This window comes from Polypterus senegalus, chromosome 2 (genome assembly GCF_016835505.1).
Source record: "Polypterus senegalus isolate Bchr_013 chromosome 2, ASM1683550v1, whole genome shotgun sequence".
NCBI lineage: Eukaryota > Metazoa > Chordata > Cladistia > Polypteriformes > Polypteridae > Polypterus > Polypterus senegalus.
In genome coordinates, this window is record NC_053155.1 from 318,752,980 (window position 1) to 318,897,158 (window position 144,179).

At 43.7% G+C, this 144,179-nt stretch overlaps 2 protein-coding genes across 3 annotated transcripts in view; both read right to left on the reverse strand.

Annotated features, from left to right (window-relative positions):
- Positions 1-2,306: 2,306 nt before the first annotated feature.
- Positions 2,307-67,194, reverse strand: LOC120524085 (interleukin-18 receptor accessory protein-like). Of its 2 annotated transcripts, none has more exons than XM_039745942.1 (9): positions 66,947-67,194; positions 40,236-40,381; positions 32,350-32,527; positions 29,216-29,284; positions 21,889-22,012; positions 20,868-21,022; positions 17,162-17,308; positions 5,463-5,648; positions 2,307-3,643 (listed from the first exon to the last, which is right to left on the reverse strand). In XM_039745942.1, exons 2-9 carry the CDS (start codon positions 40,308-40,310, stop codon positions 3,237-3,239), a joined length of 1,341 nt encoding a protein of 446 aa, XP_039601876.1. In that variant the 5' UTR covers positions 40,311-40,381; positions 66,947-67,194; the 3' UTR covers positions 2,307-3,236. The 2 variants fall into 2 exon arrangements, with proteins under 2 accessions (XP_039601876.1, XP_039601875.1); XM_039745941.1 differs by lacking the exon at positions 66,947-67,194 and adding an exon at positions 49,222-49,423.
- Positions 67,195-76,611: 9,417 nt separating this feature from the next.
- LOC120524086 (interleukin-18 receptor 1-like) overlaps positions 76,612-144,179 on the reverse strand; it is a 138,015-nt gene continuing 70,447 nt past the window's right edge. Inside the window, exons 4-11 of the mRNA XM_039745943.1 lie at positions 139,937-140,111; positions 137,797-137,947; positions 128,570-128,641; positions 128,110-128,221; positions 122,475-122,629; positions 111,290-111,451; positions 106,986-107,150; positions 76,612-77,568 (exon numbers count right to left, since the gene is read on the reverse strand). Of these exons, the coding sequence (XP_039601877.1) occupies positions 77,225-77,568; positions 106,986-107,150; positions 111,290-111,451; positions 122,475-122,629; positions 128,110-128,221; positions 128,570-128,641; positions 137,797-137,947; positions 139,937-140,111 (1,336 nt within the window). The 3' untranslated portion in view covers positions 76,612-77,224. The remainder of the gene's footprint in view (positions 77,569-106,985; positions 107,151-111,289; positions 111,452-122,474; positions 122,630-128,109; positions 128,222-128,569; positions 128,642-137,796; positions 137,948-139,936; positions 140,112-144,179) is intronic.

Sequence of the window (144,179 nt, forward strand, 5' to 3'; positions counted from 1 at the left end):
AACCCCCAATTTTAAGAGGATGTCGGGTCCTAATCTGGCAAATAATGCCAAACAGTACTGGCGTGTTACATAATGCCACATGACGCAAGGCGCATTTTTGCCAACAACCAAACCCATTTTTCCCACCCCGGTGACTATTTTGTGAATCAAATAAATGAGAGTCGTTGGATTAATTTGAATCGTTAGACTGATTCTCAGGTAGCGACTCATTCATGAATTAGATGAGTCAAGAGCCGTGATTCAGGCAGTTCTTTCACGTGCGCGAAAGATGCCGACGACATCACACAGGAATGACGCGCATCCGCTTTAGAACTGTTGTTGAGCTCCACTGACTGATTCATTTATGCTGATAAATCAGTTGAAGAGTCGTTCAAAAGAATAAATCGTTCGTGAATCACCAGTCACTACTTTTATAAACAGCACCCGAAATGGATGGACGGGTTCAGGCCGTCAACACCATTCCGAATTTTTTGTTCAAGTTGCTCATGTCTCTCTATAATATCCGTTAAGATTAACTTTAATACAATCAAACATAAAAACAGTATGAATGTATAATACAGTATGCGACTGATTCCGATACAAAATGGCCGTGCCGCTCTTCCAGAACTTTTCTCTAAATACCTCGGCCACATCAGACTCTCCTGCAAGCTTAAAGGCGCCTGCCATTTTAACCAAACACACACGGTGTGAACTTAAAGAGACTTTTAACAGACACCATGACTGTCACCATAAACAGATACCAGAAATGAACAGGATTTTACAAAATCGCAAAATCACTATAAGGGCCTTTGGGTTCAAACTCCACAAATCCTGTCCTCTGTAGTGCACCACCATCGAGGGCTTGGTCATTAGGTTCTTCACAGTTGCTTCTGACACGCTAATAAAAACTTCTCCCTAGCCGAAAAAAATCGGGAGTGGTCTCCCCTCGACTTTCTCGTATAATCAGATATGGGGATCGATATTTGAGGAGTAAACCACAAGACAAGGATTATACAGGGTGGCCCATGAAAAAGTGGCCCATATTCAAAGAGGCGTAATTCTGAGAGGAGTTGGGGTGGGCCAGCAAACGCGTGCACGTGCGTCACTTTTCTCGCTGATCGGGATGTATGTAGCGGAAGAACGTGGAAGTTGGCGTACGCACAGATTTATGCATCTGGATTTTCTGTGCGTACGCACATTCCCACTTTTGTCTGTACGCCATGTTACAGTGTGAATTCTACGCACAGCGTTATACATGCGGCCCCTGGTCCGTGGTGATTTTTCCTTTTTTTAGTAATAGTTTCTGTTTGTTTGTGCTACTGCAATCTTTACTTTTTTTTTTTTGATACTTTCTAATTTTCCTGCTTTCATATTCTTTAACTTTCTCCACATGTGTATCGCATCAACTTTTTGCAACGTCATGGGATCGATTCAATGTGTCGTGTTTTCAGTGTTCGACTTCAGTTCATTTACAGCCTGTGGATTTGTCTCATACACACAGCGCTTTAAACGACCCCACAAGAAATAGTCACACGTCATTAAGTTAGGCGATCGTGGTGGCCATAAACCCTTGCTATCTGGCAGCAGATGAGACTGATATCGTCTCGGTGGAGACCCTGTATTTTTATATTATGTACATTAAAGAATCATCAACAACAAATCAAATCAAATTAATAATATCTTGAACAATTGTTTTAAAAGTAAAGTTGAATAAATCAGACTCTGTAGTTGCATGAAAAAAAATGTAAAGTACCACTTCTGGTTAACAGAAATAGCTCAAAGGTTGATAGAAATCTACGTAATACTTGTATGCAAAATTTGGTTGACCGAAGTGAAAGTGTACTCAAGATATCGTGTTTACATACACAGACACACAGACATAATTTGAAAAATGGTATTTTCACACTCGGAGAGGTCTAAAATGTCGAGATTGATCAAAATCTCAACATCGAAGTTTTGGATGATTACAATACTTCCCTATGAGAAAGTAAATCAGACTCAGGGAGGTCTAAAATGTTGAGATTCATCAAAATCTCAAGGTTGAATTTTTGGACGATTACAATACTTTCCCTACAAGAAAGCAAATCGGACATCTGTGAGGTCTAAAATGTCGAGATTCATCAAAATCTCGAGGTTGAATTTTTGGACGATTACAATGCTTTCTCTATGAGAAAGTAAATCGGACTCAGTGAGGTCTAAAATGTCGAGATTCTTCAAAATCTCGAGGTTGAATTTTTGGACGATTACAATACTTTCCCTACAAGAAAGCAAATCGGACATCTGTGAGGTCTAAAATGTTGAGATTCGTCAAAATCGCGAGGTCAAAATTTTTGGACGATTATAATACTTATATAATAATAATATATTATAATATTATAATATAATACTATAAAAACTGGCAGCAAGCATCGATGGGATGGTGATATTGGCTTATTTGTATACGGTAGTGAAGATACAGAAACAGAGGTTATGTGTAAACGATTAGTGATAAACTTTGATTTCATTAAATATAGTAGTCATTCTTCAGAACAAACTCCAGCTTGGCAGGGGCTCAATAAAAAGCTCACTCCCACCTGGCGCCCCCTAGGGGCAACTCCAGAGAAAAGGAAAGCCCATCCTCTTTCAAGGGGTTTGGTTGCAGACCCAAGCGAGTGGGTGGAAGTGAGCCCAACTACTGTATATTTTGTTGGTAGCTCTCTGCCTTGCCCACCATCTCCGGCCCACCCACCCTCATGAGAGGTGACAGTTCATGTCCCAAGAGTCAATTTGTGTGACTGGGTTCCAGTTTGCCAAGGCCTCTCTTCCTTCGACTGCCTCCCAGATGACATTGCACCCATCCCCTATTCCCCCTGCAGGTGGAGGTACTTAAATGTCTGAGAACCTAAATATAATTTATATGGTTAGTTTATGGTGCTGCATTACTATAATCAGGTTATAGTCCCATAACTGTAAGCTTCCTGGCAGGCTTGTGGTTCAAACAAGAATCACCCCAAGTGAAATTTGCTTGTAGTGCTGTTAAAAGATTCAAAGAAAAAACAAAATGCAACCTGAGGAGATTGCCTGGTCACTCCACCCACACACCAGTCCTGATACCTCCAAATCCCAATCTTCAAGCTGAATGAAGCGTCAGTCCCGTAGCTAACATGGCGCCCCAAGGAGGTGCAGGTGACCATCTGACGTCATGATAATGCCTACAACACTTACTTGAATGACAGCAGCTTCTTCATGGCCTGCCCGACATAACACATCATGACACTTTACTCGCCCACCACTGTCATACATTTCACACATTTTCCTTTATCTGGAGTTCCATGGTCGGTTTCTTCAGTACAACTACGTGTCCAGCTCACTAATTGTGTTTTCTTTATTGGCATATAATATTTCAGGCTCTTCCAAAACTTGGAGTCTGGATCAACGGATGTTGAGTCTTTCCAGTTGATGATGGGTAGAACCTTCAGCGCCCGCTGCACGATGTCAGGTAGGCCGTCAGTTTGAGGAAGCGAGGTGAACTTGATCAGGATCGGTTTAAATGTCTTATCTTCTAACATATACGTGATGCCTGTCTGCAGTTCAAAGATGTTGGTGCTGCTTATGTAGCGTTGACTGAGGATGTAAATCACTCGGCGGCTCTTCTTCATGGATGAGGTGATGTCTTCAGTGTAAGCTAAACAGTTTCATGGGAAACAGAAGACATTTTTATAAACACACCAGTCAGGTCAAGACAGATGTGTGCAGACAGAAGACTCTCCTAGACAATTATCTGCCACTCAGTTCTTGTCATGTATAGTCCTGCCTTGTCAGTGCAGGAGCCAAGAATCAGGACATGTTAGTGTCCACCGTAAGAGTCATGCCCTTCTCTCCCCTGAAATTTGGCATCGCATTGACACCACTTGAAGTTGGCACTGAAATGTCACCCTGAACACCTGGACTGCAGAAGGTCGCATGAAGGACCAGGGAAAACAAAATGGGTGGACAAGTTGGAAAGTTTAAAGGGGTACAGTGAGAAAGAGTACGCTCCAGGGAAGGAGCTGCCACTGCAATGGAGTCTACTGCTACACAAGGAGCTCTTAATAAATGGAGAGGTGATATATAAGACAGAATGACAGATAATAAAAGGCGCTATATAATGATAGATAGATAGAGAGTGAAAGACACTATATAATAAATAGATAGATAGATAGAGTGAAAGGCACTAGATAATGATAGATAGAGAGTTAAAGGCACTATATAATGATAGATAGATAGAGAGTGAAAGGCACTATATAATGATAGATAGATAGATAGTGAAAGACACTATATAATGATAGATAGAGATAGTGAAAGGCACTGGATAATGATAGATAGATAGATAGATAGATAGAGAGATAGATAGATAGATAGATAGAAGAGTGAAAGACACTATATAATAAATAGATAGATTGATAGATAGATAGAGAGTGAGTGAAAGGCACTATATAATGATAGCTATATAGATATATAGTGAAAGGCAGTATAGATAGATAGACAGATAGATAGTGAAAGGCAGTTGAAAGGCACTATATAATAAATAGATAGATTGATAGATAGACAGAGAGTGAAAGGCACTATATAATGATAAATAGATAGATACATAGTGAAAGGCAATATAGATAGACAGATAGATAGTGAAAGGCACTAGATAATGATAGATAGATAGATAGTGAAAGGCACTATATAATGATAGATAGATAGAGAGTGAAAGGCAGTATATATAGATAGATAGATAGATAGAGAGCGAAAGGCACTATATAATGATAGATAGATAGATAGATAGATAGTGAAAGGCAGTATAGATAGATAGAAAGATAGATAGATAGAGAGTGAAAGACACTATATAATGATAAATAGATAGATAGACAGATAGATGTGAAAGGCGCTATATGATAGATAGATAGATAGATAGATAGAGAGTGAGTGAAAGGCACTATATAATGATAGCTATATAGATATATAGTGAAAGGCAATATAGATAGACAGACAGATAGATAGTGAAAGGCACTAGATAATGATAGATAGATAGAGAGTGAAAGGCAGCATAGATTGATAGATAGATAGATAGATAGATAGAGAGTGAAAGACACTATATAATAAATAGATAGATTGATAGATAGATAGATAGTGAAAGGCACTATATAATGATAGATAGATAGAGAGTGAAAGGCACTATATAATAATAGATAGATAGAGAGTGAAAGGCAGTATAGATAGATAGACAGATAGATAGTGAAAGGCACTAGATAATGATAGATAGAGAGCAAAAGGCACTATATAATGATAGATATATAGATAGAGAGTGAAAGGCAGTATAGATAGATAGATAGATAGATAGATAGATAGATAGATGAAAGGCAGTTTATCCTAGAAATAGACAGACAAACAAAAGATCAGATAAAATGCACTGTGTGAAGGGCACTATATAATAGGCAGACAGATGGAAGTCACTTGATGAACTGCTATCTCCGTACCTCCTCCTGGCAGGACGTCCCTCTCGAGGAGGCACAGCTTGTACCCCCATCTCATCTCTAATAAGTCTGGCAGAAGCTTCAGTGCAAGCACCTCTTCAGAAATCAGATTTTTGTCTTCTTTGTCACAGCTTTCTTCAGAAGAGACGCCTTTAGCAAATGACACAAAGGCATCAAACTCCTTCCCATCTGAAAAGTGATAGAAACACACATTACAAATGGCCGGTGACATTCGGTGATGTCATGATGTGTTGCTGTGCGAAGGCCACTTTCGGCCTCACGTGCTTCACTCTCTGGTATTTACTGTTTCTTGCTTTGTCATTTGTTTGAATTTTTTTCTTTACCATTTTGCAAGACTAATTTTGACCCAGCGGCACATTTGCATTTAGAGCAAGTGGGGTAATTCCCCCATATCCCAGCAGATGGCACAGTGGTGTGTCTGTTGTAAAAATATTTAGGGGTAAACTCGATGAACTTGTCATAATCTATATATATATATATATATATATATATATATATATATATATATATATATATATATACAGTATATATATGCATTTGTTATTATATATGGATAGATAGATACATAAAGCACTATAAAGTCTAGACACATAGATGTGAAAGGCACTATATGGTAGATAAACACATGTGAATGGCATTAAATAAATCAACAGACAGGCATGCCATTATACCAGAGATAATAGATAATTATAAATGGCAATACACAAACTAGATGGAAGTGAAGGGCGTTATATAGTAAATACGAAAGGTCCCCTGTAATACACAAATAGGTGTACAGAAGGCACTATATAAACTAGAGGTTCATGTCAAAGCATACGTTAGACAAACAGTTGGCACAATTCAACATGGCTTCATTCTTTTTAACGTGACTTTCTTGATTGTCTTTCCAAAGATGCCTGTGGGATGCAGGGGTGATGGTTGAACAATTAGTGCCAACCATGCAAGGCGCTATAAAAATAAAGGCTGGGCTACAGTTATTTTGAAGAGCCCTGTAAAGTGCTTTGTAATGGACTACAAGCTGCTTTCAGATTTTGTGGAAAGACGACTGTGATGGTGCAGACTGTGAAAGACGCTGTATGACATAAACAGTGCTCAAGTCTCCATACTGTTCCTTGTTTAATAAAATACAGTAAGTGGAATTAGGACTACATGATATTACTGTAATACAGTACAGTGACTGGCGCTTTATTAAACACATGTGGATTGATTTGTAATCTTATTAGTTGCTCAGCAGACATTTGTTTTTATCAATGCTTACCATAAGAGGTGATGAGGTACATAAAGATGGACTCCATGTTGCTGTTTTTATGGTGTTAACCGTGGAGGGCACTATATCTTATAACGACCCGATGGACTTCATTCTGTGACGTTTGCTCTGTTGCTCGTTTAACGAATGGTAAGTGAAGTTGGAGTGGCCTTTGTGCCGTTCACAGAAGCTCCCGTTGCCATCTCATTTCCCTTGAACGACGCCCGCCACAAGGATGTGGCTGGTGCAAATGCCACATCCTGATACGATCTCTGAGTTTACCCTCCACTTTCATAGCCTTTTACAAGAATCTGCCGTTTTTCTGGCTTTACTCATCATGCAAAACATCTTTTTTTTTCCGAGCACCAACTATTAATAGGAAGTCTGACCTGAGTGAGAAAAAGAGTGGCATAAAAATAAAACAAAAGGGTGCCATAAAAGTCCGCAGTTCAACATAAAGGGAACTCCACACATTTGCATGCCTTTGATGTGGCCGCCTTTTTCTGTCTCCCTCGGCTTCTCGCTGGAGGTGACGGTTATTCAGTTACAGAAAACCACCTGAAGGGCACGGCAGGCAGCAAGCGAGTGGCTGCTTTGGAGTTTCTCTCATTTCTGTGAAAGTGACCACCTATGAGAAGCGACTGCCTCCACAGTTCCTGCGTTTTATTATTTTTTTTTTTGTAATAAATAAGTGACTTTGTCACACACACACACACACACACACCAATGCAACTTGTTGTGAAAGTTCAACCAGCGAAAACAAGAATAAAAAAACACATCAAGGCAGCAGGTGGAAACGGCACAACAGTCAGAAAGAGGAGTGGAGTCGGCACTCTGACAACGCTGGCCTTTTAAAAAGGACCATCTGGTTTCTTCACGGCTGGACCCGTTGTCTGCCTCACACCATTCATCTGGGCTCATTGGCAAACGCCATCTGCCACACTTCCTACAGCTCCATGAGAAGATCCAAACTCGGCGGCGGCCACACACACCAGTCTATGGACTCGAGCACAGGAGAGCCCCATCTAAAGTGCTTCCTATACAGGGGCAAGTTAAAGTCTGTGAACGCTTTGGACTGCTCAGCTTTTAGAACATTAGAAGACTCCGGACGAGAACAGGCCATTCAGCCCAACAAAGCTCGCTAGTCCTCTCCACTGATTTCTTCCAAAAAAATATCAAGTCAAGTTTTGAAAGTCCCTAAAGTCTTACTGTCCACCACCCAGGACTCCAGATGAGGCCTCACCAGTGTGTTATAAAGCTTGAGAAGAACCTCCTGTGACTTGTACTCCACACATCAAGGCGCTATATAACATGACAGTCTGTTAGCCTTCTTAATGGAACAGTCAGGAAGTCGATAGGTTAGAGTCCACTGTGACTCCTAAACACTTCTTGTAAGGTGGACTCTTGATTTTCAGACCCCCATTGTGTATTCAGACCTCACATTTTTACTTCCTTTGTGTAATTCTTTACATTTACTGACATTAAATTTCAAATGCCACAAATCTGCCCAAGCCTGTCTGCTATCCAAGTCCCTCTGTGATGATATAACGGGTTCCAAATTATCTGCTAATCCACCTATCTTGGTATCATCTGCAAACTTAACCAGCTTGTTCTTTATATTCCAATTCCTGTTCTAAATCATTTATATATATATTAAAAAAAGCAGCGGCTCTGCTGGCCACCACTGTTAACATCGGCCAGTTCTGATGAGGTTCCTCACACCATCACCCTCTGCTTCCTGTGTCTGAGCCAATTCTGCACCCATCTAAAAACATCACCCTGAACTCCCACTTCTTTTAACTTGATGCCCAACCTCTCATGTGGCACCTTATCAAATGCTTTCTGAAAGTCCAGATAAATAATATCATAAGCTCCACTTTGATCGTATCCTTTTGTCGCGTCCTCATAGAATTCCAACATGTTAGTAAAACACGACCTCCCTCTTCTGACCCCATGCTGACTGTCCTGTCCTTGCTATGTGTTGCTCAATCTTATCCTTAATAATTCCTTCCATTAATTTTCCTGTGATGCTTCATGTTAAGCTTACTGGCCTATAGTTGCTCTGATCTGCCCTGTCACCCTTTTTATATAATGGGATGATATTTGCCATTTTCCAGTCCTTCGGAATCTCTCCAGTGCACAGTGACTTCCTAAACATATGTATCAGTGGTTTATATCTGTACTCACTAGCCTCCTTAAGAACACAAGGATAAATATTATCTGGTCCTGGTGATTTGTTTGATTTCATCTTATTTAATCTGAGCAGCACTTCTCCCTCTAATTTCCAAATCCCTCAGTACCTCCTTAGTAGTCCCTGTTACTGCTCTGAGGTTATCCACTTGCTCACTTGTGAACACCTCAGAAAAATGTAAGTTTAGGGTATCTGCTATTTCACTCTCTGTATCTTTTAATTCCCCTTTACTATTCCTGATGAACTTGACCTCCTCCTTGACTGTTCTTTTACTACTAAAATACTGAAAGAATCTCTTATAGTCGTCTTTCGCCTTATCTGCTCTATTCCTCTCCAACTGTCTTTTAGCCTCCCTGATATCCTTCTTAATGGTTGCCCTCATGTTCTCATACGCGCTACGATTCTCTTTGTACTCATTAGTCTTATATGCCTTATACAGCAGTTTTTTCCTTTGCAACTTCTTTTTTAAATCTTTATTAATCCATCGTGGAGTTTTTCTTAGTTTCCTATTAATTCCAAATTTAGGTCTGTATCTGTCCTGCATTACATGTCAAACATTTTTAAACCTGTTCCACTGCTCCTCGACTGTCTCCACATTTAAAAGCTTATCCCAGTCTATCCTACTTAGACTTTGTCGTATCTGCTCAAAATTAGCCCTACCAAAGTTCAACTTAACAATTTTAGTCTTTGCTTCTGTAGTCTTACAAAATACTGAGAATTGTATTACATTCTGGCCACGTGACCCTAGTGGTTCAATCACCTCTACAGCCTCAATTCTACCGATTGAAGCGAACCTGGGTCTCCTAACTACGAGGCAGCAGCGCTACCCACTGTGCCACCGTGCCGCCCACTTTGACTCCAACTATTCAATTTATTGTACCACTGACTCCAACTCCAGCTCCACAATTTATTGTACCACCAACTTCGACTTTTCATTTTGTCATACCACCAACTCTGACTCTAACTCCTCAACTGATTGTCCCACTGATTCTGAATTTTCAATTTATTGTACCACAGACTCAGACTCTATTATTAATCATACCACTGATTTTGACGTCATCTCCTCAATTTATCATACCAACCACTCTGACTCCTCAACTTATTGTACCACCAACTCTGACTCAATTTATTGTACCTCAGACTCCAACTTTGCAATTTATTGTAACATCAACTTCTCAATTGATCATACCACTGACTATGACTCCGTCTCTTCAATTTATTCTACCACCGACTCAGACTCCTCAATTTGTCATACTATCAATTATGACTCTGATGCTTCAATTTACTGTACCACTAACTCAGGCTTCGACTCAGACTTCGTAATTAATCATACCACCGATTTCGACTTCATCTCCTCAATTTATTGTACCACCAACTATGACTCCAGCTTCTGAGGCAGATGGCTGGAGGTCCTGCCCAGTCAGGTCGCCTGGAGGGACCGGGGGAGGAACAATACCTTCCCCGGGCCACAAGAGGGCAGCTGCCCTGGTCTACGTGGGGACGATGGGAGCAGAGTTTGGAAGCTCATCCCAGTTGGGGCCCATGGTCACCGCCAGGGGGTGTTATGGACAGTTATGGAGCCCTAGAACGCAGCACTTCCATCACACCAGGAAGTGCTAACGGAAAAAGAATCCAGGTATACCCGGAGTGCTTCTGGGTGCAAGAGTAGCACTTCTGCCACACCAGGAAGTGATGTTGGGAGAAGATCAAGAAGCACCTGGAGTACATCTGGGGGGAAGTATAAAAGAGGCTGCCTGACTCCAGCAAGGTAGCCGGAGTTGGGTGGAAGTGGACGAGAGCTTGCCTGGAAGGAGTTAAGAGGCAATAGAGAAGAAAAGAGTCTAAAGGACCGAGTTGGTGGTTGGTGCACGTATCGTTGATGTTATTTTGAGTTGCACTAATAAACATTGTGTTTTATGACATTCTGTGTCTGCCTGTGTGTCGGGTACGAGCATTTTCCACACTACTCAATTTATCGTACCACTGACTCTGATGTCTCAACTTGTCAGACCACCAACTCTAACTCCTAAATTTATTGTACCATCAACTAGGACTCCAACTACTTAATTGATCATATCACCGACTTCAACTTTTCAATTCGTTGTACTATCAATTATGACTCTGATGCTTCAATTTACTGTACCAGTAACTCCAACTGCAACTTCTCAATTTATTGTACCACCAACTCCGACTCCTCAATTTATCGTACCACCGACTTCATCTTATTGTACCACGACTCCGACTTTCAATTTGTCATACCACTGACTCTGACACCTTCAATTGATTGAGCGACTGACTCCGACTTCTCAATTCATTGTAAAACCAACTTTGACTCTGATTGTGCAATTTATTATACCACCAATTCTTACTTCTAAATTTGACATACCACCAACTCAGACTCCTCAATTTATTGTACCACAGACTCAGACTCTGTAAATGATCATACCACCAACTCCGATTCCATCTCCTCAATTTATTGTACCACCGACTTTAACTCTGACTCCAATTCTTCAATTTATTGTACCACAACTCCAACTCCAGCTCCTCAATTTATTGTACAACCAACTTCTGTATGACTCTGATACCTGAACTTATCGTATCTTTGACTGCAACTCTGACTTCTTACTTTGTTGTACCACCAACTACTGCATGACTCCGATACCTCAACTTATCGTTCCAAAGACTTCAAGTCTGACTCTGACTTCTCAATTTATCATAACACCGACTTCAACTTATTGTACCACGACTCTGACTTTCAATTTATTATACCACCGACTCTGACTCCTTAATTGATTGAGGCACTGACTCCGACTTCACAATTTGTTGTACCACCAACTCTGACTCTGATTGTGCAATTTATTGTATCATCAACTCTTACTTCTCAATTTACCATACCACCAACTCAGACTCCTCAATATATTGTACCACAGACTCAGACTTCGACTCTGACTCTGTAATTGATCATACCACCGACTCCAATTCCATCTCCTGAACTTATTGTACCACCAACTCTGACTCAATTTATTGTACCTCCGACTCCAACTTTACAATTTATCGCACCATCAACTCTGACTCCGACTTCTCAATTGATCATACCACTGACTCAGACTCTCTTCAATTTATTGCACCACAGACTCCGAATCTTTAACTTATTCTACCACCACCGATGACTCCGATGCCTCAATTTATTGTACCACTGACTCCAACTCTGTCTCTTCAATTTATTGTACCACTAACTCCAACTCTGTCTCTTCAATTTATTGTACCCCTGACTCTGACTCCTCAATTTGTCATACTATCAATTATAACTCTGAAGCTTCATTTTATTGTACCACTGACTCCAACTTCTCAATTTATTGTACCACCAACTCCGACTCCATTTCCAACTCAATTAGTCATACCATCAACTCTGACTCTGACTCCTCAATTGATCATTTCACTGACTCAGTCTCCATCTCTTCAATTTATCGTACCACCGACTCCAAATCCTCAATTTATTGTATCACCAACTATGACTCCAACTACTCAGTTTATTGTACAACGACTCTGACTTTGTAATTTATTGTACCACTAACTCCAACTCGTCAGTTTGATGTACTATCAATTATGACTCTGAAGCTTGAATTTATTGTACCACTGACTCCAACTTCTCAATTTATTGTACCACTGACCCCTACTCTGACTCTGCAATTTATTGTACCACAGACTCAGACTCTATAATTAATCATACCACTGATTTTGACTTCATCACCTCAATTTATCATACCAACCACTCTGACTCCTCAACTTATTGTACCACCAACTCTGACTCAATTTATTGTACCTCAGACTCCAACTTTGCAATTTATTGCAACATCAACTTCTCAATTGATCATACCACTGACTCAGTCTCCATCTCTTCAATTTATCGTACCACCGACTCCAAATCCTTAATTTATTGTACCACCAACTATGACTCCAACTACTCAGTTTATCATACCACCGACTCTGACTTCTCGATTTGCCGTACCACCAACTCTGACTCCAACTCCTCAATTTATTGTACAACGACTCTGACTTTGTAATTTATTGTACCACTAACTCCAACTCGTCAGTTTGATGTACTATCAATTATGACTCTGAAACTTGAATTTATTGTACCACTGACTCCAACTTCTCAATTTATTGTACCACGACTCTGACTTTTTAATTGATCATACCACTGACTGACTCCGTCTCCTCAATTTATTGCACCTTCCGACTCCTCAATTTGTCATACTATCAGTTATGACTCTGATGCTTCAATTTCTTGCACCACCAACTCCGACTCTTTTTATACCTTCTAGGGATGAAGGTGCACTGCCATTGATTTCAGCCTCTGGAGCATAAATGAGGCAATCGACCGATCTGCTCCCATCTATAAATGAATGCACGGGTAGCCAGTCACCCCATCAGCCCCTAAAGGTGCTCGGCCACACTACCACGCACATCCACAACTCCTCCAAAGTCTGAGCACATCTTTATCTATTTAAATACTATGCATTGCTACGGACCTCTATTTTATCACACTTCCCACCAGTTGAATGGGTCGGGTGCATAGTAAGACTAACCCACTGCAACTGGTGGCTCCGGTTCATGGTACGACCCACTCCAGTGCAATAAAAATCACTAAAAGCACAATCAAAGCACTAAAAATACCCCACAATAAAACCATCCCTAGTCCCCCTTTTTAAAACCAGGACACTAAAAGAAGAAAAAGAAATGTAAATGAGTAAAAAAAAAAAATCAATCAATAAATGAATAGTCCTTTAAAAGTTCAGTTCCTCTAAAGTCCTTCCATTCTTCTTCCAGGTTTGCGTACCTGATTCAGTTGCCAGTTCCTTTTGCTGTTACTCATATATCTTCATTCCCCACTGTCTCATCCCACCGCTGACACCAAATGTGACAGTCCAGGTTGGTTTCATGGTCCTTGGCAACACTTGAACCCAGACTGTACATTCTGTATCCAGTATGTTGAAATATGAAGGGTGACCAGTCAGAGAATGAGAAAGTACAATGAGCAGGATCCACTCAGGGAACGTCCATGTAATAAGCATAAAAAAATCATAGTACGATTTTTAAAAAAATGTGTTTTTACGCAACCACATTACAATGCTGAGGCTATGTTTTCAGAAGCATATGGCTCTGGGGAGGATTTTCAAAAGTCTTCATTTTTTAGCGGTTGAAAACTCCAGGGTATTGTGGACGAAGGTGAAAGTGGACACTAATGTCTGTGTATTTAAACGAAAATGTAGTCATGTGGACGGGGTGTAAGGAAATGTGTGATGGAGTGTCTGTTTTGTCATAGTAGGGTTCTAAGGTGACTCTATTTTCCCTTTTAAAATGATTACGTGGCCCCAAATCCTTTTCTCTTACAACACTGTCGACATTGACTGCTGTTGTAATTCAATTCTTCCTGCTTTCTATACTCCTGTAATACCTGGAAACTAAATAAGAATACCAGAAGAGATGGCAGAGAAACTTACACATTTACTCATGCATTATAGATGATACACATAAAACAGAAGAGTACGAGTGTTGGTACTGCGACCACTAGAGGGTGTTGTAGAGTGCCAAACCACTGCCCAGACACAAGTCTCATTATAATAAACAGGGTTATTCTTGCAAATACCGTTCAAAATGGCTTAACCAGTGGCATAAACACAACACTTCTTCTTCACTCTGTTTCTCTCGTTCTTTTCCTTCCACTCAACTCAGGTGAGTTTTGTCTGTTCTCCATATCCGACTCTTGGATGAGGACAGGTGGTTTCTTTTATTTTGGACCCAGGTGTACTTCTGCTGCCAGGGCACACCCTATTGGAAGCGCAACGGAAATCCTACAAAAGTAAGGATCATTGATCCAAGCAGCTCCCCCGGGTGGCCTCCACAGAACCCAACAGGGCTGACTCCCAGAACTACAGGTCCCAGCATGCCCTCCTGGTGTCCATGTGCAAATCCTGACCCAGGGATGCTGCCATCTAGCATATTGGGGGTGCTTGTAGTCCTGACAGGTTCTCCACCAGAATCCCCATCCTTCTGCCACACTAGCCTCCTGGCCGGGTATTGTTCTTTGGTCCAACTTTGCCAGGATGCCAGCATGCCCACTTCTGCACTGGCTATTTTCTGCCATCACGCAGGTTAAGGGAACACCCTGCCATTCTTTCTGCCCATTTGCCACCTTCAAGCCAGGTTAGGGCAAGGGAGCCCATCCCGGCAGAGATAACAGTCTCTGCATGCCATCCATTATAGTACAATAATACAACCTAATAATAATATTAATAATAATAATGAATTGTATTTACTGTATATAGTGCCTTTCCCATGCTCAAGGTGCTACATAAATATAATAGGCTGTCAGGTGGCTCTCTGTCTTGCGTTGCGTTGAATTAGTCTCTAGTTTCTTTGTCACCCTGTGTTTATGTCAGTTCAGCTTCCTTGGCAAACATCCCAAGCCAATTGGCTGACTCTCCCTGTTTAGGCATAACTGAGCCTCAATTTCAACCCATACTCATATTTATAAATCCTAAACCCAATAGGCTCAAAAAGTCACCCTGTTCCTTTTACTTCATGGCTGACCTTGTGAAACCGATAACAAGTAAATCGATTTCAAAGCTTTCAACCTTCAGCCCAATTGTCAGCCTGTTAAATGGCTACCTGTATTCCCGCAGGATAGCTGGTGTAACAGACCCTGTTGGGATGCCCACACAATGGAAGGATGGGGAAAGGCAACCTCTTTGGGACACTACTTCCCCCAAGACGTTAGATGGCAGCTTCCCTGCAGTGTAGCGGTGCCCTAGATTCCTGCAGGGCACCATGGGACATGTAGTTTAGTGCCACCAGGGGATGCTGCAAGAGAACCTGGAGAGTCATGTCTCACCCATAGCCCGGAAGTGCTGCCAAGTCACGGAAGTACTTCCAGGATGAAGAAAACTGAAGTTCTCCATCTGACCCAGAAGTGCTAGCAAGTCATGTGGACGGAAGAACAGAAGCACTTCCGGGTCAGAGACTATATAAAGGAAACCCAGCAAGCGAGCCCGAGTCGGGTGGAGGTGTAGGACAGAGCTTGCTGGGAGGTGTGGTGGAGGAAAGAAAGAATTGTATTGTGATATTTAGTAATTATTTGCCTTTTTATTTGTGGCTGTGGTGTTTGTGGGCACTTTAAAGAACAAGAAAAAGAAATGAAATAACTTCTTGGTGTTTTAGCCTGTGTTCTGCATCTGTCTGTTGGGGTTAAAAGGGGCAACAGCGACCCCTAGCGTCCACACATTTACAATGGATGGAGTTAGTAGATGAATGGGTGTTCCATCCATCCATTATCCAACCTGCTATATCCTAACTATAGGGTCACGGGGGTCTGCCGGAGCCAATCCCAGCCAACACAGGGCACAAGGCAGGAAACAAACCCCAGGCAGGACGCCAACCCACCGCAGATTGGTGTTTCAGTTAATCAGCAAAAGGATGGATGGAACCCTTGATCAGTTGGTGAATGAATGGATGGATGGATCATTTAATCAGTTGTTGAATGGATGAAAAATGAAAGGATTAATCAGCTGATTGGGATGGATGGATCAGGTGATCCATAGATGGTTGTGCTGATCCACTGTCGGGGGGGTCTCCTGTTTACGGTCAGTGTCTGCCTTTTGTCCTGCAAATTTAAAAAAATAAGGTGCAGAATATTGATGGGTGGACGGAGACACAGATGAGCAGATGGGTGGGTGGATGAGAGACGGATCAACAAATGGACCAAAAATAGTGGATCTTTGTCTTCTCTCTACACCCAGCAAGCAAACCAGAGTCGGGTGGAGGTGGACAAAGCTTGCTGGGAGGTGTGGAGTAGATAGAGAAGAAAGAGAAAAATATTGTGTTTGTTAATTTGATTGTCTATTGGTGGTTGTGGTGCTTGGAGGGCTTTACCCAGTGCCCTGTGTGTCTGTCTGTTGGGTTTAAAGGCCAACAGGGACCCCTAGCTTACACACTGGATAGTCAATTCCTGCTTTATAACTGGTTTTCCCTAAGATTTCATCTATACTAGTATTTCTAAAGTGTTTCTTTAGTTTTCAAATGACATATTTTTATCGTGTTTTATTACACCACCCACATGACATCCCATTACTCTCTGGGCTTTGCACTGTTAACTTCTTCTCTTTCAACCAGCACTTAACGGACCAGAGTTGCAGGTGAAGATGAGACAAGAGGACAGTCGGTAAAACTGCAAGTCCCACTTACCTCCAACAGTTTCATCCCTCCTGAAATAACTTCGAAAGAGCAGCACGATTTCGATCCAATAGAAACGAAAAGAGGCCGAGCCCACAAAGACCGAAAAAGCCATTACGACGATGACGATCAGCGTGATGGTCAGCACCGGTTCGCTCACTGCAAGAGAAGAAGAGGGAAAAAATATCATTGAGACTTGAGATAAGAAACAGCAGCCGAATTCGAGCTAATTAATGGGTAGATGAACAGATGAATGAATGAATTGGTACAGGGCAGGCATAACGTTGCTGTTCACGTCAACCTTCACAGATCTGTTGTGGGGTGTGAGTGCTTGTGTGCGTTCACTCCTCTCTCTTCATCGTCCAGCATATGCTTATGATGATATAAGTTAGTGTCCTGACTCGGCAGGAAAACTTGAGTTAAACCGGGAGATGAGTGCAAAAGGCAACAGAAACAAGAATAAAATAACACGATGGAAACCCAGATGAGAAGCAAAACTCACAGTCAAAATTCGCACAAGATATGAAAATAAACCCCAAAGAGAATGCAAAAGAGGTTTTGAAGGATCTATCCGTAGATCGGATTAAGTGCAGTGCAACGCTGACCTTTCATCCCATCAGCTGATGAATTCGAGGTCACAACCCTAGAGACCACATCCTCATTAACATGGCAAAATGGGTTCCATAATAGGAAAAGGCAATAAGACCCCAAAATTCAGCCCTGATCATGACAGTCAGGGGTCCCAGTGTGCACCAGGGTCAGGTCAGGGCGTAGGTGTACATTGTACGGCACTAATCACGGGGCAATTGACTGGTGAAGACGCGGTCAGCCCATCAAGGGATGGTAATTAATGTGGCTATGTCCGCTCAGGGACAAATGAGAAGGGAAGAAAAGAAAGCGGCAGAGACTGAGATGGAGGTTAAAGTGAATGAATGAAAAGTACAAGACACAAAACAAAGCAGCTGATTGACCCCATTGTGTCTGCTGACCTCCAACGCGCGATCAGCCAAACTCCTCAATCAACCTTGGAGCGGTGCGTACACATTCAAACATACGCCTGTGTCCGCTCACTCGGACCTAATTTAATTTGTTTAAAACGAGCAGAGCCATGAAAGTCTGTCATCACAAGTCCCTCAGACTTCCCTTGATTTTGGTTAGTTGATTCTTGACCTTTAAAGGTTTAATTTCAGAAATATCATTAAAAAAAACTTCAACACAGCACCACCAATCACTTCCAGCTCGTTATTCATCTGTAAAAAAATCAGCAGGTGACTTCATTTAATCTAAAGTGTTAGGGGTTTTGTGACAAAGTGCCTCACCATATTTTGTGCCCTCCATAATGTTTGGGACAAAGACACATTTTTCCTTAATGTCCCCAGTTTACAATTACACATGAAACAATTCAGACATTGGGATTAACACTAGAATAACCAAAGCTTATGAAAAAACTTGTAAACTCAGCCCACCTTAAATCCATTTGCACCTCTCCGTCAGCGTCTTTTGTCTTGTAAATGTGTCGATAAACCCAACTAGCCTGCTATCCCATCCTCCCACCGCCACAGAAACCTCTCCCAGCTCAAGCCTTATTATTCAGGGAGTGAGGTACCTAGAGCTGTATAGGCTAAGAAATATCTTGCTATTTGGAACACATGCCTTTCATGTGTGTTCCGTATCTACAAAGATCTATGTAAGTGTAGGATGACAGGAAATGTTGAACACGTTTATCATGTTTTAGTACTAACACAAAATTTTGACATGAAGTGTATAATGGTGAAGACTGAAGTCCAAATATCAAATAAACACTTTCACAAAAGGTACAAATATAACAGAACAAGTGCGCGTTTAGTCAAGAATATGACTGCAGAAAAAGAAATCAAGATAGTGTGGCTTATTGTTGTGACTTCTTTGGTAGTACAGCAGTAAGAACTGCTGACTCCTATTCAAAGGGTCACCGGTTCGAGCCTGCCTGCATCTCAAAATAAACGTTTTCAGTAGTGAGCTGCTCTTTTTGTTACTATTATACAATAAAAACATACATTTGATTTGAGTCTGTAACAGATGGTGTAAATGTATGGCGTGTTTTATATTCAGTTTTATTCTCTCTGTTGCGTTCACGCTCCCCCCGATCTGACACTGTTAGTTTTCTAATAAATACGAGCTATAACAGAGATGAACTCAGATGAGGCTGAGGTTAACTCCAGTGTTAAAGAGCAGACATTTTGGTGCCATAACACTTTGTTTACACAGTCCCCGTATTTCAGGGTCACCAAAATTGGTGTCCCAGCTGTTTGTGATTTCTCAGGTGGGTTTCATGGTTTCATAACATACCTCGGCTTGCTTCTACCCGTACCCTGTCTGTCTGTCTGTCTCCACATGCCAATCTCGGAAATAAACGTCAGCTTTCTTCTCAGTCCAACCCCTCCATTCCCATCAACACTCGCTATTGCCGTTTTGGAACGAACAAACGTAAAGAGTCAAATATCAAAAATGTGAACATATTCGTGACCATCTACCTTGAAATGGCATAAAACGACACATGCTGATATTGATGATCTCCGTTTTTTCAAAGTTTTGTGAAAATGAATAACGGTGACCAGATGACTGTGGTAGTGTAGGTGGGGGCCCCAATGCGCTGCTTTGCCTGGGGGGTCTATAATGCTGTAAAGACGGCCCTGACAGTGGCCCCTCGTATGTGGCCTGCACAACTTTGAGTCCTTCTGGTGGACTTAGATAGATAGATAGATAGATAGATAGATAGATAGATAGATAGATAGATAGATAGATAGATAGATATGAAAGGCGCTATATAATAGATAGATAGATAGATAGATAGATAGATAGATAGATAGATAGATAGATAGATAGATAGATAGATAGATAGATAGATAGATAGGTTTAGGTTGATTTGTCATATATAGGTTAACACAGGATCAACATACAATAAAATGTGTATGACGAGAAAAACAAGTCACTCAGCCTAGATCAAATAACGCTAAAAAATAATTTAAAAAATTACAAGTTAAAAATAGACTAGCTATATAAAATAAAATGTGTACATTTTAAAAGAAGTTATAGAGCAATATGAGTTGAATGAGCAGCAAGTACAAATGACAGTTATTGCACAGATAATGTTTTATATCTGATAGATAGATAGATAGATAGATAGATAGATAGATAGATAGATAGATAGATAGATAGATAGATAGATAGATAGATAGATAGATAGATAGATAGATAGATAGGGAATGCACTAAATAAGAGAAAAGAAAGACAGTATAAAACAGATAAAGAGACAGCTAGGCACAGCAGTATATACAGTACCAGATACAAACTCAGTGAATTACAGGATTATTGGGTGGGCAGAAAGAAACCTTTCTGGGAGTACACGGCAGGAATCCGACCTGAACGAGAGCCCAATGCTGTGTGCCACAGGCCTCATTTATACATGCAGACACACATACAAACACACACTTTGACAATTTATGGTTACCATTTCAATGAATTTATGTCTTTAGGACAAAGGAAAAAAAATGGAATACCCACGGAAAGACGACAGAGACAGAGAGAGAATGTGTAAACCGGCCAGAAATTAAGCCTCCACTGTTCCACCACACCACCCAACAAAATTTACTTGTAGGTTAATTCTAAGTAAAGAACAACTGACAGTCGTTACATGTGGATGATTGGCTCAAATGTGTCCACAGACAGCTCTTCTCACCTTGCTCTCTCTTCATGAGTGTCACAATCCCTGTCGAGTTGCCAACAGAGTTGCCCGCAAAGCAAATGAACTGGGCATTGAAGTGTCTTTCAGTTACTTTGCTGAGCTGGGCCGACAGGATGACGATCCTTTGTTGAATGTCCTCGTTCTCTAATCTGAGAGAGAAATATGCGAGAGAAAAATAGAAAGTAGTGAGCAAACAGCACAAGAAGACTCGGATGAGATGAGGGGTCACTCAGCAATGGTCTCAGTTGGTACACTAATGGCATTAATGTGCTAAATAGAGGACATTTATACACATAGAAGAAAAGGTCCCATCACCTAAAGAGACAGACTGACAGATAGATAGATAGATTAGATGCTTTAGCGTAGTTGGCAAGATTAGATAGATAGATAGATAGATAGATAGATAGATAGATAGATAGATAGATAGATAGATAGATAGATAGAGTGAAAGGCACTATATAATAGATAGATAGATAGATAGATAGATAGATAGATAGATAGATAGATAGATAGATAGATAGATAGATAGATAGATAGATAGATGTGAAAGGCACTATATAACAGATAGACAGATGCAGTATCAGAGATCGATAAACAGGAGAGACACTATATATGTGACAGACGGATGAAAGACAGTAAATAAGAAATTGACAGATAGATGAAAGACAGTTCATAATAAATAGACGGGAAGAAAAGTCAACATTTAAAAACAGACAGATCAAAGACATTATATAAGAAATAAATATACAGTTAGGTAGCCCCTGTAGGGTAGACAGAACACACACATGTGAAAGGCACTATATAACAGACTCATACATAAATCCACTCCTGTATTGAAAAAAGGAAGGTTAGAAATGGCCTGACTGACTGATTGCGCTTCACTCTGTGACCCCCTGGGTAGGACCCCCCCCCCAGTGCAGTACGTCTCAATGTCAAGTCTTTGGCAGCTCCTCATCCTCAGCTCTAGCTGTCTGATCATGCGTGTTACAAGTGCGTCAGTGTGCTGGACATGTACCTGCATTGCTCCTTCTCCAGCTGGATGCTCTCCAATGCTTTTTCTACTACCATCCATTTCATTATTGGATCAAAATTTTTGTCAAAGCCAAATGTGATTTTGCATTCAAGCTGCAGAGGTTTCCCTGTCATAAAAAAAAAAAAAGATATAAAGGTGGGTTCAGCACACGACTCATTGACCCTGTCATCGTAATGTCAGTTCAGTGCACTCTTCACATTTTTTTGGAATGTCTATATATATATATATAAACTGACAGGATATTTTTAAGGTTAAATATAAGACAACCTTCTCTTTTCTGGACCCATTGACGTTTGACGTGACCACCTCTTTATCCTAAGGGTGTAATTTCCTGCACAAAACATGGTCCCAAAAAAAGGGGGTCTAGAGTAGGTTCAGAGTGTCAAGAACAGGGGGGTTCCCCCAAAAGCTCAATGTCTTGCACCCTTGGACATCGAGACACGTTACACGCTATCTCAGGTGTGGTTTTTTTTCTCATATTGGTGACTCAGGAGGTGAGTGATTTCAAAGCGTTTCTTATGAACTCAACTAACCAGACGTTTCATCCTTTTTTCGAAAATGATTTTGAAAAGCAGTTTTTTAAAAAAAATAACTAATCATATTAGGACATAATATTTTTGGCGATCATATAAAAAAATGCAACCCACAAAGAAGGAAGTCATCTCTGTGGTTTTGTCGCAACTGAAATCCTTGTGGTCAGCTCTTTCTCAATCTGCAGATTAGCCAAACTAACGGTTAGAGGTGGCACACAGCCGTGTTGGAGCGCCTGGGTCTGCACATCCGATCCAAAGTGGCAGTTACACCAGGCTTCGGCCTGTGAACCAGCATGGCTCTTTCATCGATAATGCAACATGTAAATATTTTGATATATTTTTATAAAGGGTAGCGCACTGATAGCACTGCTGCCACAAAGTAAGGAGACCAGGGTTCATGCCTTGGGTCCTTCCTGCATGGGGGTTACATGTTCTCTCTGTGGTCACGTGGGGTTCCTCCATGTGTGCCAGTTTTATCTCACAGCCCAAAGAAATGCAGGTTAGGTGGACTGGTGAGGCGAAATTAGGTCGTGTGTGTGTGTTCAACATCTGGTGGACTGATGTCCTGTCATTGTGCCATATCTGGGACCCTCCTCGGTATGGAGGATACTTTGATCTCCACAATTCACAGAGTTCACTCCCAGTTTGACCAAGCCAACACCACAGTCAGGCTCATGTCCCAAGGTGCCATCCAGGTCTCTGGGGTCCTTCCACACTTCTCCCTTTTCCTGAGGTTATCGAGGTGAAAACATCCTGTGTGGTCTCAGGCTATTCTTGTGATTCTAAGGACTTCAGAGCTGTTGCTCTAACTTCATACATCATTAAGACCTGTGACAGATCTGACCCCGACTTCAGAACATCTGGACCCTCTGCAGTTTGCCTGTCAGATACATGTAAGTGTGACGGATGCTCTGATCTCCGTGCTCCACAGAGTCCACTCCCACTTGAACAAAGCCAACACCACAGTCAGCCTCATATCTCAAGGTGCCAGCCAGCTTTGTGGGGTCTTTCCACTCATGTTCTCCCTTTTCCTGAGGTGATCAATGTGTTAAACATCCTGTGTGGTCTCCAGTAAATTCTAAGGACTTCAGATAAGTTGCTCTTACTTCATACATCATGAAGACCTGAAACAGCTCCAAGTCCTGGTTTCAGAACATCTGGACCCTCTGCAGTTTGCTATGACAAACATAGATGTGTGGCACATGCTCTGATCTCCATGTTCCACAAACCCTACTCCCACTTGGACAAAGCTGGCACCACAGTCATCCTCATGTCCCAAGATGCCTGTCAGCTTTGTGGGGTCCTTCTGCTCGTGTTCACCCTTTTCCTGAGGTGATCGAAGTGAAAGCATCCTTTGTGCTCTTAGGGTATTCCTGTGATTGTAAGGACTTCAGATTAGTTGCTCTTACTGCATACATCATGAAGACCTTTGAGAGGCTGGTCCTGTTTTGATTCCTGGTTTCAGAACATCTGGACCCTCTGCAGTTTCACAAACGTGGACGTGTGGCACATTCTCTGATCTCCGTACTCCACAGAGCCCACTGCCACTTGGAGAAAGCCGGCACTGCAGTCAGGCTCATGTCCCAAGGTGCCATCCAGCTCTGTGGGGTCATTCCAAACTTCTCCCTTTTGCTGAGGTTATCGAGGTGAAAACATCCTGTGTGGTCTCAGGCTATTCTTGTGATTCTAAGGACCTCAAAGCTGTTGCTCTAACTTTATACATCATGAAGACCTGTGATAGCTTTGACCCCTGACTTCAGAACATCTGGACCCTCTGCAGTTTGCCTGTTAGACACATGCAAGTGTGACAGATGCTCTGATCTCCATGCTCCACAGAGTCCACTCCCACTTGAACAAAGCCAACACCACAGTCAGCCTCATATCTCAAGGTGCCAGCCAGCTTTCTGGGGTCATTCCGCTCGTGTTCTCTCTTTTCCTGAGGTGATCGAACTGAAAGCATCCTTTGTGGTCTTAGGGTATTCCTGACTTCAGATGAGTTGCTCTTACTTCATACATCATGAACACCTGAAACAGCTCTGACCCCTGGTTTCAGAACATCTGGACCCTCTGCAGTTTGCCTATGACAAACATAGATGTGTGGCACATGCTGTGATCTCCATGTTCCACAGACCCTTCTCCCACTTGGACAAAGCTGGCACCACAGTCAGCCTCATGTCCCAAGGTGCCTGCCAGCTTTGTGGGGTCCTTCCGTTCGTGTTCTCCCTTTTCCTGAGGTGATTGAAGTGAAAGTATCCTTTGTGGTCTTAAGGTATTCCTGCGATTCTAAGGACTTCAGATTAGTTGCTCTTACTGCATACATCATGAAGACCTTTGAGAGGCTGGTCCTGTTTTGACCCCTGGCTTCAGAACATCTGGACCCTCTCCAGTTTGCCTATCACAAACATAGACCTGTGGCACATGCTCTGATCTCCGTACTCCACAGAGCCCATTGCCACTTGGACAAAGCCGGCACTGCAGTCAGGCTCATGTTCTTTGATTTTTTCAGGGTCTTTAACACTATTCTGCCACATCAGCTGGGGAAAAAGCTCAAGGCTTTGACTCTTGGTGGCCCCACAATCTTCTGGATGATGAACCACCTGACCATCAGACAGCAGTTTGTGAGGCTGAAGGACCCTGTGTGCATCAGAAATGGTGGTGTGCAACACTGAAGCATCCTCACGGTCCTGTCCTACCCCGCTTTCTGTTCACCCCTCTTCACAACGGACTTCCAGTACAACACCAGTGCTTGTCACCAACAGAAATTCTCAGATGACTCCTCCATCATAGGCTGCATTAATAAAGGAGACGAGTCGGAGTACAGGAGGTCTATGGAGGTCTTTATCATGTGGTGCACGTACAACTCAATACTAGCAAGACTAAATAGCTGGTGGTGGACTTCTGGTAGGCTAAGAAGCCCTGAGCAGGGGGCATGGAAGTGGTGTAGAGGTGCAAGTACACAGAAAACTGACAACAACAAGAAGAGCAAGTTACTCTTACTTCATACAGCATGAAGATCTGAAACAGCTCTGACTCCTGACTTCAGAACATCTGGACCCTCTGCAGATTACCTGTCAGACACATAAGTGTGGTGGATGCTCTGATCTCCATGCTCCACACAACCTACTTCCACTTGAACAAAGCTGGCACCACAGTCAGGCTCATGTCCCAAGGTGTCTGCCAGCTCTGTGGGGACCTTCCACTATATTCTCCCTTTTCCCTGAGCTTATCGATGTGAAAGCATCCTGTGTGGTCTCAGGCTATTCCTGTGATTCTAAGGACTTCAGATTAGTTGCTCTTACTCCACACATCATGATAGACCTTTGAGATGCTGGTCCTGAAACAGTTTTGACCCCTGGTTTCAGAACATCTGGACCCTCTGCAGTTTGCCTATCACAAATGTGGAGGTGTGGTGGATGCTCTGATCTCCATAGTCCAAAGAGTCCACTCTCACCTGGACAAAACCAACACCACAGTAAAGCTCATGTCTCAAATGGCCTGTCAGCTGTGTGGGGTCCTTCCGCTCGTGTTCTCCCTTTCCCTGAGGTTACCGATGGTTCTCCCAGCTGTGTAAAACATCCTGTGTGGTCTCCGGGTACTCCTGTGATTCTAAGGACTTGCCTGAAACAGTTTTGACCCCTGGTTTCAGAACATCTGGACGTCTGCAGTTTGTCTGTCAGACACATTTAAGTGTGGCAGATGCTCTGATCTTCATGTTCCACAGAGTCCATTCTCACTTGGACAAAGCTGGCACCACAGTCAGGGTCAGGTCCCACAAGATGCTGAAAACGATGTGCCAGCCAGCTTTGTGGGGTCCATCCACTCGTGTTCTCACTTTCCCTGAGCTTATTGAAGTGAAAGCATCCTGTGTGGTCTCCTGTGATTCTAAGGACTTCAGATTAGTTGCACTTACTGCATACATCATGAAGACCTTTGAGGGGCTGGTCCTGAAAGAGTTTTGTCCCCTCGTTTCAGAACATCTGTGTCGTCTGTGGTTTGCCTATCAGACACATTTAAGTAAGCTCTCATCTCCATGCTCCACCAAGTCCACTCCCACCTGAACAAAGCCGGCACTGCAGTCAGGCTCATGTTCTTTGATTTTCCAGCACCTTTAATTCCATTCTGCCACATCTATTGGGGGAAAAAGCTCAATGCTTTGACTCTTGGTAACCCCACCATCTCCTGGATGATGGACCATCTGACCAACAGACAGCAGTTTGTGAGGCTGAGGGACTCTGTGTGTGTGTGTCAGAAATGGTGGTGTGTAATATTGGAGCACCTTAGGGAACTGTGCTGTCCCCCTTCCTGTTCACCCCTCTTCACAATGGACAACCAGTACAACACCAGTGCTTGTCATCTACGGCAATTCTCGGATGACTCCTCCATCAAAGGCTGCAATAATAAAGGAGACGAGTCAGAGTACAGGAGGTCTATGGAGGTTTTTGTCATGTGGTGCCCCTACAACTCAACATTAGCAAGGCTAAAGAGCTGGTGATGGACTTATGGTAGGCTAAGAAGCCTCTGAGACCACTAGTCACCATCCGGGGTGGGGAGAACATGTAAGTGGTGTAGATGTCCAAGTACACAGCAAACTGGACTGGTCTGACAACAACAAGAAGAACTTCCCACTCATTTGAGGTGTGCAGTGACTCCATCAGAAGCTGTCAGATGGCAGTCAGGCTGAATGTTGCCGTAGGGGTTTGCAAGAGCCGACATTTAATGAGCAAAAACACATGAAATGCAAAGGACACGGTGTTTGGGACCACGCAAACTAGTTACACGCTTGTCTGTCCGAGGTCTCGTGAATGTTGTATCGCGACAGAAGGGAGGAGGTTCAAAGAAGAAGGCGAAAAATGGAAACCCAACTCAGTACCCCTGGAGAACACAAAACATCGAGATGGCCAGGTGGCACGTTGATTAGCCATCCAAACACAGCAGGTTTTGGGAAATCTGAAAACCATTGGGTCGTGTAATTTGTCTCCCCCTGTGGTAGTTTGAAAGTGTGTCCTGGAGTGTAAGATTTTCAGTTTTGACTGCGTATGAGGAGTATGAGGTGACCAGAAAGAAAATGATAGACCAGCATGTAAAAGCCAAAGGCTAGAAGACCATCATCTCCAAGCAACTTGATGTTCCTATGACGACAGCTGCAAATATTATGATGAAGTTGAAGGTCCATGGGACTGTAGACCACCTGCCTGGTCATGGACGCAAGAAGAAAATCGACCCCAGAATGGCAAGAAGGAGTGTGAGAATGGCAGACAAAAAGCCAAAGACAACTTCTCAAGAGATACAAGATGAACTCCAAGGTGAAGGTCCATCAGGGTCTGATCACACCTTCCTTCACTTTTTGAGTGACAGTTGGCTCAATGGAAGAAGACCCAAGAGGACTCCACATAAAAAAAACAGACTGGAATTTGCTAAAATGCATACTGACAAGCCACACTGCTTCTGGGTGAAGGTCCTCTGGACAGATGAGACACAACTGGAGCTTTTCAGCAAGTCACATCAGCTGTGTGTCCACAGAAGTAAAAATGAGGCTTTCAAAGAAAAGACCACCAGAACTACTGTGAACATGGAGGAGCTGCTGTTATGTTTTGCTGTGTCTGGCATGAGATGTCTTGAGTCTGTGCAGGGAGCAATGAAATCTAAATGCCATCAAGACTTTCTGGAGTAAAACGTCCTGCCCACTGTCAGGGTGCTGTGTGTCAGTGGCAGGTCATGGGCCCTCCAACAGAATGAGGAGCCAAAACACACAGCAAAAAGCCCCCATGAATGGCAAAAGAACTGAATATTGGACTCTTCTGAAGTGGCCTTCTAGGAGCTCTGACTTGAAGCCTATGGAACATTTATGGAAAAAAATGAACCATGCAGTTTGGAGAAGACCCCCATCACACCTGACCCAGCTGGAGCAGTTTGCTCAGGGCAAGTGGGCCAAATGACAAGTGGGCAGGTGGCGATGTCTCATGGGGGGGCTCCAGGAATCACGTGTGCGCAGGGACTGCACACTCTAAAGGGTGGGCAACCAAGTAGGAGGTGAAGGACCCCATCATTGTTGTCGATGCCATTTCCATTTGCGTGATTATTTGAAATATTCTGTTGAATCAAAGCTCTAAACCCAAGTCTGATTCTTGTTAAGTTCAGAATAAACACTCATGGGTTCCATTGACTTTTTCCAGTTTCAAGCGATTCCAGAGACAATTGGGGGTTCTTCTTTTTCCATAGAGGGGTACTAACATCTTTGTCCATATCTGTAACGAGTAACTGAAGTAAATAAGAGGGCACCTGGGGTGGGAAAGTGGCTGCTTTCTTGCCAACAGAGTTATCAGGGATGAGAGGTGGCACCTCAATAGGAGAACAAGTGCGGAAGAAGTAAGACCCCATTGGCTGGTAAGTGGCATATAACCAAAAGGGTACTGAGCCATCGTGTGTCGTGTTAGTGCTTCTTAGAACTGGTGACAGTGAGTCTCTGTGACAGAGAGCTGGCATCACTCTTATGTGTACTTACTTAATGTAATGAGTGACTGGCAGGTGGGCGTCACTTGTGTAATTCTGTGCTCAGGTTCTCTCTGTGTCTATGTGTGTGAATGTTCATCTTAAGGGTGGAGGAGAACACCAACCAAGTAAACAGACTTGGCAAGTCTCCCAAATCCAACAATTACACAAAGTGCCAAGATCCAGAAACTGCATTTGGTAAATTTGACTGAAAATCACAGAACGTGTTGCCAGCTTTGCCCAGACATCTCTATGTTTCATGTTGCTACACAGACACGCCATCTTACCGAGCTCTGCTTCAACTCTTTTGCCTTCAGGCGGGATCGAAATCAATGGAGGTACTTTGGTTTGCTTTCCTGTGGAAAAACAGATAACAAGAGATGAAGTCCACCAGGCGTCTATTGTTTCTCACTATTTGCACTTTTACTCTCAGGCCGGTGTGCACTTTATACAACTTCAAGACTTCAGTGCCATCATTTCAAACCAAGACAGAGAGATGAGCTTTGAGCTTACGTGTGTGTCTCCATATTCATCGGTGGCTGAGTTTTCAAACACATGCAGACAGGTGTAGCTAACTAAACCAGGGGGACCTGCCTTTACATAAGAGTCACAAATTAGGACTATGGGAAGGAATCAGAAAAATCTTCTGTGGAGGATACAGTGGAGTCAGAAGGTATTGAGACACTTTTCCATTCTGCACATTGGGTTTTTTTTTTTGCATTTGACATTTTGTTTTTAAAGGTTACTTTTCCAATTTTGAGGGTCCGAGGGCTCAGTGTTAGTAGGCGTATGTCCTGCTTGCTACCCACACGACAATCAGAAGTTGCGATGTGTCATTTCAACATTGTTAACGGTGTGTGGGTCAGGAACTTTCAGGTTGTCCGAGATTCTGGATATTTCTGAAATATCTTTGTGAGAGTGAATTCTAGATTTTAATCAGGGCCGCCTTAATGCATGGGCACCTAGGAAGTTGCCCGGGGGGCCCCACGAGCACAGGGGCCCCAAGCTAATCTATGTATGTTGTGACTTGCTGAGTGGTTGTGTAGGTAGGGGCACCAGTGCACGGCTCTGCCCAGGGGCCTATAATGCTGCTAAGATGACCCTGATTTTAACTCTGGTTTTTGTTTAATTTCGACTATGAATTTTCCTAGCATTTAGGATTTGGAGCCTGATAATCCGACTTTTTGGACAAATTCTGTTTGGGAGTACAATTTTTAATCTTCTGGGCCTACAAACCTGATGTTCCTTTGCGTTGGCATAATCAACTAACACAGAACATGCGGATCTGACGAGACACATGCACAACTAATAAACGACTAATAATAAAAGTAATAATAATGATAATAATAATGATAATGATAATAATAATGATAATCTACTCTATGTATATAAAATCCTAAGCCTAAAAGTGCAACGATTTTATGTCACACTTTAAATCTGACTTATTTTTAAACCTACATACCGTATATCTTCAATTAGTGGCCGTCTCTTATTGACACCGTTTCCAATAAACGCCAGGTTTGAAGAGATGTCGCGACAAACAGACGCCAGTCTCCTTTAAGCGCCGGTCTGTAGTAAATGCCGATCTCCAATGACCCACCGCCTTTTCCGTATGCTAATCCTCTTTTCGCCACCCTTTGGACCCTGTTTGCTTTAATAAAAGCAGTGAGCGCTTTCTACAGCCTCCTTGGCTGGTCCGAGTCCTCACTGCATTGGCTCGTCCTCACTATTGGGTTCGAGGGAGTGTGCCACCTGTGGGCAACCCGGGCGTCACAACCACTAATTGTGAAAGTTTGATCGGCAGTGTCCTCACGGTGAGGTGGGATTTTTTTGCAGTGAAAACAAAACGTGTTACTAAAATGGCAATATTCAGCTTGCTAGTGACTGTGATTCTACTGCCACACCAGGGGTTGGCACTGTGTCTTAGCACCTTTCTCTCTTTCTTCCGCTGCAGACCAGATGAATGACAGATAGAAAACCTCTGACGTCACTTCCGGTGCTCTGCCATCTTTGCCAGTTCTGTTTTGAACTTGAGCCTCTGCAATAATTGTGTATTTTTTTTGTTGTTACCTTTGCTACATCCACTTGTTCAAGGGTGGCCATCTTGGCACCCCAACTTGTTATCGTTGTCCTCTGTTTCTGACCCTCCAGAACTAATAAAAGACATTAGAACTTCGACAGGAATGGAAAGAAGAAAATATGAAGGATGCCCACAGTTCCTTATCTTTGGCATCAACCGCAGCCTCGATTGACAATCGTCATGACGTGGTGGATACATTTCGACTTTTAGGACTGGAGGTCCATGTGTTCCACTAGCAATCAAATAAAATGGAATTGTGGAATAAATGGTAAAATAATTCAACTTTTTAATGGCAATTCTTGGTTATAAAACTAAGGCCAAATTCACAATCTGTGGGGAAGAAAACTCCAAGCATACAAAACCATGAGAAGGCACCGAATATGAAAGAACAATACTCTTCACAAAACCTACAGGATTTAAGGGATCTAGTACTCCCATAACTTGTGGCTGGGCATCTAGAAGGTTCTCAAAGGCGACTAAAGGTGATTGGAACCTGGAAGAGCACCAGGCCACAAAAACCTCAACTCGAATACTCCAAATATTCAGGTGGCAACCTAAGGTGAGGCTGGACTGGCCCCTCAAGTAATTCTTGGAAGCCACACCTGCAGGGACACCTGCAGGGACACCTGGGGCCACGAGGGGAGCTCAAGAACTCCCTGGAGCAGATTTCTTAAAATAATTGTTGTTGTGACCCAATTTTGCCCTTCAGAGTGTCCTCGAGACCCATTTTCTTTATGATCTTCAAAATGGGAGAGGTCCCCCATTTTTAAAGATTTACAGGTGGGGTGGTCCACCATTGGAGGGTCACCACCATTCTTCAGAATGGGGTCGGTAAGATTGTGCAAGATCATCAGAGCAATGTCTATTGGTTAGTCAACCCACCGCAACCCTACGTGACCCCCTCACATTAAATACAGCAGTGACTCGTGACCCCTGGTGGCAACGCATGATCTGTAGTTTAAGAAACCCTCTCCTAGGGCATCCCTGACCAAAATGGAGGTATTGCTTATGGATCCTTTGGTCTGTCTGGTCACAAACCAGGTGAGCTTCAAGTTGGGTGAGGAGCAGAGGCAGGAGTTCATCTGAGTGGAAGGAGGAAGAGGAGAAGAAGCCAAAGGGTCAAAGAAGAGGACTACTTGTGTGGCCTGGGGAGTGAGTAGCAGTTACTGCCCCCCATACTGAAGTACCTGCTCAGGAGGGTCAAGAGGAGCCGCAGTTTATTGTTTTGTGTTATTTTGTGTTCTACCTGAGTGTATTTTTACTGAGATAACAACATTTCAACATTTCCTTATTTAATACTTCAATGCAAAAAGTGCATAACACAAATAGATCGACTCCCACCTGAAACCTGCAGTGACAGCGACCTCCTCATCTTCATCAGGGTCCCGTTGTGGGTGTAGTGAAACTCGCAGGTGTAAAGGCCAGCGTCTGTGAGGTAGACGATATTCAAGTGCAGGTCGCCATTTTTAATTTTCAGCGATTCTCTTTTTACTTCATTCATTAAAATCTGTTTGCCATCCTAAAAACAAAGAGAAAAAGAAAAATGAAGTTTAATGTAAAAACAATGGAAATAGGGCAGCACAGTGGCGCAGTGGTAGCGCTGCCACCTTGCAGTAAGGGTTTGCTTCCCGGGTCCTCCCTGCGTGGAGTTTGCATGTTCTCCCCGTGTCTGCATGGGTTTCCTCCCACAGTCCAAAGACATGCAGGTTAGGTGGATTGGCAGTTCTAAATTGTCTCTAGTGTGTGCTTGGTGTGTGGGTGTGCCCTGCAGTGGGCTGGCACCCTGCCTGGAGATTTGTTTCCTGCCTTGTGCCCTGTGTTGGCTGAGATTGGCTCCAGCAGACCCCTGTGACCCTGTAGTTAGGATATAGCACATTGGATGATGGGTGGATTATATGATAGATAGATAGATAGATAGATAGATAGATAGATAGATAGATAGATAGATAGATAGATAGATAGATGTGAAAGGCACTATAAAATAGATAGATAGATAGATAGATAGATAGATAGATAGATAGATAGATAGATAGATGTGAAAGGCACTATATAATAGATAGATAGATAGATAGATACTTTATTAATCCCAAGGGGAAATTCACATTACAAAAATTCAAATGAAAGCATGGGCAGCATGGTGGCGCAGTGGGTAGCGCTGCTGCCTCACAGTTAGGAGACCCGGGTTCGTTTCCCGGGTCCTCCCTGCGTGGAGTTTGCATGTTCTCCCCGTGTCTGCATGGGTTTCCTCCCACAGTCCAAAGACATGCAGGTTAGGTGGATTGGCAATCCTAAATTGTCTCTAGTGTGTGCTTGGTGTGTGGGTGTGCCCTGCAGTGGGCTGGCACCCTGTCCCGGGGTTTGTTTCCTGCCTTGCACCCTGTTTTGGCTGGGATTGGCTCCAGCAGACCCCCATGACCCTGTAGTTAGGATATAGCGGGTTGGATAATGGATGGATGGGTGTACACCCCTTGGTGTACTGAGTGTGTGCATTTTTACTTTTATAAATGGCAACCAGCAGATAACAGTGCCCACTCGGTACCATCAGAGTTTGATGATTGGGGGAGAAAAGAGCCCCCCTTAAGTTTACTTTCAAATAACTGGACAAACCACTGAACCTCAATGTCAGCAGCAGCAGGGCTGGAGTGGTAAAGTCAGCCATTCACCAAAAATCACTTTGGGGGTGGATGACAGGGACAGGACAACCGAGCCAATAAGAAATAAGATAGATACGTTGGAGCTCTGCCTGGTGGTCTGCTCTTCCAGAGATGAGATGACCCCTTCTGGGAGCTTCTTGGTCTGGAGTGGCTGGTTTGGACGGCGCAAAGTCAGTTGGGTGGAATAAAAGACAATAATGTCAGTGACAGCGCCCCCTCATGACCTGGAGTGAGTGGTGATGATTACCTCTGATGAGCCCAGAAGCTGATAGATAGATAGATAGATAGATAGATAGATAGATAGATAGATAGATAGATAGATAGATAGATGAAAGGCACTATATGATAGATAGATAGATAGATAGATAGATAGATAGATAGATAGATAGATAGATAGATAGATAGATAGATAGATAGATAGATAGATAGATAGATGAAAGGCACTATATAATAGATAGATAGATGAAAGGCACTATATAATAGTTAGATAGATAGATAGATAGATAGATAGATAGATAGATAGATAGATAGATAGATAGATAGATAGATAGATAGATGAAAGGCACTATATAATAGATAGATAGATGAAAGGCACTATATAATAGTTAGATAGATAGATAGATAGATAGATAGATAGATAGTTAGTGTCACACACGTGTGCATGGGAAGCAGCTGAAGGGCTTAGACAATACTGTTTATACATCTGCCCAGGAGGGATGCGCTGACGCTCTTTCTGAGTTCTCTGCAGGTCTTCACCGGGAAATCCCACCAGGAGCCGCCATTTCCAGGAAGGACACACCACCTCCGGTTCCGGCCCCAAGAATGAGGTCACTTCCGGTTCCGGCCCCAAGGGTGATGTCACTTCCAGTTCCGGCCCAGAGGACGACATCATTTCCGCCCTCTGAGCTATAAAGCTCACTGCCTTTGCTTAGGCAGGCAGTTCTGTCTTGGACTCTGTTGTGTAAACAACTGTTTTGAAAATGCCTCAATTTCTATTGCAGCCGGGAAACCGCATTAAACGGGTGGCTGCCCCAAACCTTTCCACGCCTCTGGTCTCCAGTTATTACAGTGGCGTAGTCGGCAGGATGGTGTCCCGAAGAACCGGGACACGGACCTTCAAGGAACCAGGTGGGTGAGTACGGGGCGAGTTTCGGGCAGGGAGTGCGCCGGAGGGTCAGGAAGGACGCGGTGCAGGCTCTGCTCCACGAGCATAACCCGGGGCTACCAACCCATCTCGTGGAGAAGGTAGAGGGGACCCACAGGCGGGGGCTGGCTTCTGGGGAAAACACACGAGTGGCTCAGTATGCTCTTCTGGGTAGGAAAGCCGAGCCGCCCATCGGGACCAAGGTCCCTGTTAGCGATGGGCTGTCCCCAGGCCGGCAGGTAAAGAATATAATAGACTGGGAGTTTAACCCAACAAAGGGCTGTCAGAGCAGGCTATGGCTCTCTGGCAACAGGTGGGTGAGTGGCTACGCCATTTGATTTGACCCCTTGCAAATAGTGCAGCAAGTGGCCTGTTTTTGCTGCTACAGCGAATACCCCAGGAATTTGCCCAGCCGGCCTGGGAGAATTCCATTCCTGGACGAGCTGCTACAGCTCTTGCAACCCCAGAGGCCGGCTGTGAAACCGGGAGGGCAGACCAGCCGCTCTGTGGACTACCCGGAGTTATGTCCTACAAAGCAGTCCCTTCCACGCAATCCAGAGTCGCGGGCCGTCTGGCTTGCGACCTGTCGGGAACAAGGCGGACCGTAGGGGACAATGGCGGGGTTGTTTGTGTGCCCTTAGCAATCCCTGGCGGATAAACATACGGGAGAGCTTATTATTAATGGACATATGGTAACAGCGCTGTTTGATTCCGGCAGTAGCGTGTCTGTCGTTGCTCGCCGTTTTGTTCTACCGCAACAATGGATTAAAAAAAAGACCAGTCTAAAATGTATACACGGAGATATCCGCTCGTACAATACCGCCCGATGTTACGTATGTCTCGGAGGAACCCTTCGCGGCTTACGTGCGGTACACCGGATCCTCCGTTTCCGTAATCCTCGGGCGGACTGGTCTGACAGTAACGCGTAGTTTAGAAAGCATTCCCCGAAAAGCTTTTGGCCTCGTTATAGATGATAAAGACTCATCTCAAGCTGCTTCCACACCGTGTAATCAGCCGACAGGGAGTGGGGCGGTAGGCCAAGAGAGTGACGAAGATACTCCCGGACCGTCGCGGGCTACTACGTCATCCACTAGCGCCCCGGCAGCGAGGGAGGATTCTCCGCCCTTGAGGTCAGACGGACCCGCTCTCTGAGTTGCACTTTCAGTTTAGAGCGACTCCGGCTTCTTTCAAGAGAACAGTGGAATGGCGACTCTCTGAAGCACATAAAGAATGCAGTGGTTCTCGTTAGCGGCCAGCGCGCATTTGCCCATGCCACAGGGACCTCACTTTGTCATGGATAATGAATTATTGTATCGGGTTGCTGAACATGAGGGAAGGTCCGGAAGTTGTTGCTAGTCCGCGGACCTACCGGCGGCAGGTTTGCGAGTTAGCCCACTCTCACCTTCTTGGAGGCCATCTCGGCTCCGATAAAACATTAGAGCGCATTAAGCTCCGTTTTTTTTGGCCGGGGATTAATGAGGAGGTTCGCCGCTTTTGCATTTCCTGCCCGGAGTGTCAACTGCGGCAAATTCCTAGGAAGGACCGTGCTCCTCTGATTCCCCTTCCCCTTATTGACGTTCCCTTTGACAGGATTGGGGTGGATATAGTAGGACCCCTGGAGCCCTCAGCCGAGGATATAAATATATACTCGTCCTCGTGGATTATGCAACCCGATTCCCTGAAGCCGTTCCATTGCTCGGCTACCACTAAAAATATTGCACGGAACTAGTAGGAGTCTTTTCACGGGTGGGCATTCCTAGAAGTCCTGACGGACCAAGGAACGCCTTTCACCTCGGAAACGTTCAAGGAGACTGCCAAGTTACTGAAAATAAAGCATTTAAAAACCTCGGTGTATCATCCTCAAACCGATGGGCTAGTGGAGAGATTCAACCAAACTCTCAAGCAAATGCTACGTAAGGTAGTCAGCAAGGATGGGAGGAATTGGGACCAACTCCTCCCCCTTGTCCTCTTTGCCTACCGGGAAGTCCCTCAAGCCTCTACGGGGTTCTCTCCCTTTGAATTACTATACGGAAGACAGCCCCGGGGCTTATTAGATATTTTAAAAGAGGGCTGGGAAGGGGAGGCACAGCCCTCCACTAACATTTTGGAGTATATCGCCCAATTCGCGATAGATTTGATGCAATAAGACCTATACTAAAAGTCATATCGAGGAGGCACAATCAGCACAGGCCGCCTGTATGACCGTGGCACGACTCTCCGGGAGTTCCAACCGGGGGATTGCGTCATGGTATTGGTTCCTACTTCACACTCTAAACTGCTCGCACATTGGCTAGGCCCCTCTGAAATTAAGGAGAGGAAGGGATTGGTCGACTATTTGGTGAAACAGCCCAATCGCCGACCAGCTGGCGAATATATCATGTAAACCTGCTGAAACCGTGGAAGGAGAGGGATCCCGATCCCTCCTCCGGACAGCCCTGCTCTCTCTTGCGAAGTAAGTGCCCTTAATTTCGAACAGCTATCTCCCAGACAGAGACAGGAGCTCGAAGCAGCTATCCGCTCGGTCCCAGAGGTGGTAAGTGAACAGCCAGGTCGGACCTCTCTGATTGCGCGACATATTGACTGACCGGGGTGATCGTCCGTGGCGACCCTACAGACTCCCGGAGGCAAAGAAAGTAGAAGTGGAACTGGAAATCAAGCGAATGCTGGCACTAGGAGTGATCGAGGAAAGTAGTAGTCCCTGGTCCAGCCCCATCGTCTTGATTGCTAAGCCTGACGGCAGTTGGAGGTTTTGCAATGACTTCCGTCGGCTCAACCAAGTTTCCCGATTTGATGCTTATCCCATGCCTCGCGTGGGCGACCTCCTCGAGACTGGGACCAGCCAAATTCTTGACTACACTTGACATGACAAAGGGGTACTGGCAGGTTCCTTTAAGTCCGAAGAAGAAAAAACGCGTTTAGCACTCCTAGCGGACACTGGCAGTATCGTGTCCTTCCATTGGGTTACACGGGCCTGCGACTTTTCAGCGTCTGGTGGACAAAGTGCTCCGGCCCCATAACTCGTTCTGTGCTGCCTATCTGGATGGCGTTGTCATCTATTCCAGCACCTGGAAGGAGCACATACAGCAGGTCACAGCAGTATTACGGACATTGGGAGAGGCGGGCTCGCATCAACCCCAAGAAATGTTACTTGGTTGAGAAGCCAAATATTTGGGCTACCTAGTGGGCGGGGTACTGTGAGGCCACAGTGTTCCAAGTTGCAAGCCATAATGGCCTGGCCCGTCCAAAACCAAGCGGCAAGTCCAATCCTTTCTCGGTTTGGCGGGTACTACCGCCGGTTTGTGCCTCGTTTCTCCGAGAGCGGCGCCTTGACCGACTTGACAAAGAAAAGAGCTCCTAATACGGTGGTATGGTCTGATAAAGCGGGGCTGCATTCAGTGACTTAAAAGGGCTCTGACTTCAGCACCTATCTTAATCTCCCTAACTTCTCTCTCCCTTTTGTCCTCCAGGCGGACGCTTGGACACAGGCTTGGGAGCCGTGTTGAGCCAAAGCGTCGGCGGTGTTGAACACCCGTTATGTACCTGAGCGGAAACTGTTGGACCGGGAGACCAGGTACGCGGCGGTGGAGAAAGAGGCTCTGGCGATCAAATGGGCGGTGACTCAGCTGCGGTACTACCTCTTGGGTCGCGTGTTCACTCTGGTGACGGATCATGCGCCTTTAAAGTGGATGGCCCTTCACAGGGAGTCGAATCCGCGGGTCACGAGGTGGTTTCTTGACCTGCAGCAGTACAAATATACGCTCGTTCATCGACAGGGGTCCCTTCATGCCACGCCGATGCCCTCTCCCGGGCCCACGACCTCTCGGTGCAGGTAGCCCGACCCGGCGGGTCTGGGCTGAGGGGAGTCTTGTCACACTGCGTGTGCATGGGAAGCAGCTGAAGGGCTTAGACAATACTGTTTATACATCTGCCCAGGGGGGGGCGGGGTGCACTGACGCTCTTTCTGAGTTCTCTGCAGGTCTTACCCGGGAAATCCCACCAGGAGCCGCCATTTCCAGGAAGGACACACCACCTCCGGTTCCGGCCCCAAGAATGAGGTCACTTCCGGTTCCGGCCCCAAGGGTGATGTCACTTCCAGTTCCGGCCCAGAGGACGACATCATTTCCGCCCTCTGAGCTATAAAGCTCACTGCCTTTGCTTAGGCAGGCAGTTCTGTCTTGGACTCTGTTGTGTAAACAACTGTTTTGAAAATGCCTCAATTTCTATTGCAGCCGGGAAACCGCATTAAACGGGTGGCTGCCCCAAACCTTTCCACGCCTCTGGTCTCCAGTTATTACAATAGATAGATAGATAGATAGATAGATAGATAGATAGATGAAAGGCACTATATAATAGATAGATAGATGAAAGGCACTATATAATCGATAGATAGATAGATAGATAGATAGATAGATAGATAGATAGATAGATAGATAGATAGATAGATAGATAGATGAAAGGCACTATATAATAGATAGATAGATAGATAGATGAACGGCACTATATAATACAGATAGATAGATAGATAGATAGATAGATAGATAGATAGAACTTTATTTATTTAACTATATTGTTATTTTGTTTGCATTAAAATCTTTGCATCGATGAAAACAGATAATGGGAATGCAGCCCTGAAAGTATATTAACCTTAAGGCCCAAATTGGACATTCCCAGAGACTTCAGACTTCAGATCCCAGGAATCGTAATCTTAACCTTATGCAGGCAGATTTGAAATTTAAATGCGGTGAATTTGCAACAGAATGGGGCTATCATGAAACTAAAAACAAATCTGTCCTGAGACCACCGTCATTGCTGTGCTGAGTAGCGGTTTTCGTGATACGCCCCACGCTGCTGCATTCACGCCTGGCACATCCAGTCGACTTAGTCTGTCATCCCCGTTCCACAGCTACATTTCTCCTGTAATAAACTGACTATGTGAGCACATGGAGGAGCAGCGCCAATGCTTATGCAATTCTGCACTGAAACGTTGTAGCACCTGACATTATGTACTAAATGTGATGAAATAAAGTTGCCCCCTTATTCACACCTGTTGCTGTGTAATGAGAGTCACGCAGGCCTGGTGCCATCGTGGCACTCCTCTGCTGGTTTGGCTCCTTTCATTTGTGTGAATGTGAGTGGCGTCAGTTGAGCTAAAGCTTCCATTTAATGTGATGGTGTACTTGGGTGCAGCCATCTGGGGGATGAACACACAATGACCACCCTAGCCACATCAGCCAAAATGGGACCTCCTTTCCTTTGGGTGGTGATTTGGGCTTTTTGAGCTCTTATCATGAAGCAGGCAAACTTCATTACAAATCTGTGATGCCAATAATGCCAGGCCCTTCTGTACCACAAAACATCGATAGCCCCCCAACATATTTTATAATAAATTACGTTGATGGTCAAAAAATTGATAAGAATGTAAGGCTCACCTTATACCATTTCACAGGGGAACTTCTTGACACATCATAACACTGTCGACCAGGACACGTTAACTCCACTGCCATGCTGACCACTACGTACTTAGTAAGAAGCTCCTGGTCATCACAGCGTGTTCTGTTTTTTACATCTTCAATGCCTGTGTAGACAGAAGACAAAGATCCACTTTATTTGGTCAAGAATATTAAAAGAAACACATAACCATCCATTCATCCACCCATGTGTTGATCCGTCTCTCATCCACCCACTCATCTGTGTCTCCATCCACTCGTCTATTTTCTGCACCTCATTTTTTTTTTCACTACCAGGTCAAGGAAAACTTCGTAGGACAAAAGGCAGGCGCCAACCGTGAACAGGAGACCCCCACAGTGGATCAGCACAATTATGATTAATCCTTTCATTTTTCATCCATTCATCTACTGATTAATTGATCCATCCATCCATTCACCAACTGATCAAGGGTTCCACCCATCCTTTTACTGATTAACCGAAACACCCATTCATCTACTAACTCCATCCATCCTTCCACTTACTGAATGACTCAATCGTTTGCTGATCCTGTCATTTTCTTTTTTAATTTTATTAATTTTATTGTAATCATCCATCCATCCATCCATTTTCTAACCCGCTGAATCCGAATACAGGGTCAAGGGGGTCTGCCGGAGCCAATCCCAGCCAACACAGGGCACAAGGCAAGAACCAATCCTGGGCAGGGTGCCAACCCACCGCAGGACACACACAAACACACCAAGCACACACCAGGGCCAATTTAGAATCGCCAATCCACCTAACCTGCATGTCTTTGGATCGTGGGAGGAAACGGGCGCCGGAAGAAACCCGCAGACACGGGGAGAACATGCAAACTCCACGCAGGGAGGACCCGGGAAGCGAACCCAAACGGGTCTCCTAACTGCGAGGCAGCAGCGCTACCACTGCGCCACCGTGCCGCCCTCATACAAATCAATCAATCAATTTTTACAAAAAAAAGTAGGATTGAAAACAAGTCGAGAGAGAGAGAGAATGGCCAACGGGGTAAAACTTAAGGTTTTTAAACCTACCTAAATTGATGAGTTTAATAGGACAATAGAGATGAATACATCATTCTTTACATTAGAACACTCTGGACGAGAACAGGCCATTCAGCCCAACAAAGCTCGCCAGTCCTGTCCACTGGTTTCCTCCAAGTAAACATCAAGTCGAGTTTTGAAAGTCCCTAACGTCTTACTGTCTACCACACTACTTGGTCGCTTATTCCAAGTGTCTATCGTTCTTTGTGTAAAGAAAAACTAACTAATGTTTGTGTGAAATGGAGAAGAAAAAGAAATGCGGAGAGAATTGCTTATTTATTCTAAATATTATTGACTAGATCCTGCCATGTTTTGAAAGAAAATCTGTACAGATCCTCTAACTGAGTATTTTTCGCACTGACTTAAAAGAGGAGAGCTTGGATTCTACCAGTTTATCAGAATAAGTCTGCGTGCCAGTAGTGTCGTGAAGCCAATCACAGTTTGTTTGTCCTTCTCCTCTTTAAGCCCCTCTGGAAGAACCCCAAACACAGCTGTTAATGGGTTAGGAGGGATTGGGACCCCAAGGCTGTCTGAAAGGTAATTAAAAAGTATGGTCCAGAATGATGTTAATTTGGTGCAGGCCCAGAACATGTGACCCAGTGAGGCTGGAGCTCGACTGCAGCGTTCACAGGTAGGATCTCGCCATGGAAACATTTTGGACGATTTTAAGCGAGACAGATGTGCTCGATGTATAATTAAATAATTGTATGCTTTGCGCATATGGAGCTCGAGTGAAGTCTCTGCATTGCTACTTTCCACTCCTTTTCTGATATATTGATTAGGAGACCTTTTTCCCAGTGTCCTCTTGGATCTTTGAAAGGGAGGGACTGCAAAATAATTTTATATATTGCAGAGATGCTGTCTAAGCCCTTTTCCAGCATGGACGAGGGTGCAAGCAGAGGCATAGCTTGGGTTTAAAGCGCCCGGGGACAACTGAAGATTTCATGTCCCGTCCTGTTTGCCAGAATGTAATGGGGAAGGGAAAGAAATGTATTTAAAATAATAGTAGTTTAAGAAAAAAATGTCATATAAGTCTATGAAAATGAGAACGCCGCCTCGTGTTCTTTAAAATCTAAATCTGTCATTAGATTTTGTAAGAAAAAATTAGTTTTCCACATTTAAAAATGATTTTAAAGAAAGTATATAGCAAATTATAAAGCAAAATAATTATCTATAATAATAAAAGTCAAAGCCCTCACTGACTGACTGACTGACTGACTGACCGACTGACTGACTGACTCATCACTAATTCTCCAACTTCCCGTGTAGGTAGAAGGCTGAAATTTGGCAGCTCATTCCTTACAGCTTACTTACAAAAGTTAAGCAGGTTTCATTTCGAAATTCTACACATAACGGTCATAATGGTCAACAACGTCCGCCATGTTGAACTTTCTTATTTATGGCCCCATCTTCACGAAATTTGGTAGGCGGCTTCCCTGTTCTAACCAAAACCGATTTACTTACTTATTTCGATGGTATGACGCCACTGTCGGCCGCCATATTGAATTTTCCAACATCACTAATTCTCCAACTTCCTATGTAGGTAGAAGGCTGAAATTTGGCAGCTCATTCCTTACAGCTTACTTACAAAAGTTAAGCAGGTTTCATTTCGAAATTCTACACGCAACGGTCATAACAGTCGACAATGTCCGCCATGTTGAACTTTCTTATTTATGGCCCCATCTTCTCGAAGTTTGGTAGGCGGCTTCCTCGCTAACGAAACCGATGTACAGTACTTATTTCGGTGGTATGATGCCACTGTCGGCCGCCATATTGAACTTTTCAGCAGTCTTTGTTACTTATGGGCCCATCTTCAAGAAATTTGGTACACGGGTTCCCAACGCTAACTGAATCCTACTTACGTACATATATACGTCCATAGCCTGCAGCTCGGTCACCGTGTGAGGTGGTGTTGGGTCCCCCATCCCAACGCCTCCCACGTTGTTGGCTGCCTGCCTATATAAGGCCGTCCGTTGCTCCGGTCTCTTCATTCCCTTCCTTGCTTCACCACGGGATTCACGTCTCCCTGCTGATAACTGCAACCTTTTTATTTAATTTACGGCTTCTCCGCTGTTTTATTGTTCGTTTATTGTGATTATAGTTATTGTGTAGGTATTTTAGACTTACTTTACATTGTTCAGGTACCCATTTCCTTTATCGTTCCAACTGTACCCCCATTAACATGTCTATCGAGGTGATCATCATCGATCAAAGAACTGTCACTTACCGAGTGGTTTCCATGCCCAGAGATGCCGCCTGCCTTTTCCATTCTCTTTGTTACATATTGCACGGCCATATCAGGCTCACTCTTGATATCCATTGTGTCTTATGTATTGAATGACTGGACAGGTTCAAGGTGTGGACTGATGACGGTACAGGAGATAAATAGACTACACAGGAGCACTAGAAGAGTCAAATGCTTAAGACCTTCACCTGTGGATCTGCATGTGAGTTGATGGCTGCCGCTGAATTGTTCGGTTGTCGCTTTCAAGTGTACTGAAATGGCCAAATATTTTACACCTTTTGATAACCCCCAATACATTTTAAACATCTTAGATTGACAGGTGACGATTTCAGTAGTGGACACTTTGATGTTTATGAATGTTTAAACTCTCAAAAGCTGGATGTGAAGTTATCGATGAAACCGGTTGTGTGCTTACAACACTTGACAGATGTATACACACACACACACACACACACACACACATACTTAGTATACTTTATACATCAAATATATGTTGTCGTACTTTGTATAACTGAATAACCTTTATGGCACAATAACAATTCAATACATTTATGGTCACTACAGTATTTGGAAATTAATAATCGTCATGTCGGTGAAGGCTGACTCACATAAATAAGTAGAGCCGAATAACGCAGTCAAGGGGCTTTTGAATTCACCTGAGTGAAAAATGACGGCTGTCCAATTAAATGCGATTTTAGTTCCCTCTCCTTTCTCTTTCTCAGATCGCTTTTTGGAAGGAAGTCGGTTTCGTAGTTTTTATGAGCAGTTCGAAATAGCCTTTTCACATTTTCCTTTTTTGGAATGGCAATGATAGATTGACAGATCAGACAAACGCACTTCGATTGTGACATCGTGAGAGAAACAAATCCTCGTCCAGTTCCACATTCAGCCCATACCCTCCACAAACAATTTTTTTTTAAATCCCTTCTTCAGTCGATATAAATTGGAAGGCTAACTCGATCACTTAGATAGCCGGAGTTTTGCAGTAGCTCACGTGTTTGATCGTACGTGTGGGATGACCAGTGTGTTAGAAGATCTCAGACTGGCCGCCCTGTATGTCAATCAAGTGGCAAATGCCACAGGGAGGATATATGATAGACTAATGTTTAAAAACATCTTTTTTGAATGTAACGCGATCTACCTGCACTACCTTTGTGATCTACCGGTCGATCTCGATGGGCACCCCTGTGACAGACGTTTGCAGCCATCTACTAGAATCCGTCACCACAGCCAATCAATTTTCTATCAAACACATAAACACAAATCACTTGGCACACAGAAATGGCGTTTGCAACAACTTAGACAGACAATGATACACTAATGCCTCACGTCAGTCGCGCGACCTGTGTAACAACGTCAGAAATGTTTCTGGGTGGGAGTCCAGCATGTTAGAGTAGTGGAGGGGATCAATTATCGTCTGTTGGGTATGTAGAACTAATACGTGCTTTGAAATTTAGAAAGAGACAAAAAACAGGAAACAGATCTCCTCATACTGATGGAGCGACGGACTGAGGATGCGAATGTCTTTTATTTACTTCTCAGTGTATTTTTTAAGAATGGAAAACATTTCATTCTAAAATTACGTAACATCAATTTGGCGCCCCCTGGATGCTGTGCCCGGGGACAGATGTCAAGTCCTCCAAACCCAGGCTACGCCACCGGGTGCAAGATGAGGAAAATCGAGCAGGTTCTGTTTAACAAAGTTCCTAATTTGAAGATAGTGAAAGAAATGTGTGGCTGGAAAGTTACATTTGGAATGTAATTGTTCATAGGATGCAAAGATGTTGTCATTTTCCATTACTGATTGATCAATCCCTTCATTCATCTACTTGTTCATTTTTTTTTCTGCTGCTTTTATTGTGAGTTCTTGGGGACTTCATGGGTCAAGGAATATTACTAGGTGGGTATTTTTTCGGTAATCATTTAACTGCAAGTTAATATAATTTAACATTTCTAAGTGTGCCACTTGGCCGTATAGTGCTTGGGTTGTTAGGATGTGCTGTTCTGTTGCTAAGGGCTGCCTCCCAGGAGGCACAGATACGTGGCTTTAGAACTCCATTTAACATTCAGTGAGGCGTCCGAGATTCTGGATCCACCTGCCTTCTTTCTTTAAGGTTCACTGCCACTCTCATTTTGGCTTCTGTAACAGCCTTCTGTCTCGATCTTCGATGACTCTATGCCTTCTGATTATTCCATGGATTTTGGTAGCATTAGGCCGCCAATCAGTCTTCTATCTCAATTTCTGTACCCTTATGTCTTCTAATAATTGAATAGCTTCAAGTTTGAATTTTGATGACATTACACCTATGGTGACACATTGTGGCGTAGGTGCATTAGCTACGCTACACGGACACGTTCAGCACCACAATCAGCTGACGCTGGCCCCTCACTTTCGTTTTCCATCTCCAGATCAGTTACATCAAAGTCCGACAACTCAGAGTCTGACTCAGCGATATGACACACAAAATGCCGTCCACGGAGTATTTTGCTTTGCGCATTTGCTTTGGTTTTTCGCCAGATGTCGATGCCATTTGCGGGGTTGTTGTTTGCTCTTCACTACTCATGCACACACGCAGGAAATTTCGGTCAAATCAATGAAGCTAACTTTAAAAAGAGTCGAAGTAAGACATAACGGTGAGTTTTGTTACAGTTTACAGCTGATTACCGTCGTCTACCCCTGAATTTCGACAAAAGTCGACATCCGCCATGAAAGAGTTAACAGTAAAATGTCTCAAAGCAAACACAGTGCAGCGCAATTCTCTTTGCGTAAATGAATAAATAAATAATCCAATAAATACATCCATAAAAAAATGCATGTGACGGTGAAGGTTAAAGCAATCCATGAATAAACATCCTTTAAAAACGAGATTAAAATCCCAAGGCAGGAAACGGTTCTAACAAAAAAACCAAAAACTCGGTCCCTGGTTCATCCTTCCTGAAACTGACATCTCCTCTGCTTATTCCAAATGGGATCCTGCAGCCAGAGGAGACGTCCTGCCGACAGGCACAGCCAACCTTCTTTCACAGGCTCAGGTCACTGCTGTCTGTCACCCTCGGCTCTCAGCAGTGGGACACACCGAGCTTCATGTCTCGCTGTCTCCCGCTGCCTCTCCTCGGCCCTATGCAGGAACAAGCGTCGGGTCACTCCAGCTGTTCCAAAAAATGCCAGTTTCTCTTCAGCCCCCTCAAGCGCTGGTCCTACTCTCTTTCTGGGGGCTCTCGTCCCAGCTTCCAGACGCTTTTCTTCTGCACCCCTGTGGCTCCCAATCCTGCTGTCTCCTTAACCATTTTCCCCATTTGAACCTCAGACTCTCTTCTTTTTCTCTCCCTATCATATCTCTCTGTTATTCCTCGTCCCCCTCTCTGCCCTGCAGGCCTGATGGGGTGCAGATGTGACCCTCCGCTCACTCCCAGGTATGAATGTGGCAGAAGACAGATCCGCTCGCATTTGCATGTGAGTGCGTGATCAGCCAAGCACCACAATCAACCCCAGAGTGCCGCCACCCTGCGCCCACCGGTGCCCGCACTCAGGACCTGATTACTTACTTCAAGACCTGCACAACACCACAGACTTCTCACCCAGTTGCAAGGCAGACTCACACAGACTTTTCCATTCATCCATCTACAAGCTTTTTCTAATCAATCCATCCATCCATCAGTCCATTGTTTGGTCCATCCATCCAGTGTTTCATTCATCTATTCTCCTACGTGCTTTTCTTCTGGTCAGTTCATCCACTTAGACATCCATCCACCCTAATACTTACTGATTGATTACTCCAAGCACACGTCCAGTCCTCAATTTCTCCAGTCATCCACAGATCAACTGACCAGTCTGACCGTTTATCAAGCCATCCATCCACCTGTACATTTCTCTATTTTCTGGATGGGCCATTCATCTTTCCTGTTCTTTAATGATAAATTGATATAGTTATACAGTACATGTTTAACTGATCAATCCAGTCAGTGTACCATAATAATAATCATAATAATAATAATAATCTTTTACTTATATATTGCCTTTCCCACACTCAAGGTGCTTATGAATGGAGTCCATACATTGCAGGGCAAACTCACCCAAACTGTTTCATTCATCTATTCTCCTACGCGCTTTTCTTCTGGTCAGTCCATCCACTTAGACATCCATCAGTTCATTGTTTGGTCCATCCATACAGCCTAATGCTTACTGATTGATTACTCCAAGCACACGTCCAGTCCTCAATTTTCTAACCAAATGATTGGCTCGTCTTTCCAGTCATCCACTGATCAACTGACCAATCTGACCGTTTATCAAGCCATCCATCCACTTGTACATTTCTCTATTTTCTGGATGGGCCATTCATCTTTTCTGTTCTTTACTGATCAATTGATACATCTATACATGTTTTACTGATCAATCCACTCAGTGTACATCATAATAATAATAATAATAATAATAATAATAATAATAATAATAATAATAATAATAATAATAATAATAATAATAATAATAATAATAATAATAGTAAAATATCTTTTACTTATATAGCGCCTTTCCCACACTCAAGGCGCTTATGAATGGAGTCCATCCATTGCAGGACACCCTTACGCAAACTGTTCCATCTCCATATTTTTCTGGTCAATCCATCCAGTCAGCCATCCATCAGTTCATCATTTGGTATCTCCAGCCACCCTAACATCTACCTATAGATTATTTCGTCCAATATCTATGGATCAATTTTCCGATCAAATGATCCTTTCATCCTTTCCCTTTTTTTTCTGATCATTTAGTTTATCCATCTTTACGTTCACTCTGTTCAGCCTGACATCCACCAATTTATTATTTGGTTCATCCATTAACCCTAACGCCCCATTTTCTGACAGAATGCTCCATTCATCTTTCCTTTGATCTGCTGATTGATTGATTCGTCCATTGAATGATTAATTGATTCATCCATCTATTCATTCAGTCGCTAAACCAAACATCTTTCCATCAATTCCTCTCTTCACTTATTTTTGTTTTATCCATCCAGTCCCTGATGCCACCTTTGCCATCACAATATCAAAGGCACTTAAAAGTTGTCCAGTCATCATTGAACAAAAGGTTGGAACTGAAACTGGACTTGAAGTCAGTCAGGTGCAGGACAAACTCACCCAAACTGTTCCATCCATCCATCTGCCCATCCGTCTGTCCACCCACATGCTTTTCTTCTGGTCAGTCCATCCACTCAGCCATCCATCAAGTCATCATTTGGTCAATCCATCCACCCTAACATCTACTGATTGAGTACTGCATCGCCCATCCATTCCTTCACTTTCCGGTCATCTTTCCTTTCATCTAGTGGTCTGTTGATTCATCCCTTCATTTAGTTTTTCTGTAGCAGCGCACACACAGACACACACACACACTCACACAGACTTCTTCCATTTCTTTACACCCACATTTCTCCAGAACAGACTTAGGAGATGTCAGATCCTATGTTGGCACCATCAAGGGGTGGAAAGGCAGGAATGCCCCTAGGAAATAGCAGGCTAGTGGATTACACGGTCGACCATCAGACTGTCCCACTTAGCGACAGTCTAACGGGTGCAAACGCCATCACGACCGCCCCCCATCCATTAATGGCCGTGTTAATCTTCTTCAGCTGACCCCGAGGTCTGATCACATCTCAAGTTCTTTCCTGAAGTTACCTGTGTTTCTCTGGAAGCAGCTCCTCGTCACCAAGAAGCGGCAGCAGCACATCAGCACGACCAGCCAGCGGGATGAAGGCATCTTCCCTCGGGGTGGGGGCCCGTGTTTGGCCGCGTTGCCCGAGCCGTTATCCTCGTTATCCCTTCATGTCAGGAGAACCTTTCAAACACCTTAATGATGAGCTTTAGTTTTAGAAGTGCCGCCGGGACGACAAGCGGCTCTCAGAGAGCACGACAGCTCAGGCAGAGGATGTGCGCACGAAGCCATGTGGGCTGGCCGGTCGCTTCCTCTACGCTCAGCCCTTCACCGCAAGATCTTCTGCAACGTCAGTGCGAGTCTTAGGCAGCCCGGTGACTCAGCGCATCGCGTACCAGGTGGAAAAATCTGCAAAGAACTTTCAGAGGTGACACAATGCGTTTGTGTAACTGCCTCCTAGCTCTGGCACCAAATAAATAAGAAGTGAAACTCTTATAAAGCCGCCTGCCATTCCGCAGAAATCTGTGCTTTTCCAATTTTTTTTCGCAATGCCGGGGATGCAGCTGCGGCGTGAACTTATCGAAACACATGCGGTGTTTTTATCGTAATTTATTTTTGTTCAAATGCCGCATTTCGTTAGATGTTTTACTGGCATATCACTCTTTATTCACAGGCTCGCGGTTACCGGGGGAGCCCCCGTCGGCGCAACCCTCCAGTCTTATCTGGAGCTCCAGAATATATAATATGTTGAATTACGGAGAGTGTGCTCAGTTCTTGTATATGCATAATTTAGATATTTGAATTACATGATGAAGACATCCCGCCCCACCGACCCCCACCATCCCCAGTGTGTCGGATCTTAAGGTCCACCAAGGCACACGCATATACTCACACATTATTTCGGTAAAAATACATTGCGTTAGCTGTATATTTATACAGTAAAAAAATGTAATATAATAAATCGTAAAAAAAGATTTTTAAATTGATAAACACACGCAATTTCGTATTTAAGCATTGCTTTAGATGGCAATATCAATTAATTGTTTCATTTAATTGAGCCAGGCATTGCATCAGACGACATTGGCGGCCGTCATTTATGACAATAATGGAGGACTAGCGCTTTGGACAATGAGGGTAACCCCCTTCTGGATTATAGAAGGATGACATTAACATCCATGATATGTACACAAAGGGGCATCATTTGTGTTTCTCACATAATGAGTGGGCACTATAAATGAAAGTAAACTTAAGGGGGGGGGGCTTTTCTCCCCCAATCATCAAACTCTGATGGTACTGAGTGGGTGCCCCTACCCGCTGGTTGCCATTTATAAAAGTAAAAATGCGCACACTCAGTACACCAAGGGGTGTTCGCTCCATAAACCCATCCATCCATTATCCAACCTGCTACAGGGTCACAGGGGTCTGCTGGAGCCAATCCCAGCTAACACAGGGTGCAAGGCAGGAAACAAACCCCGGGCAGGGCGCCAGCCCACCACAGGGCACACACTAGAGACAATTTAGGATCGCTCCTTACAGTACCCCTTATATGCACAAAGAGACTTGGTGCGCTCTGGACACAAAGGAGAAAAACCCCTATCACCACCCACAGGTTATTTAAGCTTAATAATACCTACTGTGGGCAACGAGGGGCATAAGGCATAAGGTTCTAAATGGGCTTCGACTGTCACTGATGGTTTCAAAGTGTTAAACTGTTTTATGACTGATTGATAGTATGAATGGTTGCAGTATTGCTGTCAGAATCTGTTCTGGTTGATGCCCATATGGTGCCACAGGCAGATGGTTGGCAGGATCCAACTCAGTATCTTGAGCACATGAAACCAAAATGAAATCTCTTAGTGTCCACAGCGTACATTCAGTATTAGTAGACTTCGAGAACCGAGAGGTGGGGGTCCCTTTCAGCGATTGGGGCACACACCCCTTCATTACCAAAATGGCACCCCTTGGTATCCACTGTGAGGCATCGTGTGCCAGGCGGTAAAATCGACAAAGAAACCGCAACACACTTGACGTCCCATAAAACAACATTCCCTTCTCCACGGGACACCATGATTTGCATTCTGTAAGTACTGGCTCACATCTAATGACTAAAATAACTGTCTCTTGACATATAGCGCATCCCATTCCGTTATGCAGTATGACAAAAATATTCATATTCAAAACCTTCATATTCCCATATTCTCCTTTCATAACTCAAATCATTGTTTTATTCCCCAAATACTGGACTATTGTCCATTTTATGTCCATTTTTCATTTCATTTATTTGATTCAAACACCCCATTCCCTGTTCGTCAGTATCCACATCCCCTTCTGTGTGTCCTTAGCTGCTGCGACTCCCCACATCTCCGTATATCTCTGCACTTTCCCGACCGGCTCCTTCTCCAAACACTTTTGCTACCCCCTGCACATCTTTATCAGAATACACCTTTTGTGTTGTGTAAATACTAGGGGGCTTCGCTCGCCAACCCCGATGCCCTGCCGCTCACGTATGTGGATTTCACTTTCACCAAACAACAAATCTTTCAATTCTCACAGATATGCCCCTTCATTGGTAGGAACACTACTTTTCCCTGATGGCAAAATGAATTAGACGATCTACAAGTCTCCGACTTCAAGTTTAAAGCCAAACAATTTCTACTTCTGTCTGGGGCTGAGAGTCACGTGTGCTTTGTGCTGACGTGTGCTTTGCAAACGCTAGAGTCTGTTGAGAGTGTTGGTTTGTTCTGTGGTGTGAGATTTACATTAAAAAAATACATTTTGCTCTTAAAAACTTGGGTTTTGGTTGCCTCTAAGGAACCGTGTGGGAATTTTAAAGCTTTTTCCCTTTAGAAGGGTTTTTTTTGCTTTTTTCGCCCGCACAAGAGCAAAAGTAGCTGGGTGTTTGGAAGTGCGCTTGGAAAAGTTATTTGTACTTGTTCTTTTTCTTGTTATCTGTATTTGAATTAGCATCGAGGCGGCAGGGTAGAAAGCAGCAGTAACTGATATCGGCATTTGTAAATAAATAACCGCGTCGTCGTAACAGCGATTCCTTAGTTTAAAGGAAAAGAAAAAAAGGCCGCGGCTGACTTCAAAGCAGTAAAAGGTGGAAACTCAGTAGTGCGCAGGTAAGCGGCCTGCGTTAAGACACCGATCAGGCACAAGGAGCAGTAGGAGCAAATAAGGTAGTAAAGTTTTATTTATTTGTTTATTTTAGATTAAACAGTCCTTAGCCGTCCAGAGGCAGAACAGTTAAGTGGGCGACAGCGTATTGGTTCATTAATACGGGGGAATACAAACAGTGCGAGTGAAGAGCTTATAAGTAAGAGCGCAAAGCTAGAAGAGACAGAGAAAAGTAAAGTTAACCTCATAAAAAGGCAAACAGCAGGCAGCTGAGAGGGAGAACAGTACAGGAGCTTAAGGGGAAAAGGTGTAAAATATCTGTAGCAGATCTTAGTGTTACCATTTAAGTTAAGAAGAAATTTAATTTTAAGAAAAAAAAAATATATAGTTAAGGCAGCTTAGTAATCCCAAATCAAATTTTAATAATGAGGCCAGTGCAATGCAAGTCCTGTTGGATGTTGGACTTTTTAGATGATGGTTTGGAAGAGCCAGTTGTCTATGAGGGCTACATCTGCAAGAGATGCCAGCTGATCCAGCACCTCGAGCTCAGGGTCGCTGAACTGGAGGAGGAGTTGGCTGACCTGCGTTGTAATAGAGAATTGGCGGACTTGGCCCAGGTGTCCTTTAGAGATAGTGTGCACCCCTAAGGTGGCGGGAGGAGATTCCAGACCAGACAGGTAGGAATAGGTGGGTCACGGTCGCAAGGCGTAAGGTAAAGGGTGCACACTGTCCGGGGGCATCAACCCCAGAATTAGAAGTGTCTAACCGTTATCATGTCCTGGCGGAGCTGGACGGTGACTCTGATAATTCTGAGGTGGTAGGCAGGGTTGAGGAGCCCCAACGGGCCACCTCAAAACCAGTTCCCAAAAAGAGAGAGGTAGTGATAGTTGGGGACTCAATCATTAGGGGGATTGAAGCGCAGGTGTGCTCCAGAGAGAGAGAGTCTCAGGTGTGTTGCCTTCCGGGAGCACAGGTGGGAGACCTCCTGGAAGGGTGGATAGGCTCTTGGCCAGAGCGGGTGGATCCAGTTGTCATTGTCCACGTTGGAACAAATGACATACATAAGGGTAGTCTGTCAGTTCTGCGATCCAAATTCAAAGAGTTAGGTACCAAGCTGAGGAGCAGAACTGACAAGGTAGTCTTCTCCGAAGTTCTGCCTGTGCCACGCCAGTCCAGGTAAGATTGAGGAGATTAGAAGGCTTAGCGCGTGGCTCAAATCTTGGTGCAGGGTAGAAGGGTATAGGTTTATGGGGCATTGGGACTCCTTTTGGAACAGATGGGACCTGTTCGGCCGTGACGGGTTACATCTGAACCGGAGGGGCACCAATGTATTGGGGAGGCGTATGTGTAGGCTAGTCGAGGATTAGGGAATGGGGGCAGGGAGTTTAGGACAGGCCAGATTTAGATCTATACATGGAAGAACAAACAATGGTGTAGAAATAAAAATGCATAGTAATGTAAATTTTAAGCAAACACGTAAAGATAGAAGGATTAACACATTAAAAATAGCTTGCCTTAATGCTAGAAGTATCAAAAATAAGGTAAGTGAGTTGGAGTTGTATGTAGCAGAGCACAATTATGATATTATAGCAATAACGGAAACCTGGCTAAATAACAAAGATGGGGATGAGTGTAACATAGAGGGATACACATTTTTAGGAAGGATAGACAGAACAGAAAAGGAGGTGGGGTTGCTGTTTATGCCAAACAGGAATTAAATGTAAGTCATCTTCAGTTGGATGATGAGCCCCATCTTAGTGAGGACATGTGGCTTCGCCTGGAAAATATTAGGGAAAAAGGTCTCATTTTAGGAGTGTGTTATAGACCACCCAATTCAGACAGTAATTTCAACACACATCTTTTAGTAATATCAAAAGGCAAGTTTACAGGGGATATTATAGTCATGGGGACTTTAATTATCCAAATATTAACTGGGATAACCTTACAGATGGAGGAGCACAAGAGCAGGAGTTTTAGAAGTAATCAGCGACTGTTTTTTAACACAGCATGTTAAAGCACCAACAAGGGGTGAAGCCTATCTGGATTTAGTATTCTGTAATAATCAGGATAGAATTGAGGGTGTAGAGGTGATTGAACCACTAGGGTCAAGTGACCATAATGTAATACAATTCTCAGTATTTTGTAAGAGTACAGATGCAAAGACTAAAATTGTTAAGTTGAACTTTAGTAGGGCTAATTTTGAGCAGATGCGACAAAGTCTAAGTAGGATAGACTGGGATAAGCTTTTAAATGTGGAGACAGTCGAGGAGCAGTGGAACAGGTTTAAAATGTTTTACATGTAATGCAGGACAGATACATACCTAAATTTGGAAGTAATAGGAAACTAAAAAACTCCACGATGGATTAATAAAGATTTCAAAAAGAGTTGCAAAGGAAAAAAAATGCTGTATAAGGCATATAAGACTAATGACTGCAAAGAGAACCGTAGCGCGTATGAGAAATGAGGGCAACCATTAAGAAGGATATCAGAGAGGCTAAAAGACAGTTGGAGAGGAATATAGCAGATAAGGCGAAAGAAGACCCCAAGAGATTCTTTCAGTATTTTAGTAGTAAAAGAACAGTTAAGGAGGAGGTCAAGTTCATCAGGAATAGTAAAGGGAATTAAAAGATACAGACAATGAAATAGCAGATGCCCTAAACTTACATTTTTCTGAGGTGTTTACAAGTGAGCAAGTGGATAACCTGCCAGAGGTAAACACAACTACTAAGGAGGTACTGAGGGATTTGGAAATTGTAGAGGGAGAAGTGCTGCTCAGATTAAATAAGATGAAATCAAACAAATCACCAGGCCCAGATAATATTTATCCTCGTGTTCTTAAGGAGGCTAGTGAGTACATATATAAACCCTTGACACACATTTTTAGGAAGTCACTGTGCACTGGAGAGATTCCAAAGGACTGGAAAATGGCAAATATCATCCCATTATATAAAAAGGGTGACAGGGCAGATCCAAGCAACTATAGGCCAGTAAGCTTAACAAGCATCACAGGAAAATTAATGGAAGGAATTATTAAGGATAAGATTGAGCAACACATGACAAGGACAGGAGTTATTCTGAACAGTCAGCATGGGTTCAGAAGGGGGAGGTCGTGTTTTACTAACATGTTGGAATTCTATGAGGAGGCAACAAAAGGATACGATCAAAGTGGAGCTTATGATATTATTTATCTGGACTTTCAGAAAGCATTTGATAAGGTGCCACATGAGAGGTTGGGCATCAAGTTAAAAGAAGTGGGAATTCAGGGTGATGTTTTTAGATGGGTGCAGAATTGGCTCAGACACAGGAAGCAGAGGGTGATGGTGCGAGGAACCTCATCAGAACTGGCGATGTTAAGAGTGGTGTTCCACAGGGGTCAGTGCTAGGGCCGCTGCTATTTTTAATATATATAAATGATTTAGATAGGAATATAAGTAACAAGCTGGTTAAGTTTGCAGATGATACCAAGATAGGTGGATTAGCAGATAATTTGGAATCCGTTATATCATTACAGAAGGACTTGGATAGCATACAGGCTTGGGCAGATTTGTGGCAGATGAAATTTAATGTCAGTAAATGTAAAGTATTACACATAGGAAGTAAAAATATTAGGTTTGAATACACAATGGGCGGTCGAAAAATCGAGAGTACACCTTATGAGAAGGATTTAGGAGTCATAGTGGACTCAAAGCTATCAACTTCCCAACAGTGTGCAGAAGCCATTAAGAAGGCTAACAGAATGTTAGGTTATATAGCACGATCTGTGGAGTACAAGTCCAAGGAGGTTATGCTCAACCTTTATAATGCACTGGTGAGGCCTCATCTTGAGTACTGTGTGCAGTTTTGGTCTCCAAGCTACAAAAAGGACATAACAGCACTAGAGAAGGTCCAGAGAAGAGCGACTAGGCTGATTCCAGGTCTACAGGGGTTGAATTATGAGGAAAGATTAAAAGAGCTGAGCCTTTACAGTTTAAGCAAAAGAAGATTAAGAGGTGACATGATTGAAGTGTTTAAAATTATGAAGGGAATTAGTACAGTGGATCGAGACTTGTATTTTAAAATGAGCTCATCAAGAACACGGGGACACAGTTGGAAACTTGTTAAGGGTAAATTTCGCACAAACATTAGGAAGTTTTTCTTTACACAAAGAACGATAGACACTTGGAATAAGTTACCAAGTAGTGTGGTAGACAGTAAGACGTTAGGGACTTTCAAAACTCGACTTGATGTTTTCTTGGAGGAAGCAAGTGGATAGGACTGGCGAGCTTTGTTGTGCTGAATGGCCTGTTCTCGTCTAGATTGTTCTAATTCTAATTCTAAATTCTAATATCACCTATAGTATGTCTGTATTTATCAGTAGCACCTGATGGTCCCGACTTTCTCGATTCACTAACATAATGTTTCTGAATGGATGAATAGTAACTTTCTCAAGCTAAATAAAGAAAAAACAGAAATTTTAGTGATTGGCAATAATGGGTATAATGAGGTTATTAGAAATAAACTTGATGCATTAGGATTAAAAGTCAAGATGGAGGTAAAGAATTTAGGGTGTGGTCCCCGGCCGGGACGCCCAGGAGGACCAGAGGAGGGCTTGTGCCTCCTTCAGACCGCGAGGGGGCGTCCGTCCTGGTTAGGTTGGGGGCCTCGGGTACAGGGCTTGGAAGCCCAGCCCTGTAGGGACCCGTGGCCACCACCAGGCGGCGCCCAGGTGCCTGAGGAACCCTGGAGCCCAGCACTTCCGCCACACCAGGAAGTGCTGGGGGGAAGACGACAAGGGACACCCGGGTGCGCAACCGGCACTTCCGCCACACTGGGGTGTGGCTAGGACTGATTGCCGGGAAGCAGCTGGAGCCCATCCGGGTTCCTATAAAAGGGGCCCTCCCTCCAGTCAGCAGTGGATGTCGGGCGGTAGTAGACAGAGCTGGAACGAGGACTGGAGGCGGCCAGGAGAAAGAAAGGCACAAAGGACTGTGAGCCTGGACTTTGGGGGATCGGTGCTGGAAGCACTGGGGTTTTGTGAGCACGTGACTTTTGTAAATAGTTGTACAATAAACGGTGTGTTGGGTGAAAATATGATGTCCGTCTGTCTGTGTCCGGGTCAACGTTCACAAGGGGTAATTGTTGACTGTAATCTGAATTTTAAATCGCATATTCATCAGATCACTAGGACAGCATTTTTACACTTAAGAAACATAAGTAAAGTTAGACCTCTTATATCATTGAAAGATGCGGAGAAATGAGTTCACACTTTTGTTTTCAGTCGACTAGATTACTGTAACGCACTCCTCTCAGGACCACCCAAAAAAGACATCAATCGTTTGCAACGAGCGCAGAATGGAGCTGCTAGAATCTTAACTAGGAAAAGAAAATCCGAACACATCACCCCAGTCTGAGCGTCACTGCACTGGTTACCTGTGCCATTTAGAACTGACTTTAAAATCCTGCTGATGGTTTACAAAGCCTTCAATAATCTGCTCCATCTTATATCTCAGAATGTCTGACATCTTATGAGATAGATAGATAGATAGATAGATACTTTATTAGTCCCAAGGGGAAATTCACATTTATTCACATTTATATTCCAAATCGTAAGCTTAGATCTTCAAATGAGGGTCTGCTTAGAATTCCGAGAGCTAAACTTAAAAGAAGTGATGAGGTGGGCAGGCGGGCAGGCGGCCTTCTGCTGTTATGAGCCTCAAATCTGGAATAGCCTGCCAATAGGAATTCACCAGGCTGATACGGTGGAGCACATTAAATAACTGCTAAAAACTCATTACTGTAACCTGGCCTTCTCATAACTTCATTTTAATTTAATCCTGATACTTTATATATTCAATTAATTATCACAGCTATTCATGGTGACTCTAAAATCCATACTGACCCCTACTCTCTCTTCTGTTTCTTTTCCCGGTTCTCTGTGGTTGCGACTTGCCCAAACCACCACCTGATCAAAGCACCGTGATGTCCTACATTGATGGATTAAAGGCCAGAAGTCTACATGACCGTCATCACCTAGTTCTTCCATGAGAACCCTAAATACAATCAGGACTGATCATTTATGTGAGGGGACTGGGTGGTCTCGTGGCCTGGACCCCCTGCAGATTTTATTTTTTTCCTCTCCAGCCGTCTGGAGTTTTTTTTTTAGTTTTTTCTGTCCTCCCTGGCCATTGGACCGTACTTTAATTCTATGTTAATTAATGTTCTTTTATTCTAATTCTTACTTTGTCTTTTATTTCTCTTTTCTTCATCATGTAAAGCACTTTGAGTGACATTATTTATAAGAAATAAATGTTGTTGTTGTTGTTGTATGTCCATATATTCAATCTGTTTTCATTTTTCGTTATCACATTGAATTTTGATTCCGTGTTTGGATTTCCATCGTGACAACGCAACGTCTAACCGCCTGTGAGTGAATATCGTTTCTTTCTCTATACACGAACTGTGTCTGACAATAGCATTCACACAAATGAGAAATGATTGAACCCTTTGTGTGGCTGTAAATGTTTTAGATGTGGGCGGGACTTTTCCGAATCAATTTGCATAAAGTCTTGTTTCGCGGGGCTTGAAATTTTCTTTCGCAGGATTTTACTTTCACCAAACAACAAATCTTTTAATTCTCGCGGATACGCCTCTTCAATGGGAGGAAACATTACTTTTCCCTGATGGCAACACGAATTAGACGATCTACAAGTCTCTGGCTTCAAGTTTAAATCCAAACAATATATTTGATCTCTTTTTCGCTGTTCCATTTTTTCACTGAGTAATAATTTCCGGTTGTTTGCACCAATGAGATCTTTACTATCATTTTTTTGAGACTTTCGAATTTTCGTACTTCCTTTATCTCGAATCTACTCTGCATGTGTATCACGCCAACGTTTTTGAATTCTTTACGATGTTCTACTTTGTCATCTACTCTTTGTCTTTTATTTCCGACCCCGGGCGTCGTTAAATCTCTTGGCACAAAGTCTTGTTTTACGGGATGTGAAAGTGTCTCTCTGAGAAAGTCATGCCTTGTCTCTCTTCCCAATATTTGTTTACTATAACACAGAGAAAATTAATTTCTGGTGCTTTTTGAGATGTTTGATGCTTTAATATAATCAGGCGGTGCTCTTAGACTCATGTTTCAATGCATATTGCAAACCGTAAATTACATCACTGAGCTACGTACTTAGCTTGAGTTATTCTGATTCAACATAAAGGTAAGATGTGATTTAAAAATAGACTAGAATGACAGCTGTTGACTGAAGAAGACTGATGGACATTCCACCTCTGATGTCACTTCCTGGACCCGCCCCTTCCTGTCTTGATCGCATATGACCAGCAGTTCAGCCATCTTTGAGTCAGTTTACTGTCGGACTCCCGTTTGAAGAGACGTATCTTTGTAAAAAGATTATTTCCTTTTCTGGTTATTTCTATAATACGGGGTCACAGACATCTTGTTTTATGGTGGACTTTAGGAAACCTTTAACGGAAAAACCCAAAATCAATAAATCACACAGACTGTGTATGTAAATTCACTTCGTATCACAGACAGACCGTATTGTCTGCGCCTCAACCGTCCACCCATCCAGCGATGCCTTTTTTGTTCTCCGAGTGTAGTACGGCACGAGTCGGGAACGCAGCTCTTTTCTCTGTTGACACTCTGATAAGCCCGTGGCCATCTCGTTTTTACGAATCTGGGCCATCATGTTCACGTATAATCTGAGCATCCACATCACGACATGTCAGTTGGACTGAACACATTCATACAGTTTGAGGACGATAACGACTGGCGACACGATCGTACAGTGTGAGTGGTCTCTTGGCTACGATTTATATGCCTGGCATTATAAACATTCTGCTCTTTAGCTTTACTGTCTTTTATAATTCTAATTCGCCATTACTATTGTAAAGCACCTTCAGCTAATTTAATAATAATCTTCTTCTTCTTCTTCTTTTGGCTACTCCCGTTAGGGGTTGCCATAGAGGATCATCTTCTTCCATATTTTTCTGTCCTCGTCATCTTTCTCTGTTCCACCCATCACCTACATATCCTCTCTCACCACATCCACAAACCTTCTCTTAGGCCTTCCTCTTCTCCTCTTCCCTCACAGCTCTGTCCTTAACATCCTTCTCCCAATATGCCGAGTATCTCTCATCTGCATATGTCCAAACCAACACAATCTCACCTCTCTGATTTTCTCTCCCAATCGTCCAACCTGAGCTGACCCTCTAATGTCCTCATTTCTAATCCTGTCCATCCTCATCACACCCAATGCAAATCATAGCACCTTTAACTCTGCCACCTCCAGTGCTCTCCTGTGCCACCATCTCCAGCCCATATAATACAGCTGGTCTCACTACCGTCCTGTAGACCTTCCCTTCAACTCTTGCTGATACCTGTCTGTCACAATTCACTCCTGTCACTCTTCTCCACCCACTCCATCCTGCCTGCACTCTCTTCTTCACTTCTCTTCCACAATCCCCGTTACTCTGTACTGTTGATCCAAAGTATTTAAACTCATCCACCTTCACCAACTCTACTCCCTGAGTCATCCTCACCATTCCTCTGACCTCCCTCTCATTCACACACATGTATTCTGTCTTGGTGGTCCTACTGACCTTCATTCCTCTCCTCTCATATCTCCACCTCTCCAGGGTCTCCTCAATCTGCTCCCTACTATCGCTACAGATCACAATGTCCTCAGCAGACATCACAGTCCACGGGGACTCCTGTCTAATCTCGTCTGTCAGCCTGTCCATCACCATTGCTAATAAGAAAGGGCTCAGAGCTGATCCCTGATATAATCCCACCTCAGTCACTCCTACCACAGACCTCACCACGGTCACACTTCCCTCGTACATATCATGTACAACTCTCACGTACTTCTCTGCCACTCCCGACTTCCTCCTACAATACCACAGCTCCTCTCAGTCACCCTGTCATATGCTTTCTCCAGGTCCACAAAGATGCAATGCAACTCCTTCTGTTCTTCTCTCTACTTCTCCATCAACACCCTCAGAGCAAACATCTCATCTGTGGTGCTCTTTCTTGGCCTGAAACCATCCTTCTGCTCACTGATCATCACCTCACTTCTTAACTGAGCTTCCACTACTCTTTCCCATAACTTCAGGCTGTGGCTCATCAGTTTTATCCCCTCTATTCACTGCAGTCCTGCACATCCCCCTTATTCTTAAATATCGACCCACCAGTCCTCTTCTTCTCCACTCCTCAGGCATCCTCTCACTTTCCAAGATTCTATTAAATAATCTGATTAAAAACTCAACTGCCATCTCTCCTAAACACCTTCTTGCTTCCACAGGTATGTCATCTGGACCAACTGCCTTTCCATTTTTCATCCTCTTCATCATTGTCCTTACTTCCTCCTGCTAATCTGTTGCACGTCCTGATTCACTATCTCCACATCATCCAACCTTCTTTCTCTCTCGTTCTCTTCATTCATCAGCCTCTCACAGTAATCTTTCCATCTGCTCAACACACTCTCCTAACTTGTTAGTACATTTCCATCTTCATCCTTTATCACCCTAACCTGCTGCACATCTTTCCCAGCTCAGCCCCTCTCTGTAGCCCACCGGTCCTTTTCTTCCTCCTTAGTATCCAACCTCTCATACAACTCATCGTACACCTTTTCTTTAGCCTTCGTCACCTCTCTCTTCACCTTCACCTTCATCTCCTTTAACTCTTGTCTACTTTCTGCGTCTCTCTGACTATCCCACTTCTTCTTTGTTGTCCTCTTCCTCTGTATACTCTCCTGTACTTCTCCATTTCACCACCAGGTTTCTTTTTCCTCTTTCTTCTGTCCAGATGTCACGCCAAGCACCCTTCTTGCTGTCACCCTTATTACATCTTCTGTAGTTTCTCAGCTGTCTGGTGACTCTTCACTACCACCCTTTGCCTGTCTCACCTCCTCCCAAAACTCAACCTTGCAGTCTTCCTTTTTCAACTTCCACCATTTGATCCTTGGCTCTGCCTTCACTCCCTTCCTCTTCTTAATCTCCAACGTCATCCTACAGACCACCATCCTATGCTACTTAACTACACTTTCCCCTGCCACCATTTTGCAGTCTTCAATCTCCTTCAGACTGGCTCTTCTGCATAGGATGTCATCTACCTGTGTGCATCTTCTTCCACTCTTGTACGTCACCCTGTGTTCCTCTCTCTTCTTCAAATACATATTCACCACAGCCATGTCCATCCTTTTGGCAAAATCCACTACCATCTGACCTTCTTCATTCCTCTCCTTGACACCATAGCTACCCATCACCTCCTCGTCTCCTCTGTTCCCTTCACCAACATATCCATTGAAATCCGCTCCAATCACCACTTTCTCTTCATCACTTCATCCAACTCACTGCACAAATCTTCCTTCTCACTCATCGTACACCCAACTTGCGGTGCATATGCACTAACAATATTCATCATCACACTTCCAATTTCCAGCTTCATAATCTTCACTCTGTCTGACACTCTTTTCACCTCCAAAACACTCTTGACATGCCGTCCCTTTAGAATAACCCCTACTCCATTTCTCCTCCTATCCCACACCATGATAGAACAATTTGAATCCACCTCCGATCCACCTGGCCTTACTCCCCTTCCATTTAGTCTCTTCACACACAATATGTCAACCTTCCTTCTCTCCTTCATATCTGCTAACTCTCTCCCCTTACCAGTCATACTGCCAACATTCAAAGTTCCTGCCCTCAGTTCCACTCTCTTTACCTTCCTCCTCTCCTCCTGCCTCTGGACACGTCTCCCTCCTCTTCTTCTCCTTCTTCTTCAGCCAACAGTAGCCCAATTTCTGCCAGCTCCCTAACAGTACTGGTGGTGGTCTTTGTTAACCCAGGGCTCGACCGATCCAGTATGGAAATTTGTATTGTCCATCCATCCATCCATCCATTTTCCAACCCGCTGAATCCAAACACAGGGTCACGGGGGTCTGCTGGAGCCAATCCCAGTCAACACAGGGCACAAGGCAGGAACCAATCCCGGGCAGGGTGCCAACCCACCGCAGGACACACACAAACACACCCACACACCAAGCCCAATTTAGAATCGCCAATCCACCTCACCGGCATGTCTTTGGACTGTGGGAGGAAACCCACGCAGACACGGGGAGAACATGCAAACTCCACGCAGGGAGGACCCGGGAAACGAACCCAGACGGGTCTCCTAACTGCGAGGCAGCAGCGCTACCACTGTGCCACCATGCTGCCCCAAATTTGTATTGTTGTCCGCATATTGATTTTTGCAAAATTTTACACCGGATGCTCATCCTGATGTAACCCTCCCCATTTATCCAGGCTTGGGACTGGCCCAAAGAAACACATCTGGTTGTGCATCCCCTAATAATAATAATAATAATAATAATAATAATAATAATGCCTTGCAGTGGGCTGGAGCCCTGCCCAGGATTTATTCCTGCCTTGCGCCATATGCTTGCTGGGATTGGCTCTAGTGGACCCCCGTGACCCTGTGTTAGGATATAGCGAGTGGGGTAATGACTGACTAATAATAATAATAATAACAACAATATGGGGCGGCACGGTGGCGCAGTGGGTAGCGCTGCTGCCTCGCAGTTAGGAGACCCGGGTTCGGAGTTTGCATGTTCTCCCCGTGTCTGCATGGGTTTCCTCCGGGTGCTCCATTTTCCTCCCACATTATTATCCAGAGACATGCAGGTTAGGTGCATTGATGATTCTAAATTGTCTCTAGTGTGTGCTTGGTGTGTGTGTGTGCCCTGCGGTGGGCTGGCGCCCTGCCCGGGGTTTGTTTCTTGCCTTGTACCTTGTGTTGGCAAGGATTGGCTCCAGCAGACCCCTGTGACCCTGTGTTAGGACCTAATGGGTTGGATAATGGATGGATGGATAACAATATGTGGACACCAGGGGACGTTCCAACAACAACAATTATTTCTATCGCACATTTTCATACAAATGATGTCATTTAAAGTGCTTTACATGAAGAAGGAAAAAAGTTTATTCGAAACAAAAATAAGATGAGGCAACACTAAGTAACAAAGAAAAAGTTAAGGTCCAATGGCCAGGAGGACATAAAAAACAAAAAAACAAAATTGCAGGGGTTCAGAGGTCGTGAGACCACCTGACCAGCCCCCACTGGGCATTCTACCTAACATCATCGATCTCAATCAGCCCTCATGGTTTTCAGGCTTCACGTGGAAGAATTTGATGATGATGATGATGATGGTGGTCATGTGGACCTCTGGCCTTCAATCCATCAATGTAGGGACTGCACGCCGCCCTGATCTGGTGGTGGCGGGACGCAGATCACCACCTCAGAAAACTGGAAACGGAACAGCAGAGAAAGTAGGGGTTAGTATGGATTGTGGAGCTGTGACAAAAACGCTAATTCAATGGATATACAGAATATCAGGGGGACACAGTAACATGTAGCTATGAGATAACCGTGTTAAAGTAACGGGTTTTTAGCAGTCTTTTAAAGTGCTCCACCGTATTAGCCTGGCAAATTTCTGTCGGTCAGCTATTCCAGATTCCAGCTTCCCAAACACCACACAGAAACAGGCTCTTGGGCGCAAGTCACCAAAAGAAAGGTTTTATTCGTGGGAAACTCTTACAGGAATCGTTTTCCTGCACTACAGCCACAGTTACAATAAGCAGCATACAGCAAAGGTCTGCAATATTGTAGTCTTTGTCTCCTCTGCTCCTCTCCACAAGCTTTGTCCTCCTTGTCCTCTTCTTCCTCCTGTCTCTGGCTCCCCGAGTTGAGGCAGGCAACTCCTTTAATTTAATTCTCAGAAGTACTTCCGGTGTTTCCAAAGGCTTGGCATGGGAGCACTTCCGGGTGAGGCTGAAGGCCCATGAAGTAAGGCTTGCTATTCCCAACAGCACCCCCTGGCAGCACCTATGGAACCTAACAGGGCTGAGACAAAGAACTCCAGTTACCATGATGCCCTGAGGGAATCTGGGGTGCTGCCGCAGTCCAGAGGGGCTTCCATCTAGCAATCTGGGGGAGGAAATGTCTTGTGCAGACTATTTCCCCCTTTCCTTCTAATTTAAGGGCATACCAGCCTGGTAATGTTTCTGGCCTGGCCAATAATAATAATAACAATAACAACAACAACAACCTGCGGTGGGCTGGCACCCTGCCCGGGATTTGTTTCCTGCCTTGCGCCCTGTGCTGGCTGGGATTGGCTCCAGCAGACCCCCGTGACCCTGTGGTTAGGATATAGCGGGTTGGATAATGGATGGATGGACGGACAACAATAATAATAATATTAAAAAAGGGCAGCACAGTGGCTCAGTGGGTAGCGCTGCTGCCTCGCAGTTAGAAGACCCGGGTTCACTTCCCAGGTCCTCCCTACTTGGAGTTTGCATGTTCTCCCCGTGTCTGCGTGGGTTTCCTCCCACAGTCCAAAGACATGCAGGTTAGGTGCATTTGAGATCCTAAATTGTGCTTGGTGTGTGTGTGCCCTGTGGTGGGCTGGCACCCTGCCCAGGGTTTGTTTCCTGCCTTGGCTGGGATTGGCTACAGCAGACCCCCGTGACCTGTAGTTAGGATATAGCGGGTTGATGGACGGTGTGGAGAGTGGCCCGGACACAGACAGGCAGACACGTTCATTTTTCCCACCACACGTTTACTTACACTATATACAATGTCCAAAGTGCTCCACGAACCCCACAAGTCCCCAAAGTCCTGGCCACACAATGCCTTTCTTCAGACCGCCTCCTTCTCTCCTCTCCAGCTCAGTCCACTCCGCTCCCGACTCTCGCCATTCAATGAAGAGGCGGCCCCATTTAAACACACCCGGATGTGCTCCAGGTGCTTCCTGGCAATCTCCCACCGACACGCCCCAGTGTGGCGGAAGTGCTGGCTGCGTACCAGGAAGCACTCCGGGTGTCCCCAGTCTTCTTCCCCCAGCCCTTCCGGGTGTGGCGGAATGGCCGAGGCCCAGGGCCCCAAAGGTGCGGGGGCACCCCCTGGCGGTGACCATGGGCCCCGACAGGGTTGAGCTTCTAAGCTCTGTACCCGTGGCCCCCAAAGGAACCAGGACGGTCAGCCCCACATGGTCTGGCACCTCCGGTCTTTCTAGGCGTCCCGGCCGGGTCGCCACCCCAGCCATCTCCGACAATGGATAATAATAATAATAATAACAACAACAACAATAATGATAATAATAATTCTTTACATTTATATATGGCGCCTCTCTCATTACTCAAAGCGCTTTACACAAGGAGTGGGGCGCCACTTCAACCACCACTAATGTGTGGCATCCACCTGGATGAAGCAACGGCAGCCATCTTTACGGCAGTATGCTCACCACACTTTAGTTGTTAGATGATGAAGTGGTGACAGAGAGATAGAGACGGGGATGATTAAGGGGTCAGAATGACCAGGCCATGGTGGGCAGTTTAGGCAGGACATTGGGATACACCCTACTCTTTACGAAGGATACGAAGGGCTATTTAATGACCACAGAGAGTCAGGATCTCGGTTTTTACATTTCCTCCAAAGGACGGCACCATTTTGACAGTACGGTGTCTGCATCACTGCACTGGGAGCACTGGGATCCACATTCAGACCTCAGGGAAGCGCCCCCTGCTGGCTCCACCAACACCTCTTTCCAGAAGCAAACCAAGCTCTTCCTACCAACCTGCTCAGCCTCACGTGGATGACCTCTTCAGAAGTGTCGATGTTGAGAAGTTCCCTGTGTGCCTTCAGGTTGACTTCACGTGTTCCACCGTCTCCGTTTTCTTAGATCCTTCTCTGGGCGGCTCAGTGAGAACGTTTGCTTTTCTCAGATCACTTTCAGGTTCCCCCAACTTCTAATTTAACCTTTTTATTTCGGGCACTTCTGCATTCGGTTCCACCTCGGTCTTTCAGTCTACACTTCACATTGAACAGGTGGCTGATAAAAAAAAGATAAAAGAACAACCAAATGAAAACTTCAAAGAAGAGGCCATGAAGATAAAGAGCTGCAGAGAGGAGCGGGTCGCCGGTTGTTGGACTGGACTTGTTGTTGGGCAGGTCCCTTCCGTAATATAAAGGACACGATTATCAACTGTGCTCTTATTTTTACTTACAGATATTGTTGCTTTCCATTCATGTTAATTGGTCTCCACTGTGTTTTACCAAATCTGTGTCTGCACCCATCTGGGTTGGCCCCATGATCTCTGGTGGCTTTTGTGAGCCCCTTGAACCCAAAACTGTTAATGACGTACCCGAGGATGAGCCGGGCAAACGAGGACATATACAGTACAGTCAGTAAGAGGCTGGTGTTAACTGTTATTAAAACCAAACCGTGACCAACAAGTGCAACGCAACATCTTCAATGAGCAAATAAGTAAGTCATTAAAAGCAAAGAGCCAAGTGGACGTTATAATCCATATGAATAAAAAACCAACATTAAAATCCCAAGCCAGCTTCTTCTTTTAAAAACAGACACGAGCCTCAATACCTCATTCTGAAATCCGTCTCCCTCTTGATGAGGGAGGGTCCGGCAGGGGGTCCCGTCAATAGGAATCCGAACCCGGGATTTAATTGGATGACTGCACCTGTGGGCGGGCGTCTCCTCATGCTGCAGATTCTCGATAGGATAAGCTGAGGAGACGCCCACCAAGACATGCAGTCATTCCAAATAAATCCCAGGTTTGGGTTCCTACCGTTCGTCCATCAGCTTTTCGTAGATCTCTGTAACGGACCCTGTCAACCAGTCTGTCCAAAGGGGGGACGCTGCATGACAGGGCCGCTCCTCTGCTTTTCTACAGCCTCACACACTCTTAAGCACAGGCCCGCCGCCCGTTTCCTTGGGGGCCAAACTCCGGCCACCTGCCTCTATTCTGGGTGACAGGGTCTCTCTCACTACTGCCTCTTGCTTCTTCATTAACCTCCGCTCTTTTCTTTCTGATCTGATTTCCTTTCTGCTTCCTACACAGCTAGATAGATAGATAGATAGATAGATAGATAGATAGATAGATAGATAGATAGATAGATAGATAGATAGATAGATAGATAGATAGATATGGAAGGCACTATATAATAGATAGATAGATAGATAGATAGATAGAGTGAAAGGCACTATATAATAGATAGATAGATAGATAGATAGATAGATAGATAGATAGATAGATAGATAGATAGATAGATAGATAGATAGAGTGAAAGGCACTATATAATAGATAGATAGATAGATAGATAGATAGATAGATAGATAGATAGATAGATAGATAGATAGATAGAGTGAAAGGCACTATATAATAGATAGATAGATAGATAGATAGATAGATAGATAGATAGATAGATAGATAGATAGATAGATAGATAGAAAGGCACTCTATAATAGATAGATAGATAGATAGATAGATAGATAGATAGATAGATAGAGTGAACGGCACTATATAATAGATAGATAGATAGATAGATAGATAGATAGATAGATAGATAGATAGATAGATAGATAGATAGATAGATAGAGTGAAAGGCACTATATAATAGATAGATAGATAGATAGATAGATAGATAGATAGATAGATAGATAGAGTGAAAGGCACTATATAATAGATAGATAGATAGATAGATAGATAGATAGATAGATAGATAGATAGATAGATAGATAGATAGATAGATAGATAGATAGATAGATAGATAGATTGAGTGAAAGGCACTATTTTCTATTACCTGGTCAAGAACTGGATTAGTGTCAGTGGTCTTTGTGATTTGTCTGTTGTAATACTGATTGTGGGTTTGGTGAGGAATTCAGTTTGTTTCGTGCTTTGCTTAATTGTCTCACACACTGTTTATTTGAAAGTGTATTGTCACGCATGCAAACCTGAAGATGACAATTCAAGTTCTTCCTGGGTATGTGATACCACCCCGAGCCGAGAGGTGGTGCTGCCCCTAACTGTGTTGACATTTTCTTCCCCTGCAATTCTGAGAAACTACCCAGTGAGGGCAACTGACTCCGCCTCTTCCAGTCCCTGTGATTCAATAGGACAAGCGATCAGGCATCTCTTGACAGGGAGACGACTCGAGTGAAGGAGCTCCGTAGTGACAGACCTAACGGCAGAGTTTGGATTAGTGATAGCCACTCACCTAACATGGCAGCTCTTTTCTTTTGTTCTTTACGCCATTGAGCGTTTGTTAGGTTGAAAAGGATGGCAAGTGAACAGGGAGGGCTGGGTTGGCACCTAAAATGTCAGATCCTTCTATTTCTTGGATGACCACAATACTTATGTTTATGCTTAGTGTGAGGCTGTTTGGTTAAATTAATATACTCCTGGGGGTTATTTTCTGTATATCGCTTAAATCATCCGAGATCAGATGCCTCATCTTGGATGAGTTAATGCCCGTGAAGCTAATCCGGGATAAGTCGGTTTTTCAAACGCAGTTGTGTAGTAGATTAGTCTAGCTGCATCAAGAGTGGGCAGGAGGAGGAGTATAGGAACCTAATCAAGGACTTTGTTAAATGGTGTGACTCAAACCACCTACACCTGAACACCAGCAAGACCAAGGAGCTGGTGGTGGATTTTAGGAGGCCCAGGCCCCTCATGGACGCCGTGATCATCAGAGGTGACTGTGCAGAGGGTGCAGACCTTTAAATACCTGGGAGTGCAGCTGGATGATAAACTGGACTGGACTGCCAATACTAATGCCCTGTGTAAGAGAGGACAGAGCCGACTATACTTCATTAGAAGGCTGGCGTCCTTCAACATCTGCAATAAGATGCTGCAGATGTTCTATCAGATGGTTGTGGCGAGAGCCCTCTTGTACGCGGTGGTGTGCTGGGGAGGCAGCATAAAGAAGAGGGACAAACTGGTGAGGAAGGCAGGCTCTATTGTGGGCACGGAGCTGGACAGTTTGACATCCGTGGCAGAGCGATGGGCGCTAAGCAGGCAACTGTCAATCATGGAGAATCCACTGCATCCACTGAACAGGATCATCTCCAGACTGCTGTCACCGTCCTGCTCCACTGACAGACTGAGGAGACCCCACACTATGTGACTCGGGGGGTAAACGTTAACATTACACAAAGTTATTGTCTGTTATACCTGCATTGTTATCACTCTTTAATTTAATATTGTTATTATCAGTATGCTGCTGCTGGAGTATGGGAATTTCTCTTTGGGATTAATAAAGTATCTATCAATCTATCTATCTATTATATAGTGCCTTTCATATCTATCTATCTATCTATTATATAGTGCCTTTCATATCTATCTATCTATCTATTATATAGTGCCTTTCATATCTATCTATCTATTATATAATGCCTTTCATATCTATCTTTCTATCTATCTATCTATCTATTATATAGTGCCTTTCATATCTATCTATCTGAGATGATTGCGTGTGCCCGCTCTGATTGAAAAGCCCACATATATTGAGTCAAGAAAACCTGATCAGCAAGTCTTTGACAGGCTGTATCAAAATGACCAAAGAACAAGTTCATTTTTTCACACAAGCGGAGCAGGACCGTTTACTCGAAGGATATGAAGAATTTCAAGATTTAATATGCACAAGGGGTAACACTGCAAAGCAGCCCAAACCAGAAAAGACAGCTGGCAAAAAGTGGCTGCCAAATTAAACGCTAAGTAGTATGCGTTGTACTTACTGAATGTCGCGTTTCATTTCCTATGTGTCAGATTAATTATTATTTAATATGTCATAATTCCAGATCAAATGTGAGCACAAGGAGAATATGGGAAGTGGTTAAAGTGAAGTACAAGAATATACTTCAAACTGGTAAATATTGGTATATAACTAATTAAAGAATTGTTGACTTAAAGAATCATATATAATGTACAAATTTTAAAGCTAATAAGAAGGCAGACAAGCAAAAAACAGTTGGCGGTCCACGCGGTCCAGAGCTAACCCCTGCAGAAGAGTTGGCTCTCCAGCAAAATGCCAATCGCCCGTTTCTGAGGGCATTCCAGGGGGAGCTCCTCCTCAGAACCAGTGGCAGGATGCAGTGGTCACCTCATTTCAGGTAAAGGGTGGTCATTGCATGTATTTGTCCTCAATGTGTGCCCCATATAGCCCTCTTTTTTTGGTTGGGTCAGTTGCAGGGAATGTCATATCCTTAGAACCTGTGTCTGACCAACGAGATGCTGATGAAGGTCGAATATTTGATGAAGACACCGTGTCTGATTATTCATCAGGCGTAGAGGTACATTTTCCATATAATGTTTGATCAAACTCCACTCTGATCAGTCCCATGTGCCCCAATCACATTTGGAAATCCTGGGTAGTGAGAATGTTAGGCTGAATGTCAGACTCTTTATGGCACTGTGGGTGTTTTTGCCCGTGTATTACCTACCTATGCAATGGCATGAAACGCCTCTTTTATTGTCTGCACACGCCGGTGTCCAGGAAACACTATGAAAACCCGAAGGACATATTTCAGAGCCAAACCGACTTTACGAATTGCCTGGCAAACTGCACTTTTTGACAGATTTTCCACATCGCCTACAGTATATAAAAAAAGTGCCGCTTGCAAAAAACACTCAAAGCAATGCCTACAGTCTGTGTGGTTGTGAGAGCCCGACTTCGCTGAGTTTGACTGCGAATATAAGGCGCTAATAAATCTTTGAGGTACAATATTCCCCCTTGACTAAAGCGGTATGTTTCGAAAAGAATTTCCTCCGGGAGCAATAAAGGATCTTGCCGATCGTGTAAAACCCTCTCTGTATGAAATTCTCTTCTTACAATTTGCGCACCGATATCAATTGGTCGCTCATTCACGAACGGTGAAGCCATGACTGAATGAATTCCACGCACGGACACTGATTAAGTGTGTCAGCTAATCCTTGTTTACTCCGAGCAGGTTTGAGGATTTGGATCTGCTGCTATGACAACAAATTCAGCAAGAGTCTCGAAAAACCGACAGATCCAGGATCAGGCCAAATCGTCAACTATTACATCCGGCTAAACGATCAATCCACGGATGAAAAATATCCCGCTCATCTTCTATTGTTAATTCTGTAGTTTGTTTTTCTTGCTGGCGGCTGTCGGAGAGTGGGATACGGTGAGATATTGGGATACAAGTCTGTCATACAGCAGCACAGGTTCATTTTGGGACTGAGCAGTGCGGCAACACGTCCGGGTTCACTTTGGAGAGCGTTGTTACAACCTCACGGCGACACACTTCAGCAAAAAGGGAGAGGGGAACGGTGAAACCCCTGGCCAAAATGAACAAATTAGAATTAAATTAGATTTGAAGGTTATTTATTCAATGAAATAAAACGAAATCATAATCTAAAATATTTCTAATGAAGAATACAAAAAGGAACAGAAAAAGCCAAAAAGTAATAAACCTCAAATGCCAAAATATACCATTTTTAATGGAAAGTCAAACCAGTATGGACGAATATTTTGGACAAAATTAAATAACAAAATAAATACACAAATAAATGATACTACTGTAATATGAACAAAATAAATAAATAACAACATGGAATGTGAGTATAAATAATTAAATATGTCACAAAATATATTTTCATTGCTTATTTCTTTATGCATTTACTAGCTCCTCTGACGCCTTTGGTCTCCTACCAACAGTTGCGGTTAGAATATTAGTACAATTTGCAAATGTACAAAAGAAAAATGATTATTTATCCATCCATCCCATCCATTTTCTAACCCGCTGAATCCGAATACAGGGTCACGGGGGTCTGCTGGAGCCAATCCCAGCCAACACAGGGCACAAGGCAGGAACCAATCCTGGGCAGGGTGCCAACCCACCGCAGATGATTATTTATTGGAGTCAAAAATCACAAAATGTTATAAACATGTACAATAAAAATTCATTATTATTTAACGGTGTAAAAATCATGAAATGAGAATAAAATATTTACTCTCTTACCAATTAGAGTATTCCCGTTAAACGCAGGTCTACTGTGCTTGATGAGTATTTATAAGAGACTAAATAAACGATCCATTTGTTTTAACTGATATTCTTAGGGATAAAAAAAAACTTTTTTATTTAAATAACAGGAAGAATCGAATGAAAACTAAAGTGGCATGCAATGGGTCATCGTCACTCGACCTTCAGCTAACTGAATCAACTAAATGCAAACACTGGTGTGATGAATAGATCATTTATTTTTTAATAGTTTGTTTCTGTGAAAGAAAGTTTACTCAATCAAAAAGAATGTAATTTATTGAATTAAATTATTAAAATGAATTATTGAAATAATAATGATTTATTGAAATGAAATATTAAAAACCACAACTTTCTTGATATTTTAGTTTAGAATTTAAAAACAAAATAAGAATCTGAAAAATCTAACAACATCACATTAAAGTTTGATAAATTCCAAAAAGAATGATACCAAATATATAAATGTAGTTTTTAAAATAAGCTTAATTTAAAGCGTGACAAAAACGTGGCATAAAAGCATCACATAAAATCATTGCACAAAATCGTTGTACTTTTAGGCTTAGGATTTTACATATATATAGAGATTAAATCAAATTATTTATGTATTTTAGTGATACACAAAACACCTGAAATAAGCCCTGAAATGCAAACTGTCACTTTCACTCGTCAATGTCGAGAGGGCGGGCCCTAGCATATCCTGTGTTTTGATTGGTTACTTGTCGGTAAGATGCAAACTCCTCATGCGTCCCTTCATATCTGATCAGCGGGATTCCCAAGGCAAGAAAAAAAAAAAACGTACATCCACTCTGGAGACGACTCACCAATCAAAAAGCAGAACTCACTAGAGCTCCGCCCTCTTAACTTTGACGAGGGAAAGTGACAGTTTTCATTTCAGGGCTTATTCTGCGATGCTTGCAGTGTCACTGAAATTAATAAATTCAAATAAGCAAATAAGTAAGTACATGAAGAAATAGGCAACAAAGAAACAATTGTGACATATTTGATTAGTTATACTAATTTATATTTATACTAATTTTTTAATTAATTTATTTATTTCATGCTATTATTTATTCATTCTAACACTTCACAGAACCTTTGTTCGCTGAAATGAATAAATTAAGAAGCAAATAAGTAAATACATTAAGAAATAGGCAACAAAGAAACAATTGTGACATATTTGATTAGTTATACTAATTTATATTTATTCTAAGTTTATTTATTTCATGCTATTATTTATTCATTCTAACATTTCACAGAACCTTTATTTATATGCGTATTTATTAATTTATTCAATTTGGTCTGCAATATCCCTCCGTTAACTACAAATAAACAAGAAACTGAAAACAATGCGAAAACACAAATGCGGCAGAAAAGATGACAAAGGGAGTGAAAGAACAAAAGCCCTGGAAAAGTGGATGCCTTTACCATCCTGTCTGAGGCCTGCTAAGCCCTTCAACTGGCAGCAGCCGACCCGCTAACTGATCTGTGGCTAGGAGGGTCGCCACCCATATGGGCTCATCGTAAAAAGGGAAAAGGAGAAAAAGGAAATAAAGAAATGAAAGGTGCAAAAATGATAACCAGAAATCTTGAAAACTTAATGGTAAACAATTACGTAAAATAAAAGGAATAACTGTCACATTTTTTCTAACAAAACACTTACAAAAATGAATCGACAAAAAAAATAAAATAGGCCCAGTCCTGACAAAATCCTAACAGTAACATTCTACCGTCGCTGCGTCCAAATTCTACAGAAGAGAGGACATGCAATATCATTGGTTATTTAATCGTTTTCTTGAGATCTCCAGAAAACAAAACGTACCATTTGCTCCTGGTGACGTTCATAACACGTGACAACAACTGACAACAACAATGATAGCAACTGATCAACAGTCATGTGATACGCATGTAAATGTAGGCGGACCCCATTTGCATTGTTCAAACATGGGACACGACTCGTTTCTCCTGAGCGTGCGGTCGATGTTTTCACGCCTGCGTACCTGAGGCTTGCCTTCTTGGGCTCGTCAGATGTAAGCAGTACCACTCCGGGACACAAGGAGACACAGGTTGCTTCTTTCTCCCACAGCCTCCCTGAGAAACCGCCCAATGAGGAACACTGACTCCACCCCTTCCGGTCCAGCCACACCCGGTAGAAGTTGCCTTATTTTGGAGAGAGCAGACCACAGAATGGAGCGCCGAGCCACCCTGAGCTTTACCTTAGTAACATTGATTTTTTGTTAGATTGTAAACTTTCATATCATCGAGCGCCTGTCGAGGTCTTTGGGTCCATCCAGAGGACATGGCTGGGGGTGGACAATGCTGCTTTCCATGTGACCTGGAAGTGCTACCAACATGCAGTGAAAAGGAGCCCACTGCCTCACCCTGAGATGTCTTGGAGGAAGAATTTGGTCATATATTGTAATGGCTATTGATCTTTTGATAGATGATTATTGGAGATTGGAGGAAGACAAGTAAATATCTTTTATTTGAAGTCAGAATTGTGTTGGGCATTACTGTGTCTGCGGTTTAGGGGACATGGGCACCCCTTTGGTGTTTACAATATCCTTCTATATAAAAGCGGTCGGGATTGTCCTTCCGTCCCGTGAGTGCTATGCAGGCGCGGAGGTTCACACACGCCCCGAACATTTTGCAATGCACGATGGGATTTGTAGTTTCGTTTTTCCAGCTAAAAGATGATTTTCTACTCCAGACTGTGTGATATCTTCTTCTTCCTTCTTACTACGTATATAAAAGCGGTTGGGATTGTCCTTCCGTCCCGTGAGTGGAGAGTGTAGCGGTATTCTGCTTATCACAGACTTACTACTTGCAGCTTGCGGTACGAAGCGACGCCATGTGAGCAGAGTTCTGGTGCTCCCATCGTTTGACAAAATAGACAAAATTATGTCTCTGGAAATAATTCATGTTGATGGAGTACAAATGCCTCACCGCGTAGTAAATATCAGGGGGGTTCAAAAGGGCGACCTCAATATAGAAAAAAAGTTTAAATTTCATCACAAATATAACAGAAACTACAAGTATTAAAGTAATACCGCTCAAATACAATATAACCAAATTAATGAGTTTGTCTAAAATATCAGATTGATCTACAAATTGAATTGCCTTAAGAAGTGGTCAACTTAAAAGGCGGTCAGCCTAGTATTATTAATAATTTGACTGTTTAAAATGGATTATATTGAACGAGGGGCATACGGCAGGGTGCTTCGGGGCAGGAGGGGTGATATTGGCCTATCCTTATATTAGCCACCATACAGTCAAGGAAGGAGAGCGCTAGCGATGGGCCTGCTTTTCAGCATATCGGGCCTGATTAGTTGCACAGATGTCTAGAAGAAGCAGATGGACGTCATTACTTGTACGGCGTCATACAGTGACTCAGAATCACGGCTTAAATCGGCGACCTTTCGATAGCACCTTCACATGGCGGACAGGTTTCAAAGACATTTAATAATCAGCCTTTACCGATCATCTTTCTGTAGTGAAGACAACTCGATGGCACAGCAGAGCTGCAACATAAATGTTCAGGCAGGTGACGGGACCCGCACTGTGGGTCACGCAGTGAAGATTCACAGGCTGGGACTGAACCATCAACCCTGACTGCCTAAAGTCCACTTGGCCACACAGTCTCCTTAAAAAGGCGGTTTAACACACAAGGTGTTCCTTGCATGATGAGTTGAAATGGGGCAGAAACCATTTACTGTAGTGCAGGAGCACCTTCTGGAATGTCCAACACAAACTAAAACTTGGAGCCTGGGAAGTCCAATTCTTATCGAAGAACATCCAGCACAATTTAAAGATACGTTATTTAAAATTTTAGGAGGCAAAACGAGAGCTACAAAGTTACAAAAATAGCAGTTTACTTGGTTTGAAGCTTAAGTCCGTGTTGAGTCCATGCTATCTTCTCAATCCACGAACTCTAGAGTCCAAGGTAAGGGCAGGGCACAAATAAATCACTTCACTTTTCATCTTCTCTAATGTCCCCTGAAATGTAACTTTATTACAGCAATTTCAGGCACTTTGTATTGGATATGTAAAGAGATTTCACAGCAAATTCATTTCATCGGTATGAGGCGACGCCATTTTTTTCGCCGGCATGTAGTATCGCATCTTTTTCCAGAAGCGAGAGTTGTAGTTGTCGGCTTGACTATCTTTCCACTTAACGGTGCCCCTTTCCTTCACAAGAAGTCGGAGGGACTCTGGCAGAGACTTCAGATCTTTCAGAGGCTTGTACTCGATCAGAATCACCTGAATCTTCTTCTCAACCAAGTCGGAGTGCAGCCCGGTGACCAATTCGTAATGACTCTCGTCGACCACATTTTTGCCACTTAGGATCAAAATCATTCTTCTGCTTTTGCCGATGTATTCCAAAGTATTGTCCACAAATGCTGGGGAAAGAAGACAATTAGAAGCGTTAAAATATTTTATACTGACACAGTAAGAAGTGCTAATCTAGACTTGAAAGATAAGGTGAGGAAAATAATAAAATAAATAGTCACACAGCTTATTATCTTAGGTTTATGGCCTACTAACAGAACAAAATGCCTGTTTATTAAAAAAGGGGCCTAATGATAAGTCCATCTGTTTCGATTGTGTCATTCATTCATGAATCAGTGATGGTGATGCCTCCCTTCTAGATGAACTGAACAATTTCTTTGCACAGTTTAAGGGCGCAGAACAAAGAGCCTGCGAGAAAAGCAACACCTCCCTCCACTGACCAAGCACTCTGTCTCTCCATAACTGACGTGAGGAGGACTCTATCCAGAGTCAATCCACGCAAAGCTGCAGGACCTGACAACATACCTGGTCTTGTGCTCAAAGAATGTGCCAGTCAACTGGCTGGTGTCCTCACAGACATCTTCAACACATCTCTGAGCAGGTCGTCAGTCCCAACATGCTTCAAGTCGACCACCATCATACCAGTGCCAAAGAAGTCATCAGTGACATGCCTGAATGACTACCGACCAGTTGCACTCACGCCAATCATAATGAAGTGCTTCGAAAGGTTAGTCATGTCACACATAAAGACTAATCTCCTTGCCTCCCTTGACCCTCTTCAGTTTGCATACCCGCTCAAACAGGTCAACTGAGGATGCCACACGCTCTGCCCTTCACCTTTCCCTGACACATCTGGATAAAAAAGACACATATGTCAGGATGCTATTCATAGACTTTAGCTCTGCCTTCAACACAATCATCCCTCCAAAGCTGGTTGTAAAACTGAGCAGGTTGGGCCTGAACACCACCCTCTGCAATTGGATCCTGGACTTCTTGACAGAGAGGCCCCAGTCAGTTCGGATGGGCCGCAACACTTCCAGCATCATCACACTGAGCACTGGAGCGCCGCAGGGCTGTGTGCTTAGTCTACTGCTCTTCACTCTGCTGACTCACGACTGCACAGCCATGCACAACACCAACCACATCATCAAGTTTGGGGAAGATACGACGGTGCTGGGACTGATAGGCAGGGGTGATGAAAGAGCATACAGAGATGAGGTGAAATGACTGTCCGCTCGGTGTGAAGACAACAATCTCTCTCTCAATGTCGACAAGACAAAAGAGATAATCGTGGACTTCAGAAAATCACGTCCTGCCCACATCCCGCTCAGCATCAACGGTTTAGATGTGGAGACTGTTAGGAGTACCATGTTCCTCGGTGTGCACTTAACTGAGGAACTTACGTGGATGCATAACACCTCGTCACTAATCAAGAAAGCCCAGCTGAGACTACAACACTTCCTGAGGCGGCTGAAGCGAGCAAGTCTTCCCCCTTCCATCCTCACCATGTTCTACAGAGGCACCATGGAGAGTGTCCTGACCAGCTGCATCACGGTCTGGTATGGCAACTGCAACATATCCGACCGCAAAGGATAGTGAAGACAGCAGAGAACATTACTGGGGTGCCTCTCCCTTCACTACAGGACACATTTTACAAACGCAGTGTCCGCATTGTGCAGGACCCCCTTACACCCCTCACATGGGCTATTCACACTTCTGCCATCCAAGAGAAGATACTTCAGCATCAGAGCCAGATCTACTAGGCTGCAGGAGAGTTTTTACCCCCTAGCTGTTAGACTCCTTAACTCCCTGGGATCTTCCACACGGCCTCAACCACCACTAAAAACTGAACTTTTATACACGCAGGACACTGTCCTGTAAAGATGAGTGTGCAGGGAGAGAAGAACTGAAAATCTCATACTGACCTTTAAGGATTTCGACATTCTTGATATTCTTCTGCTGTGAAACATTCTGACCTGTCATTGTTTACACGTCTTAACAATTATTATCATACACTGAACATTTCTGTATTATCTATATCTATTATTTATTATTTATTATATTACATATCTTACACATCAATATTGCTGCTACTTCTTTGTCCTATCTTTGCACAATGTCTTGTCTTGTTTGTGTTTTAATTTAAAATTTTTTAATTTTTATTCTATTTTTAATTTACTATTTGCACATCATGTTGTTACACTGTGGACCCTGAGCTTCACAATTTCGTCTGTCTGTATACTTGTATATGGTATGAGATGACAATAAAGTTCACTTTGACTTGACTTGACTTTGACTTTGAATCTCTGTTCACAGGATATGCCTTACGTCAGTGGTTCTCAACCCGTGGGGTGGGACCCCCTAGAGGGGTGCAAAGTAACAAAAAGGGGGAGCGCCAAGAAATATAAAATCTGTTGAAACCAAAACAAATTAACTTAAAGTACATTCTAATACTAGAACAATAAATATAGAGTTAGATAAATGTTGGTAAAAGTTAAGTAGGTATAATAAAATATGCATTGTCACACATGTGCGCATGGGAGGCAGCTAAAGGGCTTGATTGAAGGCAGTTCTGAGGCATGCTGGGATATGGCAGAGTGCACTGACTCTTTTTCTCCCTTTTCTGTAGACCATTCCCGGGAGATTCCACCTGGCTCTCTTGACGCCACTTCCGGGACCGAGCCAATGAAAGTAGACCTTACCGGCTCCGGCCCCTGTGATGTCACATCCGGGCTCGATCCAATGAATGAAGAACGTGGGCCCTATCCTTATGACCTCACTTCCTGTCTTCCCTTTTAAAAGCCTGCCCTTTTCCCCTTTTCCCTCAGTCTGGACTCAGTTGTATGCACTTCAGTGCGGATTATTTGATAAAAACGACTTTTGCAGCTGGGATACCAGATAATACGGGTGGCTGCCCCAAACCTTTATCTGTTTATGTCTCGTTATTGTGACAGCATCTACATTTCAAAAAAATGTTAGGGGGGCGCGATTAAAACTGTTATGAAAACTCGGGTCGCAAATACTTAAAGGTTGAGAAACGCTGCCTTACGTCCCTCTGTCTTTGTATGTCTGGTTGCTTTTTTTCAATCAGACATTCTAGCCCTGTTGTTGATGCAATATCGAGTCATCTGGGCTTACACCACCGGATTTACTGTATTACTCCAACCACTTGCCTTTGTTCATCGGGCATTCCTGCTCGTTTGTGGACACCACATGACATTATGCCTGGGCACAGATGGCAGACAATGGACAGCTTTATCACTTAATATATCTACAGTCATATGAGTCAAGGCTGGGGGGCTGTCAAAAGGCAGGGCCTGTTAAAGCCCATTGCGGTACTTCCTGTGTGATTTTGGGCTATACAAAAATAAACTGTATTGTATTGTATTGTAGCGGGCTTTCTTATACAGTCATATGACAAAGTTTGGGCACCCCTCTTAATTCTTTGGATTTTTGTTTCTCATTGGCTGACCTTTCAAAGTATCAACTTCCTTTTAATATCTGACATGCCTTATGGAGACAGTAGGATTTCAGCAGTGACATTAAGTTTATTGGATTAACAGAAAATATGCATCATAACAAAATTAGACAGGTGCATAAATGTGAGCACCACAACAGAGATCTGACATCAATACTCAGCTGAGCCTCCTTTTGCTGCTTTGAGCCTCCAGACGCTGTCCTCCTATAGCCTGTGATGAGTGTCTGGACTCTGGATGAGGTATTTCTGACCATTCAGTTCAATTTGATGGACAGCCTGCTTCAAATCATCCCATAGATTGTCGATGATATTCAAGTCAGGGGACTGTGACGGCCATTCCAGAACATTGTACTTCTCCCTCTGCATGAAAGCCTTTGTAGATTTTGAACTGTGTTTTGGGTCATCGTCTTGTTGAAATATCCAACCCCTGCGTAATTTCAACTTTGTGACTGATGCTTGAACATTATCCTGAAGAATTTGTTCATATTGGGTTGAATTCATCCGACCCTCGACTTTAACAAGGGCCGCAGTCCCTGAACTGGCCACACAGCATGATGGGACCTCCACCAAATGTGACAGGAGGTAGCCGGTGTTTGTCTTGGAATGTGGTGTTCTTCTTCTGCCATGCAAAGTGCTTTTTGTTCTGACCAAATAACTCCATTTGTGTCTCGTCAGTCCAAAGCACTTTGTTCCATCGGGTGAAGGGGAACTGTCGTATGGACGTAAAGCGTGAACGACCCAGTGCGCGTGACTGACTTTATGTATTTTGGGTGCTATTTGCTTGCTTTCCGACTCACAGTACAATTTCAGTGTTGCTCTTTCTGACTGACTGGTGCTATTTGTTCGCTTTCCGACGTATTGTAAATAAGGTAAATTTATCTCACTGTGCTGCTTATTCCATACGTAATAGCATGTAACACATTATAATTGTCCTGCTTTTCGCTAATATACCCATGCCACCAAAAAAAAGACAGAATTGGAAGGTCCACTTCAGATGCCAGAAAAAAGTCTATTTGAAGGGCGTCTGAAACACCACAGCAGACAGAATCCAGAGTGGAGGAACTTACAATAAAATGCCAATGTTTGTTCTGTTTCTGTGTTCTGTTTCTTTCATTTGCGAAATTCACCGGTTATACATTCCCGGGCAACGCTGGGTACTCCTGCTAGTAGATACTGTATATATAATATATATATTGTCACGCACGTGCGATGTTGTGTGGACCAAGTGAAGGTAATTCCACGCCAGGCCAAGGGGTGGCGGGGTGCACTAAATCTTCTCCTGTTATCTCTACAGACCAGCCGCGGGAAAACCTATCTGACTCAGCTCTGAAGATGTTACTTCTGGTTACCTAGGATGACATCACTTTCCGATTCTAGCGCTGACGTCAGAAGAAGGTCACTTCTGGTTCCCCTACGTCACTTCCGGTCTGACCCTCATCAGTTCAATCCTGGACTCCAACAGAGAAACATCTCTTGTTCTACATCAACCCATTGCAGCCAGGACTAATATAAGGGTGGCTGCCCCAAACCTTTTTAAGTGTGTCGAGTCTGATCTTTTCACAATATATATATATATATATATATATATATATATATATAGAGAGAGAGAGAGAGAGAGAGAGAGAGTGAGAAAGTGAGACCTTGCACCAATCATCAGAAGTTACACCTTCCTTCAAAATGAGGCACATCCGTCTCTTCTGCCTCATTAAAGTTGATGATCCATTCTCTTTTGGGTTCCTGAAAACTGATGAGCTGCTGTCTTTAGGAGGAGAACCCACTGACTCTCTCTGAAACAACAGGTGCACAAACATTTTTTGGCCTGGAAGCTACTGTCCATGGAGTCTTGGAGATGGATGTCCTAAAGTAGCACTAAGCTCTGTACCAGTGAATGACACCAGTCTGAGAAGACTGACTGGCAGCCATTACCTCAAAAAGGGAACTATAGCACAAACACTCTTGTGCCAGAAAGAGTAACGTTTTTCCCCTACGAAGTTGCTGAGGACAAAACAAAGAGCCTAAGAGCGAGGTGAAGAAGACAACATCACAGCACACCTCGGACAAAGGACAATGTCGCAAACACCAAGATCGACCTCCAACACTCGCAGAGTCGTCCACATGACCCTGGAGGAGCAACAACATGCAACTTCATACAACATCCGCCGTCATCCTCGAAGGCCTGGTATCGTAAAACCTGTATATCTGTGGCAAGATAAATTAGAACTCTAAATAGCCTCGTCTGTGTTACGTGTCTGTCTGTCTTACATCCCGTCTTCTACGTCGATACACATGAAGTTATCATATTTCGATAATCATTGTGTTTATCAACAGATTGTATTGTTCTGTTTCTTACAACAAGTGGGCTTCATTTACCTCGACAGAAGTCTCACAGCCAGAGACCATCACTTACAGAAAGAGATAAACGAAATAAAGTAGGAGCCGTACCAAATTTTTTAATTATTAAATTACTGTCATAGATTACAAAACTGATGATTGTTTTAACATTGTAGAAGATTACATGTTCACTTTGTGTTGTATTTTATTTATGTCTATACTTGGGGGTTCCCCCCTGCTCAATTTGCTCGCCAATCCAGCCGGCCTGCAGTATGTGCCAGCCACGTCACATCTCTGCCACTTGCGTTGTGAAGAGGGGGGCTGAGCGCACCCCAAGGAGACCCGGTCGCTCCTCCAAAACCCCCTCTTAAATGGTGACACAATGGGAAACAAATACAGTTTATTTTTTTTACCTCCTCTTTGCTCGATCAGCTGCTGCTGCTGCGGCCATGCCGTGTGATCTTCATCTTGCAAGATGCTTTGAACATTTAAAATCCTGTACAACAGCTGTCCTACTCTTTGTCTTTTATTTCCAGCCCCGGGCCTAGTTAAATCTCTTGGTACAAAGTCTTGTCTCGTGGGATGCGAGTTCTTAAAGTTTTTTAGTTTATATTTTAAAAATGGAATAAGAATCTGAAAATCTAAGAACATCACATTAAAGTTCGATAAATTCTGAAAAGAATGATAGCAAACATATATATGTAGGTTTTAAAATAAGCCCAATTTAGAGTGTGACAAAACACGTGACATAAAAATGTCACAGAAAATCGTTGCACTTTTAGGCTTAGGATTTTATATATAGAGTAGACACAGTATTGTATTCTTCTCTGTTAGCTTTAAATCCCATCACGAGTAAAATTAACTTTGTTGTTTAATAGTGAAGTAATGAATTGGTTTACACATTATTTTATTTATATGTCAGATTTAACCAAATCTGTATCTTTCCAGGCACTCATTAATTATATCATACCCATACCGTCCTGGGTATGACGTTCATCTGCACCCAGCCCTGAATTAGGCCCTCCAACCTGTAGGGAAAAACCTGAGGGTTGGTGGCAGGATTGGCACTCCAGCCATTTTAAAAAAAGCTGAGGTGTCACCCGTGGCATGGCTGCATTCGGGTCCTAATCTGAGATCCTGAGCTGGTTTGTCATGTGGTGGGTGCCCCTAACCTTAACCTTAGCCATAATATACTTCGGCAGGGGGTCATTAGTGCTATGTGAAGGTGACGTGACTTATGTCCTGTTTTCGTTAATGACGCATCCTGAAGATTAAAAATAGACAATTACTGATCTCTGTAAGCAAGAAAGCTGATAATATGTTTTTCTAACTAAAGGTCACCAAAATGTCACCCACCGGAAATGACCCAGCTCAAAAGGTATGAACTAGGCAACTTGGGATTGATTTATGACGTAGCTAAGAAAAAAGGGCACCATTTTCAAGCCCAACAAGATCATTAATATAACAAGAACGGTTTGCGCAGCATCGATGTAACCTGTGTCACACACGAGAGTAGGAGGCAGCTAAAGGTCCTGAGTAGTTGTAATACCACCACCGACCAGGGGGTGGCGGAGTGTACTGACTGTCTTTCTCAATTACTTGCAGACCATTCCTGGGAAATCCCGCCAGGTTCCAGCCCCAGACATGATGTCATTTCAGGGTCCGCTGCCAAAGATGACGTAACTTCAGGTCCTGACGACATCACTTCCAGGTCCAGCCCCAGAGATGATGTCACTTCCAGTCCCGAGGACATCACTTCCAGGTCCGGCCCCAGAGATGATGTCACTTGAGGGTCCACCACCAAAGATGATGTAACTTTCGGTCCCCGAGGATGTCACCTCCGGTCCCGACAACATCACTTCCAGGTCCAGCCCCAGAGATGATGTCACTTTCGGTTCCCGACGACATCACTTCCAGGTCTGGTACCAGAGATGATGTCACTTCCAGTCCCCGAGGACATCACTTCTAGGTCTGGCACCAGAGATGATGTCACTTATGGGTCCACCACCAAAGATGATGTAACTTCTGGTCCCTGAGGATATCACCTCCGGTCCCGACGACATCACTTCCAGATCCAGCCACAGAGATGATGTCACTTCCGGTCCCGTAGGACATCACTTCCAGGTCTGGCACCAGAGATGATATCACTTCCGGTCCCCTAGGACATCACTTCCAGATCCAGCCCCAGAGATGATGTCACTTCCAGGTCCGACCCTAAAGATGACTTCACTTCCTGAATGGGCCTTTAAATCCGCCATCTTTACTGTATGTGATCAGTTCTGTTTTGGACTCAGGCTTGTCAACAACTCTTTAAAAATCTCTATATTTGGGGCAGCCAGAACACATTATACGGGTGGCTGCCTCAAACCTTCGTGATGTCTGGTGTGTTTATTTGTGACATCTGACAGGTAAGGAGAGCAGCCTGGAACAATGAAGACTTCACTGGACTAGTCAGTGGGGGGCGCTAGACGCCGTCAAGTGAGCATGTGTACCGTGTGGCCATCATGTTCACAAATGACAGAGTGAGTGGAGTAACGTATCAACAGCAAATTTTGAGTAAAGACTGAATATTTGTCTGTGGAAACTATTTGGATGATGCAGAAGGCTTCTGGGGACAATGCAACGAGTGCAGCGCAAATAAAAAATCGGGCATGAAATGCTTCAAAAATTGCTCCCTCTACAGCTCAGATTTGGCATCCTGAGACTTCTGGCTTTACCCAAAACTAAAGTCACCTTTGAAAGGGAAGAGATTTGAGACTGTCGATGAGATTTGGGAAAATTAGACAAGGCAGCTGAAGGCGATTCAAACAAAGGAGTGTTTTGAACAGTGGAAGAGACGCTGGGAGAACTGGCTGAGGTCCCAAGGTGGCTACTTTGAAGGGGACTGAGGTGTCCTTGTCCTGTGTACAATGTTTCTTGTGTCTTGTATCTTCTCCAATAAACGGCAGGAGGTGGACAGACCCCGTGTAGCAGGTGCATTGTGTTAATTGGGCATTCGGGACCTTAATGTGAAAGTTCAGCATCTATGCTAAGAAAGACCCCCTTTTGTTAATTACGTATTGTGGCTTAGTGCTCTTCCTCAACACCAAACACTCAGTTCTTTTACTGACATTATGACAGCATTTCCTACATTTATTTGGCATCCCTGGCTGGGCCATGAAGCAGAGGTCTCTCACCATTTTCCTACAATGACTTGTGGCTTAATGGTGACACACACAGGCCACATATCTGATCTTGTCCTCACGGGCCTAAGCACAGCTTTGGAAACTGTAGACCACAATATGACCTTGGTCAATGGGTGGGTCTCTTGGGGAGCATTGTAAGTTGGTTTTAGTCTCGTTTAACAGGTAGGAAATATTCAGTTAGTTGTGGCGATTGTAGCTTGAGGACCCATGACATTTTTATATGGAGGATCTGCTCTGGGCCTGCTGTTATCTTCAATCTCCATACTTCCATTAGGACAGATTATATTGAAACACAAGGCGAACTACCACAGTCATACGCAGAGGACACACAGCTTGACTTAAATATATCACTCTCTGGGCTCACTCATTTAATGTGTTACTAGTATTACAGAATTCTCAAAAGTTAAATAAGGAAAAAACACAGAGGTTGTTGGAGACAATTAGGAAAAGTGAGGGCTGTAAAAATAAACTTGATCTCTTAGTACTGAGAGTCAAGACAGCAGAAAAGACTTCAGGTGTAGTCATGGACTCTGACCTAAACTCCATCCATCCATTATCCAACCCACTATATCCTAACGACAGGGTCACGGGGGTCTGCTGGAGCCAATCCCAGTGAACGCAGTGCGCAATGCAGGAAACAAACCCCAGACAGGGCGCCGGCCCACCTCAGTGACTTAAACTTTAACTCTCAAATTAACCAGATTAATAGGACAGCATTTATCAAATGAGGAAAATTGCAAAAGCTAGGCATCCTCTAACATTTCAAAACGTTGAGAAATGAATTCCTGCTTTTGTTTTTAGTGGATTACATCACTGTGACAAACTCCGAAAAGAACGACGTACTGTAAGAAAGACATCGATGGACTGCAGTGAGTGCAAAATGCAGCAGCAAGAATCTTAACTAGAAAAAGAAAACTGGGGCAGATCACACCAGTCCTAGCGTTGTTGAAAAGGTTACCCGTGTCTTTTAGAATTCACTTTAAAATGCATTTAATGGTACTATATATAAAGCTCTACAGAGTCTTGCTGCTTCCCATATTTTGGAGTGCCTGTCCCATTACATCTTCGAATAGCAACATGTTTATTAATCCAAAACCAAAGCATAACAACAACAACAACAACATTTATTTATATAGCACATTTTCATACAAACAAATGTAGCTCAAAGTGCTTAACATAATAAGAAGTAAAAAGAAGTGCAGAGGTGGCCTTCTGCTGTTATGCACCAAACATCTGCAATCTTTTACCAATGCGCTAATACCATGGAGCATTTATAACAACACCAAAAAACTACTTTTTAAAGTGACTTATCATAGCTGCATGTTAGTTCTACTCCTAGTGGACTGTACAAATAAAGTTCTATCTATCTATCTATCTATCTATTATATAGTGCCTTTCACATCTATCTATCTATCTATTGTATAGTGCCTTTCACATCTATCTATCTATTATATAGTGCCTTTCACTCTATCTATCTATCAATCATATAGTGCCTTTCACTCTATCTATCTATTATATAGTGCCTTTCACATCTGTCTATCTATCATATAGTGCCTTTCACTCTATCTATCTATTATATAGTGCCTTTCACTCTATCTATCTATCAATCATATAGTGCCTTTAACTCTATTATATAGTGCCTTTCACATCTATCTATCTATCATATAGTGCCTTTCACTCTATCTATCTATTTTATAGTGCCTTTCACATCTATCTATCAATCATATAGTGTCTTTAACTCTATCTATCTATCTATCTATTATATAGTGACTTTCACATCTGTCTATCTATCTATGGATTTACAATCATTACCAATTGCTGTTTCCTTTTTTTATCATTTTTCTGTTTTCTCATCACCACCATCTGATGTCATGTGCAGCTGCCCCTGATGTTGGAATGAAAGTGAACACTCCAACTGTCAAGATGCCCTTCAGCAAATCTTCTACGGCAAAACTTGGAAAACAGTGAGGAACGACTTATGCACATTAATGTTTGGTAAGTGCATGCAGTTTTGTGAAATGGACACAATCATTAATTTCCCAGGTGATTTAGCAATAGCGAAACAAGATCACTTGCTCACCTACCAGCGACTGGAGCAATCTGGTTTTATGCCTAAGAAGTCTACCATCGACTGCATCCTGGCACTGAGGGTACTCATGCAGCGCAAACGCGAATATCAGCAGAGTTTCTTTGCAGCCTTTGTCGATTTTCACAAAGCGTTCGACTCAGTTGATCGAGCTGCCCTGTGGGACATCCTGAGATTTCATGGGATCCCCTCGAGGTTGCTGGATATCATGGCTGGCCTGTACACTGGTACTGGGAGTGCTGTAGTGCAGAGAGGAGGTAGGACCTCTGTGTTTTTCCCAGTTGATTCTGGGGGTCCGTCAGCAGTGTGTTCTGCTCCTAATCTGTACAATGCTTGTATGGACTGGGTGTTGGGCAGAGTTGCGGGGTCCAGCGGCTGTGGGGCATCTGTTGGTACAGAGAGATTCACTAATCTTGACTTGGCTGACGATGCTGTGATCTTCGCAGAGTCAATGGAGGCTCTGATCGGGGAGTTCAAGAGACTGAGTGAGGAGTCTTGTGAGTGTCCTGATAAAAACCAACATCCAGGCCTTTAATGACCTCTTGGGCACGGCCATCAGCAGTGTGTCTGTCTGCAGAGAGAGTGTCACCTCGTCATTGAGAGGTTTACTTACCTTGGCAGTGACATTCATGTGACTCTGGTGACTCTTCCTATGAAGTCAGTAGACGGATTGGGAGAGCACTGGGGGGTCATGAGGTCGATAGAAAGATGTGTGTGGTGCACCAGATATCTGCAAAAGGACAAAGGTCCAAGTCTTCAGAATCCTGGTGCTCCCAGTTTGTGAGACCTGGATGCTATCCAGTGACCTGAGATGAAGACTGGACTCCTTCATGCGTGTCTCTCTCCATAAAATCCTTGGGTACTGCTGGTTTGACTTTGCATTGCTCATGGAGTCCTGAATGAGGAACATAGTGAGGGAGCGTCAGTTATGGCACTACGGCCATGTGGCGCGATTCCTCGAAGGTGATCCAGCTCACAGGACACTCATTTTTGAGGACCCGAGTGGCTGGACCAGGCCAGTTTTTGATATTTCATGTCCCCTTTTCTCCTACCACAGACTTCTTCCAATGGCCAATACCCCGACAGCATCCCTACTACATGAACAACTTTAACTGGTATGGAGAGTGAAGGGTCCACGTCACACCATCAGTATGGACTACAGGATTCTGGAATGGTGGCTCTGAAGCTAAGGATCTGAGCCAGTACTCAGAAGGTTGCCAGATCGAATCCCCACTACTATTTCTGCCATAAGAGATCCTACTCTGCTGGGCCCTGAACCTGCCGTTGCTCCTGAGACGCTGTACAATGGCTGACCCTGCGTTCTGACCCCACGGGGTACGCATAAAACATCAAATTCCTAAGAAATTGTATGAGATGAAATAAAGAACCAGGAGGAGACACTTGAGGAGGCTGTGCTGAGGTTTAGATCCAGAAGTGCTTTTAGGACTATTGACTATTAAAAGGAGTTGCTTGACATCTTTTTAAGTGGCTTAGTTATTTTACAAGCTGCCGCTTTTGTTCTTAATGTGTTCTGCTTGCTTGCTTTTCACTTGCCTTGTTTTTCAAGGACCAAGGACGCTGTGTGTGTTTGAGGGAACTGAGGAGACAAGTTTTTGTTTTAGGACATGGCGGCTCTGCTGGGCCCTTTGACTCACTAGAGTCAACTGAACAAGGTTATGGAAAAACCTTCAACGCCCCCAGACTTAAAGTAAACTTGCAATACATATAAATAGTTTAGCATGTGGGCTGGCACCCTGCCTGGGGGTTTGTTCCTGCCTTGCTCCCTGTGCTGGCTGGGATTGGCTCAAGCAGACCCCCGTGACCCTGTGTTAGGATATAGTGGGTTGAGAAATGACTGACTGACATTTTAGCATTTAAGTTTATATATTAAGGCTCATGAACATTTCAGATGATCAGACTAAAAGCAAGCTGTATTGTGTTAGTTAGGTTAAGAAGTGAGGTGATGATGTGTGAGCAGCAGGATGGTTTTAATGCCAAGAAAGAGCACCACTGATGTGATGTTTGCTCTGAGGATGTTGATGGAGAAGATTAGAGAGAAGGCCAGAAGGAGTTGCATTGCGTCTTTGTGGACCTGAAGAAAGCAAATGACAGGGTGAGTGAGAGGAGCTGTGGTATTGGATGAGGAAGTCGGGAGTGGCAGAGAAGTATGTAAGAGTGGTACAGGATATGTACGAGGGAAGTGTGACTGTGGTGAGGTCTGTGGTAGGAGTGATGGAGGTGGGATTACATCAGGGATCAGCTCTGAGCCCTTTCTTATTCACAATGGTGGTGGACAGGCTGACAGACAAGATTAGACAGGAGTCCCCGTGGACTATGATGTCTGCTGAGGACATTGTGATCTGTAGGTTGAGGAGACCCTGGAGAGGTGGAGATATGAGAGGAGAGGAATGAAGGTCAGTAGGACCACCAGGACAGAATACATGTGTGGGAATGAGAGGGAGGTCAGTGGAATGGTGAGGATGAAGGAAGGTGGATGAGTTTAAATACTTGGGATCAACAGTACAGAGTAATGGGGAGTGTGGAGGAGAAGTGAAGAAGAGAGTGCAGGCAGGGTGGAGAAGAGTGTCAGGAGTGAATTGTGACAGACGGGTATCAGCAAGAATGACAGGGAAGGTCTACAGGACGGTAGTGAGACCAGCTATGTTATATGGGCTGGAGACGGTGGCACTGGCCAGAAAGCAGGAGACAAAGCTGGAAGTGGCAGAATTAAAGATGCTAAGATTTGCATTGGGTGTGATGAGGATGGACAGGATTAGAAATGAGGACATTGGAGGGTCAGCTCAGGTTGGAGACAAAGCCAGAGAGGTGAGATTGTGTTGGTTTGGACATGTGCAGAGGAGAGATGCTAGGTATACTGGGAGAAGGGGGCTAAGGATAGAGCTGCCAGGTAAGAGGAGAAGAGGAAGGCCTAAGAGGAGGTTTATGGATGTGTTGAGGAAGGACATACAGGTGATGGGTGTGACAGAGCAAGATGATAAGGACAGAAAGATATGGCAGAAGATGATCCGCTGTGGCGAACCCTAACAGGAGCAGCCGGAAGAAGAAGAAGAAGAAGAAGAAGAAGAAGGTTGAATTATACAGGAGTTTTAAGAATTAATTGATTATCAAGGTTAGTCCCTGTGCTGGTAAGTCAGACCGTATGTGACTGTGCGCCACTGGCTGATGACGCGGCTGTCTGTGCTCACAGGCTGTAACATCGGCCTGTATACATACATTCTAGATCACGGGTGTCCAACTCCAGGCCTGGAGGGCCGCAGTGGCTGCAGGTTTTCTTTTTAACCCTTTTCCTAATCAGTGCCCAGTTTTCACTGCTAATTAACTTCTTTTCCTTTTATTTTAATAGCCCTGTTTTTAAGGATTAAGTCTTAAGTATTAAATGACAAACAGAAACGAGACATCAAACGAGCCAACAGATGACCAGCTAAATCAGGGCTTCAAACTCCAAGCAGTTCGTTAATGAGAAGCTGATTCTTGCTGTTAATTAAGCCCGTTATTCAACTCCATGGCTTGTTGTTGCTCTCTTTTTGCCATTTCCAGAACTGTTGATATTCAATTTTTTTCTAAGAACTCCTACAATATTTTGGTAACCTGAGGGATCGACCTTACTGAGACCTTCATCTTTAGTTTCAGATTTTGTTTGATGGGTACAGGTCAGCTGGTCAGGTCCTGCTTGTTTTATGTCACATTACTGTCCGGCTGCTAATTAACGAAAAAACAACTAAGTGGCCGGAGTCAAGCTAATTAAAGTTGAGGCTAAAGAAGTTAATTAGCATCAAAAACTGGTCACTAATTAAGAAGATGGTTAGAATGAAAACCTGCAGCCACTGCGGCCCTCCAGGACTGGAGTTCGACACCCCTGCTCTAGATAGCATTTAAGTTCCTATGCCAATGCTTCCTCATAAATCAATATCTTAATTAATCAAGGTAAAACAACATGCATTATATCAGCTGTCAGTCAGCCATTTCCCAACCTGCTATATCCTAACACAGGGTCTGCTGGAGCCAATCCCAGACAACACAGGGCGCAAGGTAGGAACAAATGCCCACTTCAGGGCACACACACACACACACACCAAGCACATACACATTAGGGACAATTTAGGATGGCCAATGCACCTGACCTGCATGTCTCTGGACTGTTGGAGGAAACCCACGCAGACACGGGGAGAACATGCAAACTCCATGCAGGGAGGACCCAGGAAGCGAACCCGGGTCTCCTAACTGCAAGGCAGCAGCGCTACCCACTGTGCCACTGTGCCGCCCATTATTTCAGCTGGCTTTAATCAATATAAAAATGTAAGGGTTCATTAATAAGGTCTTTAGCGCTGTGCTTGCCAACTCAAGGCCACTCGCCTGCTTCCAGCTCCAGCAGCTCAGCCCTTATCAGTAAAGCTACCAGCAGAGCTGCCTATGACTTTAGTTTTACTCCATGCTGGTGCAACAACCAAGTATTAAGTGAACAGCTCAGTCTCTCCTAAGTGGGTCATCCTGGTTCCAACTTAATGATGAGGGCGGATCACTTCAAAGGCTTCCAGTTTTTATTATCTCAGGATTGGGAATGTGAGGAATGTAAAACATGATCAGATGATTGCCATCTCCAAGCCAGGTGGCATTTGAGTCCTAATGGTTGTTGTGAAAAGACTGGTGATTATTCGGGGAAAGATGTTTACAGGGTGAGGTAACGGTTATGAGGTACAGCACGAGGCCATTATTACAAGGATAACATGGACAGTGGATGACGAGGAATACAGTACGTACCGATGTGATTAGAACTGAAATTAGAAAAGAACCGCGCCCGATCCACCGCGCTCACTTCATGAACTGAGACAGGCTTTAAATGCTCTGCAAATGTCTCCTATGCTATGCAATAAAGTCTTCAATTCTGACTGCCTTCCTGAAGACTCTGCTCATTTTTTACTGAAGATTTCTCCACAACAGCCGCACCCCGGAAACGCCAGACCGAGTCAATCCTTGAGTCCTTAAATTCTGTGCTGACCAACTTTGTGGTGTCCTCTGTTGGGCCCGTCATGAAGGCTCCAGAATGTGCCGCTGCTGTGGAAAACATCCTGCACTGCAGTTTTTTTTTTTTTTTAATTGTCGTCATGTTTTCTTGGTAATTTCTCAATATGTGCTTTTTATTATTGTGTGTGTACAGACCTTTGCTCAGTGAAAGTTGTGTGAAAATGTGATTTGCAAATACATTTTCCTTCCTTCCTTTCCTTGTGGCCGAAAGAACTCAATCGCAGATACGAGAGGCGGCAGAATTGAGTTTCCTCTCCACCCCAAGGGTGTCCGGGCTCAGCCGTGATGACCGGACGACGAGTGCAGACATTCAGGAGGAGCTCAAAGTGAAGCTGCTGCTCCTCCACATGATAAAGAGCCAGTTGGAATGGTCCAGGTGTCAGATTAGGGAGTCACCCTGTGGAGATGTTTCGGCACGTCCAACCTGGACGAGAGATCTTGGGGCAGATCAGGGACACACAGATTAGGAACTGGCCAAGGGTCACCTCGTTATCCCCCTTGAGGAGTTTGAAGAGGTGGTGAGGAAAAGAGACGCCTGGTGTAACTCTGATCACACTGCTGGAGCTCTCCCAGGTGGGCCGGACCCCGAAAACGGGTGGATGGCTGGCCTGCAGTAACAGGTACCAGCAGCAATAAGAACAACACAGCATGTGTTAATACGCCATCTGACCGCTGAGTATCTACTGCATCAGGCTGATAGGAAAAATGCAGTCAGGTCAAAAATTGTGTTTTTAAAAGAAATAATAAAAAAAAAAAAAAAACGCTTACAGGACAACATGTCGAATTTTGCTGATGTTACTTCATATGCTGTGCTGACTCAGAAGATTTCCCACACTAACTCAATGTAAAGATTACAACAGCTAGTTTAAGAAATGCATGTCCCAATCATTCTAAAAAGGAAGCGATTAATGATAAAGATGGAAGGACATGCTGGTAGATTTCAGCGTCCAAACTGGTCCTTGTTAAACGTGGCCGAGTAAAATGAACACATTTCTTCATCGAGCACGGATGGCACCTTCAGAGTATGTCATACTGATAGATAATTTTCTTTGGATTATTAATAAATTATTATTAATAACAAATTATATGGCCAGCTGCCATAGCACATGCACTTCAGAAGAGGTCAACCACCTGAAGTTAAGCCTGTTCAGGGTCTGGCCAGGACTGGGATGGGAGGCCATCTTGGAAAAACTTGGGTTGCTGCTAGAAAAGGTGTTGGTGAGGCTAACTAGGGGCACTTACCAGGTGGTCTGCATGTGGATCCCTAAGCCACAGTGCAGTGACAGGGACACCGTACTGTAAGAATAGCACCGTCCTGAAACTGAGGTCCTGACCGTCTGTGGTCACAAAAGATCTCTGGCCTTTCTTCATAAATAATAGAGTGTATCCCGAGGTCCTGGCTAAACAGTCCACTATGTCCTGGTCATTCTGGCACCTTAATTATACCCCTGTCTCTTATTGGCTGTCTCTCTCACCCCTTCACCAGCTAACAGCTAATGTGTGATAAGTGTACCTGCTGCCAAAATGGCTGCTAATGCATCCTGCAGGTGAATGCCACACAATAGTGGTAGCTGAAGTGGCTCCCTACACAATGAGAAAAGCACTATATAAATGTAAAGAATTTAGTATTATTATTATTATTATTATTCATCCATCCATCCATTAACTAACCCACTATATCCTAACTACAGGGTCAGGGGGGGTCTGCTGGAGTCAATCCCAGCCAACACATGGCACAAGGCAGGGAACAAACCCTGGGCAGGGCGCCAGCCCACAGCAGTGTATTATTATTATTACTCACTGAGAAAAGCACTACATAAATGTAAATAGTTTATTATTATTATTATTATTATTATTATTTTTTTTAATCAGAATATTCAGTTCAGGATGGTGTGGCACCATCCAGTCTCTGAATTCGGCATCAGACAATATTTATACAACAACAATATTTATTTCTAGAGCACATTTTCATACAAATGCTGTAGCTCAAAGTGCTTTACATGATGAAGAAAGAGAAAAAAAGACAAAATAAAATATAAAATAGAATTTACTGGCCACTATCATATACAGTACACACACACACAGACCCCAAACCAGATATCTACACTAACCGGTACAGACTTGGGATGTTCAAGAAAAATTTCTAATTTCTCGCCTGAAGAAGGGGCCTGAGTTGCCTCAAACGTTTGCATATTGTAATCTTCTTTTTTGTCACATTTTATTGAATTTATTAAGGGCGGCATAGTGGTGCAGTGGGTAGTGCTGCCGCTATGCAGTTAGGAGATCTGGGTTCACTTCCCGGGTCCCGAGTTTGCATGTTCTCCACATGTCTGCGTGGGTTTCCTCTCACAGTCCAAAGACATGCAGGTTAGGTGGATTGGTGATTCTGAATTGTCACTAGTGTGTCTGTGTGCACGTCCTGCAGTGGGTTGGCACCCTGCCCGGGGTTTGTTTCCTGCCTTGTGCTCTGTGCTGGCTGGGATTGGCTCCAGCAGACCCCCGTGAACCTGTAGTTAGGATATAGCGGGTTGGATAGTTGATGGATAGATAAATTTATTAAAATCAAATAACATTCCATACAAGCAAGTCAAGTTTTACAAAACTAGGTTCGAAACAAATCAACCTCCACACATACATACAGTAATCTTTAGCCAAGTTAGCCAATAAAAGGGGTGATTTTGCTTGAGTTCCCCCTGAAAATAATAAAGGCCTGTCTAATCCAATCTAATGAAAAACAAAAATGATAAAGAACATGAAACCCAGGACCCTCTTGAATTCCATGCCACCCAGGAAAATTATTTTCAATAAGAAGAACTGCCTCTAACTGGTCGAGTAGGTCAGCAGTAACAGTTGTTCAGAATTGTGCAAGCTGGCCGTATTTTTTAGCACAATTAATCCTGGGCCTCCGACTGTGCCGGGCAGAGACAGCACTACTTACAGTACAGTAGAAGGCCCTTCAGAACGAACGCCAGCAAACTCCACAATGCCAAAAGAGATAACGAAGAGCAAAACAAGCAAATTCAAAGCAAGATAAAGTTACAGGAAAAAGTTTAGACAGGAAAACAAAAAATGGTTATAAATAACATTAAATCAGAAAAAACAAAGCCAGAGACAAAGCGCATGGTGCATTCTGGGATCTGCTTAGCTGGTTTGAAACTTTGCTTCTGAATGCTTTGAAATCCCTTCAGTTTTATTTTTGCCCACCACCTCCTGACTTTCTGGTATGAGAAACACCACACACCCCAACATGATATGCCATAAGACGCATCTTGATGTCTACTGTAAGTGCCATGGTGGACAGACTGGCATCTTATCTGGGACAGAAGGGGAATTCTTGCCCAGCAGGGAGGCCAAAAAACTGAAACACAACATGAGGGGTGGCGGTTGTTGGGATGGTTATCTATTCCTAAAAGAACAATGGATGGACACTTTCTGAGTATGACAGGGGACGGTGCTCCACTGATTCCCCCAGACTTACCTGAGACTTGTAGTTTTGATGAGGTGGTATTATGCGTTTAAAATTGTCTTATCAGTTCATCATCATCATTTGTTACCCCACGTTTGCTTATTACACATTTTGAAACAGGGAGTCATATTCAAAAATAACAAAATGTAGATTCATGTGCTAATAGTGTACATAAAATAAACTGCTCAAAAAAATTAAAGGACCACTTTGAAAACACATCAGATCTCAATGGGAAAAAGAAATCCTCCTGGATATCTATACTGATATAGACTGGGTAATGTGTTAGGAACGAAAGGATGCCACATCGTTTGATGGAAATGAAAATGATCAACCTACAGAGCCCTGAATTCAAAGACGCCCCAAAAATCAGAGTGAAAAAATGATGTGGCAGGCTAGTCCATTTTGCCCAAATTGAATTGCAGCAACTCCAAATTGTATGCAGCACTTTGTATGGCCCCTGTGTTCTTGTATACATGCCTGACAACATCGGTGCATGCTTCTAATGAGATGACAGATGGTGTTGTGGGGATCTCCTCCCAGATCTGGACCAGGGCATCACTGAGCTCCAGGACAGTCTGAGGTGCAACCTGGTGGCATTGGATGGACCAAAACATAATGTCCCAGAGGTGTTCTATTGGATTTAGGTCAGGAAAGTGTGGTGGCCAGTCAATGGTATCAATTCCTTCATCCTCCAGGAACTGCCTGCATACTCTCACCACATGAGGCCAGGAATTGTCGTGCACCAGGAGCCACTGTACCAGCATAGGGTCTGACAATGGGTCCAAGGATTTCATCCTGATACCTAATGGCAGCCAAGGTGCCTTTGTCAAGCCTGTAGTGGTCTGTGTGATCCTCCATGGATATGCCTCCCCAGACAATCATTAACCCACCACCAAACTGCTCATGCTGAATGATGTTACAGGCAGCATAATGTTCTCCATGGCTTCTCCAGACCCTTTCACTTCTGTCACGTGCTCAGGGTGAACCTGCTCTCATCTGTAAAAGCACAGGGCACCAGTGGTGCATCTGCCAATTCTGGTATTCTATGGCGAATGCCAATCGAGCTGCATGCTGCTGGGCAGTGAGCTCAGGGCCCATTAGAGGACATGGAGCCCTTGGGTCACCCTCATGAAGTCTTTCTGGTTGTCTGGTCAGAGACATTCACACCAGTGGCCTGCTGGAGGTCATTTTGTAGGGCTCTGGCAGTGCTCATCCTGTTCCTCCTTGCCCAAAGGAGCAGATACTGGTCCTGCTGATGGGTTATGGACCTTCTATGGCCCTCTCCAGCTCTCCTAGAGTAACTGCTTGTCTCCTAGAATCTCCTCCATGCCCTTGAGACTGTGCAGGGAGACACAGCAAACCTTCTGGCAATGACACGTATTGATGTGCCATCCTGGAGAAGTTGGACTACCTGTGCAACCTCTGTAGGGTCCAGGTATCGCCTCATGCTACCAGTAGTGACACTGACTGTAGCCAAATGCAAAACTAGTGAAGAAACAGTCAGAAAAGATGAGGAGGGAAAAATGTCAGTGGCCTCCACCTGTTAAACCATTCATTCCTGTTTTGGGGGTCATCTCATTGTTGCCCCTCTAGTGCATCTGTTGTTAATTTCATTAACACCACAGCAGCTGAAACTGATTAACAACCCCCTCTGCTACTGAACTGACCAGATTAATATCCCATAAATTTCATTGACTTTATGCTATACTCTCATTAAAAAGTGTTCCTTTAATTCTTTCGAGCAGTGTATATTTATAGTGGAAAGGATTGTGGATGTTAGGAGATGCCTCTCAACTCCTGCACCCCGACTTATAAATGGTGTCACCATCAACAGGGTGGGATCATTGACATTTATTGGCACAGTCTGAACTGGGTTGGAAACATAAATTGTTCTAATTGGCAAAGCTCGACAGCAGATATTTTTCCTCAGTTGAATTAAAAAGCTGAACCCGTACCAATCGAGCTGTTGTTGAAGGAATCCTCACTTTCTCCATAACAGTCCGATAAGGTCAAGCATCTGCTCACTCAACGCGTGTCATTTGGACAGCAGACCTGATACTGGACTCCACTCAGGTCCTGCATACGTGAACAATGAAATCTGACAAGGCCTTGTTGCTACCCTGTCCCGATATCTCATCCAGATTCTTCCTAAATGACGTTACAATTTCTGCTTCAACATCACGGGTCAGGAAATATGAGCAAAGACTCATTCAGTTATTACCATCGTGGAAGTGCCAGCGGTCACCTAACGCATGGGTGGGCAATCCCAATCCTGGAGGGCCGCCGTGCCTGTAGTTTTTTTTGTTCTAGCCTAGTTTCTTAAAACATTAGAACACTCTGGACAAGAACAGGCCATTCAGCCTAAAAAAGCTCGCCAGTCCTATCCACTTGTTTACTCCAAGAAAACATCAAGTCGAGTTTTGAAAGTCCCCAACATCTATGAGAAGATGTTAATGAGAAGTCCATTATTGCTGATGAAGCTCTTGTTGCTCAAATCCCATTTTGACTCTTTATTTTAGTGGTCTTGCTTGATAAGGTCCCCCGCCATTACTTGCTTATTTCAGTCTTAAAGTGATGAACCCAGCCACAGGGGAGGCACAAACCAGTGTGTTTCTTCATGCTGGTCCCAAGCCCAGATAAATGGGAAGGGTTACATTAGGAAGGGCATCCGGTGTAAAATTTTGCCAAATTAATATGCGGGCAACAATACAAAATTTCCATACCAGATCGGTCGAGCCCCTGGTTAATTACAACTGCCACCAGTACTGTTAGCCAACAGGGTGCTGGCGGAAATTGGGCTACTGTTGGCCGAAGAAGAAGAAGAAGGAGAAGAAGAAGAGGAGGGAGACGTGTCCAGAGGCAGGAGGAGAGGAGGAAGGTAAAGAGAGTAGAACTGAGGGTAGGAACTTTGAATGTTGGCAGTATGACTGGTAAGAGGAGAGAGTTAGGCGATATGAAGGAAGGTCGATATATTGTGAGACTAAATGGAAGGGGAGTAAGGCCAGGTGGATCGGAGGGGGATTCAAATTGTTCTATCATGGTGTGGATAGGAGGAGAAACGGAGTAGGAGTTACTCTGAAGGAACAGCACGTCAAGAGAGTTTGGAGGTGAAGAGAGTATCAGACAGAGTGAGGATTATGAAGCTGGAAATTGGAGGTGTGATGATGAATGTTGTTAGTGCATATGCACCGCAAGTTGGGTGTACGATGGGTGAGAAAGAAGATTTGTGGAGTGAGTTGGCTGAAGTCATGAACAGAAACTGGTGATTGGAGCAGATTTCAATGGACATGCTGGTGAAGGGAACAGAGGAGACGAGGAGGTGATGGGTAGTGTCACACATGGGCGATTAGGATGCAGTCAAAGAGCCTAAACGTGAGTAAAACATCGCAAGATAAGGGGTTGTCACGTGGTACTTGCCTGAACTGTTTTTCTCTCATCAACAAAAAGCAAGAAGAAAAATAATACAGCAACTTCCGGGTTCCAAAATGGCTGTGATGACGTCACCACCGGCCACCATTGATGACGTCACTTCCAGCACCCACAAAACACCTCACTTCCAGCTCATCAGAAAAACGCTGTTTCCGGATCCTTGCCAACACCTTGCCAACCATTTCCTGTCACATGTTTTTGCTTTCTATATAACCGCCATTTTGAAAGCAGTTCATTGTTCATTGTACTTTCTCAAGACTCTGAATCATTTCATTTTCTTATTGTCTGATGACAATATATGGGGACGGTCCCCAAATCTTTATTTTGTATGTAGTGACGTTTATTCTCCACAGTAGGTATGGTGTCAAGGAGATGAATGAAGAAGGTCAGATGGTAGTGGATTTTGCCAAAAGGATGGACATGGCTGTGGTGAATACGTATTTGAAGAAGAGGGAGGAACACAGGGTGACGTACAAGAGTGGAAGAAGATGCACACAGGTAGATTACATCCTATGCAGAAGAGCCAGTCTGAAGGAGATTGGAGACTGCAAAGTGGTGGCAGGGGAAAGTGTAGTTAAGTAGCATAGGATGGTGGTCTGTAGGATAACGTTGGAGATCAAGAAGAGGAAGACAGTGAGGGCAGAGCCAAGGATCAAATGGTGGAAGTTGAAAAAGGAAGACTGCAAGGTTGAGTTTAAGGAGAAGGTGAGACAGGCACTGGGTGGCAGTGAAGAGTCACCAGACAGCTGAGAAACTACAGAAGATGTAATAAGGGTGACAGCAAGAAAGGTGCTTGGCGTGACATCTGGACAGAAGAAGGAGGAAAAGGAAACCTGGTAGTGGAATGGAGAAGTACAGGAGAGTATACAGAGGAAGAGGATGGCAAAGACAAAGTTGGATAGTCAGAGAGATGCAGAAAGTAGACAAGAGTTAAAGGAGATAAGGTGAAGGTGAAGAGAGAGGTGGAAAAGGCTAAAGAAAAGGTGTATGATGAGTTGTATGAGAGGTTTGGACACTAAGGAGGGAGAAAAGGACCAGTGGGCTACAGAGAGGGGCCGAGCTGGGAAAGATGAGCAGCAGGTTAGTGTGATAAAGGATGAAGATGGAAACGTACTCACAAGTGAATAGAGTGTGTTGAGCAGATGGTAAGAGTACTCTGAGAGGCTGATGAATGAAGAGAACGAGAGAGAGAAGAGGTTGGATGATGTGGAGATAGTGAATCAGGAAGTGCAACGGATTAGCAAGGAGGAAGTAAGGACAGCGATGAAGAGGATGATGTGGAAGCATGGAGGTGTCTAGGAGAGACGGCAGTGGAGTTTTCAAACCAGATTGTTTAATGGAATCTTGGAAAGTGAGAGGATACCTGAGGAGTGGAGAAGAAGTGTACTGGTGGGCCGATATTTAAGAATAAAGGGGATGTGCAGGACTGTAGCAACTACAGGGGAATAAAACTGATGAGCCACAGTATGAAGTTATGGGAAAGAGTAGTAGAAGGTCAGTTAAGAAGTGAGGTGATAATTAGTGAGCAGCAGGGTGGTTTCATGCCAAGAAAGAGCACCACAGATGAAATGTTTGCTCTGAGGATGTTGATGGAGAAGTAGTGAGAAGGCCAGAAGGAGTTGCATTGCGTCTTTGTGGACCTGGAGAAAGCATATGACAGGGTGACTGAGAGAAACTGTATGAGAAAATCGGGAGTGGCAGAGAAGTACGTAAGAGTTGTACAGGATATGTACGAGACAAGTGTGACTGTGGTGAGGTCTGCAGTGGGAGTGATGGAGGTGGGATTACATCAGAGATCGGCTCTGAGCCCTTTCTTATTTGCAATGGTGATGGACAGGCTGACAGACGAGATTAGACAGGAGTCCCCGTGGACTGTGATGTTTGCTGATGACATTATGATCTGTAGTGAGAGTAGGGAGCAGGTGGAGGAGACCCTGGAGAGGTGGAGATATGAAAGGAGTGAAATGAAGGTCAGTAGGACCACCAGGATAGAATACATGTGTGTGAATGAGAGGAAGGTCAGTGGAGTGGTGAGGATGAGGGGAGTAGAGCTGGTGAAGGTGGTTGAGTTTAAATACTTGGGATCAACAGTACAGAGTAATGGGGATTTGGAAGAGAAGTGAAGAAGAGAGTGCAGGCAGGGTGGAATGGGTGGAGAAGAGTGTCAGGAGTGATTTTTGACAGACAAGTATCAGCAAGAGTGACAAGGAAGGCCTACAGAACGGTAATGAGACCAGCTGTGTTATATGAGCTGGAGACGGTGTCCACAGGAGACAGAGCTGGAGGTGGCAGAGTTAAAGATGCTAAGATTTGCATTGGGTGTGACGAGGATGGACAGTATTAGAAATGAGAACATTAGAGGGTCAGCTCAAGTTGGATGGTTGGGAGACAAAGTCAGAGAGGTGAGATTGAGTTGGTTTGGACATGTGAGGAGGAGAGATGAGGGGTATATTGAGAGAAGGGTGTTAAGGATAGAGCTGCCAGGGAAGAGGAGAAGAGGAAGAGCAAAGAGTAGGTTTGTGGATATGGTGAGAGAGGACATGGAGGTGATGGGTGTCACAGAACAGGATGCAGAGGACAGGAAGATATGGAAGAAGATGACCTGCTGTGGAAACCCCTAATGGGAGAAGAAGAAGAAGATTAACAATAAGATGCAAATGACAAAGGAGTCAGCAGATCTTCGTCAAACTTGTTTCCATTTACACCTGCTTGGATTCATCCTGAACTATTTGGTTTAATAAAACACTTAAGAGAAAAATGTGGCAGATCAGACATTTTAGGCTTCAAATCATTTGGATGATATCCTTGGAAAGGAAAAAAAAATCTACGACATATGAACCTAGCATTGCGGTCTAACAAGCCATGACATTTAAAAAGGTCTGAGATCGGCAAGGATTGGTTTCTAATAAAGCGATTGGGTTGGAAAGAAAACCTGCAGCCACTGCTGCCCTCCAGGACCGACACTGCCCACCCCCTGATCTAATGTAAGATCCGCTAGACGCTTAAGCTGTTCATTTCGACTGGAGTCGATGGTTGGCATTGTACATAGCAGTCTCAGGCTTGGCCTTGGAAACTCATTTCATGAAGCTCCCGGCACTCGTTGCTGAGAACTCCGTTGTGAGTGACACACCAGAGGAGAGGCCATTTTTACAATGTCATGCGTTTTCAGCACTCGGTGGTCCCGCTCAATCAGTGTGCAGGATCTACCACTTTGTGGCTCAGCTCTTATTGCTTCACAGTAATGGCATTTAGAGCTGACTGGGGGGCAGATCTAGCAATTTCACATCCTGACTTGTGGCAAAGATGGCATCCTATGACAGCCACTCATTTTGTAACCTTAACAGGGTCACATGGGGTGCTCCTGGCGCCTGTCCCAGCTAGAATAGGGGGCGAGGCAAGAATAAACCCTGGACAGGGCCATCAAAGTCACTGAGCTCATCGATATGTATGAGCCATTGGAGATTGCACGGCTGTGTGTTTGATTTGATGCCCCTGCTAACAAAGAAACGCCAGAACTCAATCATCTGGAGGAAGGAGGATCCATATAGTTTTGGCCATATAGTGTAAAGTGGACGTATTCCTATTCATATTTATCTTATTAGCTTGCACCTTAAAACGAGATGCACTTTGGGCTCATGCAGAACTGTGTTCATTGTCATGGAGTCTTCTTTGTCATTCATGGTGAAGGGTCTGCTTGCCTTTCTCCACTTGACCCAATCAAAGATGTCCTTTGGGGTGACGTTGACGTTTTCTCTTAACCTGTCTAACCAACGCTTCTTTGGCCAACTACATGGTCATCTTTCATTCAAACTGAGACGTAAGCCAACAAATTTTCATCGCTTCAAAGCATATGGCCATGCCAGCGTAGGCGTGCCTCTCACATCTTCTCAATGATCAACGCCACTCTCTTCATTTTCTGCATGTCTTCTTTCGTGACATGGTCCAAACGAGTATCCAATGGAGCTTCCTCATTTCCACGATGTGCGGTGTGAGTTCGCCGGCCAGCCTTCAGCTCCATACAGGGCCACTGGTGGCACCACCATCTTGTAGGTTTTAGCCTTGGGTGGATTTGCTCAGATCCTGGCCATCGATAGTGATGGTGCTTGCCATCTGCGGACCACATTCTACGTGCACTGTCTCCTTGATGTTTAGCTGCTGTCACACACGTGTGTACATGAGGGGCAGCTAAAGGTCTCAAAAGAGGGCAATTCAGTGTCGGACCAGGGGATGTCAGAGTGCGCTAACCCTTTTGCTCTTTCTTCTGCAGACCAACTATGGGAAATTCTGACTGGTCCCGATGACATCACTTCTGGTTTTGGTCCCTGATGTCCTCACTTTTGGTCCCGATGACATCACTTCCTCTGACCGGCTTTAAAAAAAAACGCCATTTTGTGTTTTGGGTTCAAGTCCGTAAAGACCGATTATTACTGATTTTTTTTTTAGCCTTTTCAAGCAACACCTTTTCAAGTATACGGGGTGGCTACCCCAAACCTTTTTGTGGTGTCTCTTGCTTCATTTCACACTGCATTCGATTTTTGTCAAGCTATGTTTTCCACGTTTATTCTAATCTAATCGGGTGGCACGGTGGCGCAGTGGGTAGCGCTGCTGCCTCACAGTTAGGAGACCAGTCTGGGTTCGCTTCCCACATCTTTGCATGTTCTCCCCGTGTCTGCGAGGGCTTCCTCCCACAATCCAAAGACATGCAGGTTAGCTGCATTGGCGATCCTAAATTGTCCCTAGTGTGTGTATGTGCGCCCTGCCCAGGGTTAGTTTCCTGCCTTGTGCCCTGTGTTGGCTGTGATTGGCTCCAGCAGACTCCCGTGACCCTGTAGTTAGGATATAGCGGGTTGGATAATTGATGGATTTTAATCTAATTAATTCTACTTTCAAATCAAATCTCGTCCAATCCAATCCAATGCAGATGTTCTACGGCCTATCCGTTTACTGTTAATAGACCACCATTGCAAAGTTCTGCACACCTGAGCCTTTACCTGGTGAAGGGGGCCACATACTGTTCAGCACATTGAACTGAAATTAGGGAAGACCATAACCTAATGCAATTCATTCAGCCATTCATTTTTCCACTGTTGTGGGGGCAACAGTCTTAGCAGTGAGACCCTACATGTCCGTTAAACCACTTGTCAACTCATATTGTGGTATCCCAAGGCCTTCCCAGGACATCATAGTGAACCCTGGGTCTTCCCTGAGGTTTCCTCCCATAAAAAGGGAGAGTCATGTGGGAGGCATCCGTATCAGATATCCGGACCACCTCAACTGAGGAGGCTCAGCAGCTCTACTACGTGCTTCTCCTGGATGTCTGTTCTTCTCACCCTTATCTCCGCCACCACCTAATGAAATGCTCTAATCTCTCTATTATTAAAAAAAAATCCCGTGGGAGGGAATGACTAGGAGACGATACGTGATCTTCACATTAAGATAAATAAAAGACTGGCCATGGCTCGGTGGCCATTCTCTTTCGTCTCGCGGGGATACAGAACATGAGATTCTTGCAAGACACGGCCTACTTACAAGCAATATCAGAGCACGGCCAGCAAAAAAAATCAGTAGCGTAAAGGCACGCAGCACACACGAATATAGGGGTCTCAGTGCATATAAAGCGTATAAAGGACAATACGTTATAAATGAAACATTGACGATTAAAAGATCTCATTAGTGCAAACAAAAGGAAATGAATCATCAGGACCAGGTGTAACTGAAAAAATAGCAGGACAAAGCGAGGTGAGAAATAAAAGGCAAAGAGCCTTCGCATCATTCAATGCACAAAACGTAGATTTACACAATCACAGAGCATACGCTATGAGAATCTGTGGTCCAGCAACAGTTAAAGCAACGACAAGTTTAATTTCAAAGAAAACACAATTCGGTCAGGTGTGTATTTATGATCACGGAGAAGCGATCACAATGTGAACAGCAGAGACACAAAGTGGCAAAAAGGACAGCGGCTGTACAGGCTTTAAACTGATCGACGCTGCCCACCCTTCACAACGCGAGCAGCGTTATCCGTCCTGCGAGAAAGAGATGTAACCACGCCTTGGGCCGGAAATAAAGGACAAGTATTGTTTTTACAACGTCACGCGAGACAAGGCAGTGAGCCATCATTTAAAACAAGTCCACTGACATCTAACCTAGCAGTTGTTGGATTGCTTTTGGCAGACACGCATCATGTGCTCCCAGCTCTTAAAACGACGACATGCGACAAGAAGAACAGGCAGCTCAACAGCAGATGATCCGACGGCATCTCCTTAGGGTGTGTTCATCCGCCACAACACAAGTAGCGTTATTCGTCCTGTGAGAAAGAGATGTAACCACGTCCGGGGCCGGAAATAAAGGACAAGTATTGTTTTTACAAAAGTTTTTCAAGTAAAAGTGAAAATAATGCACATGTAACAATTCCTATGAAAATAACAATCTCTTTAAATTATATATCAGGTAAACCAAACACGGGGGTGGGAGCGGAGCCCCCCCAGTATAATAAAAGAATGACTTACCACCCCCAGGGAGAACATCACGTTCATAAATACAGAGTCGGTAATTAAAATGTTTCTCCAGTACAGAAGGCATCGTCTCCAGTATGAACTTCTCTTCTTCTGCATGGTATGATGGCGTAGTACTTGATTTACACCAGGTGACATAGGCGTCATAGTCCTTTCCATCTGAAATAGAAATAAATAAGAAGATAGATGAATAAAACAAGAGGAATAATAGGATGATTGAAAAAGTGAGGATCTGATTAGAATTCCAAGAGCTAAACGTTAAAGAAGTGGCGATGCGACCTTCTGCTGTTATGCACCTCAAATCTGGAATAGCTGACCGATAAGAAATTTGCCAGGCTGATACGGTGGAGCTCTTTAACAAACTGCTAAAAACTCAGTCCTTTAACATGGCTTTCTCAAAGCATCATGTTAGTGTAACCCTGATATCCTGTATATGCATTAAATTATTATTTTTATGATATCTCTGCAATCCGTACTAACCCCTACTTTCTCTGCTGTTCTTTTTCCATTTTATTTTGTGCCCCCACCACCTAAACCTGCAGCCACTGCAGCACTCCAGGACCAGAGTTGGAAACCCCTGATCCATCCATCCATCCATTATCCAGCCCGCTATATCCTAACTACAGGGTCACGGGGGTCTGCTGGAGCCAATCCCTGTCAACACAGGGCACAATATCAGGAAACAAACCCCGGGCAAGGCGCCAGCCCACCGCAGGACACACACACACCAGGGACAATTTAGGATCGGCAAGGCACCTCTATGTCTTTGGACTGCAGGAGGAAACCCACGCAGACACGGGGAGAACATGCAAACTACACGCAGGGTGGACCCAGAAAGTGAACACAGATCTCCTAACTACGAGGCAGCAGCGCTACCCACTGTGCCACCTTGCCACCCCTCATTATTGTTTGACTGGTAATTATTGTCACACACGTGTGAGTAGGAGGCAACTAAAGGGCTTGAGTAATTGTAATTCTACACCAGACCAGCGGGTGGCGAGGTGCGCCGACTGTCTCTCTCAGTTCCTTGCAGACCATTCTCGGGAAATCCCACCGGGTTCTGGCACCTCTGATGACGTCACTTTCTGGCCCCGGCACTTGTAATGACATCACTTCTGGTCGCGGCGCCTTTGAAGAAGTCACTTCCGGTCCTGGTGCTTATGATGACATCACTTACGCCAATCCAAAAGACATCACTTCCGGTTTCCAGGACCATCAATGATGTCACTTCCTCTACCGGCCTTTAAAGCCTCCATCTTACCTCCTCATATGCAGTTCTGTTTTGGACTCAGTATTGTGAACAACTCCTGAAACTTTAACCTGTTTCAGCCAGGGCATATTATACGGGTGGCTGCCCCAAATGTTTCTTGGTTGTTTTTCTGACATTATGGAAAACTGAAACAATTAAGGGGTCTGCGTATTAAATAGCAAGTTAATTAGTAGAAGATCATTAGCGGCAGAAACCGATCACTAATTAAGAAAATGGTTAGTGTGAGAGCCTGAAGCCACTGTGGCCCTCCAGGATCAGAACTGGACACCCCTGCAGTACACAGTATTTGGACAATCTGCCACCCTGTGAGTACAAATCATCAGCAACTACCAAATGCGTTGTGTGCAACAAGGGTGGGCAGCGCAAAGAGACGCGGTTCATTTACGACACGTGTGCCTCTGAACGCGGTGCCATCCTTCGAAGACTCTCATTCAAATGGAGACTTTCAGTCGTGTTACTGGTCAAAATAAAGTAATGAGCCATTTCTTTGCATGTTTGACAGAGTTACTGCTCATGATAAAACTGTTGCTTTCTAATACATTTCTTTTCGAGTTTAGATAGAGTTCATTATTTATCATATCTGCATAGACCTACATGGCGATGTCCTGCTAATAAATAGTCTGGCAGTCGATGTGTTAAAGCAAACAGGATGGACCTGAGGACGACTTAGTAGGCCACAGCAAAGGGTCTGAGTACGTCTAGGAATTAGCGATTTCAGTTTTGATTTGTTAATAAATTTGAACACCTTTCTGGTCACATGTGTTCACTTTATCATTAGGGGTTATTAAATGTCAAAAATGTGAATTTAATATTATACAGTCATATGAAAAAGTTTGGGACCCCCTCTCAGCCTGCATAATAATCGACTCTCCTTTCAACAATAAAGATATCAGTGGTATGTCCTTCATTTCCTAGGAGTACTGCGGTGTTTTCTGAACAAAGATTTTTAGTGACGCAGTATTTAGTTATGAAATTAAATCAAATGTGAAAAACTGGCTGTGCACAAATGTGTGTCCCCTTGTCATTGTGCTGATTTGAATGCCTGTCACCCCTCAATGCTGATTACTTGGTTGGATGAGCTCGTCAAGCCTTGAACTTCATAGACAGGAGTGTCCAATCATGAGTGGTCAAAGGTATTTAAGGTGGTCAATTACAAGTTGTGCTTCCTTCCCTTTGACTCTCCTCTGAAGAGTGACAGACAGCATGGGATCCTCAAAGCAACACTCAGAAGATCTGAAAACAAAGATTGTTGAGTCTCCTGGTTTAGGGGAAGGCTACAAAAAGCTACCTCAGAGGTTTAAACTGTCAGTTTCAAGTGTAAGGAATGGAATCAGGAAATGGAAGGCCACAGGCACAGTTGATGTTAAACCAACTCAGCAGGTCTGGCAGGCCAAGAAAAATACAGGAGTGACATATGAGAGGATTGTGAGAATGGTGACAGACAACCACAGATCACCTCCAAAGACCTCAAGAACATCTCGCTGCAGATGGTGTACCTGTACATCGTTCAACAATTCAGCACATCTGTATGGCAGGGTGATGAGAAAGAAGCCCTTTCTGCACTCACGTCACAAACAGAGTCGCTTGTTGTATCAAATGTTCATTTAGACAAGTCAGATTCATTTGGGAACAAAGTGCTTTGGACTGACGAGACACTAATGGAGTTATTTGGTCAGAACAAAAAGCACTTTGCATGGCGGAAGAAGAACAAGAAAAACACCTGCTACCTCCTGTCACATTTGGTGGAGGTCCCATCATGCTGTAGGGCTGTGTGGCCAGTTCAGGGACTGGGGCCCTTGTTAAAGTCGAGGGTCGGATGAATTCAACCCAATATCAACAAATTCTTCAGGATAATGTTCAAGCATCAGTCACAAAGTTGAAGTTACTTAAGCAGGGGTTGGATATTCCAACAAGACGATGACCCAAAACACAGTTGGAAATCTACAAAGGCATTCATGCAGAGGGAGAAGTACAACGTTCTGGAATGGCCGTCACAGTCCCCTGACTTGAATATCATTGAAAATCTATGGCAGTGGTTCTCAAACTGTGGGGCAGGCCCCCCTAGGGTGGTGCTAAGTGACAAAAAGGGGGGTGCGAAGTTGTCAAAAAAAGAAAACAAGAATCGAAAATATGAAAAATACATCTATTGAAAGCAAAACAAATTAACTTAATCTACATTCTGATACTAGAAAAATAAATATAGAGTTAGATAAATGTCGATAAAAGTTAAGTAGGGATAATAAAATATGCATCTATGATATATCTTTAATTAAAAAAGAACAAATTGGTATTAAAAAAAACGTTAGGGGGACGCGATTAAAACTGTTATGAAAATTCGGGTTGCAAATACGTAAAGTTTGAGAAATGCTGATCTATGGGATGATTTGAAGCAGGCTGTCCATCAAGTTGAACTGAACTGGAGAGATTTGGTATGAAGAATGGCCAGAAATACCTCCATCCAGAGTCCAGACACTCATCACAGGCTATAGGAGGACAGCGTCTGGAGGCTCAAAGGAGCAAAAGGAGGCTCAGCTGAGTATTGATGTCATATCTCTGTTGGGTGCCCACATTTATACACCTGTGTAATTTTGTTATAATGCATATTGCATATTTTCTGTTAATCCAATAAACTTCATGTCACTGCTGAAATCCTACTGTGTCCATAAGGCATGTTAGATATTAAAAGGAAGTTGCTACTTTGAAAGCTCAGCCAATGATCAAAACAAATCCAAAGAATTAAGAGGGGTTCCCAAACTTTTTCATAGGACTGTATCTTATAGCACGAGGGCATTGTGCCATGTTAGCGATTACTAAAGGTGTAATTTTGCTTCATTTCTCAATAACATTTATAGCACGATAAAGTGTTCAGAAAGTGAGGGGGTCCAAATAGTTTATGAAATTAGTGGAAATGGGGATCAGATGATGTTTAGTCAAAAAATGAATGAATGAGTCAGGCACATTAAGAAGATTTAAGCACATACTGACAGTCAGAGATATTTACGATATTTTTACAAATGAAATGCCTTACCTCCGACTGTTTCATCCTTGCCAGTGACTTTTCTGTAAATGAGCACAATCTCAACTCTGAGCACAACACAAATGATGATGAGAGTGACTGGCAATGTAATAAAAATGGCGGCCAAACTAACGCCCATTATGAACAAGTTCTGGGTAATATCTGTAGAATTAACTGTAAAAAAAAAAGAAAATAATATGAGAGCAATTGTTCAGAGTTGATATAAGGAACATATAAACAGTTTAGAGTTCAATACCAGCACCGGTGAACTCCATGAGGATTTAAACAAACTTTATGGACGAATATGGAAAACAGGCTTGTGGTGTCAGTGCAGAGAGGAGGCCGGACAAGAAGGTCAAGACGTCACCACGAAGCCCACTGCCGCACTTACTGCCCCCATCCGTGTGCGTGGAGACATAACAGAGGTGCTTACTATATTTAGTTCAAAAATCTGACATGGATTTAAACTCCCAGGGCTGTTTGAATCCAGTGGTTTCAGATTCATGGCCGACCATGAATGTGAACCCACAACAGAACAATTGGTGTAGTCGGCAAGATTTGCACTGTGTTGGAGGAGGAGGTGCAACAGAGCAATGTTTTACATTAAAAAGTTTTACTTTAAGTTTAAAATGTGGACTCTTCAGTACAAAGGTTATATGCTGGAATTCAGCAAGATTATCAGAATTGCTTTTACCGTAATGGACTATAATAACGAAAGAAGCGCCCTTTACTAAGAAAGAGGTTGATTTAAAGGGATGTTAGAATCCAGACGTTGCAGGTACATGGCTGGTTGGTGAGAGTAGCAAATAGTGTAAATGTGAAAACTGTGAAGACTTGTGCAGTGTGTGTAAAACCACGACAGAACAATTGGTGTAGTCAGCAGGATTGGCACTATGGATGGGGCGAAGCTGCAACAGAGAAATGGTTTTACATTAACAAAGCTTTACTTTAAGTTTAAAATGTAGACTCTTCAGTACAAAGGTCATTCTCTGGAATTCAACAAGATTATGAGAATGTTTAACCCAGGAAGAAGCTCCCTTTACTGACAAAGAAACTGATTTAAAGGGATGTTAGAATCTAAAGGGTGCAGGTTAGAACATTAGAACATGAGAACACTCTGGACGAGAACGGGCCAATCAGCCCAACAAAGCTCGCCAGTCCTATCCACTTATTTCTTCTAAAAAACATCAAGTCAAGTTTTGAAAGTCCCCAAAGTCCTCCTGCCCACCACACTACTTGGTCACTTATTCCAAGTGTCTATCGTTCTTTCTGTAAAGAAAAACTTCCTAATGTTTGTGCAAAATTTACCCTTCAGAAGTTTTCAACTGCGTCCCCATGTTCTTGATGAACTCATTTTAAAGTCACTGTCTCGATCCACTACACTAATTCCCTTCATGATTTTAAACACTTCAGTCAGATCTCCTCTTCATCTCCTGTAAAGGCTGAGCTCTTTTAATCTTTCATCATAACTTATAACCTGTAGCCCTGGAATCAGCCTAGTCGCTCTTCTCTGGACCTTCTCTAGAGCTGTTATGTCTTTATGGAGACCCAAACTGCACACAGGACTTCAGATGAGGCCTCACTAGTGCATTATAAAGCTGAGCAGAACCTCCTGTGACTTGTACTTCACACGTCAAGGCGCTATATAACCTGACATTCTGTGAGCCTTCTTCATGGCTTTTGAACATTGTCTGGAAGTTGATAGCTTAGAGTCCACTTTGACTCCTAAATCCTTCTCATAATGTGGACTCTCGATTTTCCGACCGCCCATTGTGTATTCAAACCTCACATTTTTACTGCTTAAGTGTAATTCTATAAATTTACTGACATTAAATTTCATCTGCCACAAATCTGCCCAAGCCTGTATGCTATCCAAGTCCTTCTGTGATGATATAACAGATTTCAAATTATCTGCTAATCCACTTATCTTGGTATCATCTGCAAACTAAACCAGCTTGTTACTTATATTCCTATCTAAATCATTTAAATATCTTACAAATAGCAGCGGCCCCAGCATTGCCCCCTGCTGGTCACCACTCTTAACATCAGCCAATTCTGATGAGGTTCTTCATACAATCAGGTTTGTGACTTGTTGCCTGCACTTATCATAGTGAAATCTGAAAACTGAGAAGACGTATGCAGTGTGTGTCAACCCACAACAGAACAATTGGTGTAGTCAGCAGGATTTGCACTGTGTTGGAGGAGGATGTGCAACAGAGCAATGTTTTACATTAAAAAGTTTTACTTTAAGTTTAAAATGTGGACTCTTCAGTACAAAGGTTATATGCTGGAATTCAGCAAGATTATCAGAATTGCTTTTACCGTAATGGACTATAATAACGAAAGAAGCGCCCTTTACTAAGAAAGAGGTTGATTTAAAGGGATGTTAGAATCCAGACGTTGCAGGTACATGGCTGGTTGGTGAGAGTAGCAAATAGTGTAAATGTGAAAACTGTGAAGACTTGTGCAGTGTGTGTAAAACCACGACAGAACAATTGGTGTAGTCGGCAGGATTGGCACTATGGATGGGGCGAAGCTGCAACAGAGAAATGGTTTTACATTAACAAAGCTTTACTTTAAGTTTAAAATGTAGACTCTTCAGTACAAAGGTCATTCTCTGGAATTCAACAAGATTATGAGAATGTTTTACCCAGGAAGAAGCTCCCTTTACTAACAAAGAAACTGATTTAAAGGGATGTTAGAATCTAAAGGTTGCAGGTTAGAACATTAGAACATGAGAACACCCTGGACGAGAACGGGGCAATCAGCCCAACAAAGCTCGCCAGTCCTATCCACTTATTTCTTCTAAAAAACATCAAGTCAAGTTTTGAAAGTCCCCAAAGTCCTCCTGTCCACCACACTACTTGGTCGCTAATTCCAAGTGTCTATCGTTCTTTGTGTAAAGAAAAACTTCCTAATGTTTGTGCAAAATTTACCCTTTAACAAGTTTTCAACTGCGTCCCCATGTTCTTGATGAACTCATTTTAAAGTCACTGTCTCGATCCACTGCACTAATTCCCTTCATGATTTTAAACACTTCAGTCAGATCTCCTCTTCATCTCCTGTAAAGGCTCAGCTCTTTTAATATTTCCTCATAACTCATAACCTGTAGCCCTGGAATCAGCCTAGTCGCTCTTCTCTGGACCTTCTCTAGAGCTGTTATGTCTTTATGGAGACCCAAACTGCACACAGGACTCCAGATGAGGCCTCACTAGTGCATTATAAAGCTGAGCAGAACCTCCTGTGACTTGTACTTCACACGTCAAGGCGCTATATAACCTGACATCCTGTGAGCCTTCTTCATGGCTTTTGAACATTGTCTGGAAGTTGATAGCTTAGAGTCCACTTTGACTCCTAAATCCTTCTCATAAGGTGGACTCTCGATTTTCCGACCGCCCATTGTGTATTCAAACCTCACATTTTTACTGCTTAAGTGCAATTCTATAAATTTACTGACATTAAATTTCATCTGCCACAAATCTGCCCAAGCCTGTATGCTATCCAAGTCCTTCTGTGATGATATAACAGATTTCAAATTATCTGCTAATCCACTTATCTTGGTATCTGCAAACTAAACCAGCTTGTTACTTATATTCCTATCTAAATCATTTAAATATCTTACAAATAGCAGCGGCCCCAGCATTGCCCCCTGCTGGTCACCACTCTTAACATCAGCCAATTCTGATGAGGTTCTTCAAACAATCAGGTTTGTGGCTTGTTGCCTGCACTTATCATAGTGAAATCTAAAAAACTGAGAAGACGTATGCAGTGTGTGTCAACCCACAACAGAACAATTGGTGTAGTCAGCAGGATTTGCACTGTGGTGCATCCAGACTGCATACTCGTTATATAAAAAACATTCAGACACCTAGTCCATCTTCTAGGGCAGTGTTTCCCAAACTCAGTCCTGGGGACCCCCTGTGGCTGCAGGTTTTTGTTCCAACCAGCTTCTGTTATTAATTGAACTCCTGGGCTAATTAAGTGATGTGTTATTTCCCAAGTTCTGTGTTTAGGGAACAATATAGAAATTAGGAAACTAAGTTTGCTAAAAAAAAAATATTAAAATGTACCAAGCAGTTATATGGGAATAATATATTCTTTTTTTTTTTAAATTATTTTCATCTTGATTTTCATTCTACTTTTCAAGGTGTTCTAATTGTTTAATTAATCCATTATTTACTAATTAGTGGGTCTGATGCTAAAGTAGTTGCAGCCTTTGATTGTTCAGTGTTGTTTGCCTGGGTGTCTGTTCTGCTCATTTTTAATTGTGATCAATAAGATACAACGAAGGGGAAAAACTGCACAAAGAAAGGGCAAAATATAATGAAATCAACAAAAGAGAGTTAAGCATTTAAATCTATAGCAAAAGCAGAAATATTTCTAAATGTCTTATAAATGTAAAAATAATGCTGCTGTGCTTTTCTGAATGTAGAATAAAAGAAAAATAATCCCAGCTAATTCATTAAATTAAATGAGATCAGTGTTATCAGGTGTTGTCACTGATTAGGAATCTGGTTGGAACAAAAACCTGCAGCCACAGGGGGTCCCCAGGACCGAGTTTGGGAAACACTGCCCTAGGGCATTCCATATATTCCACTCACAGATGGTAAAGACATTATTTTAGTCCAATATGCTATTCATTGGCCACCAGCTCCTCTTTACGGCCCTCTACTGGTGTCCCGTCAAGCGAAATGTAATGTCCAGCAGAATGTTGTTCACCACTTGCTTTCTTATTTATTTATTTAAAGGAAAACTCCACCCCTAAATAATACTCACTCCATGAGGTTTGCAATGATAGGTTAGAAAAAATTCAAATGTCATGTTTTTGTGAAAAATAGAGATAATGACATTTCTGATAGAAGAAGTGTCTGTGGTGAACAACGCTGGATAACAACAAACAATCAAAAACATCGATGAGAAAAATCTGCATCAGTTCATCCAGTGGTATCCTCACAACATACAAACGTCAAGTATTTTTTTTGCTAAAATATTTTCAAATAGTCAGAAAACACATTCAGGTGGGATTGAGCTTTAGAACTGAAGACAAGACTCCGGACCAATGAATGAGCAGAAGAGGCAGGGCTTCAGTTAAAAAGCTCAATCCTGTATTTAACAATCACTAGACAAATTAACAAACAAACAAACAAATAAATAAATAATGGCCTGCATTTTGCACATTTTGAGCATACGATTGCATGATTTGACATGTGGATTATGGGGCATGGGGTGTATGAAGAGGCCCTGGCTAAGTCGTGTCGTGTGTTTTGTTCGGATGCTTTAAATAGTGTTTTACAAAATGTAGTCATTCTTCTGGAAATACTTCAGCCCTATTCGGATGGGATTCCTTTTTACTCCAGGAAGTGGGAGAAAGTCAGTGCCTGAAGTGGGCCAGAATCCCCCAGTACTACATACCAGCACTTCCTGATTTCCCGTAGTTTAATGAATGTTTACAACAACAGCACATCCATTTGCACCTCCAAAGGGGACCCTACCTGCTTTTCTATATAAACTGTGTATATTATTCACAAAAAGGAGTCCCAGCAATTTTGTTTTTTTCCACCTCAGGCAGTAGTTGAAGTAATTATTGACAGAGGGACTCGGTTATTTTAGTCCCACCCGAATCTCTCAAACACCGGAATTTTTCAGACACGTTGATTTCTGCTTTAACTACTTTAGATACTTTAACCTTTGGTGTATTTTTTACAGACCGTTTATAAAAGGGATAAGGCTCCGTAATCTTTGCTGAGACGTGATCACGCAGACTGTAAAATTGCCGACGCTCTCTGGTCAGGACTGCTTTATTCCACATTTTAATGTAAAATGAATCCTGTTCCAATAAGTGTTAAGACCCTCTGTTACGCCTACGTGACTGAATGTGGCCTCAGCTATGAATCTGAACTAGCGATTTCAACAAGGAATTGTGTCAAAGCGTGTGCTAACAGATATAAGAATTTGGAGTCTTTATAGAAAACCAAGATGACTAAGTGATGGTTGAGGCCATCAACCTCACAGTTGTGGAGACCGGCCCGGACACAGACAGGCGGACACGTTGACGTCACCCAACACACGTTTATTATACACATTTACAGTTAAAGTGCACCTCAAAACCCCCAAAGTCCTGGCCACAACACAAATGCTTTCACTTCTCTTCATCTCTTCACGCCACCTCATCGCCTACTCCCAGACCTTGTCTTCCTCACTCCCGACTCCAGCCATCCCATGGAGGGAGACGGCCCCTTTTATAAGCACCCCAGATGTGCTCCGGCATCCCCCTCGCCGACACGCCCCAGTGTGGCGGAAGTTCCGGCTGTATCCCCGGAAGCTCTCCGGTTGTCCCTGCACGTCTTCCCCCCCCAACACTTCCGGGTGTGGTGGCAGTGCTGTGGTCCAGGGCTACCAAGGTTTCAAAACTCTGTACCCGTGGTCCCCATAACAACCAGGGTGGTTGCCACCACGTGGTCTGAGGTGGGCGTACGCCCTCGTCTGGTCCTCCAAGGCATCCCGGCCAGGTCGCCCCCCCCAGCCATCTGCCACACAGTGTAATAAACATCAACGCTTCACTAAGGTGAGGATTCTAGTTAAAGTATGGGCTCAAATAATATCTTATCTTATCACGTTTACAGAAATGACAATTATCAAGCCTAAGAAAAGACTTCAAATGGATTTTATATAATCAAACATGTTAGGAAGTCAGTGGCGCCACCCCATGTGGACAGCACCAAGTGACACCACTAGAGGGGGTGACACAAGCATGATGGACTAAATTCCAAACAGATTTGCAGCTCCACATGCATTGAAACGTTTGAATGTCTGCTGGCTGAAATCATAAAGGGGGGTGCGCCTCCTACACTCGATGAAACGATCGAGTCTCAATGCGCCGTTAATACCAGCGGGTGAATGGCCGGGTGATGGCTGGATGTCTGCACACCGCATTGTTTAAAACATGATCAACTATCTAAAGAGTTGTATTCATTAAGTCACCCAGGGGCCAGAGGGGTCGTAATCTGACCTTGGTTACCACAACCCTAGTGACGTCACTGTCGGAGTCAATGAGAATGCGTCCTTGGTCAATAAAAATAAATGGGGGTCAAGAGACTAATAGCCATTTAAAAAACCCTTAATTTAAAAAAGTCTTTTTAAATATAAATGATCTCCATCCACATTGAAGTTTTCACTTTATTTACAAAAGTATCCATATTGATAGCAAAATGGCCAAAAACTTATATAACATAGACCTTCGGCTACAGTGGGCAGGCATGCAGACTCCGTGAAGGGACGATGTAGTGACAAACTCCCAGCCCCATGAAAATTCCCACAGGCTTTATACACTTTCAAAACTATCAGCAGATGCAGGATTCTGTTAGCATGTTTAAAACATTTCTTCATGGAGCTGTATTGATTTGCCTCGTGTCATGTTAATGTCCTGATCACCGCTAAAAGTGACCGTCTTCAGAACTGCTGACAATCCACTGCACTGGAGTGCCTCTTATCCCAAGTGACATTTGTGAAACTAGCTCAAAACAGGAAATAGATACACTCATATGAAACAGTTTGGGACCCCCTCTCAGCCTGCATAATAATCGACTCTCCTTTCAACAATAAAGATATCAGTGGTATGTCTTTCATTTCCTAGGAGTCCTGCGGTGTTTTCTGAAAAAAGATTTTTAGTGATGCAGTATTTAGTTATGAAATGAAATCAAATGTGAAAAAATGGCTGTGCACAAATGTGGGTCCCCTTGTCATTGTGCTGATTTGAATGCCTGTCACTGCAACAATGCTGATTACTTGATGAGCTTGTCAAGCCTTGAACTTCATAGACAGGAGTGTCCAGTCATGTCCAGTCCAGTCAAAGGTATTTAAGGTGGTCAATTGCAAGTTGTGCTTCCTTCCCTTTGACTCTCCTCTGAAGAGTGACAGACAGCATGGGATCCTCAAAGCAACTCTCAGAAGATCTGAAAACAAAGATTGTTGAGTCTCCTGGTTTAGGGGAAGGCTACAAAAAGCCATCTCAGAGGTTTAAACTGTCAGTTTCAACTGTAAGGAATGGAATCAGGAAATGGAAGGCCACAGGCACAGTTGCTGTTAAACCAACAGGTCTGGCAGGCCAAGAAAAATACAAGAGCGGCATATGAAGAGGCAGGATTGTGAGAATGGTGACAGACAACCACAGATCACCTCCAAAGACCTGAAAGAACATCTCGCTGCAGATGGTGTATCTGTACATCGCTCTACAATTCAGGACATCTGTATGGCAGGGTGATGAGAGAGAAGCCCTTTCTGCACTCACGTCACAAACCGAGTCGCTTGTTGTATCAAATGCTCATTTAGACAAGTTGGATTCATTTGGGAACAAAGTGCTTTGGACTGATGAGACACCAATGGAGTTATTTGGTCAGGGTCGGATGAATTCAACCCAATATCAACAAATTCTTCAGGATAATGTTCAAGGATCAGTCACAAAGTTGAAGTTACTAACACAGGGGTTGGATATTCCAACAAGACAATGAGCCAAAACACAGTTGGAAATCTACAAAGGCATTCATGCAGAGGGAGAAGTACAATGTTCTGGAATGGCCATCACAGTCACCTGACTTGAATATCATCGACAATCTATGGGATGATTTGAAGCAGGCTGTCCATCAAATTGAACTGAACTGGAGAGATTTTGTATGAAGAATGGTCAGAAATACCAACATCAGAGTCCAGACACTCATCACAGGCTATAGGAGGACAGCATCTGGACGCTCAAAGGAGCAAAAGGAGGCTCAACTAAGTATTGATGTCATATCACTGTTGGGGTGCCTCTCTAATTTTGTTATGACTCATATTTCATATTTTCTGTTAATCCAATAAACTTGATGTCACTGCTGAAATCCTACTGTCTCCATACGGCATGTCAGATATTAAAAGGAAGTTGCTACTTTGAAAGCTCAGCCAATGAGAAAAAAAATCCAAGGAATTAAGAGGGGTTCCCAAACTTTTTCATATGACTGTATATAAATGTTGTTGTGTGCTGGTGATTGGAATAATAAACTACCGGCTCCCAATTGTAAAATAAAATAGTGTCACAACATCATCAATAGTTAATCATACAATACAATACAATTTATTTTTGTATGGCCCAAAATCGCACAGGAAGTGCCACAATGGGCTTTAACAGGCCCTGCCTCTTGACAGCCCCCCAACCTTGACTCTCTGAGAAGACAAGGAAAAAACTCCCAGAAACACCTTGTAGGGAAAAATGGAAGAAACCTTGGGAAAGGCATTTCAAAGAGAGACCCCTTTCCAGGTAGGTTGGGCGTGCAGTGGGTGTCAGAAGTAGGGGGTCAATACAATACGATACGATACGCAGAACAGAATCATCACAGTCAGGAAACACACAATTGAGAAGAACCCACAAAGAAGGTGTTTAGAGAAGAGCAACCCAAATTCTCATACAATATATTGTTTTAAAAATATTTCCAGAGAGAAAAAGAAATTCTCAAATTGCACAATTCATAACAGCTTGGGGCCGAATCTGCCTGAGCTCAAACTTTGACACTTCTGCTCTGCAAGGGGAGCATCAAGGACCACTAAAATTGGATAAATGAGGCCGACATAATAAGACAGAGAGCCACCTGGTAGCTTATGACCAGGCTGTATTATCTTACCAGGCCTCATTGCACCCTGGTATTTTTGTCATGTTACACGCGTAACTGACAAACTGACCCGGGATTGAACAGGGACGCTTACCCCACCGTGGGGTCAGTACAATGGAACAACTGGGGGAGATGAGCCCTGCTGAATATTTTCTTCCCCAGTATGCTAGGTGGACACATGACACATGGACACCCGCAGGGCATGCTGGGACCTGTAGGATTCCTAGGTGGGGCCACCAGGGGGAGCTAATCAGATTCATAATTCCTACTTTCTGAGACTTCTGATTGACATGGAAGTGCCTCTCCAGTATGACTCTCAGAGAGTCAAGGCCGGGGGGCTGTCAAAGCCCATTGTGGCACTTCCTGTGTGATTTTGGGCTATACAAAAATAAACTGTATTGTATTGTATTGTATTATTTGGCTATGCCCTGGCACCAGAAGTCCTCCAGGGTCCCAGATAAAAGAGACCACTGAACCTCACCCAGATGAGCTGGAGTTGAGAATGGAGGGCTGACAAAACTCGTCTGGGTAGTGTGGAGGAGAAGACAGAGGAAGAAGGATTTGGTTTATGTCACGTTTGATGTCTTTGTACAAAGTAACCTTTTATTCATATTGGGACTGGTGTGTGTGAGGTTGTGTCTGGGGTTAGGCGTGCTGCAACGTCCCCTAGTGGTCACACCTGCAATACGTAAATGAATATGTTACGTTCTCTCCTGCCTACTTGGATACTCTGAGGTTCAAAGAAAGGAAAACAAAGTGCTGAACTGCAATAGCAGTCAACGCTGACGGTGTAGTAAGAGTACGGGATTTGGGTAATGCTGTCGTAGTCATCATAATAAAGCGCATAAAGGGGGGGATTAGGGTCACCCTGCCATGAATAAACAAGCCAAGTAACTTGTGGGTGTCCATCTTTAGATCACGTATTATGAGTTAACTGCTATTTAGTAGTCAACATCTTAAAGAGAATTCACACCAAATGGACAGAAAACACGATTCTTAAACAAAAGAAATTCTGTTCGAATGATGTCGGAGGTTCATCGATTACACTGAATAGGAGGCAGGAGTCATTCCTGGACAGGCTGGTAGTTCATAGGAGGGTCCACTTAACTCACCAAACCAGGGTGGTCCAGATCTAGTTATGCAGATCCAGATCGTCTGGATGATTTTGATTTATGTGGGGACGATTCCAGTTCGGCGCAAAGACGATTCTTCATGTCATCAGTTCGCACACTTCTCGATGGTCCGGGATTTTCCGGGTGATTTTCTATGTAATAAACTTAATAAGTTATAGTGTAATGAAAATTGCATAATTAGATCTGGACCACCCTATAGTTGGGGATGTGGGTGGTAGGATAGCCATTTAAAAGTCGGCACAGACACGAGGAGACGCCACACAGTCAATAACGAGGGTGGGACTCAACCAAAAAACAAGTGCTGGAATTGTAAGAAAAGCGAACCTCTGCGTCACCAGGCTGGTGGTGTTGTAATGTGAATTACTTAAATTAGCAAGAACACAAACATAACGAGACTCACAAACATAAGCAAAAATGTCAACTTACTTTTTTCCACCAGAATAACTGAGACATTTTTGTTTCCTTTATTGTTACTCGATTCCAGGTAACAAATGTACGTTTTTCCAATGTCTTCTTTTACAACTTTTGTCAAATTCAATTTTACTTTAATATGATAGTTGTGACGATGTTTTTCTCGTTGTCTGAAATAAGAGCGTTGGGGGGGAAGAAAAAAACAATTAAACTTCACAGATCAACCAAACACTGGACAGTTACTGTATTACTTGGTTTAAAATAATTTGTTATTTTTCTGAGGCACCCAACAATTATCCTGCTTCAGTCAGGGCTTCTCTTTTTATTTTGTGTCTTTGTGGCTTCATTTTGATTTACATGTACGTGTTAATATTCCGTTTTGTTTTTGACTTGTCGTATTTTTTATGATTTGTGTTTTTGTATCTAAGTATTTGTGTTTTGTGGGTGATGCCCCAAGACGTGGGGTCAGATGTCAAATCACTCGCGGGTCTGTCATTCCAAATGCGCTTAGGGTTGGTGAGATCTTGCGCTTTTGTGCACTTAATGTGCTTAGTGGTTTTCCAGATTTTTGATATTTCATTCTGATTTATTTGATGATTTTTGGGATGTCATTTTGAGTTTTCTGGTTATATAGGGGGCGCAGTGGCAGAGCTGCTGCCTTGCAGTTAGAAGACCCATCTGGGTTCGCTTCCCGGGTCCTCCCTGCGTGGAGTTTGCATGCTCTCCCCGTGGGTTTCCTCCGGGTACTCCCTAATTGTCCCTAGCTAATCCTAATCCTAACTCTTACATCTTAATGCTTAGTAAAATATAGTGTCTGCGGTGGGCTGGCGCCCTGCCCAGGGTGTGCTTCCTAGCCTTACGCCCTGTGTTGGCAGAGTTTGGCTCCAGCAGACCCCCCGTGACCCTGTAGTTAGGATATAGCGGGTTGGATAATGTAAGGATGGTTGTATAGGATTGACTTACCATTTTGGGCAAATCCTGCTGCCTTTTGTTCTCCAAGCAGCTTCATTGTTATTGAAGAGCACATTTTGTAAAGAATAAATGTTTTATTTTATAAAGATTCTATGAGGACCTTTTTGTGCCTGGCTGGGGTTTTTGACAGAATTTCCCCATCTAGGCATCCTTTTCGGAAGTGCTTTGGAGACACACAGTGGGTACAGAAAAGAATCCCCCCTTTGAAATATTCCCATTTTTTTGCTTTACAGCCTTAAATGAAAACACGCAAACCAATATTTTTTCCAGCTTTGCTAACTCAATGCAACCTAAAACATCGAAGTGAAAGATATCACAGCTACAGTTCGGAAAAATGATAAAATAATCAAAAACAAGACCTACTGAGATTCATAAAGGAAAAAAAACTCACTCAGGTGTCAGTGCCCACCATTTCCATTGAGGTTACTGGCTTCTTTCCAGCGGTGCTCAGTTGTAAGGAGTGTGATCAGTGAAGCTGCTCCTGGTCCATTCATTCCCTTGTTTGGTAGAGTGACTGACAGCAAACAACTGACTATGGGTGGCAGGCCACTTTCAGAAGATCTCAGGGATAGAGATGTGGACGGACAGAAGGCAGGAGATGGAGACAAAAAAATCTCAAAGGCTTCATCAATCCCAAGGAGCCCAGTAAAGTCCATCATAAAGAAGTGTTTGGTACAACTAGGACCCTCCATGGATCCTCCAAACTGGACAGAAGATCAAGAAGCAAACCGGTATGATTGGCCACTGAGAGGCCAATGGCCACTTTGAAGGAGTTACAGGATTTGATGGCACAGAGTGGTCATTAATGGTGAGCATGTGACAACAATTTGACAATTTAACAAGCTCTCTACAATGGTGGCTTGTTCGGGAGGGTCGCACTTCTCAAGAAAGGCCACATGAAGGCTCGTTTGAGCTTTGCCAGAATGCACCTTGAAGATTCTGATGCCAAGTGGAAAAAGGTCTTATTTTTATTGGTTCTTTATTTCGCCTTATACAATTTCTTGTACAGTATTAGGAATTTGTTAGTTTTCACATACGCCTTGGGGTCAGAGCGCAGGGTCAGCCATTGTACAGCGCCACTTGAGCAATTACAGGTGTAGGAGCAGAACAGACTGCTGATGAACCCCAAAATCAACTGGGAAAAACACAGAGGTCCAGTCTTCAATCTCCACAGCACTCCCAGTCCCAGTGTACAGGCCGGCCGTGATATCCAGCAACCTCGAGGGGATCTCACGAACCCTCGGGATGTCTCAAGGGCCCAGCAGAATAGGATCTCTTTTGGCACTGACGGGGATTCGAACTGGCAGCCTTCGGGATACCAGCGCAGATCTTTAGCCTCAGAACCACCACTCCGCCCAAATGACGATGAAGATGAGCTCAAAATCAAACTATCTGGCCTCAACACCAAACGGTACACCAATGCACAACACACCATACCTACAGTAAAGCATGAAGGGGGCAGCATCCTGTTGTGGGGGGCCTGGGTGCTCTCGTTAGGGTAGAAGGAAAAATGGAGGGGGAAAAATACCATCAAATTCTGGAGGAAAACCTGCTACCGTCTGCCAGAAAGTTGAAGATGGGCAGAATGTTCACCTTTCAACACGACGACGAACCGAAGCACACAACAAAACTGACCGCATGGTGGCTGAAGGAGAAAAAAAGTGAATGTCCTGGTGTGGCCAGTCAGAGCACAGACCTAAATCACAGTGAAAATCTGTGGAAAGATCTGAAGATAGCAGACCACCAACACTCACCAATCCAATGTGACCGAACTGTAAAGAAGAGTGGGGGGCAAATATCAAGTGGGCTCAATCTCGATGTGCAAAGCTATTAGAAAAGAATCAACAGACTCCAGGCTGTCATTAAAGCAAAAGGGGGGGTCAACAAAATGACATTGACATTGGGGGGGTGATCTTTTATTAATCTCAGTAGGCCTTGTTTTTAATTTTTATCATTTTTCTGAACTGTAGCTGTGATATCTTTCACTTGCATGTTATAGATGGCATTGAGTAAGTAAAGGTGGGAAAAAATATTAGTTTGTGTGTTTACATTTAAGGCTGTAAAGCAAAAAAAATGGGACTATTTCGAGGGGGGGGGCTCTTTACTATACCCGCTGTGTGTGTGCTTTGGGACTCCCAGTCATAATGACATTATTTTTCTCTTCATTTTGACATGCATTTAAAGTTCAGGTAGGTTTTTTTTTTTTTGTACAAAGCACGTTGTCGGAAGAAAGTAAACATTTGACAGCCAATCACATCCACAGAGGCAGTCACATGTTCAGAGAAACCCACACAGTAAAAGCCAAGCCTAAGGACTACACAGCGGCAGGCTGCCTGGTAGAGGGCGCCTGACCTGTCGAGCTTAAAGTTACAGACCTGGACAAGCAGGCAATTGTTGGCTTTTTAAATATGGGATCTTGGTATTATGAGGGCTTGGTACCCATGCCTCAAGGAGGTGAATGTGAATGTGAATGTGGTCGGCTTGGGCTGAACAGTGAGAAACCCCATGCTTTGTGGGAATTGATGACAGGGGCGAGTGCGAATTGGCCCTAAAGCATGTGAGCACTGCCAGAGGGGGAATCACGAGGACCAAACAGTGAGAGAGGAGAGAGTGAGGCGAGCACAAAGGACGAAGCTGGCGTCCTGGATCACTGAAGCTGTGGCTAGAGAGCGAGGATTATAGAAAAATGTATTCCTAAAATTGGTAACCTCTATGTATTAGAGAAGTATTATACCATATCTGCTCGTGTTTACGTTCTCCCACGGAGAAGTCGGGACTTGATTTTACCGTATAATGTCCGGTATTTTATAATGTCAGTCGAATAAGTTAAGTCAAGTCAAGTTGGGGAGCATGCACTGGTACAGCGCGTTGCCGCACCCACTACATGAAGAAACAACTCGGGATCCCAGTTTGCAACCCTCCAGGCTGACTCATGGTCCAGTCCCCCCAGGAAATGACCCTCTATCTGCCGCAGCCAGGTGTTACGTGGGCGACCCCTTGGCCTGGTCCAGCCACACGGGTCCACAGCAATGAGGATCTTATGAACTGGATCACCCTCAGGGAAACGTGCCACATGGCCGTAGTGCCGTAACTGACGCTCCCTCGCAAAGCAGGTCATGTGCTTCATTCAGGACTCCATGAGCAACACAAAGTTAAACCAATGGTACCCAAGGATTTTCTGGAGAGACACACATGAAGGAGTCCAGTCTTCATCTCAGGTCTCAGGTCACTGGATGTAACCATATAGCAAGACAGGAAGCACCAGGACTTTAAATCCTTTTGCATAGATATCAGGAGTGCCACACACCCCTTTAAAGTGACCTCATGACCCCCCATGCTATCCCAATCCGTCTACTGACTTCATAGGAAGAGTCACCAGAGTCACATGAATGTCACTGCCGAGGTAAGTAAACCTCTCAACAAGGTCGACACTCTCTCCACAGACAGACACACTGCTGATGGCCATGCCCAAGAGGTCATTAAAGGCCTGGATGTTGGTTTTTATCAGGACCCTCACAAGCCCAGACACTCAGACTCCTCACTCAGTCTCTCGAGACCCCCGATCAGAGCCTCTATTGACTTCATGAAGATCACAGCATCGTTAGCAAAGTCAAGATCTGTGACTCTTTCTTCACCAACAGATGCCCCACAGCCGCTGGACCCCACGACTCTTCCCAACACCTAGTCCATACAAGATTTGAACAGAGTAGGAGCAGAACACACCGCTGATGAACCCCCAAATCAACTGGGAAAAACACAGAGGTCCTGCCTTCAATCTGCACAGCACTCCCAGTCCCAGTGTACAGGCCGGCCGTGATATCCAGCAACCTCGAGGGGATCTCACGAACCCTCAGGATGTCCCACGGGGCAGCTCGATCAACTGAGAGGAACGCTTTATGAAAATCAACAAAGGCTGCAAAGAAGCTCTGCCGATATTTATGTTTGTGCTCCATAAGAACTCTCAGTGCCAGGATGCGGTCGATGGTAGACTTCTTAAGCGTAAAACCAGACTGTTCCAGTCACTGGTAGGTGAGCAAGTGATCACGGATCCTATTGAGGACGACCCTAGCAAGTCGAATAAGTCGAATGCAGAAAACTCTATTGGTCCTAGAGATTAGAATCTCACACTCTCATACACCTTTATCGTAAGAGCTTCCCTTATCTACGATGGAGCGTTCGATCAGAAGGAAATATGAAGCTGGTTTTAAATTAAATGTCATTGAAGTGGTGAAGGAAATTGGAAACTTGGCTGCTGCAACAAAATTCGATGTGTCTGAGAAAGTGGTGTGAGATTGGAGGAGGCAAGAGGATTTAAATAAAAATAAAGCATCGTATTTTTGAACAGGCGTATAAGTTGGGGTCTCACTTTATGATTAATTTTTTGGGCTTCAAGACCCGACTTATTCACGAGTATACACGGTAAGCACATGAGAAAAGTAGACACCTTATTTTCCATCCATCCATTCATCCATCCATCCATTATCCAACCCGCTGTATCCTAAACAAATCCCCGAGCAGGGCGCACAGTATTTATTTATTATGGATTGATTGTATTATTTGTCCTGTGAGTCCGTATCTTTGCTTTTTTGATGTTTCTTCTGCTGCTGTATGCGTTCTTCATGGGATTAATAAAGTTTATGTGCGCTGATCGAATGTAACATTTGGAATTAGCACCTACTTGTCACATTTTATAGCCTCGCTTTTATTTTCTTCTCTCCAGTAAATGTCAGAAAAATCCAAATCGTCCTTTGTGTATACAACAACAACGCAGTCGATAGACACTCCTTTACCTTGAAAACAAAAAACATCATAAAAGGGACATAAGACAATAATCAAAGACCGCGGGTTTGTTGAGGGTCACACCCAGCAGACGAAAAGTGACAAAAGGTGACAACACGGAGCGTATCAACGAGTGTCTCTTTATGATTTACGATGACTCTCGTGCTCTGATGCAATTGAAATCCATAATAAATGTCAAAGTTCAAAAAAGCAAAGCCTTCAAAAGTTAACTTTTCTAAAATATTTTTTAATTTGCTTTTTGTTAAACTTTTATTAAAACATTCAAAGTGTCCTTCTAGCCTATTCACTACAGGGATGGTGGCATTTGAGCATACCTCCCAAAATCTGAAGATACCTACCGACTTCCACGTACACCTGCTTCTTGTCCACATCTGGCTGAATAATGTCTGGAATCAGCTCTTCAGGTTCGTCTAAAACAATGCACAAATTATATTACTGTAAGCAGCATTTTTATTGGCGTTCTCTGTGACCCCACCATGACAAAGTATCTACGACCAGTCGCCCAATACGGTGAGGAGTGCAGGCCGGCAACCACAAAATGCGTCATAGAAATGCGGAGGACTCACTGGACGCTCGGGCTGAAACGACTGGACCCACGCTACAAACGAGGATGTATGAAGATATACGGGTGTTTGTGCCAGTCGTGGAGAAGAGGAGCGGAGAATACCTGAGATGGGACAGACAGGTGATACAAAGAGATGACCATGCAGTCAGTGGCCAAGATCCCATGGAAGAGCAAAGAAATGCTACCTTAACAAATTGAAAGAGGACATTGCAGGAGAATTGGACAAATAAGCCTACCTTGCACCAAGGCATCATTGTCATTCATCTTTTCCTCATGAGTGCCAATAGTGTAATTCCCTAGCAACACAGTGAGACGGGACTGAACAGGCCACCCTATTCCATAGCCACTTCTTCCAGCTCCTCCCAGATTCTCCCAGTAAAGATCAAAGATATAATCCCTCCATCTTGTCCTTACTTTGCCCCCTCACTCTTCTCCCATTGACCTGGTACACCCCTCGGAGAAGTGCCGAGGGGTACAAGCTACCTCAATCAGCAGTTCTACTCTGATGTCCTCCAGCATTAGGAACATTAAAACAATTGTGATGAGAACGGGCCATTCAGCCCAACAGGCTTGCCAGTACTACTCATCAAGATTCCTGACATCCTACCGTCTACCACACTTCTTGGGAATTTTAACTTCCTGCTGTCTTCCACGGGTCCTTGCTAATTTTTTCCATGTCTCCAGCATTCTTTGTGTGAAGAAGACTTTTGACCCAATTATAACTCAGTAACAGAACTTCAGACGTCCTCTGCTGAAATGACAGAACCTTTCGGAAGGACAACCATGGGAGCAGGGGCCTCATGCATAACGCCGTGCGTAGAATTCACACTATAATATGACATAAGCACAAAAGCCAAAATGTGCTTACACACAGAAAATTCCAGATGCAGGAATCTGTGCGTTTGACAACTTCCACGTTCTTCTACTCCATAAATCCTGGTCAGCGTGAAAAGTAACACATGTGCATGCGCCTTCTGTCCCGCCCTGTCTCCTCCCACAATTACGCCTTTTTGAATATGCAAATCAATCTACACTCACCTAAAGGATTATTAGGACCACCATACTAATCCGGTGTTTGACCCCCTTTCGCCTTCAGAACTGCCTTAATTCTACGTGGCGTTGATTCAACAAGGTGCTGAAAGCATTCTTTACAAATGTTGGCCCATATTGATAGGATAGCATCTTGCAGTTGATGGAGATTTGTGGGATGCACATCCAGGGCACGAAGCTCCCGTTCCACCACATCCCAAAGATGCTCTATTGGGTTGAGATCTGGTGACTGTGGGAGCCATTTTAGTACAGTGAACTCATTGTCATGTTCAAGAAACCAATTTGAAATGATTCGAGCTTTGTGACATGGTGCATTATCCTGCTGGAAGTAGCCATCAGAGGATGGGTACATGGTGGTCATGAAGGGATGGACATGGTCAGAAACAATGCTTAGGTAGCCGATGCCCAATTGGCACTAAGGGGCCTAAAGTGTGCCAAGAAAACATCCCCCACACCATTACACCACCACCACCAGCCTGCACAGTGGTAACAAGGCATGATGGATCCATGTTCTCATTCTGTTTACGCCAAATTCTGACTCCGCCATTTGAATGTCTCAACAGAAATCGAGACTCATCAGACCAGGCAACATTTTTCCAGTCTTCAACTGTCCAATTTTGGTGAGCTCGTGCAAATTGTAGCCTCTTTTTCCTATTTGTAGTGGAAATGAGTGGCACCCAGTGGGGTCTTCTGCTGTTGTAGCCCATCCGCCTCAAGGTTGTGCGTGTTGTGGCTTCACAAATGCTTTGCTGCATACCTCGGTTGTAACGAGTGGTTATTTCAGTCAAAGTTGCTCTTCTATCAGCTTGAATCAGTTGGCCCATTCATTCTCCTCTGACCTCTAGCATCAACAAGGCATTTTCGCGCACAGGACTCCCGCATACTGGATGTTTTTCCCTTTTCACACCATTCTTTGTAAATCTTAGAAATGGTTGTGCGTGAAAATTCCAGTAACTGAGCAGATTGTGAAATACTCAGACCGGCCCGTCTGGCACCAACAACCATGCCACGCTCCAAATGGCTTAAATCACCTTTCTTTGCCATTCTGACATTCAGTTTGGAGTTCAGGAGATTGTCGTGACCAGGACCACACCCCTAAATGCATTGAAGCAACTGCTATGTGATTGGCTGATTAGATAATTGCATTAATGAGAAATTGAACAGGTGTTCCTAATAATCCTTTAGGTGAGTGTAAATAGACCTTAAACTCAGTGTTCTGTGAAAAGGCAATGTCAAAAGCAAGAGGGAAAATATAAGAATTTCATCAAATACCAAATGGAGGCAAAGACAAATGTACTATTTGTTGGTTTATACAGTGGAATAATCAACAAAAGGAAGTTGATCGGGTGACATAGTGTGTTGGAGAAACAAGCTGAAGTTCACAAAGTCACACAGCACCCGACATAAAAAGTTGTCACATATCAAAGTCGCCTTGAAAATGTGAGACGTAGCCCACCGTCTGAGCGTCATATGAAAGCTTATTAGGGTACAGTGAGAAAAAAAGGAACAGAGTAGGAAAAAAGCACGACATGTTAACTTTAATCTCGAAATATCCACTTTAATCTCGTAATTTATTTTGTCATTAAAGTAGAACATAAACTTCATCTTAAAATCGTTTAATTAACCAGTTTCTCAAATCCCATCGTAACTAAAGTAGCACGTTAAATGCTTTGTTTTGTATTTGATCTTCTATGTGCTCTATGTGTGTGAATCACAATGTGCTTCTGTTCTTTCTCTTCCTCCGACAGGACACAGAATCCATTACATTCGTGACATTACAGCTCTCTGAATAATTAAAATACTGAGATGTATACGTGATATCTTTTTCACGATGATAGGAGTTAAAGCACGTTATTAAACAGGGGAACACGGTGTGTGATTGTGTGCGACCTTCGATGAAATTATTGTAGCAGTACTGTCTCTCTCAAACGTACTAACCTCCAATTCCTGTTCTTACTTTTCTTTCTCCAAATACCCAATCGCCACACAATCAGCTCTGTAATAGACGTTAAGCCGTCTGTAAGGAACGTTGAAATATCTTTATAGTACGTGTTTAATTATTCTGTCTGTCTGTCCTTCCAGTGTCGCGCCATCCTCAGCAAATATACAGCGCAAAGCAGGAACAATACGTGAACTTGCTAGTGCTGCGGCACCGTGTCCTCACATGTTTAATTATTAACAATACAGATTATTTAAATGAAGTTAAAGTTGTATCTGTATAATATAATCAACATATTTTGCTGCATTTCACCTTAAAAATGATATCGTCATCATATGTACTGTAAATACGTGCTTTATAAAGTGGCCCAGGTTGTGCGATATTATAACTGTAGTGCAAGTTTACAGTGAGGTGATTGTACTTATAAGTCCTAACAGTTCTACAAGGAGCACTTGATTGAGTGCATTTAAAGTTCTTGGGATTAAACTGTTTCTGAACCGCGAGGTCCGTACAGGAAAGGCTTTGAAACGTTTTGCCGTGGCTGAGACAGCGTGTGCTTGTTGCTGTATACTGATAATTCTCTTTCCGATCAGCTGCTGTTGTGATTCACACTCAGATACAGGGATATAAATACTCCGAGTGGTGCAGTGAGAGGAATATGGAAAAAGATGAAAGAAGGAAAAAAAAAAGGTGCAGTGAGAGTAACAACGCTAAAGCACATCCGGTATTTGGAATACTATGGCTGTTCCCTGGACCATTATATTGTTACAAGTTAATTACAATCAGATGCGTTACACTAATAAACAATATGTGGTTAGTTTCAGTGCATTTATAAAGCCGCGTCAAGAATGTACGTTTAAGAAAGGATAACCACACCGGAACAATAGCACTGCTTTGACGCTGGGTGCCACCAGTCTGCTAAACCGAGCGGAAAACTTGCGTACGACAGGGTATGAGGTACCGTGGAAAAGTGCGTGGCTTTACACCAAGTGTAGGTTTTATACATCGCGATTTGAACGTGGAAACATGCAACATTTCTGTACGTATGCACCGTTTATACATGAGGCCCCAGCTCTTCATGAATCAGGAGAATATGAGAACCCACTTGGAGTTTTGCTACACGTCATCTAAAGCAGGGCTCCCCAACCCCCGGTCCGCGGCCCACTACCGTGACTCAGTGAAGGGCTACAGCAAAACGGGTGCCCCCTTCACTGAGGACACTTTTCTGAACGCTAAAGGGGCGAGACTTTGCAGCGGCGCAGAGAGGGGAGAGAGACCGATGTGAGAGAGTATTACAACAAAGTATTTTTATGTTACGGACAGTTTCCCCATATGACACGAGTCCACAGAAATCTCGTTACTACGAACTATATTCAGCAGCAGATACTTTCATTACAATGAAGTAACCTTGAAATTCTTGAATGAATCATCCACAGAGCAGTTAGTTCTGTGGTCGCAGCTCAGTTGTGCACAACGATCCCCAAACAGAAACACTGTAAAAAAATGTTCTTTCTTCGAACTTTCCTCGTACTGTTTTTTTTTTTGCTGTTTTTGTTTTCTGTGGTTTTCAGTGATATCTTTTGCTTATCGCTCGTCAACATTTGAAAAACATCCATTGGAATTTAACTCATTGTCACCCTCCTATAGAAACGGCAGACACGAAAAAACGATAACAGTGCTAATGTTTGTGATGTGCAATCTGTTGGAATGACAAGTGCAATGCATGTCTTTATTATATGCAGAAAAGAAGAAAAATCTCGGGTTGCAAACTTATGTGAACTGCTGCATTTGAAGACGGTGAAAAAGCCATTTTTATGTGGTTCAGTGACGCTCGTTCAAGAAACATTCCTTATAATGCGGCACTCATTCAAGAAAATGTGAGGTTTTTAAACTCTCTTGGGACCTCCGTCAACGGGACACCACGCTGTGAGCCTGCTGTTTCCCTGCCCCGGCAATGGACAAGCAATCTTACACAGACGCTGCAATCGTGCTGCGGGGCGCACTTCAGTGTGACATTCCTGTTGGGTCCCAAAAAAGAGTTCAGAAACCTCACAATATGAAGAAGAAGAAGAAGAAGAGGATTATTCAGCTTCTGACGGATAACTGTGCTGCCCACAACATGCTTCCACATTCAGATAATGTTCTCGTTGAATTCCTCCCGCCCAGTTGCACAGCAGTGCTTCAGCCATTGGGTTTGGGCATCATTCGCACCCTGAAAGTGTATTATCGCAAGGAAATGCTGAGAAAAATTCTCGTCAACAGGCAGGTGGAGATTAAAATTAACACGAAAGAAACTATTGAAGCTGCTTCCATTTCCAACATCCTATCTTTGTGAGGCAGCGTTTTCTGCAGTGACAGCAACCAAAACGAGATTACGGAGTAGACTGAAGATAAGCAACACACTTCGCGCGTCACCGTCTTCCATCCTCCCCAGATGGGATCTTCTGTTTGCAGGAAAACAAGTTCAGGGCTCCCACTGATTCTGCATTATGGTAAGCTGTATAATTTCTATTACGATATTATAACTTAATAATAATAGAAATGTAATGTAAATTGTGTATAAAAATCCCCCCTCCATAAAACCCCACCTTCCCCCTCCACCGGTCCCTGGAAAAATTGGCTTCTAGTAAAGTGGTCCTTGGTGTCAAAAAGTTTGGGGACCACTGATCTAAAGGACTCAAGGAACAAGAGGGAAAAGATGCTCAAAAGTCTTTTGGTCAGAGCTTCTGGCACTTTGTCTGGCACAGACTAGGCACCGCTCATCACCTACCTAATACCATCGCTATGGTGAAACATGGAGGTGCTATGTGGGCCCTTGGGTCATGAGACTGGTCAGGATTGAGGGTAGGATGAATGCAGTCAAAGTCAGAGAAGAAAACCTGCTGCAGAGTCCACCAGACCACCTCAGACTGGGCTGATGGTTCAACTGCTAGCACAACAATGGCCTAAACCAAGCTGAGAACTCTCTGACTCTCCACAGGACCATTCTTAGGCATAGGCAAACTAGGCCACTGCCTAGGGCCCCCACTGCCAAGGGGGTCCCGCTGGGTGCTTTTTTTTTTTAACCAAATAGCCTACAACTTACAGGTCCATATATTTCAGAAGTACAACTTTTCTTTGGTGGCAGAGTTATCAATATGGTTATGCACGAGCAAAGAGGAAACAGTGATGACGACAGGCAGAATCGAGGTGACGGAGTGGTGGGTGGGGTCCCATTCCCAGTGGAAGAGCACTGATCATCCACCTCGTCTGCCTCCAAGCGATCACACTATAAATAACGGAAGCTGGGAAGATAAAAACCATTCCACAAAGCGACTCGGCAGTGGGCGGTTTGCTCCGTCCCTCCGTCTGCTCTATTATAATTATACATGTAGGCTATCTTTTTAAGCGAAAAAGGAAAAGAGGTAGTGGGACATAAAACTCTCATCTGAGGTCCATTTTGCAACTTCACAATTCAGTTTTATCCTCGGCTCCTGGGGGTGGACGCCCCCTTCCGGGGTTCCCCTAACTACACTCCATGCCTAGGGCCCCCAAAAAACCTAAGAACGACCCTGCTCTCCATGAGTGTCCCAGCCTGAGCTCAGACTTAAACTTCATAGAACATGTGAGAAGAAACCTGAACTTGTCAGTTTATAGAAGCGTCTCCTCTCATCTAATGGAGCTTGTGAGAATCTGCCAAGAAGAATGGGATAAACTGAATGTGAGGTACAAAAGCCAAGCCACAAAGTCCAAGGAACTCTTTGTAGACTTCCATGATCAAATTGTGGTCCAGTGCAGGTCAGGGCAAGGGGATCAAACCATTTCTAACGCTTTGAGTTTTCCCAGGAGCACAGGTGGCCCAAATAATTGTGACATGGAGGCGACTTGAAAACACCAGGGCTCTTCCTTGAGTTGCCCAGCCAAACTGAGTAACTGGGCAAGAAAGGCCTTGGTCAAGGAGGTGAGCAAAAACCCAATGGTCAATCTAACAGGTTCAAAAGTCCTCTGCTAAAATGGGAGAGCCTGTCAGAAGGACAACCATCTCAGCAGCACTCCATCTTTTGGGCGTTTATGGTAGACTGGCCAGACGTAAGCCACTCTTACCTAAAAAGCATATTCCAATTTGTAGGACTAAGAGCATATGGAGAGTCTTTGGTGTGATGGCACAAACATTGAATACTGGGCAGAACTCTGTGCACTTTGTCTGGTGAAGACCAGGCACTGCTCATCAAATGCCTAATAACATCCCTACGGTGAAACATGATGGTGGCAGCATCATGCTATGAGAGTGCGGGGACAGGGGGGACTGGTCAGAATTAAGCAAAAGATGAATGCAACCAAATCCAGAGGGGGCGTTGAAGAAAACCTGCTCTAGAATGGACTACACCTCAGACTGGGTGGATGGTTGACCTTTTCAGCATGACAATGACCTGAAGCATACGGGCAAGATAACACAGGAGTAGCTGTGGAACAAGTCTCTGAATGTCCTTGAGTGCCCCAGTCTTAAACCCCATAGATGATGTGTGGAGAGACCTGAAGATGGCAGTTCACAGAAGCCACACATGCAATTTAATGGAGCTTGAGAGGAGGATCTGCCAGAAAGAATGAAGCTGTGCAAAGCTTGTAGAGACTTACCCAAGAGGACTTGCAGCTGGAATTGCTGCCAAAGGGGCTTCTACAAAGTATGGAGCCTAAGGTTTGGGTTTAGGGTTAGCTGACTTGAGATGCTTACAAAGGGGGGACCTAAAAATAACGAGTTTTTTTTTTAATCGTATATTTCTCCGAACATCTCCAAAATGTAATCACCCTCAAAATACTCTCCCTAAGACGCAATACACTTGTCCCACCGCTTTTCCCGTTGTTCAAAACTGTTCTGAAACAGACAAGTGATGGCCTTCAGTGCCTCCATTGTTTGCTTCTTGACCTCCTCTACATCCTGAAAACGCTTTCCTTTAAGGTCCCTCTTCATACTTGGAAATAAGAAAAAAATCACAGGGTACAAAGTCCAGGGAGTGGAGGGGTCCTCATCCCGTTTTTCATTAGAAAGTGCCGCACACTCAATGCTGCCGTGATGCAGAAGCCACTCGTCTGATCGTCGCAACTCTGGTCATTTTCTCCGCACTGCATCACACAATCTCGTGAGCACTTGAAGGTAAAAACCCTTGCCTGACTGGAAGCTTCTGCTTTGAAAGCCTCTCGAAGCATTGCGACAGCTTCTGCTGCCGTTTTCCCCAACAGGAAACAGAACTTGATGCAAACGCGTTACTCTTTCAAGTCTGCTGTCACAAAATTGACAAAGACGGTGACAGAGGCCCAAGAAAAAAATGACACGGACCTTACAGGACACCACTTGGCCAAATGATAGAGTGGACAGTCTAGTACTTTCAGCCTCCAGAAAAAAATTCTCGTTATTTTTGGCTCCCCCCTCGCATCTAAATGATAGACTTCAATTTTTGGTTTTTAACTAATTTGTAAACCATCCTTCCATCCATTATCCAACCCGCTATATCCTAACTACAGGGTCATGGGGGTCTGCTGGAGCCAATCCCAGCCAACACAGGACACAAGGCAGGAAACAAACCCCAGGCAGGGCACACGCACACACACCAAGCACACATTTGGGACAATTTAGGACCGCCAGTGCACCTCACCTGCATGTCTTTGGACTGTGGGAGGAAACCGGAACGGAGAAATCCCACGCAAAAACAGGGAGAACATGCAAACTCCACGCAGGGAGGACCCGGGAAACGAACCCTCCTTACTGCGAGGCAGCAGCGTTAACACTGTGCCACCATGCCGCCTGATTTATAAACCTTTTCCAAAAATGTGTTTTTACTTTGTCATTATGGGTTACTGAGCAACAATCCACAACTCAATAAAAAGTGTGCAGAAAGTGCCAGCGTCTGAATAAATTCTGAATCCGCTGCAAACTCTTTTTAATAAAGTTGTGCAAGTGAAGCTGACGTTTCAAATCCTGGTATTTCTAGCAAGCAAAAAATAATAATCCAACAGGAATTTCATCCATTTCTTACCTTTTACACGGAGCTGCCTGGTTCGAGAGATATTATATCGGACTCCTTCATATTCAAATGAATATCTGCATATATAATTGCCAGCATCTGCTTTTGAAAGCTGCTTGAATTCGAGAACTGCACCTGAAGAAACCAAGTCGTCCTTACAGTCCTTAGCAAAAGAAAACAGAACATTAATGATCAGAAGTTCTCATCTCATCTCATTTGCTTATCCGCTTTTCCTGCTAAGTGTTCTGGTGGACCTCCCAGAATTCCCTGTCCCCAGCTACAGATTCCAGCTCTTCCTGGGGAATTCCAGGGCGTTTTCAGATCCATCGAGAAATACAATCCCTCCAGCCTGTCCTGGGTCTGCCACGGGGTCTCCGCTCTGTGGGACGCGTCCAGAGCAGCACCATGAGGAGTCACCTGGGGGTGGATGTCCTTACGACATGTCCAGACCACCTCAACTGGCTGCTCTACGGCAGGAATGTCACACCTGCCTTCCTGACCATCTGTCATACTGGCTTCCCAGCAAGTAAGGGGCCGAGTCCATTCTATAGAAAATTGTATTCTTAAAATTGGTAATTTACACGTACTAGAAAAGTATTAAAAGCACACGAGAAAGTAAGCATTGTTTTATACTAAGCATTAAGATGTAAGAGTTAGGATTAAAAAGACTTATGCCTATTGTGGTGGACGGCTGGGGCTCTTGCCCAGCCGAGATGCCTTGAGAATAGAAGGACCAGGAGAGAGACAATACCTTCCCCAGGACACAATACAATACAAAGTATTTTTAAATAGCCCAAAATCACACAGGCCTTGTCTCTTGACAGCCCCCCAAAAAAGAGAGACCCCTTTCCAGGTAGGTTGGGCATGCAGTGGGTATCAAAAAAGGGGTCAATACAACACAATAGAACACAAGTAATCTTCAATGCAGTATAAAAATAAAAATATCACAAGTACAAGGACACAACAGGGCAGCCCCCCTGGTTTGCATCAGGGCCACAGGATTGGAGCTTGGACACTCAACTCTGCTGGGGCACGTGGCCACCGCCAGGGGGCGCCTGGACAATCACAGAGCCTTGGACATCAGCACTTACGCCACACCCGGGATTGCTGCCAGAAGAAGATTCCAGGGACACCTGGAATACTTCTGGGTGCCCATGCAGCACTTCCACCACACCCGGGAGTGCTGCCTCAAGCTAATGGGAGTGAACCTGGAGCACTTCCTGGTGCACTATAAAAGAGGCCACCTCACTCCATTTGGGAGGTGGAGGACGGAGAGGAGTGGAAAGAAAGAAAGAAAGAAAGAAAGAAAGAAAGAAAGAAAGAGAACTGAGCATTACTTGTTTGAGAATCGTGGGTAATTGTGTGCTGTGAAAAAGGAAAGAAACGAAATAAAGACGTGTGCTTTTGGACTTGTGTCACGGTGCCTGTCTGATATTCCACACTACATGTTCTTTATGAGTGTGTATAAGCCAGAAAACTCCGGTTTTTCATAAGCCAAAGGTCAGACATGCTAGAGAGCCGAAGAGCGGGCCCCTCGCTTAGTGGTTGTAAATTATTGCAGTGGGAGAGAATAGTCCTTATCAAACAGAGAAGATGGACAGAGCAGGGCTTTGAGCCCCCCATCAGCTAAGAATTATTGGCAGGACCAGAGCAATGGAATGCTAAAAGTCAGATGAGGAGGAATAATGGCTGAAATGTTAAGAATTGTAATAAAAAGTAAAAGGTGCCTAATTGCTGGGGGGCACGTTGTTCCATCTGAGTTGAGTCTGTATGCGCGTCATACAATAAAGTTTGATTCTGCTGTCTGTCCGGAGTCTCCGAGTGCCTTCATTGGGGCTAAGGGTGCCTGCGCCAGTCTGCTTCAACAATCCCAGCTGAAACGCCAGTCCACCCATTACAGGGTCTGTCTTCTCTTTGGCCTAACACACTGTACTACATGAATATCAGCTTTGGTTGTTGGAGAAAAGCAAATAAAACATGCAGATAAAGCACAAGTTGTTGTTTGGTAAACTATATGCTGAGAAGAAAAGGTGGGTTTCCATTGCAAATTCTGATTATTGCGGACTGGTCAAGAATACTCCTACTTGGATTGTAACACCAGCATCATGTACAACTATAGACACATCCGGTACATCAGTCATTGAGTCGTTACCTTCTGCCATGATATGTCTGGAGAGGTCCACGGAAACTGGCAGAGATCTGGGCAGGACAATTCTTGGTGTTTCCCAGTGAATTCATTGATCAGATATACAGAGCTTTCATTAAAGCATTTTCCTTTGTATACATTCAGGAGAAAACTTCTTGTTCCAAAAGTATCGGTGCCATTGCTGTAATAAAACAAAACAAGCGTTAAAGCTCTTTCAACTTACTTTTAGTTTAGTAGTCATTGTATCCTTCTTGCCAGGTGGAACTCAAGTCCTGGCTCAGGAAGCCACTTCCAGACACCCTTATTTATTTATTTATTTATTAGCATTTTATTGAATTTATTAAAATCTAACAACATTTCATACAAGCAAGTCAAATTTTACAAAATGTCAACCCCCACCCATGAGAAAGAGAGCTAGGCCAACATAATAAAACTTTAATAGTAGAAAAGATAAGTAAGTAAATAAATAGAATAAAAAGGGGTGAAGAATCTGCTTCCTCAGTTGAAATGCTTCATCTAAAATATTAATTAGACCCTTTCAGGTTATTTAAAAGTTTTGCACAGATCCGTTAAGTGAGTATTTATTTTTTTCCAGTTTCAAATAGTAGATAACATCAGTTACCCACCGTCTGAAAATAGGTGAGTTAGGATTCTTCTAGTTGAGCAAGATAAGTCTACGTGCTTATAGTGAAGTACAGGCCATTACAGTTTGATTGTTCTTCTCCATTTTAAGCCCCTCAGTGAGCCCACCAGACACAGCTATTAATGGATTAGGGGGGATTGGAACACCAAGGCTGTCTGATAGGTATTTAAAGATTTTGGTCCAGAATGATGTTCATTTGGTGCAGGCCACCCATAACATGTGGCCCAGTGAGGCTGGAGCTCGATTGCAATGTTTGCAGGTTGGATCTTGCCCTTGTACAATTTTAAGTGAGATAGATGTGCTCGACGTATAATTTAGAGTTGAATAATTGTTTGCTTTGCGCATATGGAGCTCGAGTGGATTCTCTGCATGGCTACTTTCCACTCCTTTACTGAGATGTTGATCCTTTTCCCATTGTGCTCTTGGATCTTTGAAAGGGAGGGACTGTAAAATGGTTTTATATTTTATGGAGATGCTGTCGGAGTCCTCAAGACTGATCAATATTTTTTCCGGCATAGAGGTAGGTGGGAGGTGAGGAAAATTAGGCAGATTTAGTTTAGATAGGTTTCGAATTTGAAGATAGTGAAAGAAATGTGTTGCTGGATGGTTCAATTTGGAGTGTAATTGTTTGTAGGATGCAAAGACGTTGCCTACATAAAGATCTCTAAGTGATTTAATCCTGAATGTTTTCCAAACGTTAACAACTGTGTACATTTGAGATAGTGGAAAAAGGTGGCTGTTGTTCTGAAGAGCCACAGATTAAAGCTTCTCTATCTTAAAATACTTCCTACATTGGTTTCATATTCTTGCTGAGGAGGGCAAGAGGATGAGGTAGCAAGAGACCTGACATAAAAACATGTCTGTCTCCTTAATAATGACAAGAGCTGACAGATCACCAGCTGACCCAGCAGGAATAAGTTTGCTTCCGAGGAGAAACTGCAGTACCACTTGCAACCAGAATGTGTGACCAATGGCAAAGAAGGGGACGAGCTCCAGAAGAAAGAAAGAAAGAAAGAAAGAAAGAAAGAAAGAAAGAAAGAAAGAAAGAAAGAAAGAAAGAAAGAAAGAAAACTGAAGATTCTTCCTGGGTATGATGAAAGGAACAAAGCAGGAGAGAAGGAAAAGGCAGCTCATCAAAGTCTAAGCCAGTCTCAAGTTCACAATATGGCTAAGTTTTAAAAGTCCCTAACGTCTTACTGTCCACCACACTAGCTGGTCGCTTATTCCAAGTGTCTGTCGTTCTTTGTGTAAAGAAAAACTTCCTAATGTTTGTGCGAAATTTCCCCTTAATAAGTTTCCAACTGTGTCCCCGTGTTCTTGATGACCTCATTTTAAAGTCACCGTCTTGATCCACTGGACTAACTCCTCTTCATCATTTTAAACACTTCACTCAGGTCTCCTCTTCATCTCCTTAAGGCTCAGCTCTTTTAATCTTCACTCATAACTCACCCCATGTAGCCCTGAATCTGCCTCGTTGCTCTTCTCTGGACCTTCTCTAGTGCTGCTATGTCTTTATGGAGACCCAAACTGCACACAGGACCCCAGATGAGGCCTCACCAGTGAGTTATAAAGCTGAGCAGACCCTCCAGTGACTTGTACTCCACACGTCAAGGTGCTATATAACCTGACATTCTGTTAGACTTCTTAATGGCTTCTGAACACTGTCAGGAAGTCGATAGCTTAGAGTCCACTACGGCTCCTAACTCCTTCTCATAAGGTGGACTCTCAATTTTCCGACAGCCCATTGTGTATTAAAACCTCACATTTTTATTTCCTATGTGTAATTCTTTACATTTACTGACATTAAATTTCATCTGCCACAAATCTGCCCAAGCCTGTCTGCTATCCAAGTCCATCTGTGATGATATAACGGATTCCAAATTATCTGCTAATCCACCTATCTTGGTATCATCTGCAAACTTAACCAGCTTGTTCTTTATATTTCTATTTAAATCATTTATATATATTAAAATAGCTGCGGTGGGTTGGCACCCTGCCGAGGATTGGTTCCTGCCTTGTGCCCTGTGTTGGCTGGGATTGGCTCCAGCAGACCCCCGTGACCCTGTGTTTGGATTCAGCAGGTTAGAAAATGGATGGATGGATGGATATTAAAATAGTAGCGGCCCCAGCACTGCCCCCTGCTGGTCACCCCTCTTAACATCGGCCAATTCTAATGAGGTTCCTCACACCATCACCCTCTCCTTCTTGTTTCTGAGCAAATTCTGCACCCATCAGCAAACCACACCCTGATCACCTACTTGTTTTAATTTGATGCCCACTCTGTCATGTGGCGCCTTATCAAATGCTGTCAGAAACTCCAGATCAACAATATCTCTCTGGTCGTATCCTTTTGTTGTCTCCTCATAGAATTCCAACATGTTAGTAAAACACGACCTCCCTCTTCTGACCCCATGCTGACCATCCTGTCCTTGCCATGTGTTGCTCAATCTTATCCTTAATAATTCCTTCCATTAATTTTCTTATGATGTTTCATGTTAAGCTTACTGGCCTATAGTTGCTCTGATCTACCCTGTCACCCTTTTTATATAACGGGATGATATTTGTCATTCTCCAGTCCTTCAGAATTTCTCCAGCGCGCAATGACTTCCTAAAAATATGTGTTAAGGGTTTATATCTGTACTCACTAGCCTCCTTAAGAACTCACAAGTGAATATTATCTGGTCCTGGTGATTTGATTGATTTCAGCCTATTTAATCATCACAGCTCTTCTCTCTCTACAATTTCCAAATCCCTCAGTACCTCCTTAGTAGTCCCTGTTACCACTCTGAGGTTATCCACTTGCTCACTTGTGAACACCTCAGAAAAACTAAAGTTTAATGCATCCGCTATTTCATTGTCTGTATCTTGCTGCTTTCTTGCCCACAGGGTTATCAAGGCTCAGAGATCACGCCTCAATCGAAGAACAAGTGCGGAAGAAGTAAGACTCCATTTGGTTGATACGTGACATAAACCAAAAGGATGTACAGCCTTCATGTGTCGCGACGACACCCATAACAGTTACAGCGAGTCCCCGGGTGGACTACTGAAAGTGACAGGCTTGAGGCATCACTCTGGGATACTTACGTGAAAGGGATCCTATGTGACATTACGGAGTAACTGGCAATAGGGCACCACTCCTTCATTTTCAATAACCTTTCTGTGACCTCTGTCTTTCACCCAAATGACAATGCAGAGATGGAGGATACACTTGTTGTGTTATTTTTGTCTTCATTGTTGTAGATCAGGCCACCATACTGATTCGGCCTTCCACATACAATCAAGGAAAACCCAAGCGCGATGATGTCCACTGAACTAATAATGAGACTTTTAAAACCAGTGTCATGCACCAGTCATAATAAAGAAGGTAAATACTTATCATTGATTACTGTCATTTGTTCATTCCTTCATTTTTCCACCACTTGTCCAAGACTGGGTCACAGTCTTAGCAGTAAGGCTCATACCATCATCCCATATTTGCAAACTTATGCTGTGGGGTCTCAAGGAGTTGCTGGACCATCTGGGAGATATAACCCTCCAGGCAAGCCCTGGGTCTACTCTGGGGTCTCCTCCTAGCCTGGTGCACCCATCAAACCTCCACTGGGAGGT

What these genes read in the sequence shown, in the direction of transcription:
- LOC120524085 (XM_039745941.1), bottom strand. Translation starts at nt 49,303, where the DNA reads ATGCCTTCATCCCGCTGGCTGGTCGTGCTGATGTGCTGCTGCCGCTTC. An exon ending in GCTGTCACTGCAGGTTTCAG is followed by an intron (nt 29,285 to 32,349) that starts GTGGGAGTCGAT and finishes GTTTTTCCACAG; the next exon opens with GAAAGCAAACCAAAGTACCT. An exon ending in CTGGAGAAGGAGCAATGCAG is followed by an intron (nt 21,023 to 21,888) that starts GTACATGTCCAG and finishes TTTCTCTCTCAG; the next exon opens with ATTAGAGAACGAGGACATTC.